The 144179-nt window shown below is 40.6% G+C and overlaps 1 protein-coding gene across 2 annotated transcripts; it reads left to right on the plus strand.

Moving 5' to 3' along the window:
* The first annotated feature begins 28871 nt into the window (after positions 1-28871).
* On the plus strand, positions 28872-91798 carry NECTIN3 (nectin cell adhesion molecule 3). 2 transcript variants are annotated; one of them, XM_063393833.1, is made up of 9 exons: positions 28872-29228; positions 52677-53015; positions 60106-60402; positions 62123-62240; positions 64327-64478; positions 78383-78521; positions 79877-79958; positions 87110-87172; positions 87667-91798. In XM_063393833.1, exons 1-9 carry the CDS (start codon positions 29024-29026, stop codon positions 87841-87843), a joined length of 1572 nt encoding a protein of 523 aa, XP_063249903.1. In that variant the 5' UTR covers positions 28872-29023; the 3' UTR covers positions 87844-91798. The 2 variants fall into 2 exon arrangements, with proteins under 2 accessions (XP_063249903.1, XP_063249901.1); XM_063393831.1 differs by lacking the exons at positions 78383-78521; positions 79877-79958; positions 87110-87172; positions 87667-91798 and adding an exon at positions 72704-78165.
* Positions 91799-144179: the final 52381 nt, after the last annotated feature.

The raw sequence follows: 144179 nt of genomic DNA on the forward strand, positions 1-144179 counted from the left end.
ACTCTGACCTAAGATTGCTCACTTTGTTCCATGTGGCTGGAAGCCATTCTTATTTCAGGTTCATTATTCTTCACCAGCCAGAGGACTTCAGGAAATCAGCTTTTTTCCTCTTTAGTCAGTTCCTGGCTGATGCACAAGCAGAGCTTTGCTTGCTAAAAAGAAAAATTATTTACTGGCATTTTGGCATAAGGTTGGGTTTGCATGGGCAATCAAATCCACCAAGGAGGACAATCAGCCCCTGGCCAGCAGCAATGGGGGTGCCTGCTGCAGGAGTCCTTGCAATGTCATCTTCCCCTGAATTAAGACAGACCCCTAAACCCACAGTTTTGCTCAGTTTTTATAATCCAGCAGGCCAGGGTCCTACATGGCCAGCACAGCACATGCAAAAGTCATTGTTTCTCCAACAGCCTACACAGAAAACATTTCTTAAATGTCATAGCTGCAGACATAAGATGTTCCACAATGGCCATTTCTGGAGGAATGGTTTCTATTGTCTATTTACAGATGTTTCATCTATGTACAATCCAATCACTTCAGCGATACAATCCTGTATCCCTCCAAGGGTCTCAGCTAGCTCAGCCCTTCTCAGGCCTAATAGGATTATATCAAGAAAGACAGGACAAGGATTCAAAAGAGGCTCTCTTACCCTTTTAGCTGCAAGTCCTTTATTCCAGGTTGATGTCCCGGGAGAGAGAGAGCTCCCGGGGGACAGGGGACCCTTTATCTTAGGGTCTCTGAGGGAGGGGCTAGCTGGCACACAGCCAATGGGGTCAGAAGGGGAAGGAAGGGTCAGACTACATGACAGGAGTTCCAGGGGTCCCTGAGGGAGAAGAAACCATTTCCCCAGGGGGATGTAACATCTCCTCCTTTTTTTGTTTAAAAAGATACAGAGAGAAGTTCTCACATTCTGTTTAACACGGAGTGTGGGTTTCCCACCACTTATGGTTGGTAGGGAGACCGGACCGCTTTAGATTTGCCAACTCTATATGGTTGACTTCTGAGGTAGAAGATATGAGGCCATTAATAGCCTTGAAAATCAAACAGCGTAGGATTCCGAATGCTATGGTTACAAGGAAAAGGATAACAAAAAGTAACAAAATTGTTTTGACTACAGAAGTCCACCACCCAGTGAGTCCCCAGCCCTTGAACAGTTCCTTGATCCAATCTTCTGATTCTTGCTTCACTTGTCCGATCATGTTGTTCATGCTTCGGAGGGCAGCATGGATGTTTGGAGCCTTTGAGGACAAATTCATGCAACAGAGTCCTTCAAATTCCTGGCATTCATGTCCATGTAATAGCAAGAGATAATCAATAGCGGCACGGTTCTGGATGGTGGCCTGTCTGGTAATCTCCTCGTCTTCTAGGAGGGAGCTGATGGCGATAGATGTTAAATTAGCCTGCTTGACCACCCAGCACTCTAGGTGGCCCAATTCACCTAGAGCTTTGGCTGCTGCTACCCACGGAAGAAACAGGGATACAGCAACTCTTTTTGACTTTGCCCAATGAAAAATGTCTGAATTACAATTTGGGTCCAAATTGTCAGCACTCCTTTTTTGAATTTTGTCAGCCGATTTGTTTTTGTGTGTCCATTCACGAATTAAAGTTTGGTTGGGTGTCAACACGGACAATCGCCCTATGGTACATGGCCCTCCGAAAAGCCGGGATGGAATTCCTGCCCATGCCCGATCCCCACAAACCAAGAACAATCCTCTAGGGAGGCTCCTGGGTTTGGAGTGGGATGGGTTGTCTGATGCAATGTGGCTTATATTATGACACCACCTCTTTGCAGTAAATTCTCCCCGGAACTGCTTTATAAGGTGGTACTCGTCAGTGCTAGAGGGTTTTGGGATGACAGAGAAATGGATGCAGTATGTGGCAGGGGAGGAACCCAATAGTTCTAACTCCTGGGGTTCATGAGCTACCCTGGGCAAACCCTGCACCCATTCCGCTAAGGGGTTCATGGTGAACACACCTTGCTTTTGCTGATCTTGGTGTGGTTGTGGAGTGTGTGCCTCTGGAATTTCGTTGGACCTGTATTTGTCCAAGCCTGCTGGAAATTCTCCAGCCTGCAAAGGAATTCCTACCAGACAGGTAGACATAGGATTCTTAGCCGCTGCAGTGGACAAACATATGTTTTCTTGCTGAAGTGTCTGTGCCAGGGTTACCCAGACGTTCTGACGTGGCTGAGGGATGATCCATGCAGCTGCCAGACTGTTCAGCATTAGCAGGATGACAACTTGGATGGGGTTCATCATAGGGTTGAGTGGGAGGTAGGTTTTCTCTGGAAGGGAAAAATAAACATTTTTAAAACATGTTAAAAGTTCCTGTTTCTGCCAGAAGGAATCCACCTCTAAGGAGGATCTTTCTCTTCCATCCGGCGGCGTCTTCTCTTCGAAGCATCAGTCACTTGCTTCTCGTCCCCTTCTGCTGGAGCTGGATTTTTGGGGACAAAAGGTTTCACCCACTTCTGGGGAATCCACCGAGGGCCTGAGGGAGTAGCCACACATGCATAGCCACGACCCCAGGTCACAAGCTCATAGGGACCTCTGGTTTCCCAAGTTTCAGGATCCCTAATCAAAACCGGTGGACGCTGAGACAATTTAAACTGATCACCACTGTTAAAATGACGTACCACAGGTGGACTCATGTTTTCAAATGAACAGTTTAGAAAATTGATGGTGAACATGGCTTTGCAGAGCTTCTGCTGTGGTGTCATCCACGAAGCCGAGCAGTTCTGCCTAGCCAGAACCTGTTTGAGCGTTTGGTGTGCACGCTCGATCACAGCTTGACCTGTGGGGGAGTGAGGGATGCCAGTTTTATGCTCCACTCCCCACTGCTGGACAAATTCTAGGAACTCCTTGGACACATACCCTGGGCCGTTATCAGTTTTGATTGTTTTTGGAATTCCCAATACTGCAAAGGCTTGCACTAGGTGCTGCTTGGCATGTATGGATTTTTCTCCTGCGTGGGCAGAGGCATAAACTGCACCTGAATATGTGTCAATGCTCACATGAACATATTTGAGGCGACCAAAACTAGGAATGTGTGTGATGTCTGTTTGCCATACCTCACAGCTGCCCAGGCCCCTGGGGTTAACCCCCATGCCCATTGATGGCATGACCTGGAGCTGGCAGTTCGGACAGGTACCTACAATGGCTCGAGCCTGGCTCCGTGTTAGTTGGAATTGTCGGATCAGGGCTGGCACATTTTGATGGTAATGTTGGTGACTCAGTTTTGCCTGCTGGAAGACATCAGGGAGATGTGCCTTTTCAACTGGGGCAGCAAGGGAGTCTGCCTGGCGATTCCCCTCTGCGATCTCACCTGGCAAATCAGTGTGTGACCTCACATGCATCACGTAAAACGGGTGCTGTCGATGAGAAACCAAATAGATTAGCTTTGAAAGCAACCTGAAGAGATGTTCATTCTCTATTTCTTTGAGCACAGCCTGCTCCGCTCTGGACACTACTCCCGCCACATAGGCAGAGTCGGTTACCAAATTGATTGGTTCTGAGAACTTCTCAAAAGCTCTTACCACTGCGGCCAGTTCAGCCACTTGGGGGGATCCCTCCACAAACTCAACATCAGCTTCCCAATGCTGAGTCCGTGGGTTCCTCCAAGTCACGACGGACTTGTTGGAAGTACCCGATGCGTCTGTGAAGACTGTGAGAGCTTTGAGTGGTCTCCGACTCCTTTTCTCATGAGGAATAAGGTGGAATTCCTCATTGAACAACTTGTGGGACGGGGCATGGACTGATATTTGTCCCCTGTAGCTGTCCAGAGATAATTGGAGACTGGCATTGCTCTGCAGCAAATGCTCAAACATCTCTTTGGTCAATCTCTCAGGAGAGTTCTTTCCCTCCTCTGAAAGTCTGACCGGGAGGTGAATGCATGCAAAGTCACAACCTGCCAATTCACACAATCTTACCCTGGCCTTCCGAATCAGCTGTGCTATCAGCTCCTGTGGCTCTGTGATGGTCTTGGATCTTTGGTGGGAGAGGAAAACCCACTCTATTATCAACAGTGAATCTCTCTCTTCCTCGATCCATTGAAAGATCAAGCCATGCAGGTGTGGCAGTTTTCCTAGAACAATGAACTGGAAAGGCACCTTTGGCTCACACCGGTGAGCCTGTCTCTCTGACAAGGCTTTTTGTACCTTTTCGATTGCTGTCTTCGCCTCTGGGGTCAGCTCCCTGGGAGACGTCAGCTCCTTCTCCCCCTTCAATAAATTGAAGAGGGGTTCTAGATCTTGATTTGTGAGGCCTAGCCAGGGTCTTACCCAATTCAAAGATCCACACAGGGAGTGGAGATCTGCTAGAGTTTTTGGATTGCAACCAATTTCTAAGCTCTGTGGAACTACAGTTCTTGCACTGATTTGCAAGCCCAGGTATTTCCAAGGTGGCATCCTTTGAACCTTGTCCTCCTGTAATTGAAATCCAGCAGAGGTTAAAACTTTAACCACTAGGTCAAGCGTGTGTTGGAGTATAGAGTCATTGGGGCCACACACTAGCACATCATCCATGTAGTGAAGGATGATGGCTTCTTTCCTCTGTGCGCGTATTGGAGACAGTAATGAGGCTACATATTGTTGGCATATAAAAGGACTCGATTTGAGACCCTGGGGAAGGACTCTCCAGTGATAACGCTTCATTGGGGCCTGTCTATTGACAGTGGGAACTGAGAAGGCAAACCTAGGGGCATCTTCAGGGTGCAATGGAATTTGGAAAAAACAGTCCTTGATGTCTAAGACAGCCAATTTCCAATCTCGGGGGAGCATTGTTGGAGTGGGCATCCCTGGTTGGAGGGGTCCCATGTCTTCTACTATTTTATTAATTTCTCTTAGATCATGGAGCAACCTCCACTTGTCCTTTCCCGGTTTCTTTATCACAAAGATCGGGAAATTCCAGGGGCTAGTTGTCTCCACAATGTGTCCCTGAGCCAATTGCTCTTCCACGAGTTTTTCCAGCGCCTTGAGCTTTTCTTTACTCAAAGGCCACTGTGCTACCCATCTGGGGGTGTTTTCTAACCACTTTAACTTCTGGGTAGGGCGCTCCACAGTGGCTACTTGCAAAAATCCTGGGGTGTTTTAGGAATGACCAATCGGACTCCCCACTGAGACATGGTGTCCCTCCCCCACAGTGGGGCGTTATAATCTGCTACGAAAGGACGGACATTCGCCACCTTTCCATCAGGTCCCTCAATTTGCACCACGTTTTTCGAAATCCTTGCCATTGAGATTCCTCCTATGCCCTGAAGTTTGCCTGCCACCGGTTCTAATTCCCAGTTTGAAGGCCACATGCTTTGTGGCAATACGGTGACCTGAGCTCCCGTGTCGAGTACTCCCGCCACTTGGAGGCGCTCTGATCCACAAGTAATGTTGCACATCATAGAGGGTTTAGGTTCCCCCACCACCTCTGTCCAGTAGACCTCTGGTGATTTACCGTCTGCTGTGATCTCTGCTGGAACCGGAATGGCTTGGGCAAGAATTTGCCCCGCTATCAGATAAAAGGGTGGGTGCAAACAACGAGCCAACAACATGAGGCCTATTATTTTTCCCTTTATGGTCATGGGAGCTATCTCAATTTCCAAGGGTGTGTGTGCTGTGTCCCCAATAACAAAATACTCACTGTCCAATCCCACGTGGTAAACCGTCAGGTCCTGTGAGATGTTAGACAGGTCAACTGTTATAACCATCCACTCAGTAGATCTGAAATGGAAACCTTTGGTAGTTACAAGTCTAAAACGGCCAAGTGGCTGCCAAACCTTGTTAGTTGAGCATTTAACATTTACATTTTTCTGCACCCCCACACCCCGTGACCTGCCCTCCCCCCCCTTTTTCTTTAAGAGAGAAGCTTTTGCCAATGTGAGTCCCGCTACATTTATATCTTTGCGCGTTGTAGTATCAACCGCGGGCACGCGCTGTAAATTCAGTTTTTTTGTTTGTTGGATTTCTTCTGCTTCTGGGTCTGAGGGCAGGATCTGGCGAAGTGTCCTGGTTTCTTGCAGCGGAGGCAGATGATGCGCTGCAGCTGGTCTGGTGGCATCTGTTGCCTGCTGGGGTGTGGTCTAGCAGGGGCTGTATGCTGTGGGTGTGTTGTTCCAGGGTGTCTTTCAGAAGTGCAGAACAGTTCTGCCCGTCTGGAACAAGCTTCTATCATCTGGGACAGAGTAGGTGGTGGGTCCAAGGGGAGAGTGAGGATAATTCTACGACAGGTCTCATTAGCATTTCTTTGAGCCATCTCTTTGATCAGCTCTGCCTGCACCACGGGATCTGGTATTTGGTGTTCCACCTGTGTCCTCAGACGATCAACAAACTGTAAGAAATTCTCCGTAGGAAATTGTTTAACATTGACATAACTTCCTTTCCCTTCCCTTGATGGTAGCTGATAAAACATTTTCTCTGCAACATTGCTAATCCTAAGTAAAATTTGTTTGGATAATACTCGGGTTTGTTTTTCGGGGCAAGCCCAGACACCTTCACCACAAAGATGTTCAAATGTAATATCATTATTCTCAGTGTCTTTAGCCATATTAGGGTTTTGCTGAATCTCCTGTAAAAGTGTTCTTAAAGCTCTTTTCCACATATTGTCCCACAGATCATACTCTGAGGGAGATAACAGACACCTGAATAAGTCCTTAATATCATTAGGGACCATTTCATTAGAATCAAATGTGGCTCTAAACATCCCTTTAAAGATGGGGGTGTCCCTGCCAAACTCACGTTGTACTTTGCATAGTTCTTTCTTGTCTTGGTAGGAGAGTGGCTGGTATTGCCGAGAACCCTGCCTTCTGCCTACATATGCTACTGGAGCTACAGAGAAAATGGGTTCATCTGCATTTGCCAAGGGTCTGGAAGCTGCTGCCGGACCCCCCGTGTCTGGGGATACCGGGGTTACAGTGTTATCAGTCCCTTGTGGGTGGGGAAGGAAAAGCGTGCTCTGTCCGTGCTGGCTGGGCAGCCCAGGCTGTCCCCCTCCCCCCGCCGTGTGGCAATCATACCCCCCGCTGTGGCCGTGCAGGGTGAGGGGGGCGGCCCTCTCCCTGCTGCCGGGGAGGCAGGAGGAGGAGGAGCCGGCCCCCCCTGAGCCGCCGCAGCAGCCGGGAAGGAGGCAGGGGGAGGAGGGGTGGGGTGGGGCTGCCGGAGGCCAGCAGGGGTTGGCACAGGGGTATGGGATGGGGGCGGGGGCAGAGGGAGGGGGTTGGGAGGGGAAGGGGTCGTGGGGGGAGGGTCGGGGCACATGGCAGCCGCCATTGTTATCAGCCACGTGGAGGGGGTCTCTAAGGGACCCTGCCGCCTCGCAGAAGTCCCGGGCCGCCCCTGCCCCCCCGCCGTGATCCTGAGGAGAGAAACTGGCTTTGTTAAAAGGATCCCGGGACAAAGGTAAACCCGGGTATAAAGGTGGATCAGAGGGGGGATTACATGGGGTAAGTTTTTGCTCCTGGCTGGGTTTGTTTAACTCTAACAGATGGTTACGAGCTTGCAAAAATATTGGGATAAATACAGAAGCGGCGTGATCATTATTTTGGACTTTATCTGTGATTACCGTACCCACGTAATCCCAAAATGAAACAGTATCTATCTGCAGTAATTCAGCTTCAGTAAATTCATGTTCTAACCAGCGAACAAAACGTTTTTGCAGCCTTTTGGAAATTTTAACGTTAATTAAAAGGTCCTGGAGTTGTTTTAATATACTCTTTTGAGGAGCTGATAGCTGCATGCCCATGATTCGATATTATTGAAAGCTATTAGCTCAAAATCCAGCCTCCAGCTGCTAAAGTCAGCTGTATGTAACTCCTGTGTCTCCTATAACCAGAGAGAACAGGCGGGGAAAACTCCGGGGCTGCGGTCACGCGTCCGCGCCGTTTCTCCAGCCCCGGTGGCACCGGGGGGGTCCCCGCCGCCTTGCTTGGCCGATGGGATACGTGCCCGGGCCGGGGTTTCCCCAAACAGCAGGGCTCCTTGTGCGGAGCCGCCCCACGGGTCCGCGGGCTGCGGCAATCAGAAACGAAAGAAAAAAAAAAAAGAAAAAAAATCGCCACAGCAGGGTCCTAAAACCCACCCGCTGCTACTAGCAAAGGTAAAATTCCGCCCTCCCAGTTTGCGGTACCGATCAAACGGAGGACTTTACCTGGTCCGTGGTATCATATGCTGAGTCAGAAGCAACTGAAGGTCCTGTCTTTAGCTCACTCGTGACTGGGCAACCACAAGCTACGAGCTTATCCCTACCCACCTATAGCAACAACATGTGGCCAAAGTGCCTAGGGTAATTGAACTTCCCAAAGAGCTTTCAAGACTATGAAAGGTCTCCAGCTCCGCATGGGTTTCTAGGATTAAACCCACTTTGGGGGCCAACCGATACAATCCTGTATCCCTCCAAGGGTCTCAGCTAGCTCAGCCCTTCTCAGGCCTAATAGGATTATATCAAGAAAGACAGGACAAGGATTCAAAAGAGGCTCTCTTACCCTTTTAGCTGCAAGTCCTTTATTCCAGGTTGATGTCCCGGGAGAGAGAGAGCTCCCGGGGGACAGGGGACCCTTTATCTTAGGGTCTCTGAGGGAGGGGCTAGCTGGCACACAGCCAATGGGGTCAGAAGGGGAAGGAAGGGTCAGACTACATGACAGGAGTTCCAGGGGTCCCTGAGGGAGAAGAAACCATTTCCCCAGGGGGATGTAACACTTCAGCAACAGGGATGTGTTGATACACTGCAGCCAGGATGTCAATAAACACATTTAGGCATAGAAATTAGTTTCATCAGGACAATTTCTAGATCACTCCACAGTTCCCACTGAGTGGACTCTGGTAACAATAAGCCAGCTACTGCATTATGAAGGTCCAGTTCACTTACTTTCCGTTTGGTCCATTTTCTCAAGCTTGTCCATTATCTCCTCCATGAGGAGACAGTTGGGATATTCCTAAATCCCGCAATAAAATCCCACAATAAATTCATGATTTGGTGTGCACATAGGCACCCTTTTACCAACCTGCACCACAATTATAACTAAAGGACAATCTTGCTTTCCCTATTTATAAATCACAGCTTAAATCCCACAGGTGTTATCACATCTGGCTGTCCTGGATGGGAGGGAAAACGTGGAATAATTTTCCTGCTCTTGATGATAAACAACTGCCTATATTAGAATGTCTCACTTGCGAAGAATTTTATCAGCCAAAGCAGAGGATGATCACTCAGATATTTGCCTGACCTCCTTTAGGGTAGCTGTGGGGAATGGAACTTTGAGCTGTAAGTTGGAATGTCTGACATCTGTAGTTTGAAGGGAAGACAACAGTTCTAGCACACCTGTTATTTCCTCTGCTCTGAGAAAAGAAAGAATGGAGAGCATGATCTGGACTTTGATTAAGCTGCTTTAATTAAAATAAACTGAATTTTTCAACTCTCAGCCAGGCTGAAACAAAACTCAGATTCAGTCTTCATTCTTCTATCAGAAATATAATTTATTAGTATGAAGTTAGCTTCTTAATATTTGAGGATTACAATATCCTATAAAATCTATTGTTCTTGATACTCATATTTCATAATGAATACATTTCTAAAAGGTCATCCAGAAAATGGTCTGAGGAGATGAGAGGGAGAGGAGAAGGGAGGGCAAGAAAAGGAAAAGAAGGGAAAAGGAACAAAATGTTAAGGAAAGGAAGAGGGACTAGGGATGGAGGGAGAAGTGATGGCAGATGAGAGGAAGGGAGGGGAGAAGGCATTTCCTATATATTTCAATGTAGTATCATTTATTCTAGCAAAACTGCCATGCTTTATACTAAATGAGAATCTAAATTGAGGTGACTAAATTGGTATATAAGCCTGACTAAAGTAAAAAAAAAAAAACCAAAAAAAACTGAACACCTACTGATCCTGGCACTTTCCCTTTTGATATGCATTTATGTAAAACAATCATTAAAGGTTTTTATGGGAGTGCATTTACTTCTTTCTCTCCAAATAATGACATTCCCATGGTAATCTTTCTTATCTTCAAAGCTTTTATCCTAGCTTTACAGGATTTTTACTTGCAACAGCAATGTTCACTGACAGCTATCAGCAATGATATAATTCATCAGTAGATATTCCAGTAAATGTTCTTTGGGACAGTCGTCTTCTAACACGAGAGGAAAGATGTAGTGAATGGGAAAATAATATGAACCTCTCTCCTTAGATCCACATTCTCCAAATACTTAAACATTTTTAATATTAACTGATCAACACATGAGTGGAGAATACTCAGTTCCGCAGTGGAAATGATCTGCAGCTCACAGAATAAGATATCTCCCTTTAATGTTAAAGCAGCTCACATAAATCACATGTAGCCAAACAACACTCCCTAGTCAAAACTGTATGATTGATTCGTATCAAAACAACAAAGTCATAGCCATAGGTATTCTTAACCATATCTTAACCATAGGTAAAAAGACAGCAATGTTTTTTTACATGTATGTAAATGTTTATTAAAATGTCCAATAGCTTCCCTGGAAGATTAGTGATATTTTACTCTGGGGTTACCTAATAAAAATAAATTGTTGAAAGCAGAAAAAGCAAGAATAATTGTCACGGGAATTGGATAAAAATATTCCTGACAGAATTCTTGGGGAAGAACTCCATTCCTTCCTCCTGCAGCAATCACCTCTTGAATAGTACATTAGTCTGTGTACAATGTTATGTGTGATTTCACAGAGCCTGACATCAGCATCTGGTTTCTACTAAATGCCAGCACCATATGATGGGATGCGTTCACTTAAAATACAAACCTATTAGAAGTGATCCTTATCTCAACCTAACTTTTAATAACATAGTCACAAAAGAAGTTACTTGAATTGTCAATATTTTATTTTCTACATCTGCATTTGTCCAGGTGTAAAGAAATTATATTAATAATTTTTAAAATCATCTCAAATACACAGATAAAGTTTGCTGGAATTAACAAATATAATATCAGGAAAACACAGACAACTTTAATGTGTATCTTAAAATATGTTTTTATTATTTTGGGTTTTTATTCCGTGAACAAAAATATTTTCTTATTATATGATTTATGTTCACAATTGCTACAAGCCAAGGTGATCAGAGTCCTAGCTAGCTAGTTGTTTTACCTAAAATTCTTTCATTGAGCTTTTGGTTTCTGCTGTTCTGTCCTCGTTACAACAAAGAGCTTCAGATTTGAAGTAATAAAATGCCGTGCATTCCCATGGATAAAACCAGAGCTTAAAAAAAGCTCAGAAAAGATTTTGCACAGTTCACATGTCAGACAAACTTGTACAGGCTCACGTTGCAACAGAAGACAAAGATCATAAATTCCTAGCAGTCTGAGTGTATGCATTCACTGAAGTTGTCTGTAATTTTCGAGCGATACTGGCACAAAGTTGCACAGGCACAGAAGAAACCATGAGCAATTTACAAAAATCTCCTTTGCTAGGAGTCTGAGAAGACAAAAGCAAGCAAAGACAATGCATGTCTGCATGCAGATTCCAATGCTGTTTCAGTCATGGGAATGCAAACATGGGTCAGTCTTTCAGTAAGATGCAATGAAGTGACTCAGAGTACAAATTAGCATGGTATTACAAAGGCGTGGAGACTGAAAATGTGAGAATCACATACAAATATTACTAGGTGAAAGAGAAATCTCAAGCTACATCATTATTTGCATAAATAAATGTATGTACACCATATGAAGACTCCCTCCCCCTGATTTCTAGTACAGAAAAACTGAAAGAGAAGGTTTTCTTATACTCTTTTACTTGATTCTTATGTTGGGCCACTTTGTGCTCCCTTCAGTCCCACAGAATGGTGGTAAAGCAGGTTCCATCAAGAAAATCCACCTAGAAAACACTGAATGGTGAACATAAGTGACTTTCATCTAGCAGATAATTTACCTAAGAGGTTTACTTTCTTTATGTACCAGTTCTGCAACAAACACCATTCAATGATAATCAGAAGGGGTGGGGGGCACTGTCATTTCTATGACTATATAAAGCTGTAGGACTGCTTCAAAAACATGGTCTGTTACAGGGCTCACGTCCTAGATTTTGATGCTTTGATTGGCTGCCAAATTTATGTCTCCTAGGAGAATCTCAAAGGATGGTCCGTGCTCCCAGGATGCGGGAAATATTGTCAATATTATCACTGCTGCACACTGTATGAGCTGCATTGTGCATCTCTGGGGTCTCAGTGAATGGCAAGATAATAGAATGCTTTTATACAGAGTGCTTGAATGTGCACTTATGTTTCCTACACTTATTCTGAAGTCCTGGACACACCTGTGGTATAATTGATAGTGATGGCAATGCAAATTACAGTCTGGATAGAATTTAATATATCCAAGGTAGAGTACATGTTTAGTGGCTTCAGAGTTATATCAATATGGTTTCAGAGGACTGAGGAATATCAAGAGTAACTCTAACACTGAAAGTATAATGACTGCAATGGCTTTTTTGCACAAGAATTGCAAAAAGGAACATGTATTGTAGTCTTGATGTGCATTTCTTTCTCTATTACATATGAGCATTAAGGACTAGCATTAAGGACTAGACACTGAATTTCATTTTTAAAAGTGCTCATTTTGTAATTTTGCCACACGGTTCTTCATCATGAGAAACACAAATTAGACTCATAGTTTTTACAGAGGTATTCACCATAATATTTATGACTAGAGCACTTTCCTATTGTCACTTAGCATGCCTGTGTGGAAGATTAGAGTTCTGTACCATCACTACCCTGAACAGTAAGAAACATTTTAAAAATCTTTTTATATAAAGTGAATATCACTTAGACAATAAGGATTTTTACCTGCTATACATGAGAAGCAGTGACCCAAATGGAAATAACGAAAATAAGCATCTGGGTGATGAACATAACGTTTTAATGCACCTTGTCAAGATACTGATTTAGCTTGAACTCTGGAGTCACTACAGAATCTTTTTATATATCATATATCAGTGTTATCAGTGTTCTCTCTTTTTTTTTTTTTTTTTTTTTTTTTTTTTTTTTTTTTTTTGAGGGGGTTGCTATCTTTTAAGTTTCTGAGTAAGCATTATTATTATTATTATTATTATTATTATTATTATTATTAACAAGATAAAATATGTTAGAGCATGTTCAAGTAATGATAAGATGTTCAACCAAGACATCATTCTGAGACAGTATTTAATTAATTCTATCATGGCAACAGGAGATGATCTCTGCTTAACTTGCCATGTTTTCCACACGAGCTTATCCAAAGGACTCAAGCTTCTGATTGTTAATAATCATAAAAATGCCTAATGAATTAGTAACACTCATAAATTTCAATATTCTGGTTAAACCATACTTTAGAAAGATATGTTTCCATTAAGTACTCTCAAATTTTCCAATGGGGTTTTAATTTTCACTCCTTTAAAATATCTCAGCCACAGTATCCCTTCCAAACACCCTTGCCTTCACTTGGTTAAGTTAATGTCATAACTTGGAAGAAGTCTTGTAAGCACCTGTGAAACATCCCCATGTTTGATTGTAGTTTGGTAAGATTTCTTAATTATTATTTTGCTTCCTGTTATGGTTTTTGGAAGGTAGGGTTTTTTCTTCAACAGAAAGTGTCTGCACTTGATATCAAAATATCAAGACATATCACTGGCTGTCTCAATATTAATCTTATTTGTGGTAAAATGATGAAAATGTTCCCTCTGGGGAACATTTAGAAGAGATGTTGCAACAGCCAGTGAAGTCAGTTCATATTGTATATATTGCTCATACTGTATATGTGTGTAAGAAATTTTCATAATAACCTAACAAGTGTTACATGGCTCAGGTTCAGAAGCTAAAATATAGTGTCATGACTGAAGTTTTAGTGTATGGCACTAAGACGGAAAAGAAATCAGTAGGAGGTGAGTAAAAAAGTGCTTTGATCGTATGTCAGTGTGCATAGGTCTCCAAAATGTTAAGCTCTCCAAACTTTATCCTTCAGTGGAACTAAAGGCTTTAACACGTGGATTAAAAAATGTAAGGATATGTTCTGCAAATTACTTCCCTTGTGGGGTGCCAGAAAACAGAGAAAACACCATCCAGATTTCACATTTGAGATGGATGCCTCTGAAGGGAGAAGTCTCAGAGTGGAAAATGGGTTTGTAGTACCATTTTTTATAATTAGTCAAGGGTAAATCTCAGAACAGAGTGCTTTTAGACATGAACTCACACACATGTGTACTCTTACGTCCTCATACACATGGAGAGAAGAGTAACAGCACACAACATAATACCAACACTCAAACAAGCCTCTCTGTCCTTTACAGTCTGACACCTCTGTACATGTGTCACATTAAAAGACACATATACAAGAGCTGCACATGCATAGTTATGTTTGGGATTCACGTCAGACAAAACCTCACTATGGAAAGAAGACTGATGGTACTAGAGCCTCCAAGATTTCAACAGAGTCTGTTCCTTACCTCTTGTGTGTTCCGTGAAATTGTTGCTCTCAATAGTTTCCCTGTATTCTAATAGTGTTTCTGTTCTTATGGGACAGTAAAAAAAAAATAATAAAAAACCCCCTCTGATAGGAATATAACAACTTCAGATAAGCAGAAATAAGTAAGGAAATTCAGAACTTCCAAAAGGTAGAGCTACTGTATTGTTTGTGTGTGAGAGAAAACAGGAGTAGCTTCTGGCCATTACTGAAGTTGGTACTCCCCTACAGAGGTGCTCAAAGATTCAGCACTGGGACAGAGATGGCAAGAAATCCTGCACCTTGCCCTGTGCAGCTGTTCTGAGTCTGGGTTGGTTACAGCGTGGTGCCAACAGCTGGCATCACAGCACAGTGGACAGTGCACACAGCAGTGTCCAGAGACGGCTGTAAAGGGACAGTCAGAAAGGGTGCAGCATCTCCTCCCTTTGCCTTGTAAACTACAGCCCATTTTCACTTAAAGGATGGCCACTCCTCAGTTTCCTTTCAATGCCTGTGCAGAGGACACTGAGGTCATCTCCAGTCACATAAAATCTGGTCAGGTGCAAATTTCATACATAAGTGACTTACACAAATTGTGATGAATCTTGCCCCAAAATATATTCATAAGACTTCCCTTTCCCTAACTTACATCTATAATGCCAATGCCTGCACCTGAGCTGGTTAATTCAGCTTTTCTCATTGCTCAAAATTAGAAGTAGGCACTTTCAAAGGTATGTTTGTCTATTTTATTTTGATTGTCCGCTTAGGATGAGATGCACTGCACCACAAAGATGCCCTTTCGTCTACACTGTCTTTGAAGAAAATCCAGAATGGAAATAATAAATGTATTTTTCATCAGATTAATCCCTCTATGTTTTTCAAGTCAAAGAACTCCTTGTATAAGACACTTCCTCTAGGTGTCCATAGGTTCACCCTGAGCCTCAGTTTCTATGTACAATTCATGTGACAGTTTAATGACCTTAGCTGAGTTTTTCCTATCCTGCTGTGAAATTTTTATTCTGGAGGGTTATGACGGGAGAAAGGGGGCACTACTTGTTAAATTACTAAACTTTTTAAGAAGCTATCAAGTATTACATGACTTCCACAAGGCCATGTAATATACCTTCAAGGGAGACTGCCATAACCATTGGAACAGGCAATTAGCCATAAAGCGTGGCTGCATTGCCAAGCACCTTTACAAGGTTTCCTAGATGTGCAATAGAGATGCAGCCCATGGGTGGGCAGGTGCAGTTTCCCTAGCTCTGTGCTGTGCTTCTCTCCAGAAGAGGAATCTGTCCCAGCCATTCAGAGGCTGAAACTGGATCTGTTGTGTTGCTGGGGTTCCATCCATTAATTAGCCTGAGGATTAAGTTTAAGGCTTTCAGCTGACTTTGGAAATGGTCTGGAGCCAAAAGAAGGAGAGTGGCATGAACCTCTCATTTGTAAATGTCTGAAGCTAGTCAGCAGAAGGTGCTACACTTTATAGCATATGAATTTGTCATCTTCACCCACACCTGCAAATTCTGTGAATTATAGTTACTCTGCAAGGAGGCAAACAATGTAGGAAACATTGTTCTATTTTTTAATTAGTCCCATGACTTTTTACTCCTATAAAATATCAGAAAGTTACACATTTGCACCTACATGGGCATTTTAATGTCATTAGTTGTCTACTCTGGATGAATCTAATTAACTTTGAGGCAAATTTTACATTGAGAGCAACAAAGCTCTCTTTTTGTTAGCAGAAAAGCTGGTTTTGAATGTTCACATTCCTGTTTGGAGTGATCTATGGGTAGTCTGGAATCCCATAACAGGGAGGATTTTGTAGAAAATAGCCAGTTGCCTATCAAAATACTGGCTGGCTGTCAAAAAGTAGCTGCTGCAGCAGAAAATCTCTGCCGTAGTTTAGCATAAAGGCACATCTAAACAGGGATGCATTTTAGAAGCATATATGAGAAATTAAAGTGTCACAGGTGGAAAAAAATTACTATTTCACCTGGGAAGGGATATATAAAATCAAAAAGTGCCATGAAATTGGATTCTCTGATACATTTCAAAATTAGGGGAAAACTAGCAGATTAATGTTGTTTGTATATTTTCAGCAGTCCTGCAGTCACCTTGTACTTAACACTAACCACAAAACGATGGCAGAATCAAACTCAGTAAATATTTATTTAGCTCTAAAGTATTAAGACTAATCCCTTCAGTTTTCCCCTCTGTTGTTCTTTCACACAAATGTGGAAAAGTTGGCACATGCAAACGTTAATTCACTAGTCGTAAGCTAAGGGGAAATAGAGCCATTTTAACTTACAGAGGTATTTACACAAGCAGTCACAAAATCATTACAATGTTGCTGTAATGTAGGAGAAAAGGTTTAAACTTTGTAGTTTGGTGGCTCTTAACTGACTGGTGGGTCAAAGGTCTTCTGTACAAAGGCCTGAACCCGATCATTTCATGAGAATTTTGTACTGAGCATTTCTGTGCTGCAACCAGGAGTTGACAGATGCTTGGTGCTGTTTTATTGGATCAGCTTTACATCAGTTCAGAAAAAAATAAGTGAAAGAACATGGTCTCAATCCTTTTTGTCTTTTGCATCAGCACAGCTTTTTAAATAGTTAACACTTGTGCAGCCTGGAATTGTGCCATGTATCCTAACTCTTCTCTGCCCATTTTATGAGCCCTGCGTGTTCCACTTCCATGCCAAAGCTCTGAAGTTGGGGTCTGGTGTGTTCCAAACACATCTTCTAGATATTCACTTCTGAGTGCCACAAGCTTTCTGCTCCTGTAGCTGTCCCATTCTGCTTCTTCAGCAGATCTCCCCAAATTGAGGAAATACACCAAGCTCACACCTCCCCTTATATCTGTCTATGCAGGATGGCCTTAAATCAGTTTTTCCAGAAACTCTGTGGGCTCTTGATGAGCTTCTTACCATGGGAGGTTTTTTCTACAAAGCTGCCTGGCCATGCCTTTTACATCTTTCAAAGAACAGTTTGAATTAAGCCAGGCCTATTTGCAGTCCCGACCTCATTCCTTTCTCTAACATACTTCAGTTCTGAGGACCTAGTTAGGCTGGTCATGCATTCACACACGGTCTAGACACCTTTAGTCGATTGTGTTAACTGTGAAAATTGAAAAAACGACTTAATTGCATTGTCACACTTTTATGAGGTGGGTTTTTTCTTCCAAAATGTAATTGGGTCTAAATTGATATCCATACACTGGATTATTGACACCTACAATTATTACTGGTACAGGAGAGCAAATTATGATTCTATTTAGCTCAATAATTGCAATAAAAATATGGAAAAAATCTTCTACATTGAAACAGAAATGGACTTATTCTGTGTATTTTTCATTGTAATGCTGTATTTTGTTCTCTCTAATTATTTTGTCTTTAAAAAATATAGACCACTTGCCAACAAAAAATGTTATTTGAAAGAAGAAACTCAAAATGATTCATTAAAATATGTCAAAATAAGCAGTTGGTGATTTTAAAATGAAACATTTCAGATCTTTTTACACTGCTTCCATATTTTTAGCTGTAATTATTTGCCAAATTACATTCATTGGTGTGAACAATTTTGGTCACTTTAAAACTGTACTTTCAGTGACTTTCACAGTAATTGAAATAAAAAATTCCTCTCCCTGCTGTTATAGCAATAAAGGATGTAAAAATATTCTCTGCAAAATGGAGGAGGAACAATAGACACAGTCATAACAACTGAATAAGAAACAATGTTTCTGTTTCACAAAAGTAATCCAGTAGGCACTTTCCAACCTGTCTGCATTTAACAGTTGTGAGTGGTCTACAGCTATATCTAAAAGCTTTCTAGCACCTCATGTAAAACATTTTTTCATCTCCCAGGCTGAGGTTCCTCTCTTGCCTGAGTTGGAGTCTGCATCTGAGTCTCAAATGCATGTCCCTGCATCAATACTTTAGTGACTTCTTTCTTTATCAGGGCCCATGCTGTCTTCTCTGCCTACTGAAGATGTTTAATGTAATAAACATGGTTTGCTAAATAGAGGTTTACATGTTTCAGATAATTTTTAGTCTTGGGGATTCTTACTCTCACCAGAAATTCCACCCTTTTTAAAAATGATGTATACTCCCCTGTGAGAAAATCTGTTCACCTACATTTTCTGATTACAACAAAAGATTTTGGTGCAATTTCCCAACTCACTGTAATCAAGTCAGATCAGTGCTTCTGTATTGTTAAGATTAACACATAGGCTGAATTCTACATGTGCCAGAGACATTGTTTTGGTCATACTAGGCATACAAAATAAAGCATATGCATAAGTCTTTACAGGATCAGGTTACTCATAAGAAAAGTTCATCTAACACATCTATTTAGATAAATATATTCATACACAGGTAGAAAGATTCAACATATGAAAATGATGACTGAATTGCAACTATAGTTCTATTTTGCATAGAACACAATAAATGTTCCTCTGGTAACATATAACTAAAACCCACAAATTACTGTTGTCTTCTACCTCTGTGACCTTAACTTTTAAAAGACATACTTATATATTACTGGTCAGGGACATATAAATAGTTAATGACATAGAGCTCTGCTCAAAATACACCAAAATCAGGGACTATAGCATTTTTCCTCCTGTAAAGGAGTTGTGCAGTACATAATTGACCCTATTTTCAATAGATACAGTGGAGGGTAAAATGTCTTCTGTTTATTGACTGAACAGAGCACCAAAATCACCTTTATGGCCAGAGTTTTAATATCCCAGTTCTCATGCAGGGTTCACATCCTTGCAAGTGAAGTTATAAGTGCCTCACTTATGTTGTTTTCTTCCCTCATGGGTTCCTTGTGGGTACAAGTTACTCCTGTGGACATTCTGATTAGACACAAGACAAACATTTTTCACAAAGAGAAGAATCAGCCACTGGAATCCTGCCAGGGATTCCCCAACACTGGACACTTTCAAGATTCAGCTGGGCCATCTTTTCCACACCCTGCTTTTGCCAGAAAAGATTGGACTGTATGATCCTTGATGTCCCTTCCAAGGCAGAATTCTATGATTCCATGAATCTCATTTCTGAGATTATTAATAAGAATATTATCAATCATAATACAAGTCAGTCTGACGTTGGAAAAGCTTTTTTATTCATTTGCCTTTCTGAGAAGTTATGACCTTGTTGGAGGTGCCTCATGGGAAGTTAAACAACAAACAATGCAGCTAAAAATGGCTGTCAGGGTTTAGACTGAGTATTTTAGATCAGAGTCAGCCAAGAATCCTTGGAAATTTGATGACAATTTGGCTACATATTTTGTGCAATCAAAACGTGAATTTTTTCTGTCCTGGTGAAAGTGTGCTTGGTTTCTCATTGAATATCTACATGTTTTTGGGGGCTGTTGGCATTTACGCTTGAACACCGCCTCTCCCCAACAAGACCTGTTAGAATCATTCTGTTACTGATATACTGATATAACCACAACTATTTATGCAGTTTATTTAAACCCCATGCTAATAAAAGCATTGCACCATTCTACAGCTCATGACAAACCATGCGTATCTGATATGTTCAAAAGAGTCAAACTTGGGGTGTCAGGGGTTCAGGATGACCAGGACTATCTGCTACTTCTCTGTATTACTGTGAGTTTCATTCAGTTGATTGCCAGCAGAGAAGAACATAACTGATTAAAAATAAAGAATCGCTAGAAATACAACATAAAATAAAAACTGCAGTTTGAAATGGGTAAGTTAAATATCCACCCCACTCAGGGCTAGTGGCAGTAGTCTATAGTGGAACATGTAATCTTCTCTGGAAGTGCAGTTCACTAACTGGATGCTGCCTTCCTGAGCGACCTAAAATCATTTACACAACAGAACTGAAAATATTAATAGGTTTTTGTGATCATATTATCATAAACAGGTAAGAAATAAAGAAACTATGAGGAAAAAATCCATGTATTCCATGCCCTGCAAAGCCATGAGGTAATGGCTTTGCTCAGATTTGCCATTCTAGGTGTCTCTGCCCATGGAATGGAGATTGGAACTAGATGATCTGTAAGATTTTTTACAACCCAAATCTTTCTATGATTCTATGATGCCGTGGCTCTGTGATTCCATGATTCGATGATAAGAGGGCTGACGGCTCTCTTTGCCCCAAAAGTGAACATGGCCACCATAGCAGTGTTTCACAAGCGAGTAGCTCCAGGAGAGAAATCTGAAGAACAGGATTTGTCGGGTTGGCATCGTTTTTCACGCTCATCAAACTATTTAGAGTGCTTGGCTGAAGTAAAAAGTGAAACAGCATAGCAGCTGGTGCAAAAAGATCCTTAAACATTTGATAGACGATGTACACGTACGTGAGAGAAGGCATTGCTCTGGCTGAGAGAGGAAGAATTGCAACAAAGACCCCAATTTATTTTTGCCATTCTGCCCATTATACCTAGGATTACAGCAGAAAACAAAGAAATCATGGCATTGCTCCTTTCAAGTGCAAAGCGTGACTGACTGCATTCCCTTCTGCAGATTAAAGCCCAAGAGTGACTACTATGTTTTCACACCAAAATATAGACACATAAATAAATCACTAAATAAAACTGATCATCTGCTGCAGGACAGATGTTAACAAAACACTTGTGGTACAGAAGTGAAATTGATATTAAAAATATTTGCAAACAACTCTGACTGGCAAGCACCAAAAACCAAGAGATTCGTATTTAATGTCGGTACTTTTCTTTAATTCAGACGTATTAAAAAAAGAGACACCATATGCTCAGGGGTGGGAACAGGGTGGATATACCAAAGTGACATTATATAGAAACTATTATAAAATCACTGTTGAAGAATTGATCCCATATGACATGCTGTTGAATGTGCTTGGATGTAAAGGAACTGACAAAACATAAATAATTAAATATATAATCAGGCCTTAAAACTTGCTGTTGAAGAATAGTACTGGGGATGCAACTAATTTTATGAGGCATTAGCAGGTGTGAGTTTGTGGGCAGGAGAAATATGTTTTACAGCCTGTGTTTCTCAGGGTATTTACATATACATGTCACTTAAGAGTCAGTTTTCTTTTAAGTGGGTTCCTCTCATTCAAGTCACAGAGGAGTGTGCTCTACCAGTCAAGCCTCTATTCCTCCTGGATCATGTCTGATAAAGGATGGCATTAGGAGAATATTAGGTGTTCCAGTTACTGTACACCTCATGTAGAATATTCCTTTAAACTGATATATTTCATGTAAATTGAAAAGAGGACTTTTGTATTTCTGTTACACAGACGGGCTGATTTGGATCACTTAATCCTTTTGGAGTGGACTGCTACAAATAAAGGAAGAAAAACCTTAGGCCTTGTGAACACTTAAATAAAGTGTAGGTGTACCCTTACTCTACCCTCCACCACCACCAGCTAAAATATTACAAATCCAAACCTCATTTTTGCAGAATCTGAAAACATTTGTGAATTTGGGACAGCTTCCAGAAACTTGCAGAATGTCTCATTCTGGAGGACTGCAACAAGGAAACAGTAAATATTTCTGAAATGAAACACTGATACTTCACATTTAAATTATGCTTTTGTTTAAAAACTGACCTAATTTGAAGGAGTCAGAAATGTGTATAAAAGCCAAAAAATTGAGCAATTTATTTTTTTTTGGCACAACTCAAATTTGCATTTTTCCCTGGATGACCAAATTAAAAAAATCCACTATTATGTGCTCTTAATCTACTCAGATTTTGTGCTTGTTACATAATGATTTTGATCCGGAAGTGATTTCTACCTAAAACAGTTATATAATTGCAATTTAGGTGTAGTTATTTTCAATAAAGGCACGGGTTTTTTCCTTACAGGTATAAGGCTTGTTGCTTCTTCATAAATGCAGCTTTTTCTTAAATATGGGAATAATTAGAGAGGTGCAAGATATTTACATAGATGAAGACTACAGCCTCAGTGATGCCTTTGTATGTACCAGTGTTGCTTCCCTTGGTGTAAAGACACACCTTGGAACAGATCTCAGGTTAAAGCAGAATTTTTGAGGATTTTGGTCTGCCTGTAACAGTGTCTCTTAAAAAGACGTGTAGAAATGAAGCACTCTTTGTGCACAGCGACTTGTTTTTAAAGTTTAATATGGTTCCTTCAGGTTTTGTTTGTTTTTTGGTTTTTGGTTTTTTTTTATTCAAAGGATCAAAAAGTGTTTAGGTGCATTCTGGGCTGCCCTTTTCAGGCTGAAAGTAGAAGGGGAAATTCAGAATTCAATTACATATGTAAAAGTGTAAAAGTAAAGTGTAAAAGCTGTCTAAAATTAATATATGCTCCTCTTTGCCACTCAAAGTTTTAAAATACTTGATCTGTGCTCAAAAATCATTCAGAGACTGAAACCTTCACTTAGTTTCAGGGTAACATCAATTTTTGTAGATACTCAAAAAAGGCAGAACAGAAAATGCAATGTACAAAGGCTTCATACAGTAGAAATCTACAGGTATAACATTGTGACCTTTTATTTCTGAACCATACTATGTTTCAATCTTAGGCTGGTTTTTGAATTCACAGAAGTTAAGATGGTTTCAAGTATCAAACATGGATGCAAGCAGCAGGAATACAGCATGTTACTGCAGTTACCTTGTGACTTTACCTTGATGCATCTTTCATACACTGCATCTCCAAGGTGTATCCCTAAGGCACAGGCAGGCATAACCTTTGGGTTCATGCACTCCACCTATCACACTGTGGAAAACCTGCTGCATTTAACTATCAATCCACAGAGGAAAAGATGAGGGAAAAGGAGAAAAACAAAGTTTACACCATTTTTAGCAGTTAAATTCTTGCCAAGATGTGCTCATTTCTAAGGGTAAGAATAAGCACTCTCAAGGAAAATGAAAAGACTAAGGGAGGAGCAGTTGTGAAGATGAAGAGAGTTAGTCTAAAAAGAAAAGAGCAAGCTCCTCCAGGGAATTCTAAACCTGCTTCTACTCCCATAATTAAGTGAAGCTAGTGTAACAGTGCAGATACTAAAAATGAATAAATGTTCGCATTAAAATGAATGCTAAAACTCCCTTTTCCTTTTCCTTGAATCAGGAACTCACCTCCTGCTGGGGCTGAGATCATGTAAGTGAATTGGCATAATGAAAATATCATTGCAAAATGTAGATATGCACTATAAAATTGTGACCTCGTTGAGATATATATTTCTTTTTTGGAAGTCATCTTTCTTCTTTTTGACACTGTCGAAAAGAAGACCGATTTTGTTTATCTCTAGTTGTGAGAGAAACCTATAATAATCCTCCCACAGAGCTGGACAGACCAGGACCATCTTGGATGATCACTCTTCCTCCACCACAATTCCACAGGGTCTGGATGAAGCAGAAGGACAGCATGTCCCCGTGGTGCAAGGAGTCACCCAGACCCTGGAGGTGTGCCTGGAGGTGTGGTTTGCCACTGGAGAGACCAGTGCCAAGGGCAGGGAACTGCAGTATGGGGATGTCCAACTGGCAGCACAGAGACTGGCAACACCTTCAGCTTCTGGCTAATAGTTTTAGCCAGGGAGCAGCCCCAGGGTGAGTGACACCACTTAGCATCCTGCCTCTGCTGCACCAGCTACTTCCCAGCTACAGACCAGGGCATGGCCCTTTGGGTTTCTTCCCCTCTTCCTAACCTCTAAACCACACACCTGCTTTTAAAATGTCATTGTACCATAACAAGCCCTCACTCTCTTTCTTTCTTTCTTTTTTGTCTCTTCTCCATCCATTCCCTTCTCTTTTCTCTCTCTTGGCTTGTTGTGCTCTTTCTGCTCATCTTGGGTACATAATGCTTGTGCCTAGAAAGGTCGTAGTTTTTAGAAAAAAGCACGCAAATTGTGCATCTGTCCAAAAAGACATCTATGAATCAAGGATGTTTTGTATTTATTAATATAAAATATCACACTTCAATAAAAAATACAAATAAATAGTTAAAGAAAAAGAAAGAAAGGCAAGAAAACAAGCATACAGGAGGAGAGCAAGAGACTACAGTGAAGGGAAGCAGAGCAGAAAGAAAAACAGGGAAGCATTGTCTTGCAAATATGCCTTTGAGAGGAATCCTGAAGTTTTCTGTTCTCTTTGTCAATGAGGTAAGTGGAGACAGATCTAACTGGAAAGTCTACCATTTCCTCACCTATTTTTTTCAGTCTGCCAGAAATGTATGAGGAATTTACTTAGTTGGCTGTGAGTTTTAAATCTCTTGGCTGAGACAACAGGAATCACAGTTGCACTGCAGATTGGATGATACGTACTCCTGATCACGGGTATGAAACACAATGCTGGAGAGTGATTATTGTCAGTAACTGCATTACTCTTTTGTGACAAAAAGCCTGAGGTTCTGGAACTTTTCTGAGACATATTGAGAGCTTGACCACTCCGTGAGCAAGAGAACAAACTTTCTAGTTGTACTTTGCAAAGGAGAAGGAGTCAGATACTCACATTTCTCCTTAAAGGGATAGTCTTTGATTGAAATAAGATTTAATTATGTCATTTTTCATAGGATTGGAAAATAGATTTAAAAAAAATTATATGCCATGCAACTGTATGTACGTTTTTCTTGGCTAAGCTTGTTTATGATTTAAATCAAAATGTTATGATAGATATTTTATGAGGTGACAACACATTGTTTTTCATTACACTGTATGCAAAGAGTGAGAAACATGAGAATAATCCAGCTGTATAATATATTCCTAATTTTAATCATTTCTGCAAAACAGTCATGGTTATAGAGCATCCTTCCCCCAAAAATTCCTCAGCGTATCCAACAGTATTAAAAACCCACTCTACCAGTGGTAAGCCAAACTGTGTGCTGTGGGGTGTTGTCTGAGCCCTTCCCAAACACATCCATGGAGGATCAGAGCAAGGAGTCCATCACTGGGTCAGGAAATGCATGCACATAAATATGCAGACCATGTCCTTTGGTCTTGCTGGCACTGCTGTCAGTCACGCCTGCTGCACAGCCTGCAGAGATGGTTTTCCATTGCTTTCTAGATAAGGAATTGGACAGGCACCTTTCTCCATACAGCACACAAAACAGTCTCTCAGGCAGCAGTTTTGCTGGGGCACACCCAGACACAATTACTCTGACTTCAGCTGGAGGGACGATGCAGAAGCGGAACCACCTGTTAGCAAATTGCAGAAACTCCGTGCAATAACAGGCTAAATATCTCACCCAGCTGGAAGCACATGAAAAAAGAGGCAGGTTTTGTTTGGGGTTGGTTTGGTGTGGTTTTATTTTAAAGGGTCATAACGGGTGGTGTTGTGCAAGCATCGCCAGGGAGGCCCCGTCCCATCCATTGGAATGGAGGCGAGAATGTTGAGAAAAGCACATTGTTCTGCCACAGATCTATTTGCCCATTCCCACTGAAGTGAATAGCCCTTCATTCCACTGGGAATTTGTGCCGTCACTTCAAATGTTATGCATATAAGTTAATTTCACACTGCTTCAGGACTTTGTTTTCAAACTACCAAAAGGGTTAAGAACTGAGAAGGAAACACTTGCCAAACTCCCTGGTCTAAACAACTAAGGGTAAGGATTTTTTTTTTTTTTTTCATGGGGGGGAAGGGCAGGTGGGTGGACAATGGCCAGAAAGAGAGGGAAATAGGGACTGGAAATAAAGTACAGTCTTTTGTATTTATACAGCTCGAAGATGCTTTTGAACAGGACTGCTGCCAACTGTGGAAAACCATCTTTTTATGGAAAAAATATGCCAGTGACAATGGATTTACAAGAACTGAGCAGTGTGTCCTATACGCATTTATTCCATATTATGCAAGATTAATTGTTCAGAGCATCGTGCCTTCAGGAGTGTTCTAAGCATCAGGGAGCCAAATTTAGACTTGATATCATGAAGTCAAATTTCCTTTTGCACCACAAAGTCCCCAGGATGCCTGATTACAACAGTGCTGAATCTGGCACTGGAAGATGTTACCTACAGACTGGGCACAGTTCTGCTTAAATATGACAAATTGCATTTGCTTCCTTAGAGTGCATGCATCGATGTACATAATCTGGTGCTAGACCTTCAAAGCATTTTATTTTAAATAGACTTAATGCTTTTCATTGTTTTGGAATGGGAAGGAATAAAAATATAGCAGATGGCAACTTGAGTATACTTGACTCAAACAGGATTTTAAGGTTGCACTCTCAATTACACTATGGCCCATTATATTTCCAACCCATCCTAAGAATGCCTTAAACTCAGTGTAAATGTAATTATGAAATGTAAATTGTTCCGACTGCTAACTATAAAATAGGATTTATCTATATAGGACTTGTCTATACAGGGAAATGGAATAATTGCACACAATTAAAACATCTACCTGGGATGTTACATCAGCAAAGCCATATCAGTATAAATTATTCTGCTACAATTATGCTCATTAGTTTTCCTAGGTAAAAAGACTCTTATCATAAATAAAAATGGGTCTCTAATGATTTATTCAGTATTATATTTATCCAGGTTTATTGGCATGGGGGAATACATTGGTTACCATGGAATCAAAAGGCAGAGTCTAACAGCAGAGTAAAGCACCAGGCATCAAAAGTATCAGCAGAGTGAGAAACCCTCTTTTAAACAAAAAGGTTTGCCACATGAATATGGCTAGGAACCTTTGGACGGCATCCTGTGTACCTCCCAAACAACCCCACATCCCTACTCCTAGTTGGAAGGAGAATAGTTTTGCACTAGCTGAAGATTAGACTGGCAAAATCACACTGATTTCATAAAACTTTGAGTCCTTTCATTCATAACAACACTTTGAGGAATGTCCAACATCCATCATAGCCAACAATTTGCTTGTGGTAACTTCGCCTGAATTCTGTGTTGTTTCACAGTTATAAATTAATGAGGCCAGTTAATTGGCAAATTGTGCCTGAAGACTGAATGAACATATTATTGTGAGCATTTGATAAACTTAGCCATACATATCTTTGAGAGCAACTGCTCTTCATGTCCACTGTATAAAGAAATCACCAATTACACTGTTTTGGGGAATATGTGGGGCTTATGTGAAACCCACTCATCACAGATGTTTCAGCAGCAAGTATGGTATTTGTAGCTATTCAGTGTTTTCCTTGAGGTTTTGCAAGGATAGCGCATCCAAAATCAAAAAGCACACCTAGGCTGTAAAAAGGCAAGACTCTCAAGCCACTTCTTTTAAGGTTTTGTATTTTGCTGTGGAAAAATCTCATCTTAGGATACATCGACACTGTACCCACAAAACTGATGATCAGCGCTGAGACGCAGCAGAGAAATGGCATTTCTTAGAAAAGTCACCTTTAGTTTTGTGACCTGGTTACAGACTGCTCTAATTCTGAGACTGTCCTTGGCCGGACTCCTGGGACTTTGGGCAGAGGCTCGAATCCCTCTTCACCTCGGAGCTGTCTCCGCCCGTGGCTGGGGCACCACGGCTCCCTGCGGGGCAGCTCTGCCCTCGCCGGTGGCAGCGTTTCCCAGAGCAAAGCTATGTGCTGTGCCACAGCCAAGAATCCCTGCAGGCATTAGCGTGACAGAAGCGCTGCCTGCTGCCCCCGGACCCCCGCCGGCCCCTCTGCAAGGGCTGCACAGGGCCGTATTTGGTATTCCTCGGCGAGTTCTGCACAGGGCTCGCTCTGCTCCCGGATGGTTTCAGCCTTCGCATCGCGCCGTCTCTCGCGGGCTCGGCACCGCCCCGGGGCCGTGCGCTCCGCGCTCCCCGAGTGCCGCCCAGCCGCCGGCACAAGCCCCGAAGGGAGGTGCCGTGCTAGCGGTGCCCCTGCCTGGCCCCTCGCTGCCCCGCACACACTGCGCGCCCCGCACGGGGCTCTCTCTGCCAAGGGCAGCGTGAGCGACGCGAGGACAACGCCGGTAAAGTTTATTGTTGGCAAAACCACGAGGCACGGGCTGCACGCCCGCGGCCCCAGAGCGGGGTTCCAGCCCAGCGGCCAGCCGCCCCCGCCGGGGAGGAACCGGCCCGGCTCCCTGCGGCCGTACGGGAGCAGCTCCGGCCGGACCTCCCGACTCTCGGAATGCCCGTGCCCGGCGCCTGGCAGAGAGGGCTGTGGCCGATCCTACTCCGATGTGTGGTCCCCAGCCTGCGGGGCAGCGGCCGCCTAGGCCACCCCGGCGCGGCGGCGGCAGGAGCCTGAGGGGCGGCGGCGGGAGCGGGGCGCGGGTGCCCAGTCCGGCCGGGCGCCCCCGACCGCGCTGGGGCGGTGGCGAGAGGGGCGGGGCGGGACATACCAACAGCCCTCCGGGGGAGGACGCCGTGACGCCCCCTGCCACCAGCCTCCCGCGGCGCCCTTGATACCAACGGGAATCCCCCGATGCGGGGGGAGCGTCTGCGAGTCCCACAGAGCGCGACGGGAAGGGCCGGGACGAGGCGACTCGCCCCGAGGCGGGGGAGAGGTGTTGGGGGTCGCGGTGGAGGCGCCCGGCACACGCGTCCCGCCTTCCCCCGGCCCCCCCTCCCTGCGGCGGGTGGTGCGGCCCGCTCTGAGAGGGCGGGAGCGGCGCGCCCCGCCCCGCTCAGTGACACAGGCTTCGTGTGGGGAGGTGCCGGCGGCGCGGGCAGCGGGACCGGGCGGGACTGACCGGGCGTCGTAGCGGCGGCGACTGGGAGCCGAGCCCGGAGCATGGCAGGGGCTGGAGCCGCTGCGGAGGCTGCTGCTGGTTTCCCTTGTTCGCCGCCTTCTCCCGCCCGCCGGGAACTTTTCCTAGCGGCTGGTGGCGGTGCCTCCCCCCGGTGGTGGCAGCGGCGGCGGCGGCTGCTGCGTTCGGCGGTGCTTCCCGGGCCGGGGCTGGGGCTGCTGGGGCTGGTTTTCTCTCGATTCTGCTGCAGTAAGTGGAACTTTTCCCCTTGGCGGACGGGCGAGGGGGCGGGTGGAGGAAGAGGAGGAGAGAAACCCGAGCCCCGGCAGCGCCGGGGGACGCGGCCGAGTTGAGGGAAACTTTGTGTGGCGGCCGGCGGCGGGGAGGGGTGGCGGGGGCTGCCGGCCGCCCTGCACGGGGGGAACCGGGTGGGACTTGGCCGGGATGGTGGAGGAGGGAGGGATGCGAGGCGGGGTCCGAACCGGAGCCCGCACCGAGCAGACCTACGGACTCTTGCCCCCGGGAACATCCGCTGCGGCCGCCGCCGGGAGAGCGGGTGTCCCGAGAGGCCGAGTTTCCCTGGCGGTCGGGTTGGGGCGGCCGCGGCCCGGGTGGGGCAGCAGGGGAAGTTTATTCTCCGTGGCTGGGGCTTCCCCCGGCGGACGGCAGGTTATCCGCTGTAATTCCCGTCCTAAGCGGCGGCGTTTCGCTCGTTTGCGGGAATTCACGGGCGCTTCCCCCCCTTCTCCTTCCCCATCCTGTGGGAAGGACAGAAGGATCTTGGTGATACCCGGGAGCGCCTGAGGGCAGCAATTGTATGCGCTTTGCCTCTGGCAGTGCGGGCTCGCGTCGTTGTTCCCTCTCGCTGAGGGTGAAACCCGCGCTGGTTTCGGTGTTGGGTCGTGTGCTCACTCTCCATCACCCGCATCCTGAGCGCTGCTGCCGGGGGCACTGCGGTGCGGGGCCCCGCCGGGCTTGGCGTGACCACCCGCAGGAAAATGCCATCACCGACCTTCCCCCCCTTTCCCTTCCCCTTCATCTTCCTGTGGGGAACAAACAGGCGACGTAGCAGCTGGAAACTGAGCAGGAATTTATTTATTTATTTATTTATGTTGTACTGCATGCGGTGTAGTGTGCGTAGTGTCATTTTTTTTTTTTTTTTACAGCAGTGAAAGATGAGAGGGGATAAAAGTAGACTTGGACAAGAGCAAATCGAAACCCCTCATCCTGCCGCTGTATTCCCAATGCAGTAATGAATAGTTGGCAAAGATATTTTATTATAGGAGACGCTGTGTCCCTTCCCTCTTTAATGAAGGAGGAACAAGTTAGAGGAGGTAGTCTCTGGAGGTTCATGTGATAAAAATACCCAGGAACGAGCAAGCCGTGCCGCCGTAAAACACTTGTGTAGTATCTGCGAAATGCTTTCTCAGGTAGGGAGTTGAGGCGCTCTAGGATTGTGCTCGTGCATGTAATAGTCTCCCCCCTCTGGCAATGATGTAGCTTTCAAAAAAGATGATTGTTACTAAGTTTGTAAATATTGAGAAGGCATCACATTTCAAACTTCGAGGCTAGAAGACTTCGTTTTCATGTGGTTGGCAAACTTTTTGCACTAGCACTTTTCTCCCTTCCCTTTGTTCAGGGTTATTTCTGCTCTTTTGCAATTAAAAAAGTGAAGTTGCAGACTTGACATAACCTTGACAAGCTATTTTTACATCTAAATGGGAAGTTAATAGTAAAAATGAAGCTAAGAGCATCTGTGCCTAGTGCCGTACAGAGACTCAACCATTTTAGTCTTGATGAGTGTAATTCGGATGTCAGTCTTCCCAGATTTTTTTTTTACATAAGTGAACTTGACTGATAACACTTGAGAACATCCGCCAGAAGCGGCAATGTTGCCTTGAAATAATTTTGTTCTTCAAGCGCAAAGTTTTGAAGTATAATCTCTGGATAAAAGGGAAAACTTAACTGCTACGGACTTCTAGACTTGGAGGTAATCAGGAGGGGAAGAGTTTTTTTGTCAATATCTTAAGTTTTAGTTTTCACCTTGAAATTTCCCAGTTGTTTTCATTGTGCCTGTAACTGTAACATATAACTCTGAAGGGAAAATATTATTATTGTGGCTCTTAAGAGTGCTTTTAAATATATTTTGAGCATATTTACACGTTGATGGAGCCCGAAACTGCTTATTACTTTTGTTTGCCTTTTGTCCTGCTACTCAGCCAATCCTGATAATGCTAGCAAAAGGAAGATTTGAAAATGATACCACAAAAAATGCCAACCCTAGTAGATTAAAGTCACTACAAAACCAAATCAGTTTTTATCCAGTCATTTCAACTGGCAATCAGAAACAATGATTTATTTGAGCTGTAACTCCTCACAGAAATATTGCCAAAAAACTCTCAACGCTCACATCAAACAGCTGAAGGGGGAGAGAGAAAAGATATCAGGCATCTGAAATAACAGCAACTTTTCTATTTTTGAGTAAAGATAGACCTGCTTTAATAAATGCTGCTTCTTTTACAAAAGACTACTGGCTTCAGGTTATATGCACGAGCACTTCTTCCACTTGCCAGACAAACAGTGCACGATGCAACGAGGTGTGTACTGAACTTCCACCATCAAACTGGTGTAACCTTGAACTAGGGGACATCTGTGGCATCCACAGGAAGCATCATCATAACCTCTAATCCATCAAGTAATTTATTTTGCATTGCAGCGAGTATTTTTCAGCTATGCTGTAAATGAGGACCTGTGAGCTACTGAATAATGAATTCCTCATAGTTCCAGTACCTTGTTTGTTTGCACACGGTGAAAAGTTTTTTGCAAATTGTTTTTGAATGTAGGCATGAATTAAAAATAAGCAGAACCATAAAGTGAGAATAGAAAGATGTACAAGATGCATTTTTCAGGTATTTTGTTGAAGAATTTTTTTTTTCCAATTTAAATTGCTGGTTATGTTAAGCTTCCTAGTAAGGCTAGACAAAGAAGTATGCATATGTCTTCTAAGATACCAAATAATTTTTTTCTTAAAGGAGCCTGGAATACAGAGCTCCAGACTGATAGTAGAGCTGGAAGGATTGGGTTCTAAAGGTGTAGATAATATAAGTGTGCAGTGTACCACATACAAAAATAATAAAAAAAGAAAATTTCCAAATTATTGACAAGAACAATCTGACTAGAAATATTTTTACTCATTTTTCAGGTTAAGTCATGGCAAGTTAGAATGTCAAGCAAAGCAGGAGGTGGGAAGGTATAGTAGAGTGATCAGAAAGACAACAGAATGTGTTTTTTCCTCATTGTATATTAAATGTTATGTTGATAGTTTGGAAATCCATGTCTAAATATGCGTTTACTTTTTGAAAATGGTGTGGAAATAAATGCCCATTTGACCAGGTGTTTTGTGAAACAATATGACAGCAGTGAAAGACAGGATAGGAATGCTATAGAAGGTATTTGAGGAGTTGGAATGAAGAAGGGATGAATCATGGAGTAGGTTGGGCAGTGCATGAAACTGCTATGAAGAAACACAGCAGCTGCACTTGAAAGAACTACAGATAGGAAGAGTTTAAATCTGGATTCTTTGATAATTAACAAAACTTTAAGAAGTTTGCCAGAAGTTTGTCCAGCCTGTACTTGAGGATAACTGGTTGGAATATGAGGTGTGATCTTTTGAAAGAATTCTTAACTGTTTCATTGTGGTAAGTCTGTAATTTTCAATGTTGTTGTTACACTGTGATGCTTTTGGTGTGCAAGAGCTCCTATATATATGGAAATGAAGCACAATGTTATTTGAGTTAGGATCTGAATGCTTGGAGTATCATAAAAGAATTGTGATGGTTGTTTAGCCACTTGTGTTACATAAAAGTTGAGCAGTTACTTGATTTAAACAGTGTTTCTCCCTTGCCTTCTCGAACAACTTAATTTTATGTCATGGAATATAAATCCTGTTTGATAGTGAACAAAAGGTAGCTCTAGCAGGATAATTTTTTGTGACATTAGAGAGTCAAGTATCCTGTTTAGAAATATGGTCAAATCTAGGTTGTTTTCTTTCCGTAGTATGTTATGTAGTATTTTATGTAGTATTGCAGACAGGGTGATATTGAGAAACAAAGGACTGTTCTGTAGCAGGAGAGGCAAAACTATGTAGCTTGTACTAGAGCACTTGTACCAGTTGATTATCCTTCAGGTGCTGGTAGCTTTTAAGGTAGGCACAATCTGATATGAGAAAGGAAAGGGAGTTGGGAGTGTTGCTTCAGCAAGCAGTGTGTGGGGCTAGTGAGGGGAGCATTTGTGGAGCTCAAAGGAAAATTAAGTTGGAAGCTCTAGAATTGAAAGTCTGAATTTTAATTTGTAGAAACAAAATCTGGAGTGAATGAAATTAAGGTAAGAGAAAAATAAAACCTGATGCACAGAAGGCAATCTTGCTAAGTGCCAGCTACCTGCAGTGCTGTTGGTAAATGTTGTCCTGTTTTAGTGCTGATTTGCTATCTGTTGAAGAGCAATAGTCTTTGCATCTGGTGTTACACTAGCCTGCTGCTGTGGAGGTGGCCTGCCCTGCTGTTGTGTGGCTGAGCTCAGCTTTGTCCAAACAACTCTTTATCAGAAGGTAGGGCTGCAGGCTGCTTGGATTTGTGTGCAAAGAAGTGAGAGTGCTGAGATTGTGTGTGCTGTCTGCTTGCTCTGGAGCCCCCGTGCTCTTCCTCTTACGTGGTTTTGTGATGACAGATCGCTTTGCTCTAGCACTGATTGTGTCTGTACTTCTTGTTTCCAGCTTTGAATGAATGTGTTGTATTGAATGAGGATTATTGGAACTTTGGTTGGTTGTTTTTTTTTACCCTGATGACTTCTGTTTTGATTGGTATGTGGGTTGTTATGCCGAAGTTTCTGTCAGGAATTTTCTAAGGCAGCTGATGGTTGGAAGTGAATGGCCAGATTTGCTAAGTGAAAAATAGGCGTAGGTGCACTTAATTATTATTACTTTGTTATGCCCTTGTTCTTGGGTTTTGTGGTTGATAGAGGTGGAGGTATGTATGGTCTTTAAAGGTACTTTTAACCAAAACTCTTCTGTGTTTCTATGGTTTGTTTTTGGTAGGGTTAGCCTGTCTAAAACAAGATTTTTGAGTAGTACTTATTTGAAGGGCAGTTGTATTCAGTGCCTCAGAGTTCATAGGTATCTGAAATGCAGTAATGCATTTTTACTGCGAGGATGGAGATGATGACTTTTTGGTTAGGCATGAAGTAGGTTCATCAAGCTTTCTTGTTAAAGGTAAAGGGGTCATTAGTATTATTTTTTATTCCTGGTTAGAAAGCAGAAGGATTGCCTGGAAAAGAGTATCATCTAAGTATGGGAAGAAATCTCAAGAAGAGCTGAAAATGAAAATGTGGAAAAATGCAAGGAAATGTATGAGAAGCAAATAAAGAGTGATGTGTGCAGAAAAGGCTGTGTCAGGGGAAATAATTATTGTGTTTCCTTCGTTGACGTGGGGAGAGATGAAATAGGCACTGGGTGAAACCTTGTCTTACTCTGCTGGATGTCCTGGGTGGTGAAGGTGTAAAACAGTGCATGAAAAGGAGGTGCGGGTGTGTATGAGTGAGACTCCTGGTGGGGCTCATGGACAATATTTTCATTGAGTCTAGAAAAGCTGGCCCATGGTTGCTTATTACACACCTGACTGCATAAGCTGGTGATGAAGAGCTTCGAGGTGTAGCACAACTTCCAAGGCATGGTGAAAACACCAAACCAACTTTTTTGTGTTATTCAGTACATGAATGCTTCAGGAGTTACTTTCCAGGTAATTAACTTCCAGACATTGGACTATTTCAAATGTGAACCCAGAAATTGGTCTTTCTGTCCATAAGTTAGCAACAGAAGAAAATTAGAAGCACAAATGAAAAGAACCTTTAAATCTAAAGCTTCTGTTGATGTCCTCTATCCTTTTAACTTGGTTTTTCCAAGTGTATGAGTAGGTGAGGTTTAGCGTTTTATCAAGGAGGTCACTTTTAGTTCAGGTAATGAAAAGCAGTACCAAGCTTCCAGACAATCCTCTTTTATCATAGCTGCATTCTTTTCTTCAGTATTTTTGCTTCTTTTCAGTTGCTTTTCAAGTAGTGTACAGGAGTAAAAGCAATCTTAATTTTTTAATAGTGTAATTTTAATTTTTTTAATAGTGTAAAATAGCACCCATCCTACTTTGTGTGAAGGCTAGTCGAGCGTAACTCTTGAGTTGACAGGGATGCTAAGATTATCTGCAGCAGTAGACAGCTCTTGCCTATTTCCCTTCCCCGACCCCCTTCCCACATCAGATTTTCATTATCTGGCATTTAAGATAACATTATATGTCTACAGGGATTCATTGTTTTCTCCTTTTCCATTAGTCAAGGTTTGTATTGCATGATAGCTCTTAAACTAGTCCTGGGATTAGTTTGTAGAGAGCAGAATGTTTTCCAGAAGTGACTGTTGTTTTGAGTACTTGGCAGGTGCTGGTGCTATCAGTGTAATGCGGTGGCATGTGCAAAATTTGGAGTCATTCAAATGGCAGTTTGCTGCTAAAGATGAATAAAGACTAGTCAAGCAGGTCTCCCTAGCTGGTATTTGTACAAGTGAGTGGAAAAAACCAACTGAGCTAGCCTGATGAATTTATTGGTTACTTTTGGATTTGTTATTTTTATTAGCCTCTCAGTTAGGAGATTGCAGATTAGTGTTGGATTTAACTTTTTATTACTCCTGTATTGTGTGGGCATTCTTTGCCCACTTCTATTGCTTTTTTTACTTGAAATACCACCCATGCTGCATGTGGTGTATTGGTATAAGCTGAAAACTAATTAATGCTGGGACAAGCATAACCAAAACCAGCCTATTGGATGAAGAGATGCTGGGGAAAGAGTATGAAGTTGACATCATGTCCAAGATGGGTAACTTGATTTCTTTTCAGTGTATATAATTTGGTAGAAAAATAGTAACTTTAGTTAAGTAGAAGTTAAATTACATCAAATACCAAGTAATTTGTTGATAGCAACAGATTAATTTAGGAAGCAAGACTTCTGACTCATATATAACTTGGGGGTAATTTTATTCCCCAAATTCCTTTAATTCCTTCAACATCATGTTTGCCCTTGCCACGATGAATAGCTAACTCTGCTAAGGTTGATTGCTAATGGTTGGAGAAGGAAGTCAGGAGCTGTTAAGCTTAGTACAATTTTAAATGTATTTGTAAATACAATGAATTGCATTATAAAAATCCACTTCCCTGCCCTTCACCAGTGCTGCTGTTCCTGTGTTTTAAACACTTCAGTGCACTGTTGATTTCAACAGAGAAACTTTCTTGACACAGAATTAATGTTATTTTGACCTTATTAAGGCACTGTATCATTTAAAAAGACACTATAGTCCTAAAGGAATCAGCTATGAGAAATTGATGGTTGTGACCATACCATTAATCACTTTTTGGGAAATTTAAATGCATCCTGTTGCAAGTTTCAATGTGTTACTGGTAGCTGAGGTAGCATAAAATCATGTACCTCTGGTAACTTGCAAGTGTAATATTGCCATTTATCCAGGAGAGAGTCTGTAGGAAGAAGCATGCTAAGTTCTGTGTGGCTGTTTGAGGCATCAGAGGTAGTTCAGGCTTCTGCATGTAGCTTGTATGGTCTAGTTCAAATTCTAAGGTCCCTTTCAACCCAAACCATTCTATGATTCTGTATGTATAACACAACTGTTGAATTCAACAGCTGTAAAATAGTAAGGTTTTTTACTATAACCAGATTATCACAACTGACGTATCAGTGTTTCCAGATGAGTATTTAGTAACTTATGCTACCTCCTGATAAATCAGAATGTAATCTGTTGTGGAGAAACAGATTTGTATAAGCATCATGGAAAATCTTTAAATTATTCTGCGGAGTGTTCCACCTTACAGAAAGAGGTGAGGACTGTGTGACTCTCTAGAACTGTTAGTGGAAGTTCTTTTTGTGATAAATTTCCAGAACTACTCTACAGCTGTGTATTGAGTCTCGAGGGACATGGCTTAGGTATAATAAATTGTTGTGGCTTCAAATAGGTGAAAACTGAAGTGAGAAAGAGCAGTTATGGTGGTGTCTCCACAATCTGAGACTGCTGTGAAAAGAGGTCCTGAATTGATTGCTCTAAGTACGTGAGACAAGACACTGGACAGAGGAAGAACACTGAGTGTTATTAACCTTAAGGGGCTTTTAATAAGAATCTCCTTGTAGCCAAGCTGGTGAGATACGTTTTGGGAAGTGGATCATTCGATCGGTGAAAGTTTGTGTGTCCTGCTGAACTCGGAAGGTTCTGATCAGCTCTATGGAGTCCACCTGGAGGCTTGTCACTGGTGGCAGCAGTACAGGGGCAGTTCGTCTGCATTCCAACCTCTCTTCAGCGTGTAAGGCACTCAAAGCAAGTTTGTGGATCCTGTGCATGACAGTGAGGGTCAGTTCATCTGCTGGAGACTGGGGCTAATTGAGCAGGATGTCTCCAGGTCAGAAACCTTGAGAAATTCAAAAGCAAGCGCCCAGTCAAGTCTCTCCTGGGGAGGGATGACCCCATTCAGCAGAAGAGATGTGGTGCAGACTGGTGACAAGTACCTTTACGGGAAGGAACAAAAGGGTCTTTTTGGGACAGTGTGTGCCTTTGTGGTGCAAAAGGTGAAGAGCACACTGGGCATGGTCAGCCAGCTGAAAGAAGCAATTTGGACCTCTACTCCTTGGGGCTTGTGAGATTGCATCAAAAGTACTGTGCAAAACAGTTTTGTGCTCTCAAGTATGAGGCTGGTGCCAAGGTACCTGTGAAAGGCCACTGAGGTAGGGAGTCACCACATGATGCATGAAGAGGGCTGGAGGGGTGAGTTTGTTCAACTTTGAGAAATGTCTGAAGAAGGGCACCCTAATAGCTGCTGACACTGTTTAATAGGCAGTGAGAGGGCAAATGAAGACAGGCTCTCCCTAGCTGTGCACAGGGAAAGTCCAAGAGGGACCTGACAAAAGCTACAACACGGGAAATCACTATAATGTGTGAGCAGTGTGTTTTCCCACACAGAGAATGAAGCACTGAAACAGGTTGTGGAATCTCTGTGCCTGAAAATATTCGGAGCCTGACTATGGTATGACCCCTGAGCAATTTGATCTGACTTCAAAGTTGGCCCTGCTTTCAGTTGGGGATGGGATTGGATAACCTCCAGAAGTCCCTTTCACTCTAAATGAGCTTTATAGTGTGCATGGGCAGGCAGGAGCTAGTGTGCTATAGTTGCTAGCCCTGGAAGAAAAGTAGAAGTAGCTGGAGGTCTTCTCTTTAGATTAAAATGGCAAAGTCAAGTCTGAAACAAGTTTTTCCTATAAATCAATTTGCTAAAAACTTACTTCAAAATTGGATCCCATTGTTACTTCCTAATGTAAGTTAGAGAATTTGTTAAATAAAGATCTGGCTACATCTCTTCTGTCACTTCAGTAAATAGCCAGTAAGACCAATCCCATACAGCACAGAGCTGGGTGATAGTGTGAGACATACTGAAAATGGAACTTAGCAGTAAATTGAGCAGCTATTAAACAGCATTCCCTGGGCTTACTGTTGTGGTACAGTTCCTGGACAAAAAAAGGGTTAACTTTCTGGAATGACCTGCAGCAAGCTGGCCTTAAGAGCTAAAAAAAGCCAGCAGTGTCAGCAATGCAGGGGGCAGCAGGCAGCCCATAACTTTGTCATGTAACTGGTAACTCATCAGTTCTTTTAATGGACAGCTGAGATTTGCTGCTCCTGATGAAATAAGTTTGTTTTATATTTCATGTATGACCACTGTTGTTCATTATTGGCAGATAACACTAAAACTTTACAGGTAATTGAAAATGTGAAGTTAATATTTACCTGTCATTCTGAAGTTGTTTGAGACTTTGCAGCATTGTATAGTGCAAAGTACAGCCTCCCTTTTTACGCAGTGCAAAGTACAATCTCCCTTCTCTTCCTGCAGACCTCAGTTCTCCCCAGAGTGGGTGGCGCGAGGAAAGACAACTTAGAAAAAGTGAAGGAGTGGTCTGCTTGAGGCAGTCGGGGATTTCCTAGGGATTGAAGGTCTTGTTCCTTCCTCTAGAAGGACGTCACACATGGGTCAGTGTTCCTGATCAGTTTTTAGTGGCTTTCTGGTTTCAGTGTAGGAAGTACAGCGAGGGATAGGGAATGCTGCATGTTTACAGCTGTTACTGAATGCTTAGAATTTTGGGTAGTACTGAGTAATTTCACAGAAAAGCCAAAAGAGAAACTCCTCAGAATCCAAAAGTGTGTTTATTTAAAGCAATTCAGAAACTTTGCCTGTACGTAAGTTTTTGGTAGTTGTGTAGACCATGTACACTCATACCACTCAATGCAGTAGGCAGTCTCTCTGGTTCTGCTGTGTCCCTTTCTCCATTTAAAGCTGAAGTGGTGTTCAGTTCTGTGTGACTTGAACTTTTGCTTTATTGTTCCAATGTAAAAGTAATGTTCTAAAGACAAAGATGTTAATACAGCACTATTTTTTCATTTGCCTTGTTCTCCCCAAAATGGCCAAAATGCCCTAGATAGTTTGTTTTGTGGTGATTTTTTTGTTTGTTTTAAGTTATCCCAAGCCAGGGGGTTTGTGTGTAAAACTTCTTGGTTAGGTTAGGAGTTTCCTAGACCTTGCTTTTCAGTGTGGCACACCTTTAAATGTCAATAGTTTTGGCTTGTCCAAACCATCCAGCATTTCTGGTGGTATCTGTCAGAGTTAACTGGGGGTTTGTTGTTGTTTTTTTTCAAACTGCACTGTGTTTATCCTGGATGTACTAAGACAAAGGAAAGAAGCCTGTGTACTCTGACTTTACTGGCGTCATTCATCTAAACTGAACAGTTCGGAAATCCTCCTTTCCACCCCTACCTTTGAGTAGGTAAAATATGGCGTAGTTCTAGGACACATAGCTTGAATGTGATCACATTTTCATTAGACCTTATGTCTGAACATAATGTTGAACAGTAATTGTGAAATTCAGAAGTTGGCAGTTAATTGGTTCTCTGAGTCAACTTAAGTTTGCCTTGATAATGAATGGAGAGGCGGAGTCTGAGAAGTGCAGTGTAGTACTGGAAGAGCAGAAAGTATTTGGGTATGGCAAATTAAGTTACTGAATAGCAGAACTATGAAGTACTGATATACCACTGCACAAGTCTGTAAATACAGGCACAGGGATATGCTAATTCTTAATTTATATCTTCATTGCTTCTCCTAGCCAGCTGGCTTTACTGTCATTTCAGCATGTGTGCTGTGCAGCCTTGTAATTAACATGTAGATTCTGGCTGACCATTGCAGCTTTCCTGTGCTGCCTGGTGTAAATACTGTGAAATGCATGAAAGATCAGATATTAACTCATTTGACTTCTCTAGTCACTGAATTTTCCCTTAGGAACAAGGACTAGTGAACCAGAGGCAGGGTCTGTCTGATGAAGTAAGGTGGAGGGTTCTTTTTAAAAGCATCGCTTTTGGAATGTTTTAAACTATGCATGTTGAGATGTGGGGGAGGGTTTTAAACTATGCATGTTGAGAAGGCCTCTGAGTTTTCTCTAATCTGAAGAGAAGCAAAGATGCAAGGAACAATCAACAAGTGTCCTAGGGGGATATGATGGAAATTGTTTTTATCCCTTCCATCATGAAGGCAGCACAAGTGAGCACAATTACAGACTTAGATCTCATTGGGATTCCAGCAGTGTTGTGGAATAGCTTGCATGGCTGGAGTCATGCAATTAGCTGGATTTGTACCTTTCAGGAAAGGCAGGCTGGCAAGGTGAGGAAGAGTGTCTAGAATGCTTGGAGCTAGATTGGCATGGCTAAACAGAGAGCTGGAATTCAGGAAAAGGAGAATTCATGAGCTTTGGAAGAAGGTGCAGGCAAATCAGGAGGACTACAAAGATGTGATGTTTGCAGGTGGGAAATTAGAAGAGCCAAAGCCTAACTCAATCTGGCTACTGCTGTAAAAGAAAGTAAAAATTATTTTTACAAATACATGAGCAACAAAAGTAGGGCTAAGGAAAATCTCCATCCTTTATTGAATGTGGAGTGAGACATTTACAAAGTATGAGGTACATAATGAATTTTTGCTTCAGTATTTAATGTTAAGGCTAGTTGTTCTCTGGGTGCTGAGGCCTCTGATCTTGGAAGACAGGAATGGGGAGGAGGATGAAGCCCCCATAATCCAAGGATAAAATGGTCAGTGACCTGCTGTGCCACTCAGACACGCACAAAAGTATGGGACCAGGTGGCATCCACCCAAGACTGCTGAAAAAGCTGTCAGAAGTGTTCACCAAGCCACTTTGAATCATTTACCAGCAGTCCTGGTTCCATTTCACTGGAAGTTAACAAATGTGATGTCCAACTACAAGAAGGGCTGGAAGGAGGACGGGACTACAAGCCTGTCAGTCTGACCTCAGTGCCAGGGAAGGTTATGGAGCAGATCATACTGAGTGCTGTCACTCAGCATGTGTGGATGTGGCCCTTAGTTCAGTGGTAGACTTGGCAGTTTTACCTTAATGTTTGGACTTGGTGATCTTAAAGGTCTTTTCCAGCCTAAGCAATTCTGTGATTTTGAAGGCCAACATCTGGACTGAGATAACCCCATTCAACAGCATAGGCTGGTGTAAGGGGCTGGAAGGCAGCTTGGCAGGCATAGGTTTATAGCCCTGGTGAACAACAGATTGAGCAGTATCAGCAGTTTGTCCCCACAGCAAGGAAAGGAGACATCCTGGGCTCTGCTAAGCAGCTTGAGTGAGGCAGGGATCCTTCACCTCTCTTCGTCACTGGAGCACTGTGTCTGGTTAGTGGCTCATGGTACCAGGGGGACACCGGGCTTCCAGAGCAAGCCCAGCAGTGGGTCACTGTGTTGACTGGGGCACAGGGTGTGTGAGGAGAGGCTGCAAAAGCTGGGCCTGGTCAGCCTGGAGAAGGGAAAGCTGCAGGAAAGGAGCCCTGATTTGCTGCCTGATGAGAACGTATCAAGAACGTAGATCAACGCTTTCTGCAGAGATGCCCCACACAAGGGAATAGGAACAAACTGGAGTGTGGGAAATCCTGAGCCAATGTAAGGAAGCAAAACTTCTCTGTGAAGGAGAAGGTGCCCAAATTATTTGAAGAAACAGTGTCCTGTGGTGATATTCCAAACTTGACTGGATGAATCTTCAAGCAATCTGATATAACTGGATCTACTTTGAGCAGGACTGAGTGACTTCTTGAGGTCTCTTGTCTCTTTACCTACATGAAGTCATTATTCTCTACATTCGGATTAGAGTTTGTTTGACTTTGCCAATGATAAATGCATTATGAAGAAACCTGTGCCTAGGAGTTCACTTGTTTGTGGTAATTGCTAGGTGACCTGGTTGGAAATGATCACTGTAGCATACATCCATCGGTGTTTGACATGACCTGTTGAAAACTTTGGAGATATCACAGGATTTCTGTGGAAGTTTGGTTGGTTGGGTTTTTCCTCTCCCCTCTACAGGCTGGTACCGATGAATAGTGATTCCAGTGACTTGAGTCTGAATGCTTCAGTCTGACAAATGAAGTCAGACTGATTAAGTCAAGATTATCTTAATAATGCTTGTAATTTAGACTCTGGGATAGGCATGAGCTTTTTGGGTAATCTAGCAAGATGCATGTTATATTTACCCTCGTGGTTAGGATGGAAGCTTATGTAAGTACTGCTGTGTAGCAGAAAAGTGACTTGCTACTTCATAATGAAAGAGAGCAAACAGCAGTGACAAGAATCCTATACTGAACACTTTGTATTGTAGTTTTGGGTTCTGATTGAGCTGCCTTGTTTGTTTTGGGTTTTTTTTTGTTTGTTTGTTTGTTTTGTTTTTTGTTACTCTGTGAAATGGAAAGTTTATTATATGGTAGCATTGAAACAAGAGCCATTTAACTTGGAAGGAAAGCTTCAAAGTCCAAGTTTTTTCAGACTGGGTTGGCATTGGGAGCACCAGCCCACATTTTTGAAGTTTGTGGCTAGGTGGAACAGAATATGCTGCTGTGTCACTGGTAACTTCCACATTTTGAAATGAGGCAGAAGTGATGGGCAATAACTCCTTAGACTGTTGTGATGTTTAGTGCTTAATCCCTCACCCCCAATTAGTCTTCCCCTCAAAAAAAAAAAAAAAAAAAAAAAAAAAAAGGAAGAGTATATTGTAATAGCATAAAATTGCTTTTCTAAATAAGGAGTGGAGAGGTCTGGAGTCTGGAAGGAAGTGGCAGGGTATTTTTCTGACCAGACCATTTAGCAGTCACCATGGTGTGGGAAGTTTTTCTGGAAGAAATCATGTGGTAGAAGCTATAGTTGTAGGTGGTGCTGGAGGATAGTAGGAGCTTGTTTATTGCATTTCCTGGAGTATAAGGTGCCCTAATTATATATGACCACTAGTTACTGATAGCAAATTGGAATAAAGATGAGTTACAGAGTTTTGAAGTACCTTAAGAAACTGAGGGATTGAATATTTAAGCAAGCTGAAATGTAGATGGTTGTTCAGTGATGCCCACGAGGCATCCTTTGTGGGGAAGAGTATTAAACTTTGCATATGAATTATTATAGATATATGATATTTATATAGTTGAAAGAAGGCCTTGAGTATGTGGTGGTCAGTTCTGTGGGCTTTGCCAGAGGTCTGGTTTGAAGGAACTGTTTGTACAGGGTCTGAACTAGGCAGTGCACTGTTGGGAAGCATGTCTGTCACAATGTTTATTGGCATCCTCTTTCAACTTGAAGTGTATTAAAACCAGCTCTGAAGTTTCTTAGCTCTGAATTCAATACTAGAATTGAAACCTTTTAAGAATAAACCGATGTTCCAGAAGTGTCAATTTTGGTGTAACGTGTGACACTGTATGATGAGAGGCAGTCTATATATAGAAGTCAGAAAAGTTTAAGCGCTGGCTGACTAAAATGACGTGATTAGGTGTTCCTGTATATCTCCTGAATGGAATTTCTTTCACCACCCTGAACTCACAGCCCTGAAAATAAATGGAAGAGAATGAGCTTTTAAAATAAATTTTAAGCAGGCATCATTAGAGTTATGTCTAAGCATAAGGTTATAACTCAACTTATTATTGAACATGCTCAGAATGAGTTACTTTTCTCAAAGCTGAAGGCTGTCACTTCTCCCAAATCTTACTTGTTGCTGAGAATAAGACTTGTTTGTAAGGAGTGATTTAAGGATGCCACAGTTACTCAGGTGAGGACAAACTGAGGCTAACAGAGATTTCATGGGGAGTTGTATATATAACTTGGAAGAGTTAAAAGCTTTTTACAAAACACGTGACAAAAGACGAATACGTGCTTGTGGATCAGAACAAAAAAAGTCATAGGCGAGACTGGTCACCAGCTGTGAACTAGCTGTCCCTCAGATGAAGAGAACCTTTACTGAAAAAAGTAAAGGATACAAATAGAAGGAAATGAGAACCACATTCAATAAGAAAGTAGCTATTTATTTTAACAAGTTGCAATATTCAAGTTAAACCAAATGCAAGCTGACCTGAGGGTGAAAAAAAGTATCTGAAAGCGCTCTAAGTAGGTATGTGTTATCTGAAAGCACTGGTGCTCTGTTTCATAATGTATTTTAAGTTACTGGGCATTAAAAATGAAATGGATTTGCCATTCTAGATACCATCAGTGTTAGTTTCTATTTTGCATTTTCCTTATTTCCTTCCTGTATAACTGGGTTGGTTGCTTGATTTGCAAAGCAAGTGGAGGATAGTCTTAAACACAGTTGAAGAAAGAGTAGGTTTCTGGGAAGAGGACTGGGAATGAGACTTGCAAAAGCAGTGTATTCTGAAGTCTTCTCACAGTAGCAAGGTTTGGGTGAGTATAAGTGTATGTGATGGAATGTTGCAAGTAAGTTCCTGAAATGAGAACTTGTTGTAAGATTCTTCAGCATGTGTGTCGTATTGGCTTACAAGCATTTTAAGGAAGACTGGATTATTACTTTACTAAAAATGTCTGTTAATCTTACAATAGTGAAGCAAATAAAATCCTTGATTGTGTGCAGTTTAGGTTAGTTTGCGAGTTGGCTTGTTTTTAATTGCTAAATATCAAACTTATCTAAAGGGTGTCGAGGTTTGTTATTTTGGCCAAGGTTTTCGTGTGAAGAATTCATGTTCTGTAGCACCAAAGATTTTCTTTATTTCGGTGGTCTTTGTTGCTTGTTTTCTGTGCTTCTGCTTTTGTTGGTTTTTTTCACTGCTTTACTGGTTTATCTCCATCCTAATCTTTGCAGGCATTCTCTTTCTGCAGTGTAAGTACTTTCAGACCTTTATTGGGTTACCTTTTATGAGAATAACAATGAGTTCTTCCAGTCCGTTCTTGTAGGTCATGTTTTCTAGGCCTTTGAGCACACTTTGCTTTCAGGCTCTCTAGATGGCATATATATGATGTGTGCTGTTCGAGCTGAACAACTCCAGATGGAGCTTCACTGATGCTGGCTAGAGCATATACTTTTATATTAGCATATTCTAAAGTGTCACTTTCAATTCTTGAAAGTGTAATTACCATACACTCGCTGTAGCTTTCAGAACCCTTTGCTCTCTAACCAGTTATTTCACATCCCCGATGTGTTCCTTAGGCCTGTTCCTGCTGGCTGCTACTCTCATTTGGACTCACTGCAGCTTGAAGGCATTTTTCTGCCTGACTGGGAAAGGTTTGTTAAGTGTAACTTCACTTGTTTCTCTGTGTATAATGAATTAGTCATCAGTCCCACCAAGATTCAGATGTGCAACTCACCTCTTGACCTCCAGTTTTCTGTTAAATATTTTGGTTATGTGTTTAAACTGGATGCCACATAGGACTTCAGCCTTTCCCACCAGAGCAGTTTGTCAGAACTATTGACTCATCTTTTGTGTTTCAAAAGATTTCTGGGATTATCTGGAACTCTTTAACAAACTTTCCAATAAGAGATTTGAGTTACTTTCAGGACTGCTTGTTTCAATCTCTTCTGCTTATTTCTGCCTATTGCTCTGATACTTAGGGATTTGAATTTATTTAAATGGGAGTGTGAAGCATTTTGTGGTGGCTGGGCAGTAGTGGTGTGTACATGCATAACTTCTGAATGACTTGTTTACTCTTACTACTAGTTTTTTGAGGGAGTGGGACTTGGGATGAGATGTTCTCCTCCAGTCCTGCTTTTGAGCCTGGCTCATTTATTGAAAAAAGAGTACCTCATTGTCCTGCGTATTTCCTTTTAAAGGAGGTGGGATTGGAAGATTTGGTGAAACAGAGTTGGAAATATTCATTACAGAAGGACTTCCAGCTGCCTCATAGCATGCCTTACTTATTAGTCCAACGTTTTATAACGTTTGAAATCTGAAAGTTTAGTGTCAGGATGAACCTGTATGTGTTAATTTGCTATGTGTTAATATGTATAGAAGATTATAATTTAAAAACATATAAAATGGACATTGATGTTGATATGGTCTAAGTTGAAATTCTACATGAAGTTTTACAGTTCACGGGACTTTGTAAACTTTCTTAGTAAGTAGTTTGATTTAAAGTTTCAACCTTGTAAAACTGGCTTTCTAAGAGTGTCCTTCCCAACTCCATTTGAATCATGAGCCTACACTTTTTTTCACTTCCTCTAGTGTCTTAGGCTGTCCTGCAGCTTGATACTAAAGGTCTGTGCAGCATGGTGGGAAGCAGAGTATGCAGGGGCACAGGTGCTGTCTTATGTGGAGTTAAACTAGAGCAGCAGCACCAGTTCACATGAGAAAATGGCACTCTGAAATAAGAATGGTGGTAGCAGCTGTGTCTGACTTCAAGGGCAGAGTTTTTCTGAAGCTCCACCTCCTGACTGAGTTGAGCTCAAGCTAATGTTAAACCCTGAGTTGCAACCACTATTTCTTTGATTTTTGTATTGCCTTGGAGTAAAGCATCTCTTTGAAATCTGTTTCTTTGCTTTCTGTGTTGCAAATGTCAGTCTTGTGCATAATTGTTTATTGTGGAGCTGGAGAGGTTTGCACACTTTGTCACCTTTGACTCCTTTGTGCTAGGATGACAGTTCTTTGTCCAATATTGCATTACGTGGCCTTTTAGCAGCGTGAGTCCTCTCTCTGGGCTCTGGATGCTATCCTATGAAGGGGAGCTGTAGCCTTCCCAACAATTATTTCTATTCCTTGCTCCCTCTGTGTAGATACACATGTTGGTTCAGCAACTGGAGGCAGATGACTGACAGTCTCTTCCATCAGCTAGGGGGAATGAAGGAGCAGAGTAACACAAGCCTGCTGGCTGAATGGTGTGATATCTTGGCAGCTGTAGGCTTAGGAGCAGCCAGATGGAGGTTCAGAGTGTTTCAGAGTTCTGCAGAACATCCTGTGATAGCGCTTAACTGAGAATCCATCTGTCTGGAGCTTGCTGTTAGTAAAACCTTTCAGCAACAGCTAACTTTTGAGGCAGCACTGAGATTGAGTCTGACCTCTTCATGCAGTTCTCATTGCCAGTCTCTTTGATTTTTAGGTTGCTTGGAAAATATACAACTTCGTGCAACGTTATTTTATCATTTTCAACTCGAAGTGATGCTCCCCTTTCTATGGTTTTTGTGAGAAGTCAGGCTGTAGACACCTGGAGGAGAGCTGCTCGTGTGATAAACCAAGTCACCACTGGAACCTTGGTTTGGGCCATTTGCAGGTGTAGGAAGTTAACATTCAGAAGTTAGTAAGACCATTTCCAAGCAGTGGATTTGCATGAGCTACATCATAGTGTTTTTAGTTTCCTTGGTGTTTAGGTAAAGTGTATCTCTGATTTAAAAGATAAAATGCTCTGAGCTTCAGTAAAATGAAAAAGTAGAGAGAGCCTGAGAATTTCAGTAGTCTTGTCTTCAGACTGTGGAATTGCTATACCTCATTTCACCAAAACTTTTTACATTCTGGTAGGCTTCTGTATGCCTATTATATTGTGTGCTAAACACTGAACAATGTTTTAAGTTTTGTTCTCTGAGATGGAAGTAACACATCCCTGGTTTTCTTCTTTAAAAAAAAAATGGCTAGTACTGTACAAAAAAAAAAAAAAAAAAAAAAAAAAAAAAAAAAAAAAAAAAGGAACTTGATCGAAGTCCTGTAAATGCAATGCTTATATGTGCTGTTCCTGGTCCCAGCTCACCTGCCCCCAAAAACTGATTGACACTCCACTTCAAGCAAGGATTGTGACAAAGCAGATCCTTAGGTGAGAGTAACACTAGGTTATAATACTCTGTCTTTGATGTCAGTGCAATTCTTTCCCAAGTACTTGCTTAGCACTTCTAATTGGAAGCTAGTGGTGAGGCATTTTGTACTACTTAATCTTGAATCTCTTCCATTCCTTGGTTGTGATCTTTTTTTGACACAGTAATTTGATCGTGCCCTGGTGCTCAAAAGACACACTGACTTCTTCCCAGTCATTTAAGCACATATTTTTATAAAGCCTCAAGCTGAGGTTTCAGCTTGTTTTCTGCAGTGTCTTAAAGGGTTTTGCTTTTCCAGCTAAACAAATCTGAAAGTGCCACTAGATTTGTGGAGCCGTGCTCATTGCCTGTATTGCATTGGCACTTGTGACTGACTGAGCTAATTCAGAAGGTTAAATCAGGAGGAGAAAAGTGAGTTTTTGTAGGTAGGGGTCTTTTAGGTACCTGATGAGTCCTGACACAGGAGGGGGACTGCAAGAATAAGCTTTCTGATGTCAGCTGGAATTAAACTGACCAAACAATATTGCTTAGCCTGACCTTAAAACTGTTCCATGGGAAGTTCTGCTGATGTAGCAACTTGCTGTCAGCGAAAGGGGATGTTCTTGGTTTTTTGCTCCATTCTTGATTGGAACTCTTGAGTTCCCTGCCGCTAGTGTGTGCTAGGGCCACATATACCCATGAGCTGAACACCTTGCTGATAGAGGGGAAAAAACCTCAGTTTTCTACTCTTCTGTAGTTTGGCTTTGCCTTGTGGAAATAGTTGGCAAGTTGTGGGAAATCAGTGGCTAGTAAGTGTCAGTATGGTCACCCTGTCTTGCCAGAAGTGTGCTATTGAGTGGATAACAAAATGCATTGCATAAGTAGACCTGTGCATGGCTGCTTTCTATAGAAAATCTGCTATTTATTGCAACAAATAACAAACCTGTAAAAGTGTAAATTTACAGAAAAAAGTATTCTGTCATTCCATAGCATTAATACTTTGCTGTGTTAAGAATGTTGTCATATATTTCCTCAGTATCTTTTTTTTCAGTTAGTGGTAGAAGGTTAATTCAGAATTGATATTGAACAGATTGTTACCATGGTCAGTATTTGATAGCACCTACTTCTGTGGCTTTTAATGCTGCAAGTGAGCCTTAGGGATCTTTTTGTTTTGTTTGCTCTTTAAACTTTCTGTCGAGTTACATGAGTAGAGTCAGTTCCTTGCTGTTTCAGGTAAGATTCTTGACTTTATTGCCAAGGCACTGGATCACTGTGATCTAAAATCAGTCTGTGCATAGGGATTTAGCTGAAATTGAATCATATTAAAGTGCTTGAGATGGCAATCTCATCAGGCTGCATGTGAAACAGTACAGGACAATCTTACATATTCCAAGGGAGCAAAAAGGGAAGGGAAGGCAGATCTGTAAAAACTTGGACAAATATAAAGAAAAAAGTAAGAAAATCTCATGATGTTGTCTACCTTGAAGTTACAAGACATCTCAATTACTCAGTAAATACAAAGTGTACCCATAAGGTTTGTTGAGAATGACAGGCTTCAATATTGTGAACATGAAGCAGAGAAGGTCAGATTTCAAGAGGAGGGGGGCTAGACTTCATTAAAACAATAAAGGTATATCCTGTGTGCCAGTCCTTTGGATCAGTTAAGGACCTGAATAGTGTGGTCTTGGAGTGTCTTGTTCTTCAGAAGCTTGTGCATTGTAAGCCTCGAAATATGTTATTTTGGAGGAGACATGTAGCTCATTATTTAACTCCAATCTGTGAGCAGAATGCTGACTCTGGAGTGGAAGTCTTTGTGTCAAAGGAAATACCAATATCTGCATGGTAATTAGCTTGCTAGTTTGAGTTATTAGCTTGATTGCTCTGCAACTACAGCTAGTTAAATAATAACTGGATGGAGATTAAAATGAGAGATACTGTTCCAAATTAAATATGTGGCATTGGCACTTCAGATTTAAACTATTTCTAGCCCTTTAAACACTTTGGAATCTATACACTGTTGTATGAGCTGTAAATTCAAGTTAAATGATTTGCATAGCTAAGTTGATTTTGTTTGTTTGTTTGGGTTTTTTTGTTGGAGTCTGAACATGCGTCAGAAGATGAGATAAATGTAAAAATGCAAAATTTGGAGTTGTGATCTGTTAGCTCTACCTCCCTTGCTGGAGAAGGTGAAGGAAATAGATTTAACTGATCAGCACTCTATAGCTGCAAGTATGCTTGTCTGTAAATATATATGGGTCCTGCTCAGTTCTCTGTAAATCTTAAAAATAGTAGCGGTGACTAGTAGTTTGACTTCTGAAAATATTCATGTAATTCATGTGAGAGCACAATGTTCTCATGGACAAATGAGCTGTTAGAAGTATTCCTTGGTGGGAAAGTTGTTGAGTATTGACTTTTAAAATGCACAATGGTCATCTTTATGTCACTAAAGCCTCCAGTGTGTGAGAGTTGTCAAAAAAAAAAAACAGTGAAAGGAAGCAAAATGTGTCATTCAGTTAACTGGGATGTTTTTTTCCTTCCCCAGTTTGTTACCTTCCCCAGAAGTCTGAGCAGTTCTTGTAAGTTCACTTGTGAGGCTTTTCTGTACTAAGTTGTTTGGGGTTATATACAGCTAATGACTATGTTAAAGTTTAATATAGGTTAAGATTCAGTAGATTTAACTGTTGCAGAAATCTAATTCCTGAATGAAATTGTGTTTTTCTTTGCTTAAATTACATTACGGAATATGTATATCCTATACATTCTGAAATATATTTCACAAATGTAACTTGCAAGCCTTTCTTAAGGTAGAAAGCAATAGTGAAATACTTCTAAAGAACATTCCACCTTATGTGTAAATGTAGCAATGGCCAGCGGAGACAAAGTTTGGGCAGAACTCTGTGCATGCCAGTTTGCAAATAGTTGCCCTCTTTCCAGTGTCTGTCACAATAATGTGTTGGATAAGAGGCATGAGGAGAATAGACAAAATGTTCTTGCACTACTTGTCATGGCAGATATTCTCTATATGAAACATGTTAGGGTTTTTTTTTTTTACTTTTCCTGCTGTTTTTGGTCCCCTCACCAGCCCAACATAGCGAGTGATGTATCAACAATATTGGTCTAAATTTCTGGCTTAGCTTGACTTATTTGTGCAACTGAAGGTATTTATACTATTGATGTTAATCAGTAGTTTTGTGCTGAAGAAATCCGTAGCCAAATCACTTTTTTGGGTGACTTCATTGACTCAGAAATGGTTTGAACAATGAAAAAGATCACTTGATAGGAAGTGGAAAAGCTTTTAACAATGGATAAAGGCGTATGAGAACTTCTTTCCTGAGCACATGGCTTGCCTTTTGTGTGAACTTGGTGAGTGAAGAGGCAGCTCATGTCTCAAGTTGAATGACTTCTTCATGCCTATGAGAATGGGGCTAATAAATTTATATTTGACTTGTGCTTCATTGGTGAACTGCCTCAGTAACAGCTTGAGTACTGATTTGGTATCTGAAGAGAGAATCAGGCATTTGAAATAGCTCTGTTAAAATCTGAGCATAGGAAAAAGAAATACATTGTGGACTAAGACTTTGTTTCTTTTTGATCAGGTTAGTTTGCTCCTAGAGAACTAATGAGTGAAGTTGCTGAAGCATCTGTTTGGCAAAAGAATTTGTGAACCTGTGATATATCACACTGCTTTGTCCTAGGGGATTTCTTTTTTTGAAAGGAGGGTGGTGTAAAATGCTGAGCCCAGAATGTAGTTGCTACTGTGGAAGGCATTTTAGATATTGAACAGGAATACGTTGAATCCTAAGCAAGCACTGCACTATGCCTGCTCTTGCATATTTACTGTCTGAGAGAAGATCTTGTGTGAAGACACCCTACTACAGTGAAGCAGAAAGATGGCATATGGATGATGGCAAATGTCTTCATTAGGAAGTAGGGTAGGAAAGTTCAATTTGAGGTCTTTGAGGGACTGTCACTGTAAATGTGGAGTGGTTTTGGGGATTTTGATAAGGGCTTTTTTATTTGTTAATTCTTGCTTTGCTTTTTTTAAGTATTTACTGGTATGGTAAGTGCTAGAAGTTGCACTTATTTCTACATATAAAAGATAAGACTTACTTTTAACAAAAGATTATTTAAGGAGGAACACATAAGTTTTTGCTTGATGCTCTATATCAGTGATCAGACTGCCAAGAAGTACCATGTCTTGCTGTTTTGGTAAGTCTGAATTCACTAAATGTTCATATCTAGTTAAATTCCCTAAAGACTGATACACCAGTTACACAATTGTCAGGTCAATTTTATATGAAGTTGTGTATCAGCAGTAGTATTCTCTGATAAATTATTGATCTGTGCCGGCTTTGATGTTTTTCCCTGAAATATGTTTCTGTAGTAGTTCCACACTGTTGTGAATCAGTTATTCAGAAAAAAGCAGGAATTCTCTTCTGAAAAAGTAAGCTAATTATGGCAGAAGGCTTACTGTGAAAACCAAGCAACGTCACTTTCTTGTGTAGCAACTAACAATTGCTTTGTTTTTAGGTGCCTTAGCTGGACCAGTTGTTGATCCACATGTGACAGCAGTTTGGGGGAAGAAGGTTGCACTGAAATGCATAATTGATGTAAATGAAACAATCACACAAGTTTCCTGGGAGAAGATATATGGGAAAAGTTCACAGACTATAGCTGTTCATCACCCTGAATATGGAATATCTGTTCAAGGAGAATACCAAGGAAGAGTGGCATTTAAAAACTACTCACTTACTGATGCAACAATCATCTTAAAAAATGTGAGCTTTTCTGATGCAGGAGAGTATGTTTGCAAGGCAGTTACATTCCCACTTGGAAATACACAGTCAACAACAACTGTAACAGTATTAGGTAAGTCAGCTTCTTTTTGAAAGGAATATTCTGCAAACTTGCTAATAAGTTGTGTTTTACCATTTAACCCAAAGAAAATGCAAAATATGTGCTTGCTGGTCTTTCATTACAGGTGTGTTATTTTTACTGATGTCATAGAGAAGACTTCTTTTGGGTCTTGCTTCTTTAGAACTTATTTGACTGTCTAGTTATTAAAAATAAACAACCAATTGCTATTTAGGCATTCTGTTAAAACAAGCATTCAGTTTGTCTTAGCACAGTGTTTTAGACAGACAGTGCTGATACCAGGGACTTTTGTGTATGTGCTGGGAAGCTGCTGAACGTGGCTTTAGCCTTGGCTAAATTCCCTCAGTTGGCACTGAGTAGTCACTGGTCTTCAGAAAAAGCAGGTATTTGTAAACCCTGTTGGTAACTGGTTGTCTCAGTGGAATAGTCCATCATGTGTAATGAGGTTAGAGAGTTACCAGTGAGGATCACTGCCCCACGCCTGGAACCATCCAAATGGGACTCTGAGCAGCCTGGTCTAGCTGGGACATCCCTGCTTATTGCAAGGGGATTGGACTGGATGACCTTCAAAAAGTCCCTTCCAATGCGATTCTAGGATTTTATTAATGTGCTGCTAACATGCTGGTTTAACATAGCTGCTTGGGTCTGGGGTGCAAACTGGTTTTTGCAGTGTAAATGTAAAGCAAAACTATCGAGATGACTGCTGGGAGTTGTGGGAGGAGAGAGTCAATTTACACTCTTGGCTGTTTGTAGGTAGTCATAATGTGAAGCTTTTGTAGACTTGGTGGTTTGTTACATTAATTTTATCCCTCTTGTTGAGGGCTGTGTATTGCTGTCATAAGGAATTAGTGCTGAAGTGCAAGTAACTCACGTGTTACTGCAGTGTAAGATAAAATGATTACCCCGAAACTTGAAAGTTATTAACTTGCCCTCTCCTTGCAATAGTATTCCTCTTGTACTATTTTAAGGTACTTCTGTATCTCCTGCCAGGAGTCAAATGATATTTTCTGAGGTGGTCATCAATGACTATTCCTGTAAGCAGATGTACTTCTTAAGGATCATCTCTTGGTCTTTGATCCATCTTTTCATAGTAGTAGAATACTCAGTGGGATTAATCAGATGGCTAGAGCACAGTATGGAAATTAGTTTTCACCACAAGGGGGTGCAAAATAAATGCATCAAAGCAACTGGCTTAATCCAATTCAGTACCAGTAATCTGACCAAAATTCTGTGTGATGCACAAAGCATGTGGCCTTATGGCCCTCTTTTTCACCTGGTTTCCATCTGTACTGCAAGTGGTTATGTCGGTGGTTATTGTAGCAGTCTTTTGACTTCAGGTTTCAGCTATGGTGCTTTACCAATAAGCAGTGGGAAGTTCTTACTACTTTCCCTTATCTTTTCTAATCAATTCCTCTTTCTAAGATTGTGATTTTTTCAGGTAATGTAAGTAATTGTGTCCATTCTGCACTCAATAATAGCAGATTTCTGAAGGAACGTGGAAAGCACATGTGTGTCCCCTGTGCTTATTATTCTACATTTGAAAGAGTAGAAGGACAACTTGTTTCATTAGATATACATTATGAAAAATTGCTCTTGTAATAGGCAAAGAAGTATTAGTCAGGCATACAGTGGTTCTGATCATAGCTTTTTCATCATTGATGTCGATAGCTGCCAATTGCTGTGGGTCTCTCAGGACTTGGTGTCAACCTCTACATGGCAAACCCAAGCTGTTATTTGCACAGATGCTTTTCCATCCTAGTTACCAGCAGCTTCACTTGTATGTACCAGGTCTGTTGGACCTGAGTTCTTTGGCCTTAGCAGTGTATTTTCTGTCCTTCTAGAAACTTTTTGCTACACTGACTTTAAGGCTTAAACAGTCAAAATACTGGGGAAGTAATGATTTTCAGGATATGCTTTTAAATTAATAACTTGTGAACTTTGCTGGCCTGAATTCAGCAATTCATCAGAATCTTTAAGTTTGCAATAGCTGTAATTTAAAACTTGATATAACTTAAAATCATCTTCAGTGGTGCATTGACTGCATTCTCCCACTGGACTAAAAATTCCCCCTTGAGTAAGGAAAAAAGTTCTTGTCCTCAGGCTGAGGCTGTTTCTAGCTGAAGCAGGATTGCCTTTTTTTCTAGTTCCTGTCTGTTCTTATTTAGCAAAGAATTAGTTTCCTCCCCATGTGTAGTGGACATACTTAGTCATGTACTAGATGCTTGTACACTGTGAAGTGGAGACATCAAAGACAAATGGAAGAAAAAAATAACTACAAGATAAAATGCCCTGTGTTTTGCCACAGTGCACTGATCACTTAAGACCATATTTAAAAACTCTTTACATGCCCCAGGTTTAACAGACTAGCCGTGTTTGATGACTTTGCCCACTCCCAGTTTGCTTTGTTGAGTGCTTCATGTTGTCTTAAAGAAATGCACTGTGAAAGAGGTTATGACAGAGGAAATATGAAAATGCTTTTAGGATCAAAATGATATATCAACTTTTCTAAAACTTTGGTTTGTCAAACTTACGATGTTAAACTGGTGCGAAAATGGTGAATAATTTTTGTGTCAAGCTGTTGGTTTCCCCAAGTTCCCAGGATGCTGACCAAATGAGGCAAACTGGTGTCTCAGGGCAGAAGAAATGGCTTGTTGCAGGGCAGCTTGCAGAGCTGATGTAATTTTAATGTTACTAACTTGAGTGCTATCCATGACTATTTTTAATACTTGCTTTGGTTTGACTCTGTCTTGCTAAGTTGGACTTCTCATCATGAGTATTGATAAAGTAGGTGTTGTTCCTCTGTTAGCTCTTACCAATCTACAAATGAGGAATGAGTTGTACAGACGAGTGTCAAAGGGTGGGTCTGTGACCATGAATTAGATCCCAGACACTCTAATGCAGAAAGTCTTCCAAGTAGGAATTAAAAGATGATCTATGTCAGGCAGTATAGTCACTGAATCCTCTCAGACAATTCTGATTAAATAATGGTAGTTCAGAAGTGCTGGTTGATGAGATGTACATGTTCTTCTTAAGTATTACAGAATATCTGAGCCAAGAAAAAGTATTGAGTAGATGGCAAATTAGTGAGCTGACTGGCCTTAAAACAAACAAGCAAACCTGCCCCCCTCCCCAAACTACTAAAACAAGAAAACCTTAATAAGTTAATTATTAAGTATTAATTAGCAAAGAGGATAAAGTACACAGAAAGATAACGCGTCTGGTTTTGAGGTGAGAGAAATTAAAACTTGAAATACTATTTTGGAAAGAAGTCAATCAAGTACATGTCAGTTGTGATGAAGGGGATGACAATTCCCAATGTCATACTATTGCCAAGGAATTAGTGAATTTAATGTCAGGAGGAAATTATCCTGTGTTTGTGTTGTAATCATGGCAACTTCATCCAGAACTCCTGTGCCCAGAGTGTGCAGAAAAATAGTTTTAAAACTAACAGAAGCAATTGAAAAAGGCTTATGAAATACATGAAAACCAAGAAGTAGCTTTTTGGCCTTGAAACTTAATGCAATAGGATTTAAGGCTCTTGTCTGGATGCTGTATTATGTTCTTTTTCAGTAAAGAAGTATAAGGACTTGAGCACCAAGAGATTTCTGATCTGTCCATGCTGAATGTAAGGTGAAGGTAGAATAAGATGGGTTAAATTAGGTGGTGGTCAGTAAAAGGGCAAATTAGTTGAGACCTTTTGAACACTGCACATCTAGCTTCCATGCTTCAGCCATCCTGTATTTAATATTCAGGTATAATTTATGCTATAATGTTGCTTTAGATGGAACTCTTACACTGTGGAAGTAGCTCCTGCTTTTGAATCTCAGAGGATTGCTGCCTTCCTTTTCCGCACACAGCATTGTCCTCGCTATCTATTTCATTTGGCCTAAATAGAGCATAATGTTTCTACTGAGTGGGTGTAGCAGCTTCTCTAATGCTCCCCCACCTGCCTCTTGTATCCTCCACCACCACTGTGAGCAGAGAAAGTGAAAATCACATTCATGTGGTGCACTGAATGGTCCTGGGATAAGAGGACTGCATATAGAAATTAAGCTTTCAAAAACCAAAAAATTACCACCAAAAAAATATTCCAAATCCCATACTTTGGGTAATCCCTTTTCCAAATTAAAAATGGTAAAACTGTTTCACACTGTGAGAGATGAGATGCCAGTGGCCCCTTGTAATTATGGATTCATTCACCAGATACTTCTTAATCCATGTCTGAAACATCTAGAAAGGCCATGGAATAAGTAGCTGGGCTGGTTTTGTTTCAGTTGCTGGGACAAAGTAGGCCTGAATGATTAACTGTAGAAATAAATATCCTAACAGCAGTTGCTTGCCATTTTTCAGTATGTGGCTATGTAGTTATCTTGCAGTTCAAGTGTAGTACAACAATCACAATTTGTGGGAAGCAGAAGCCTAAACATTTATGATGTATAAAAAACCCTAAAGCATGGAAACACATAGGACTGGGAATAAGTATATTTTATGATGCTGAGTAGTTTTGAATATGTTCACCTTTGTGTCTAGTTGACAAGTATAAAACCAAGTATTACACAATGAACTCAAACTAACAAATCTCTGGTATCACTTGAGAAAGTAGGTTTCTTAGATTAGTCTATTGTGCTTTCTGGCTACTTGAAGACTTCTTTTTCTAAAATTGCAGTACTGAATAGTCTGCTTTGGGTCTGGAAACCTCTGCAACTTAGTTAAGAGTTCTTGTTTACTTTATGTATCCCTTCACAAAGAAGTGGCGGGAAAATTATGCAGTTACATACTTTTTTTAAAGAAAAATCAAAGGAATAGAACACATCAAGCTTTTATTTCTAGCTGAAATTATTGGAGTCTACAGTTTTGGCACGAAATGTTAATGAGAGCTGCTAATTTAATTGATTTTACTATTATGGAGATCTTGGGGAGGGAGGAATACAGCAAAAATTAGAATTTTCATGCATGTAAATGGCTCATGAAGAATCAGTTCTATCAGACTCATGTAAAATTCTAAATGTAAATTTGAGTGTTTACTTCTGCATTTTAGTAATACTACAGAAGCTATTGGAGTACGAGTACTGAGTGATTTGGGAAGAACAGGGCAGTAGTGTTAATCAGGAAAACCAAATTATGGGTCAAGTAAGAATGCTATGTAATGTCAAGTTCTTCATACTAGGTTTTAAAAGGCTTTTTTGCAGATGAGAATGCTTCATATGTACATCAGCTCAGATATCCAAGCTCACTGCAGAAAGCTCTAGCTGTTGCTAGTGTTGGAGAGCAGGGAATCAGATTTTGAAAGAAGCTGTATTAGAAAAGCTTCAGATCTCGAAGAGTGAGCGTGCAACTTGGCAGAAAAACCTATTGGCTTATTTTCAGTAGGTTACAAATCTCAGGGGATAGTCATTCAGAGAAACAAAGTAGAAAATAATTTGCTCTCAGTATCTGCCCAAACAATCTTCAGTTTCATAACAACTTATATTCTTCAAGCACTTCTAAGTACAGAACAGCAAACACACATTTTTATGAGGTTTTCCATTTAATAGTTGCCTTTTATTTTAGTGTAATTGAGCAAATAATAAACCAAGTTGTTCAGACATGAACAGTTAGACTGAGAAGGAAACAGTCTAAAACTGATCCTGGCACTGAAAGGGCTGAAGCTGAAAATGTTACCCAGTTATCTTTGGAAGGTACAGGTAGCTGGAGAACTCGCCAGGTATGGTGAACTTTGCTCTCTTCTGTTCCAAGATGTGTCTATGGGTCAGCTTCAATTTATTGGAAAGAAATTCCATGAACTAACTTCTCTCCTTCTGATACTGAAAGGCACAGAAGTTGCAAGACTTGTCTCTGCTTTGTGATTAGTGAGGGCTGATCCACTGAGGTGGGTTCTGAAGCATTATGGTGAGTAGCAATGACCCTCCTTCAGAGGACTCCAGTAGCCAGGTTAGAGCGAAGGACCAGGATTGTGGAACAGGCTGGTTTGCTCCTGCAAGCCTGTCCCTCACAGAGCTGGTGACACAAATGGGCCATTCTGGAACAGCCCAGCCACGGTTTGCATCTGAAGCACCAGGCAGTTTTTCTAACTTGGGCTGCAGCTGTTGGGTGGCTTGTACAGGGCCAAAACAGATTTGCTAAACCAGAAGGAAATTTTTTGAAAGCTTCTTAGTCCATGGCCCTCAGCAGTAGACTTACACAAGAGGAACTGAACTTCCTTTTAGAAAGAAGTGTGTTCCCCAAGTTTTTAAAATTTGGGGTGAGCAGTGGCTTTACAAAGAGGTCACATCCTTCCATGTGCAGATTTCTTTAGTCTTAGACTTAGTATTTTTTAACTTTTATAGGGATTCATACACAAGAATGTATATATGTATGGGCAAAATTTTATTTATATATAAAACAATTTTATTTTGTTTTTAATTGAAATTTTATTTATATATAGATTACTTTGTATGCTGAAAATGTAGATAAATTTTATATATGGTTGCATATTTCTGTGTACCCATTAGATCCTTTATTCAATGTGTGGTATGTATATATTATAAAGATGTAGCATGGAGGTCATTTGTATCATAGTGATCAAGAAAAGCTTAAACTCTTAATGTTGGGTGTTAGAACACTGAAGTAGCTTTCAAGTGACACAAACTGACAGTATAAATTAATTCTTGAGCACTTGAAAATGCAGCAGAATCTAAGCTTTATGACAAAAACTGCTGTCTAGTTTCAGCCTCATACCTTAAGCTCTGTTGTCAGACACTGCAACTGGAGTACTGCAATTGGCATTTTGGACCTAACCATTCTGGAATTACTCAAGCTCACTGTTGTTCACTCACAACATTTAATGCACTGACAAGGAACTTGTCAGTGCATTAAATGTAGAGAATGAGCAACACTGAACTTGAATGAGTGGACAAAGGGGGATAGTGTCAGCAGGCCAAAGCCATGTAGAGCTATCATCTCTTGAGATATGTGTGGTCTTATATCTAGGATGTCTGATTAACATCGTGTTTTCAAATGGATTAGATCATGTCTAACTTCTAAGTAGTGACATTTTCAAAGATTTGGAGTTCTTGTTTAAAACTCCTTTTTTTTCCCTCCTTAGTTGAACCTGTTGTGAGCTTAACGAAAGGACCAAACCCTCTAATAGATGGTGCAAATAGAACAATAGCAGCCACTTGTACAGCAGCCACTGGAAAACCTGCTGCTCAGATTGACTGGGAAGGAGGCCTTGGTGAAATGGAATCCACCTCTACTCTGTTTCCGAATGAAACAGTGACAGTTGTAAGCCACTATGTGATTGTCCCTACGCGGTTTGCAAGAGGAAGACACATAACCTGTGTTGTGAGGCACCCTGCCTTTGAAAAGGAGATACGATACCCTTACGTGTTGGACATACAGTGTAAGTATTCTGTGAGGTAATTACTCCTGGTATATATCTTGCAACCTCCCCCTTAATCAGTGTATACCTTCCACAGGAAGGAGATGAGCACTCTTTGCTTCAGGAAAATAAAGGAAATGGAAACTGCATAGAAAAGCTGTGATAAGAGACAGGTCAGACAGGAGAAAATTCTAGGATCTCTGTATTGAGAACAAAGTCATGAAGCTAGAATACCGTTACATTTCTACTGTTTTGAATACTGAGTCTTGGTTAAACATAAGGGTTGATCCATTAGCTGTTTATAGGTTCTTACAATTTCAGCAATATTAAGGAAGAATGCTAACGAAGATTCATGTTTGAGGTGTGAAGTTGAAAATAGATCTTGTGGTGGTCAGTAAGTTATTTTCAGATTATTCACCAAGCTTTGTCCACTCTAACTAGCGTAAGGAATCAAGACCATAACACATACATGGCTAGCATTTGTTATTCAGCTTCAGATTGCTCATATAATTCAAACCTGTACTGGGCTTCTTTAAAAAATGTATGTCTTTTAAAGGACATGAATACAAAGCAAGGTGGCTTACAATGTTGCTTAGTTAAAACTAGTTAAGTTAAATAAGGTTTAGGCATGTGGTCCCTTTTTGTTAGACAATGCATATAAGAACAAAACCAACTATTTTGTGTTGTTCTGTGGTGTCCTGTCTTGGCTGTGTGCTGCTTTAAAGTTCCTAAATCACAGAAGTCTGTCAGTTCAAGTGGAACAAATGTAGTGGCTGGAAAAATTAGACTTGGCTGTTTTGATTTGACTAGTATTTGATTTTTGGCTTAGTTTTGTTCTGTTTGGTAAAGAGTCGTTTATTTTGGCATAAAATAGGGATTAACCCTGCTTTATTTTATTGATCTTGAAATGCAGTTCTAGATTGGAGGACCATTGATACAGAAATAAAACTAAAGAGGATTTATGTTGTCTCAAACAATGAATTAAAGAATTGTTTTCTATTGAAAATGAAGTGAGGATGCAAGTTGGTCTTAATATTTTCATCTGAGATGAATGTTAATGCATGTTTCAGAATTTCTAACAAAGTTGTATAGTGAGGTACACAGTAGCAAGTGAGAAGCAGTGTGTGCGCCTTGGTCTTCCCTGACACTTGGTAGCTTTTGCAACTGCTTATCCCAAATTGCAGTGGTTCATCTGTTCCTTGGCTTTTGATTATTTTTCTGAGGCCTCTCTAAAGTCACCTCCTGGTTTTTTAGAGCCATAACATAATTCTACCTTTTGATGCCAATGGATAATTTAATCTTTATAGTTAGCACATATGAACTTTTTGGTGATTTCCTAATTACTGGATTTCTCCCAAGGTTGTTTCTGATGCTTTGCTGTATCTTTTTAGTGAGAAGTAGTTCTAAGTTACCATATCTCAGTTCCCAAAAACATGAAACTGAGTCTTTTTTCCTGAAGTCCTCTCACTTCCTCAAGGTGCTGAAAACACACTGGGAAAATCGCACCAATTAAAACAATTTTTTTCACTGCTGCATATTAAATTAGCTTGGAACTGTATCATCTTCTCTGTATACTTTGGTGGTGGTCCTTAAAGTAAAAACAAAAAGGCAACCAACAACTAAAGCACACATTCTCCTAAAAAAATCCAGAATAAAAAGTACCCTTCTATTCTATTGATCTAAGAACTCGCTTTTAATGTAAAAATTGTAATTGTTCATAGATGAAATCTCTTTTTGTCAGATGCCCCAGAAGTTTCAGTAACTGGCTATGATGGAAACTGGTTCATTGGAAGAGGAAATGTTCAGCTCAAATGTAATGCTGATGCAAATCCATTACCTATGGAATTTATGTGGACCAGGTAAATATTTATGAAAAGGGACTTGCCACATGATTTAAGTGGTATAATCACTTTGCTTACAGTAAATGCATGTTTTGAAAACAAAGGGTATATGACTTGCATTGGTTGTAATGGTTTTATCCAACTTTTTAAAAGGAGAATACAAGATGTGTGTTTGTATGAATACAGGTGAGTGGATATCTTGTAAATTTATGTGCCTTAACAGGGTAAAGTCTCTTGAGTTACTTGAGGTAGACTAAGCTCCTTCTGTTGCAGCATGTAGAGCAAAGACCAATAAATCTAGTAAGGATCCAACTATTATTTACATATGCTTCTAATGAAAAAAATTTAAAAGCTTACATAGTATCCACATTTCATGAATCTGTGAACTGCCATCGCCATCCCAGGCTTAGATCAAGATCACTGTGATAAGAAATTTCAGCTCGGAAAAATTTCTTATTTTAAAAAACGCCCTTACAGCAGTACCATTTGCTTCTTCAGATGCACTGGGTTCTCAGTTCTCTCATTTGAATTTGAAACATATGTAAGAACTAATCAATACTACCACTGTTCACAGTTCTAGAATAAATAAACCTATTTAAATACATTTAAAGTCATTCAAGCTTCAAAGATCACTGTTAAATTTCCTAAACTTTAAATAGAACAAACTTTTACAGGAAATCTAAATTTTCTGGAATAAATGTGGTATGGCTTTCTGAGCAACAGCAGAATCCATGCAAAAAGCTGTATTAGTGAGGAATGAGGGACTTCATTTATAGGGGAGGGGAGTGCATGTAAAAGAAGAGTAGGCTGAGCTTGGAGAAGTGAGAAGAACTGTGTTGAACTGTGCTGTTTGACTGGTGTCAGATTACAATAGGTTGTAGAACTACCTTACCAACCTACTGTATCCCTTGGATTCCAAGATGACATTGTGTTAAGTGGGATAGTGATCTTTTCATGGTTGGTGATATTTTTCAATGTTGCACATATGAGAATTTTATCCGAATTGAGCTTTCAAACCAATTAACTGTTTCATAATGTTTCTTGAAATAAATACTTGTGGTACTATGAATTATGAAGTATGCACCTGATGACTTTGTGGCTGAAGGAATTCTGGGCAATAATCACAGCAAAGGAGTAGGAATATTGTCTTGAACCACATTTTTTGAAGACTGCATTTAGTGTTACCTGTGAAGTATTTATTTTCCTTTGAATTCCTGTTTTAAAGTGATGGGTGGCTTTTCATTCGGTACTACTTTAAAAATCATGCTTGCTAAATGCTTTCAAGATACTGTCATCTAGTGATCTAGTTTGAATATTGATTTAGGCCTGCTTAGCTTTTAATAGGTACTTAGACAAATCAAAATGGGTTTCAATGGCATGAAATTACACAGGTGTTTAATGGGCAGTTGAGAGCTCCGTTAGAATAGTTCCAGGGCCTTTGCCCTTTCCCCTTTTCTCTTGTGTTTACACAGTTGTTACTGCAATCTTAGGCAGAATTGTACTGGGAAATGATAGACTTAGAAAAGCCAGCTGATAAAAAATAGGGTTTTTAACCTGTAGTTTACCCAAGTGTATCACCAAGCACCACATTCCATTTCAGTGCAGTAATTTAGACAGAAAAGTGAGGGGAGATGAGAAAAGGCAGCTCAGGAGAGGAGAAACTGCTTGAATTCTTGCTGAGAAGTTCTAGTCAAAATGTCCTCTAAACTAAGCATGTATGAACAGAAATATTTACTGGATGCAAATGTGCAGGCAGCTAATCCTGACAGCAGAAGCGCTTCTTAGTTAGACTGTTAGTTTTCAGAGCGTGAGTTGTCTTGTTCCTCCCAGTTCTTTTGAGCTGCTGTTTTCTTAGCTGTAATAGTGTTGACTTTAGAGAGCTTGCTGGTTCCAGCAGATCTGACATTTAAAGGATTTGGCCCAGAAATTAAATACTAAATAAACCTTCAGGTGTCCACTGACAATATCAAAGGAAAGCCCGCTGGAAGTGTCAGAGCACAGTGAAAAATTCATTCTATAGATTATTATTGGCAATATTTTTTCAAACTACTTCTGTTAAAATGCATATATTTACAACTGGTTTAAAAGATAACTGTTCCTTTAGGTTAGATGGACAGTGGCCTGAAGGATTGTTGGCTGTTAACAATACTCTGCAGTTCAGCAGCCCCTTGACTTATAACTACACTGGGACTTACGTCTGTAAGGTGACTAATGCGCTTGGTCAGAGAAGTGATCAGAAGACTATCTACATATTAGGTAAGTCTCACTTCTTAGCAAAAACAGTATGTTAACTTGGAACTGTTTCTTTTTCAGTGATTGAATTAGCAAACTGAAAAGGCAGTTGCTGCATGAAATACATGTAATCTACTTTTTGTGTGAAAAGCTGTTGAAAGTGTGGATTTAAAAGGTACAGCAAAATTTGGGATTAAACTGACTCTTGAACTTGACTCTCTCTAGTGGAAATTGTTAGTTAAGGTGCTTCTGAGATGATTATTTTATCTTGATAGTGAAACTAATGTTTTTTTGCAGTGTTAACCTTTGTTTGCAGTGTTTGACAAAACGTATTGACTGCAATAAACTACATTGTCTATAATAAGCTGAGAAAACAGATGTTGGTGGAAGAGGAGCAACTACCTTTAGAAGAGCTAAAGATGCTCCGTTTTAAGGATGTTAGGGTTATGTTCTGAATGTGTGTGTTTTACACAAGGTACTTGTTTTATTTTGGGGTGTAGATAACCTGTAATCATCAAGTTAAATACCTCATGCAGAACTCTTGCCGATCTACTTAGTACCACATAGCAAATTTGTGTGTCTGTGTAGCACTACTGCTTTTGGAACATGCATCCTCGTATCATTAACACAATTTAATTAATGTTTTACTGTGACACCTTTTTGTGAAAGAGCAGCATGACTTACAGGAAGTGTGAATACTTCTGTACAAGTGTGGAAAATCTGTTCTGATTTCCATAAGGGATAAAGTAAATTAGCTTAATCTCTAGCTTGATCAATACATGCTAGTATTATAGGGTTTTTTAAGGAAGGTAATAGACATTCATTCTGTTGTATTGTATTGCTGCTTTTCAGTAAGTTCTTGATATTAGTTATTTCATTAAGCTAATGAAGTGTCAGAGTACATGTTGGCCTGTTATGCAGAGGATGCAGAGATGATGGATACAAACATAGATGATTTCTTTGTTAAAACTCCATATGAACACTTAAGAGTTAAAGTGAGTATGAGAATTTAAGACTAAAGCTTTAAGTACAAGATGTTTGAAACCACATCATTCAGAATTCACTTTTGACAGTTGTCTGCATCTTTAGAATGAATGATAATGTTGCAGTCAGTGATATAACTACACTGTAGGCCACTGTGGGAAGCTAGTAAGTTCTAATTAACTGTCTAGTCAATGAGCTAGTTAACTGGAAACTTATAAATAGTTTGAGACAGTTGAATTACTTGTAAGTGACTTAATAGCTAGAATTTTACATAATTTAAAAGATTTCAAGTGCTGCCAATTGTTATGAAATTTGTTTCTGTGAGAGTTACTTTTAGATGTTTTGGTTCTAATGCTGCTTCTATGGAGAAGACTTCATGGCTGAATAGCAGTCTCAAAACAATTACAAAAACTGGCACATTGTAGGAAATATCAATTCAAAAAATTGGAATATCATCATTAAATAGGGTGAAATGTTTGACTAGAATATAACTTTCAAATACACTTGTTCAAAAAATAACAATGCAGTTTATAGCTCTGTTCTCAGCCCTATTCTAACTCTAAGGAGTGGGGAGAAGTTTTTTCAAGTCCATTATTAAAGCTGCCAGTTCTGTGAATATCTTGTGCTGTAAATAGATCTCATGCTTTTAACCATGACTGTCACGCATGAAAATTAAAGGCTGTCATTCAAATTACATTTTCAACTAACAGACCAACCAGGAAATCATAGATATTTCCTAAAATGAATCAAGTTTTTGAAAAACAGGGTAGGCATACAGGCTGGCTGTGTAGTGGTGATGGTTTACATTCTAGCTCAGTGCAGATGTTAGAGTTTAAACCAGCTCAGTGCAGGGGTAGTTAAGCTGCAGCAGTTGGCCTTTGCTGTGAACTGATGGGCACTGTTTATATGTGTGCTGCTGTTCAGCTGTGCTCAGCAACTTTGTTGTACTGTAGCAATTTAACTGCGATTAGCAAACCTTAGCTGTTTTCAGGGAGCGAGAAAACTGAGCTCACTTAGTGCAGAATCATACAGGTCATGGATCTGCCAGTTAGGGGACCAGTAACAATAGAGGTTTTAGCTGACAGTAGATTTCAGTCTTTTAAAGTGTTATGTTGATCATGCTGACAAAATGATTAAAAGCACTATGTATAAACTTTTCATATATAGGAGACTTGATAACAGTGGGACAGGTGAAGCAATTAGTATAACATCTATATTGTTTTCAGATGCAAATACTAAGCACATTTATTCTAACTCTTAAAGAACCAATCACTCTGAAGAGTTATTCTTAAATAACTGAAATGCCCTTAAATGATGCAGGATGGGCAAGTTACAATGGACAATCAATCCACTTAGCACCTTTATTATTTGGCTTAACTCAACAGGTATCTATTGATGGTAAACATAATATGGCAGTGATGTACTGTAGAACAATAAGCTGAAATAATCAATTAGTTTATTTGTCTACCTTTGCTTTGAGCACTCTATAAAACTTGGCATAAAATGTGAAGTGAAACTTGGAAGTTAATGGACAAAATTGTATGATCATACCATCTTTCAGATTTTAATTATGAAGCTGTCAAAAAGAATTCGTGGGGTTAATGTTTCTGAGCTGTCACCATGCTTGTGGTTGTTAAGATTTTTAACTGCTAGAAAAATATACCTGTTAAGTTGAAATGTGCTGTAGGTTTAGAATGTAAGCTGAGCGAGCAAAAACTTTGTTTTGGTCCTCATATTCGTTGTTTAAAAAGTCAAAACTATATTTCTAAGTGCTCCTAAACTTTGTTAACGTTCTTGAAGAGAAATACAGAAATGAAAGAGAAGTAGTTGACAGGAACTAAATGGTAAATTCAGCTTTCAATTTCAGGAGATTCTACATCTTTATAGGAATAGAAAAATACTCAAATGATGTTTGAAGCCTGATATTTCTTTTTGTTCTTTTTATATTTTTTTTATTCTATTTATTCTAAAGGTACAGCTATCTTTGCTATTTTTATTAATTTGATGATGTAAAGTTAAACTTTTTCCATAGCTGTCCAGCAAAAACGAGTCATGCTCCTCACGGAGTTCAAGCACTGAAGTAATGGTTTTCCAAAACAAGCTGTCAGCTTGATATATAAAGCACTTCCTGGTACAATATTGATTTACTCAGTTTTCTTAGACAAGGATATGAACTTTGTTTTCTTGGCTCTGTGTTCCTTCATCTTTATGCTGTTTACTGAGGCTTTCCCTTTCTCCCCTTGCAAGGGAGAGGTGACCTGTGAGGTTTGCATTAAAGAGGGAACATACTCCCTCTGCCATGACAGCCTTTGGAAAAGATTACTTTTGTCAAAAGTAAAGCTAGCCTTTGTTAGGTGGCAGTCCTAGGAAGGTGTTTTTTGTAAGTGCAGGGTCACCTTCTTGTAGAGTGGACATTGTGAGGATTAACATAGCAGAGGCTGATCGTTGGGTTTAGGTTTTGCTGCTTCATATATAAACCTCTGTTCTGAGGGCGCCTTGTGAATACAGACACTCTTTTATTTTCTAAATTACATATTGGAAGAGATGTTGACAAACTGCTCTTTAGCAAAGGGCTTTTTCTCCCTGGTCTAGCAGGCTTTGAATTTTCAGTGGTCTTCCTGAATATTCTTCCATGCTGGAGGTTATGTTAATAATAAGTTTCTCTTGTGTACCAAAAAAACCCCCAAAATCTTTTATTTGGTGCATGAAATTCCCAGCTAGAAACCACAAAAGCACACTGAACTTTGAAAGTGGATGATTGATGAGAGAAATTGTTGGTACCATCTTAGAATTATGCTGCCAAAATAGAGGTGGGGGAACACACACTGAAAATAATTCTAGGAAAATGTTAAGCTCCAGTGTGGAACCTTGGTAGGCAAGACATTGTGGTGAAAGGCTTGTGCAGTCTCCTTACCTATTGTTTGACATTAGAGTAGCAATGGTTGGAGAAAGAAAGAAAGAATGATAAATTTCCAAATCATTTACTCTCAGACATGCAGAGTCTTCTTCCATGGAAAGCTGACTTTTCCTGCTGTCATAAAGGAGTTGCTACATAAGCTTTTCACCAGTTGAAAGAAAGAAACAGCCACACAGAATTAATATTTAATTAAGTATTTAACATCTAAGGATAATTTAGCAAGAACAGCCAGTTAAGATACAGTAGTATGTATGTATCTGTACAAACATACAAGTAATACATACACAAGCAGATATTTTCCACTCAGTAAAATGACATGTGCAGAGAGAGATCTTGTAATTTGTGCAAAGCCAACTCACTTTTGGATTAGAAATAATTGATAGTAGGTCCGTCTCTTGTAGGAGGCAAAAAAAGGAGACATTTGCATCTTGAATGGTGTGGGATTGGTTCTTTTTTTGTTGTTGTTTTTCAAATAGGGAGAACTATTTTTGGCCACTCTGTTGTGGCTTTTGGAACCAGACAGACTTTGACTGTCCATGTTAACACACAACAACTCTCCAAGGAACCTTTCCTTCCAAAACTTTGTTTCTGTAACACTTAAATGACAAATTTTTACCTAAGGAAATCGTGCCAGTATTAATTATCTTATGTTGTATCTTATGTTGTGTTGTAGAGCTGGTCACTTTACATCTCAAATACTTCATGGTGGGCTAAATCCAAAATGGCTTATGGTTTAAGAATATTGTGTTCTCTAGTTGATTTTTTTACAATGATAAGCTGATAATACCTAGACAGGACTTAAACCTAAGACTGTGAAAATAGTGGTCTGACTTTTAGGGATGATTCATCCATCTCTTTCTACTTTCATCTCTCTGACACTTGGCTTATTGTTGGCTTTGAATGGCACCAGAAGCAGAGGTCAGTCCCAAACATTTGAAGGAAGTGTTACTGCAGGAGGACTGAAGAAGTGGGGAGAGGTGGTGTTTGGGATGTGAAACATGTCATGTTAGTTGGATGCCTGTACTAAACCTAATGGTAGAAGCTCCCCTGCCCAAGATAAGTTGTTGGTATGGTAAGAGCTGAGAAATCTCTATCTGGAATAGTCATTTAAGAGAAAAATAAAAATATCAAGCTGACACTGTTGAAAGTTGGTACTGACTTTGATGGGAAGCATCAGGAAAATAATGAAGTGTGAAAACTAATCAGTGCACAGGGACCATGGTTCTTTAATTTGAGGTGGTTTCAGAGCTTCATTTAAAGTCAAGACCAAGTCTTGCTTTTATTGGCAGAAAACTGTCAACGGCTTAAACTAACTAGGAAAACTTCCCTTCTTTGTGTATTGAAGGAGCCAATTGACTTGCTATGTTCATACCACAAAATTGGGTTTTGCTTTCTTCAGTTATGTCTCTTATTTTAAAGGGCGTGGTAGCTATGTAAAGGTAGAAGAAATTTTGTTGAGGTCTTGGCCTGTCCTCATTGTTATTACAGGGTACATGTAACAAGGATTTGAACAGGGCCCAGAACATAGTAAGAGACCAAAACTGAGATCAAGATGCATCTAAACTAAACCAAATTATTTTCCAGAATTTCTGCTGCTTTCAGCTCCCTGACCCACATGGGTGTTTTAGTATGTTATGCTTTGTGCAACAGCAGAATCCTACATCAGTGGAAGAGACTAGAGCTGTTAAACATTGGGTCTGAAGAAAAATGTTAAAGGAAGTCAGTCATCAGTAGGAAATTGTTGCTTTTGAGTAAAGTGCCATATGAAACAAAATTTAAATTATTCCCTCAATGTTTTGTGGAAAGCATTAAGAACTCAAACATGTATCAGTGATTATGTAAAATATTATAAAGAACTTGCTGAAATTAAATAATATTGGCTTTTCTACCCATGGATAAGAGTGGCATTTTCTTGATTTGGAGATGGCATTTGAGATACGATTTGCAAGCAAAACATTATGAGGTAGACCTAAAACTTTGGCATTCCTCATCTTAAAGTTGTTCTCTATTTGGGAAACTTGTTTGGTACAGGAAGTAGAAAAAAAAGTTAGTTTTACATTTAGAAAGCTCTGGGTGACATCAGAAATGAGCTCACATATTCTTAGCTGTAATTGGCTTTATAAACGAGAAAGGACTGTTTTAATTTTGTCATTCTGCAACAATAAAAGGTACCAAAATAAATAAACCTTAGAAGTATCATGGTTACATATTGCAGGAATACATATAAAAAAATGATTAATTGTTCCCGTGTTTGCAATTGATTTAATATGTTAATTAGGGCTTGTTGGTAATGCAGATGGACAATCTGACAACTGGTGGATAAATGGGAAGTTTTGAAGGAAAAACTCTTTGTAAAACACTGAGTTTCTGATACATTAATAAAGACTGTAATTGCCACTGTGCTTATTTCACATATGCAATGGTTAAATTTGCCAGGATACAAATACTAGCTATTTGTGGATGTGGAGGGATAGAACTTCAGACCTCAGTATCAGAGGCAAAAAAAAATTACAAAGCCAGGTAATTAAAGCCAAACAAGTATATACAGCCTGGAAGGATTTTGATGGTACTGTTTTAAGGTTGCAAATCTTGTGTCTAAAGTAAATACCTTTTCAAGGAAGAGGGATTTGAACTTCATGACCTAGGGATGTGTGGGACATAGAACCCTAGTAAACTTGAATTCTTTAATCTCTACTTCTCCATTAAATTATCAAACTCACTTTAAATCAATTTTTACTAAAATCATAATCTGAATTCCTCTTATTCATTTTGGTAGTGTATCTTTCTTGTTCAGTTTCCTTTTTTCTGTCAAATTAATTCCATTTATGTCTAGTTCCCTAACGAACCATCACTTTTTACATAGTTAAAGAATATAATTATGTTCTTTGAAAATCTGTGTAAAACTTTACTTATGTCATGCTTAAAATGTTGCATTTAGCAGCAAAGTGTGTAGTAATCACGAGAAATGTGAGAATTCTGTCTAGTATGAAAAAATTGTATGTCTGTCTCTGAGGAGTGAGATTAAAAATCATATTTATAGCTATTTGTGATTTGTCAAATAACTGAAAGCTTGACAGAGCTCTAGTTGTATCTGGTTTACTCTTTGCGGTGGTAAATTTAGGGTGCCTCTAATGTGGTGGTAGTACTGCTTTCATGGATCTTGCTTATGGGCATTTAACTAAATAATATAATGAGCTACTTGGCTGTCCATGTAATAGTCTCTCTGAAAGGTTCAAGCTATAATAACTTGTTTAGAATTGCTTTTTTGATTTTAAAATAATTAGCTTGCATTGGGCAAGGCAAAAAGTAATTTCTTTTCAGCGTGGCATGGGAATAAAAAATGGAGTTGTATATAATAGTGTAATTGACTGGTATAATCTCAGTTTCATCAGCCCATCACTTGGAACGTTGTCTGCAATATAGATGCATACATCTCCAGTAGACCTAAAGAATAAAGGAAAAAGCTGCATGCTGGAGAAGCTTGGTATCTGGCATTCTCTTGTTTACAATCATAACCTGACATGAAATCAGTTTATATTTTATATTGAGGAACGAATGTGGAAATTTCTTTGTGTTTGAAGGATCAAATGGCTTATAGAAGGAATGCAAAGAAACAATTTTTGGTTCAAATGTTTCATTTTTTTATTATTTTAAAAACCTGAGGGCTCCTTGCTCAGCATAAGTGTTTGAGATTAATACATGCCATTTTTAACTACGCTTCTTTCACTAATCCCTAAGTGAGGCTGAATTAAGTTTTATTCATGAAACAAATGTTTTTGGAGAGAATAGCTTAAAAATCAGTAGTTCATGTGACTGAGCACACAACTCATAGTTTTTCATTCTTATATTCAGTGCCCTGAATTATTTCTGAAGGGGGAATTTAATGTGGAATAATTGACTCTGTGGCATAATCAATTAATTTGATCCAGAAGTCCCTATGGATGGAAAGTTAGAGGACTGCTTGGATTTTTCCTCCTTGGAGGAGGTAAATAATGATGAACAGGGAAACGAGGTAAATAATGATGAATAATTTTTCCATCTGAGTGAAAAACCTCCATCTCCTTACTTTGAGGAGGGCAAATTGTCTACCTAAAAGTTATTTTTATTTTGTTCGCTCCCCATACTTTCTGTTCTGCTGCAGCTTAACTCAAAACCGTGTGTAAGGAAGCTAGTTCAAAGCTTATGAGTAATTAAAGACTTTTATACTGCCATGAACTTGAGAATGAAAAACTATTCTTGTAGAACATACCCATCAACTTTGCTTTCTTATAAACCCTAACTGATTTAGCTCGCATTGACATTCTGTGCCTTTTCTGTGTCTTGTCTACTTCTTTGCTCTTTCCATTAGATCCTCCTACTACTACCACTCGACTGCCCACGGTTCCCTGGCATCCTTCGACTGATGGCACCACAGGTTTAGCAACAGAACCTAGAATAATAAATTTCCCAACATCAACCTTGCCAACAAAGCAGGACGACACTTGGGGTATCGTCGTCGGTTGTGTGGTGGGTGGGGTTCTTTTACTGTTACTTCTTGGTGCTCTGGTTGGAGTTGTCGTCTATAAGAGAAGAAAGACGTTCCGCGGTGACTACTTTGCTAAGAGCTACATTCCACCATCAGATATGCAGAAAGAGTCCCAAATAGATGTTCTTCAGTCAGATGATATGAGTTCTTACCCTGGCAGTATAAAAAAAGAAACAAAGCACCCAATGAACTTAATATCTAAAGATTATTTAGAAGACTCTGGAAAACCTGAATTGAACAATGTAGACAATACTAACAGGTACCAGGACCGTTATGAAAGACCAATGGATTACCATGAAGGTGGAACATTTGGAATGGGTTTTCTGCATGATGAGTATTATGAGGATGATGACTTTGTTTCTCACTTAGATGGTGCGGTAATATCTCGGAGGGAGTGGTATGTGTAGTAACCACTGAAAACTAAATGTGTACCTGCAGTTCACTTCATTGGGTGGTCACTTTCAGATTGTTTATACTTACACAAGAGGAGGAATAAACTTTTTGAAACTTTTTTTTGGAAAGTTTTTATATTGTGACTTGACACAATGGAAATACTGAATCTGGGGAAAATGTATTTGAGCTGCTTTTTTTCCCAATGCTGTACTACTGTTTAAGATTTGAGTTTTAATGCAGAGTGCTTATATTGGTCTATGTCAGAGTTAAAAAAAAAAAGGCTAAATTGAAGTTGCCATTCAATATTGTTTAAGAATAAAAAGTGGCTGTCTTGGCTCTCTGATTTAAAAATAAGTTTACCCAAGGCAATGATCAAATATTATCTTTGGGGACTTTGAATTACTCCAGCCTAGGTACCATCCATGGTAAACTTAATGCTTCTATATAGCAAATACTTTACCAATTAAAATGAGTTACAGCAGAATTAAAGCTTTATTTTCTAGGGTTTTTTCTGCATAAAAATGAATACCTCTTAGCATTTTAATGAGCCTTCTTGTAACTATATACTTAGAAGTTAAGTCATTGCACTGAAACTAACTTATGAACAACATTTTGAGGAGTAATTGTAAACAGGTCAGAGGCTTGTATTTGAATAAGATGAAAAGTTATTTTTTTATAGTCATTGATTTCTAAAGCTTATTCTAGTGTCTGTATATATACATACAGTAAGGTGTTTTGTTAGGCCTGTAATTGGCAGGATGTCAAAACTCATTAATGCATACAAGATGCTCTTTGCAGGTTCACAGGGTGCAATTTTTGAGACCTGTTCTGGAGGCTTTGTGGGAATCTTACCATTGAATTTAAAAGCTGGTTAATTGGACAGAACTAAGGAGAAAACACCCATATAGATTACGAAGCTGGAGGCTAATGTGAATGTGCTTATTTTCCCAGGTGCCAAAAAGCATTAGAGTTTCTATGACCAGAAGTTAAAACAGCGGTTTTACGCTGCTTCCAACTAAGTTACAATGCCTGCTTTGAAGAGAGTAACCAGAGTTTCAGATTATTAGTAGGGAAGTGGACACTTGCACTGCTACTTCAGGTATTGAAAACTCACTCTTCAGTGGTGCAACTGAAGAGTTACGAAACAGGAATTCAGGTGATTGCGCAGTCTCTGTACCGCAGTGGATTTGTTTTCCCTGCAAATAATCCATACTGATTTTACATGTTCTTAAAAATGACATCGTATCCATTATAGGTAGGAAATCTTGTCTGACACGTGAAACAGTTCTACGTTCTCTTGAGCAGATTCACCAAATTAAATCTGCTGATTATTGAGGAAGAATGAAATAACTTTAGATGAATTGCAGAAAAACAATAAATAAATTTGTAAGTAGAATAGTAAATCTTTTGAAGTGCCATTTTTAAGTGTTAGCTTGAGGAAATTGGAGCTGATAAGGCTATTAGTATTTGAAACCTGAAAAGGGAGAAGTCTCTGCTACCGTTGACGTGAAATTGAAATAGGCTGCATAACTACAGCTGCTTCATGAGCATTGATGCTGGAAATTCTTTTCTATCCTCATGATGTTTGGTAGCTTACAGCATTTAGCTTACAGCTTCACAAAAATAGTTGTATTGAGCGTTGTAGACAATACACTGTGATTGCATATGACTGCATGTCTTTAAAAAAGATTAAGACAACAGCTTTATTTGAAATTCAAATGGAAACGCATCCCTAAACAACCTAAGTTTGGGTTTGGATTAATGGAGTACTGATAGATGATTGACCAAAGTCTCAAAAACAATAGCAAGTGATCTTGTGGTTATCTGTAGTTTGAGTGCAAATACAAGAAAAGAAGTAAAATTTCTAGCTGAGGGTTCAGATCCAAATTATCTCTGGAATAAAGAGACTATACCTCTCTTCAAATAAAAACTTGATATATCATCTTTAAAAGATGGTGTTACTTGGAAATAAACATAACCATAAACCAGTTTTCCACATGAGATATCTTGCTTTTGTCTCTGTGGATTTTTTGCTTTGATTTTTAAAATATATCTATATATTTAAATTCCTATGAGTTGAGAAGTTGAAATGTTCTGGAGTTGAAGTTATTAATAGGGATAGGGCTTACGCGTGTTGCAATGTTTTGTACATTATGTCTACTGTAAAAAGATTTGATTGTACGTACAAATGGCTGTTGTGTGAATAAACTTTTTCTTACATTCTGGAACATAGGTAGTGTTCAAAAATGTTTCACAGGTATGTTCTTAAAAATTGAAGATGGAAAAGCACAATAAACCCAGAGGCTGGATAGAATGAACTAAAGTGTTTAAGCTGTTTTAGATGGGCTGTTTAGTATTTCCCCTTGGAGATCCCAAGCTTATAAAACAAGTGTTCAGAAACTCTTTTAAGATAAAGAGAATGATAAATGGAGGTGTTTGCTGTCCAAAACATTTCCTTTCAAGCACAGCTGATTAACTAGGAATTGCATACTCTAAAATAGTCTTGTTTTTTCATTCTGTTGTCTTTGTTTGCTTTAACCGTATTTCTTGGAGTTAATTAATTCCCATCCATTTCTGACCATCTGGTTAAAATGCTTTGTAGGTGCCACCATACATCTTAGATGCTCTCTGGCTTGTTCAGCTTGGCATGGTGGTCTAGGTTTATGATCATTTCACTGGTTAGACTGATATTTTGCCAAAGCAATTAAAAAAAGCAAAGTGTGCCTTGTGGTAATTGCACTTAAATTCCTGTGTGTCACTCTGCTTGGATATTACTATTTTTCCTGGTATTCAGAAGCAAATGGGTGTTTATTGTCATCTCACCCAAAATGACACTCAATGGGTGGACTTTGAAGGTATGATACTTTATGATGTTTTAACATCATAGCAGAATTTACTAGAAGAAAAGGCACCTAACATGATGTTAGGATGAAACAATCAAGAAACTCTTCTGAAGTAATCACAAGACCAAAACATCTTCAAGAATTCAGGACCTAAGAATGTATATTAGTTAGTGGAGACTTTATCACTTAAAGAAGAAGGCATCCAGTGTAAACTGAACTCAGGCACTTAAAATGCAGTGGTTAGGTGACCCTGCCACTGATTCATGTGCCCATTCTTCAGGAAAAAATTATGAATTATGCTTGTGTCATAGTTTAAGGCCAGCTTGCAGCTAAGCAGCACACAACTGCTTGCTTCCCTCACCTCTCTCTCCTCCCCACCTCGGTGGAATGGGGAGGACAATCAAAAGTAAAACTTGTAGGTTGAGATAGGGGCAGTTTGAAAATTGAAAACAAAGCAAAATATAATAATAATGGATAATGAAAGGAGGGAGAAACAAGCAAGTGATGCACAATACTTCCTTCTGTGTAATTTTGGTTTATATACTTGGCGTGGTGTTCTCTGGTGCGGTCAGTTCAGATCACCTATCCCAACCCTGCTCCCTCCCAGCTTTCTTTTGTGCAGCTTCTCACAGATGGAGCGTGAAACACACACAAAATAAAAGTCCTTGACTTAGGATAAACACAACTTAGCAAAAACCAAAACGTGGGTGGGTTATCAGCATTATTCTCAAGCTGTATCCAAACCACTGTACCAGCTCCTGAGAAGAAATTAACTCTATCCTAGCCAAAACCAGGGCAGTTTATAGTATCTGATGGACACATAGGAAAGCCTTTATGTAAACCAAAGGTGGTACATTACGTTCATCTTGAGGAGCAAAGTAACTTCTGTGAGTTGTTACTCTAGGACTTTATTCCTTAACATTAAGGACATCACAAAATTATTTCTTTTTTTTTTTTCAATTTACTTAAAAATACTGTGTGAGTGTGATCCCAGGGGAATATTCATGTCAGATCTTTGATAAACAGTGAGGGGACAGGAATTGCATTATTAGAGTGCAAGTCAAGTGTTGTATTTTGTTGTTTGTTTGTTTTTTAATTGGGGGATTTTTCTCAGCTTCCCAGCCTACAGACAGAACAAAATTAGTAATCTGAGGAACTGATAAATCATATTGCATAGTTTCAGGGGTTTTATCTGTGAATAGAACATACAGCTGAAGGAGGCTCTCAAAATTTCCTTTGGTAAGAGATTAAATAGAGAATGGTTGTGTTGCATTTGGATAATAGCTGAAGTAGACCATTTTAGAAATACATTACAGGTATAGAACTGTGCTAATTTTCAGTTTCCGGGCTGTTAAATTTTCTGATTCAGTAATCAGTGTAAATCAGCCTTATTTAATGTATGCTGCCTAAATTTTGTAGATAAGTTTTTGGTGCAGCTGACATGAATTATTCTAATTGTAAAATTTTTTGGTGCAAGTTTGAAGCACTGATGATTTAAAGTATGTTAGCAGCTTTTTCATTTTTGAGATTTAAAAACTGATTTCTAAGCATAGTGAAAGGAGTGGCCTTTAAAGACTGAAAAGTATGTTAATTCAGTATGAGAGTCATTCAGCATTAAATTTGACAATGCTAAAGTTGAAAGAAAAATGCTTTAAAAGAAAAAAAACATGGCTTTTTCTCTCCCTTTATTAAAATTTATTTATGAAAATTGCTTTCTTGTAGCTCGAAGTGTGAAGTCCTAAAGATGATAGGTGGACTTAGGGTTTGCTTTGATAAGTGTAACCTAGTATTTCGTGTTTGTTCATGTGTTCTTTGCTCCTAGTAGTATATGAGGTTTTTCTTACTCTGCTTTTAAGTTTTTCTTTTTTGCTTTCTGCAGATTTGAGTGTCTTTAAAGAAAGATTGTCAATAAACCATAGTTGCCCAGGTTTTTGAATTAAAATCTTGTTAGCTCATGTAAGTGCAAACCATATGTTTTGTAATGTCATCTTACTTTGAAATTGAGAATGAAAGCATGCTGCTTGTACTTATTAAAAGTAGTCCATGAAATTTTTGAAATCAGGTTTTGATTTCATGAACTCTCAATTCCCCCAGTTTTTTAGTTGGCTAAGTTGAGGCAATACTGCAAAAGCACTAGTGCAGGACAAGGCTTTCTGTTTGGCAGTGGAAGGAAGAAGCATTTCTCAGAACAACGCTGAAGTAGCTTATCTGGGTATTGAAAGTATATGAACTTCTTAAAGTTGTAATCTATGCTATCACATTGCAGATGTGCCCTTTAAGCAGACATCTTCTGTTGCTGTAGCAGGGGCTGTGATTGGAGCAGTCCTTGCTCTTTTTATCATTACCATCTTTGTGACAGTGCTGCTGACCCCAAGGAAGAAAAGGCCAGCCTATCTTGACAAAGTGTGAGTATGTGTTGGACTTTTTTTTTATTCAGTTGAAAGTGATATGCAGAAAGCATTTGTTCTATACAGAAATTTAAGTGTCTGACTTAATTTAGCAGCTATTCAGCTTTTGTAATTTCAGGGCTCTGTTTTCAGAGTAGACAAATGTGAAATCACACTTGCATTTCTGAAAAAGAAATGTGGAAGGTAAGAATTACTTCAGAAGTAATATAAGGCTTTGTCTCTTGAGAAGTTTGGGATTTTTTGAAAGAAAACTACTCATGGCTTTAACTGGAGGGCAAAAAATTGTTCCCTCTTGACTGATGCCAGTGACTGCTAGTTTGTTGTAACTGTGGTCTAACTTGCAGGTAAATTGGCCATGCTTTGCAGATGTGAAGGCCCCCTAAAATTAATCCTGAAATGTTTGTGTAAAATTAAGCAAGCTCCCACAGATACGTGCTTAGAAATTACTGCTTTGTGGTGCTTTCTGGAATGTTGGTTGTTTCTTCAAGTCTTTGGCACAGACATGCAGTTTATTCAACGTGATCAAACAAAAAAAGAAGGAAACAAAAACATCTGAAGAGATTTTGTCAGTTAAAGTGGATGATGTCTAGATCCTGATTGAAACATGCATAAAATGTGACAAGGGCTTAGAATATTTGTAAATATGAGTCTTCTTGCATCCCATAGACAGTTTCTTACATCCCGTATACCGTTAACACTTAAACTGAATGAGAACTGTTGCTCATTCCTGTATATATAGTTATTGAGAACTAGAGTAAAATAACTTAGGGCCTTTAGCATAAAATAAGTTTCCTCATTTGCACTGAGCTAGCAAGATGAGTCAAAAGTCTTCTTTTTAGCAACTTCTAACATGGTTAGAAATGCTGTTTCTTGTTTGTTCCTCTTAAATTCTGTATCAGAAGCATATTTATATGGATCTTACACATTTAAGTTCTTTTATAACCATTTGCTTTCACTGTGAAAGTTAAAATAGAAAATGTCTTGCATGTAGGAATTGCTAGTAAGGCTTTTTAAGGAAAGGCTATAGTTAAAAATATTGTTCAAGCTGTATCTCATAACAAAAACTATGTTAGATACCAGTAGTGTCTAATCCTCCTTGTTTGGAGTGTATGGGGGGAAGTTCAGTCTGCTTAACACAGTATGCAATAAATAACACATTTTCTACAAAAAGTGTGTGGCTGAACAATAGCCAGAGGTAGACATGTTCCATTACAATATATCACATCTGAGTCATTGCTCCTGAAAGATGATTGTCCCTGAGTACTGAGTGTGGGGTGATTTGGCAGTTTATATCTGACCATCCAATTGGGCTTCACAAACATGTGTCATATTTCATTCCCTCTTTACTACAGGATTGATCTTCCACCCACTCACAAACCAGCCTCATTTGAGGAGAGAACATTGACAGTACCACAGAAAGAAGCTATGCTTCAGGTGAGTAAGTGTTTATATGCATCTTAAATTGACTTAAGGAAAGTGTTAACTTTGCTTTATTATGTTAGTTTGGTCTAATTTTGCTTTCCTGGTAATGTATGGAGCCTTTCAATGGTTTTACAACCAAGCTGTTTCCCTACATATGTGATATCCCAATCTTTTATCTGTAATGTTAGTCATCCTCAGAGGTCAGGAAACTGGTAGACAGATCGTCTTGTATTTCTAACAGCCTTTGACAGACATGACTCCTTTTGAATTAGAAAAACCTTTTGTTGAATTTTTGTGGTGAGAGAATATACATAGCTTTATAAAGCAGTTATCATAAGGGGGAAAAATTATGCTTGGAAAACTTAAAAAGTGACCTTATCATCAGCTCCCTTGCTAGTAATAACTGCCATTCATTTGAGTTATTAATGTTTGATGTGTGGGGATAGATTGGAATTTGGGCTTTGACATGGCTAATTTACCAAGGTATGAGTTTGATTCTCATTGAAGATCACTAAATCACTTTTAAATACTTGCAGTTATGTAACTTCTAATTTTATCTTTTCTTCTTGCATTTACCAGCAGCAAAAGACCCATACCAATTTTGTGACAAACAGCTGAGTTTTTAGTGTGCTTTCAGGAGTAGCTTCTTGTTATCTAAAGTAATGCTGTCCAAGGAAGACAGCTGTAGGCAAAAAACTTCTTTACTAGTGTTTAGTGTTTGTGTGGATGTAGTCTGATCAAACTGGCTTATAGAGGTCACACTGGAAAGCTGATTCTGGCAAATGAAACAAATAAGTGGGGAGCAAGGAAAGGTAGGGGTACATTCTTCCTTACAGCATGGTTTTGAGGTGGCATGGACTGCTTGGAAAACTCCAGGTGAATTCAGGCTTCTCTTGCACTAGGCATTATAGAGATCTGTTCTTGAGAGATGACTTAAGCTAATATAATTGATTACTTCATATAATAAACCAGTCAGTTATAGATCCTGGCCATGGCCCCTAAAGTGTCTTTTGTGTGTGTGTGTGTATTAAATTAATTAGTCAGATTTTCTAGATTTCTGCTTACATTGAAGTAAACTTCCATCACCTATGAGCATTTGTAAGAATTAGATTGTAGTTGTTTTCAATAAAATTTTTGCTTCATCCTCAGTACATACCATAAATAATGGGATTCTAACCACTGATGTGCTGAATTATAACACTGACCTAATTAAAACAATCACTTGTTTATAAGAAATATCATTTTTCCAATATTATGGTGTATCTTTGCAACTTTAAGGACCTATGAAAGTCCTTTCTCATAGAGGAAATAAAAAATCTTCACCTACCTTTAAGAGGGATTTTGATGGAGTTTCTAATAACATTGAAAATTTTCTTCTAGATTTTCTTTGTGATGGATTGTTACTAAAGCTCACCAAATATCAGTTGCTGATAAAAGCTTTCCTTATGTCATAAATGTTACAATGAGTAAACTTGTGTATATTGCTGCTGGGTGAAGCAGGAAACTGTTCTGAGATCCATTGCTGCCTTTAGTAGCGGCTTGATGATTATAACTTTTTGAAGGTAGAAAACATTTTGTTGACATAAAGAATAATAGGTTTTCATCCTCCTACCTTAAAGGTGGTATAGCACCAAAGATGACACAAAAGAGCCAGTGCTTTTCTGTGCTCAGGCTGGGCATCATAGCTATTTCTTCTGTTACTACAGTACTCAACAATTGCAGTTTTTGATGAATCATTCTTCTGCTAATATTCCTGCTTAAAGTATTTGGAAAATACTCTCTTGCTTATAGAATCAAAAGATTTGGTCTATTGTGGTATTTGTGCCTCTGTAGTGCTGCTAGATGGCAAAATGACAACACTAGGAAGTGCAATTAGTTGTCCTTTACAGAGCAACTTATAAAGGAGGTAGAGACATAAGAGAATCTGTACCTTATTGCTTTCCTCTTAAGAACTTCGCTATTTTTGATTTTTTCCTAGGTTGTGCTTACTGTGGCTTCTGATAATGGGTACTAAAGAACTTAGGCTGAAACTGACTGTAATCTTTGAATATTTAATTAAATGTTGTATGAAAATGTATTTTCTAAATAAAGGAAAAACTGTAAAGAGCCTGAATTGAATATTTGTTTTCCTCAAGATGGATAAACAGAGTTTTAAGTTGTTTTGGGAGGAGAAAGATTCCTATTCAGGTTAGGTGTTAACATAACACTGTTAGTGTACCTGTCTTTTTCTCTTTCTGCAACTCCAGAACTAAAAAGACCTGGAGCTGGAGGCTCCTACTAGCTGATGCTGCCTCTAATCAGTATGGACTCTATTATGCTTGAGGCAAGAACTTCATTTTATCTAACAGAAATAAATGTCAAAATACTAGCTTTAGCCAAGTGATTGGTTGCATTGTTTTGGTGTAACAAGCCAACATTTGGATAGCTGTAAAGAGGCAAAAGAAACAAGTTAGCAGCCTGTCAGGATGTCTTGTCCTGTGTGACTAAATGTCTTTACTCACCACTGTACTACCTGATGTTCCAATTGCTGCCTTGCCTACCCAGAATGAGACTCCAAGTGAGCCTCTCACTGCTTAGTTCAGATCTAAACTTCTGGAGTCACTGGAAACAATTGTAGGGGAAATGTCACTGCTTTGTCAACCACAATAGATGATCAGTTCAGTCAGAGTGGAAATAATGGGCTGCACAAAGGTGCAAAGCAAAGAAGAGTGAATTTAAATGGTGTCTTCTGCATACTCACAATAACTTAGAATTTAAAGTGGATTTATTCAATTTCGGCTGATTCTGGTAAGTTGTTATAAATAATGTACAAGTTTTTCAATCATCTGTACTGTTATTGTTCCAATCATGGACAATAGCTTTTTTTGATCTTGTAAAATATTCAGGATTGAACTGATGATGTTGAAATCCTCCTGTTTGTATCCCAGCAATCAATATTTAACTAATTTTATGTCTATCTGAGTCAGCAGGTGATGGTATTAAGATGAAGGGAAATGTTCTGGACCTTGTGATAATACTGGATAGCCTGTGTCTTTCATGGATACTTCTTGAGACTTGGAAACATTGCTTTACTTTAAATATATGCCATCATTTATATGCTAGTGTTAATAATGAGCTACCAGTATGGACCAGTGCTATGTAACTGAGTACTCGTAATTTCTCTGTACTGGTATTTGCAGATACCAATTCATGTGAATCACTTCAGAACTGAGAAAAACTGGTTCAGCTAAGACCCTAAAAGAGTGAGGCAAAAGTCCAAGGAGTACTATGGAAAAAAATTACATTATAGCTTTATTTACTATGAAAACTGTAGGTTCATTTTTCTCAACTCTTGTCAATGCATTGTTGCTTTTGTCCAGGTGTTCTTTTAATAATCAGTGCCATGAAAATACTATTCTGTTACTCAGAACAATCTATTACATGTAATGTGAAAGAGTGGTGAGCAGCCTGAAGGTTACATCCTTGGTGAGAAGACTTTCTGCTTGGCAATGGAGTTTGTGAGGCAAATCAGGAAGAAGTTGAGCAATGGAAGAATTCCAGTGGCTTAAAGAGGAATTTTTCTATTGTGTAATATTTAAAAAAGAAGTGCAAGGGGGTGCAGTATTTCCAGCAGTCCTTGGAATCATTAGAGTTAAGTTCACCATTTCAAACAATATATTGCTAAGAAGCAAAAACTTCTTTACTTTCCTCTAAACATGCTTGAGATGGGAAATCTTTGACAAGGTGAAAGAACTGAAGTTATTATTACCTTGACAGGTGCTTCTGAAGCAAAGAGAAAAAACAGGTTTTGCACCATGCAGTGCACCATTCAGAGTTGTTGAAGGATTCAGATTTTAACAAGGCTCTTCTGTAGCAACAGGAGTAAGAGTGGATAAGGGATATGCAGCCCAGTAGGTATGTCTGGCCATGAGAAACCTGACTTTAAACTTGCAGCTTGGACGAATGCCTCACTTATTTAACCAAGCAAAGCTCTTTAACTGTAATATTTGTATTACTGATCAAAACAGGAAAGAAAAAGGTAAATTTGTCTTAGCACCATTAAAAGCATCAAATACCATTTACCAAATGATGATGTTTGTGAATCAAATTTGAAAACACCAGCCACTGAACTCTTAAACGTAGTATAATACTGATTCATGGATGGATTATGGCTCTCTTGCACTCTTGTAGTTGTTTTCCTAATGCTTTTCAAACAGGTGGGAATATCTCTTCCTTGATGAAGAAGGAAGCATTATTATCATTTGCCTTGAACCAAAGAACTGTTTAGACAAACAACATTGAATGGAAGGGAGCACAAAATATGCATCAATAAAATCATCTGTAGTGATGAGGGATCTTGCAATAGAAAAAAAAATACTAGATAGGGGTTAGAATGATGCACAACCTTTTTTTTGTTGTTGTTAGTGGGTGTCTTTGTAATGGAATTTCTAAATTAGAAAGGATCAGAAAAGGTAAGATGAAGTTTTGGTGAGAAAATTTGTTTTAGGCTTTTGAAGAACTGTTCAAGAAGGAGAATTCGTAGAGTAAAACCAAGGTTTTATGAAACTCTGCCAAATGTAATGGTAAGACAGTGCAAACTTCTGTTAAGAATCCAAGCACAGAACCCCAGATTGTTTCTGTGCAGGAAGACACAGACTGTGTAGCTCAGCACCAGTTTTGTTTGACAGAATCCGATGATTTTGTTTCTCACTTGCTCCGTGGCTGTAAAATGTATAATTTCATTGTATAGCACAGGTGTTGTCTTTTCATGGCATGTGAGATGATTTCTTTTGACTTACAGTTTTAATTGAATAACCAACTGGAACTGGCTATTCTGGTTTCTAGTGTGTGTCTAAATCATGTCCACATCCACTGTTGGTAGAATTTCTCAAGCAGGCAGATTTTTTTGTTGTTGTTTTGTTTCGGTTTTTGTTTAAAGAACATTAGCTTTTGGTGGAGATGGGACTGTTCTTGTTCCCCGTGTATGTTTTGCCTCCTTATGTGCTGAACTCATGCTCTTAGCTCAGGTATGAAAGAGCAATGCTGCCTGCTAAGTGGTAAATCACATGTTCCCAGAAATGCAGACTGCATTTTAGGACCTGGGAAGCAAAAGCACAGTGACTTTAAGGGCAGGAGGATACACTTTGAAATGGAATTACGAGACAAAAAGTTTTATAAACCAAAGTTGGAAAAATAGACCTGTGAAAATGGTGAGAAATAACTTGGAGGAGTGGAGAAGGTTAGGAAATATTAGATGATTTTTAAAGTAATTTTACAATGCATTTAGGGGTCATATTAGAAACTTTACTCAAAATTGCTTCAAAACTTTACCTGAACAAATGTGGAAAGGTAAAATATTAAGGGGAAAGAAGAGAAAGTAAGAAAGAAAGTAATATTTCAGAGATTGGGCTCTCTTCAAAATAATTCTTGAAGGTGAGAATATGGATGTATATGGACGTATGACCACTGCAAATGTTACCTACCTGTGTGAATACTTGTTTTGGAGGGACTTCTGCACAAAGATCAGCAACATAGCTACTTTGTGTTCTTGTTACCACTGTGAGACTGCTGGGAAAAGAACTGCAAAACAAAAAATACACACAATTGTGCAAAGATGTTGCTTTAACCTATTGTGGTCCTGTATTAAGTGTAGCATAAAGGAAGAACTTAATTAGGAGTGATGATACTACAGTAGAAACTGTACCCTAAATCATAATTCTTAGATGGCATTACTTGGTGTGATTTGGATCGCCCATTAACCAGGCAGTTGGTGATTATCTGCATGTTTGGAAACAGCCTATTTCACAAATTAGGTTTTTCTATCATAATGGGGAAGAAAAAAATAAATTTGAAAGGGAGATTTCAATGCTTCTGCATGAAGTAACTTCTCATCCACCAACATTCCAAGTCCTTCTCCTCAGGGCTGCCCTGAATCACTTCTCTGCCCAACCTGTGATTGTGTTTGATTGCCCTGGCCCGGGTGCAAGACCTTGTTGAACTTCTCAAGGTTCACTCAGAGCCACCTCTCAAGCCTGCCAAGGTCCCTCCGTAGGGCATCCCTTTGCCTGCAGCATGTCACCACACCACACAGCTGGGTGTCATTGGCAAACTCATTGAGGGTGCCTTGATCTCACTGTCACATTTCCAAAAAGGTGTTAAACAGTGCCGGTCCTGATACGGACCCCTGAGAAATGATGCTTGTCACTGGTCCTTGCTTGGACTTTGAGCCACTTTGAGCCATCTCATTGAGTGTGACCATCTGCTCAGTTTTTTATCCACTCAGTTTTTTTATCCACCCATCAAATCCATGTCACCTCAGTTGAGAGACACGGGTGTTGTGTGAGACAGCATCAAATGCTTTGCTCATGTCCAGATACATGACATCAGTTGTTCTTCCTTTTTCCACCAACACTATGATCCTGTCAGAGAGAGCCACTAAATCTGTCAGGCTCAATTTGCCCTTAGTTGACAGTCACCAAGCACCTCCTTATTTTCCATATGCCTTAGCATAGTTCTCAGGAGAATATGCTCCTTCATCTTGCTGGGCACTGGAGTATGACTGACCTGTAGTTCCTTAGGTCATCTTTACTTCCATTTTTAGACATGGGGGTCTAATTTCCCCTTTCCCAGCCAGTGGGAACCATGGGCCTGCCACTACTTCTAATCTAGGATGGGTAGTGGGTTAGTCACTTCCTGTGAAAGTGCCTCCAGAACTTGCAAATAAACTTATTCACCTCCAGATTCCTTAGATGATCTTGAACCTCATCTCTTACAGATGGCAGTTTGGCTGGGATGGAGCTAATTTTCTTTGCAGTAGCTGAGCCATGTTTGGGATTTGTGCTGAAAATAGTGTTAATAACTCAGGGATTTTTTTTTATTGCTGGGCAGCATTAGGACCTGTTTTGCTTCTTGTACCGCCCTGCCAGCAGATGGGGTGTACACAGGAGATTGGGAGGGAGACAAGATATTGGGAGAGGGAACACAGCTAGGACAGGTGACCCTGACTGATCCTCATCTTTTTTCCACCAGCCAATGGATTGGAAGAAGGATTCTAAATGATAATCAGTTAAGACACTTCCTAAGGCAGAGTATATTTTGGGATGACTTGTGTTTATTGTATTAACCAAAACTGTTCTGCAGTGTTGAATCTTGACTTGTTTCCCCTGTAACTTTTCTTCTTTCAGAAAGAAAATTTTGCATTGCAGAGCCAGTACAGAGAGAGAGATGCTGGAAACTTGCAGCACATGGTAAATAATAAGATGGCTTGAGTCCCTGATTGAAGCTTTTATTTAATCTTATTCCATAAAATAAACTTTAAAATGTTGGTTTTCATGGAGAAAGAAATTATCCATCCTGGTCAATAACTGTTGGATTGTGTGGGTTAAGTGAAAAGTGTCAGTACCATTTTAGTATCCTGTAGTAGTTTGCTGACTAATTTAAATACTTAAACACTCCAGCTTTCATTTCTTGGTGAGTAACAAAGCAGAGGAGTGTTGACAGACATTTTCGTAGTTGGTGATTTGCTCTTAAGATTTATTGAGCTTTAGAGTCCAACTTCATTTGAAACAAACATTTGAGGTTACTTCTGTCTGTTAGTGGAATTTTTAAGTTCCTCTTTCTTTATTCATGGGATTGTCTTGGAGATCATGTATCTTTAATTTTGCTTAACACTTTACCAATAACAGACATTGCAGTTTCTATACATGAACTATGAAACTTACTGCTTCTTGTGTGTGTTTAGAAAGCTGTGAATGGAAGGCAACTTACTTGTGAGGCTGAAGAGCCACAGGAACAAGAGGGTCTTCAGCCTATGTATCCTGTTTATCAGCAAACTTACTACAAAAATTGGAGCAACAGATACCCACAAAACTCAGGACCTGGAAGAGTCTACATCAATCCAAGGGAGCATTATGTATGATTCTGTACCCAGATGTCTTTAACAAGGATTTTATTACTGGTTAACTGTATGATCTTCAAGTCTTGTTGGCTTTCATCTCTAAAATAATTGGGATTTTTTTCATGTGTGAAGAAATTGTATGGAGAATTTTATATAGGTAAACCATATGGAATTTGATACTTGCCTCTAGTCTTTGCTGTGTCTGTGTTTTTGAGTAATATCAATCTGCCAAATGAGGAGAGCCACTTAGCTTTTTTCACCTTCAGTCATAAGATGTATAACCTGTATTAATTGGTTGACACATGCCAAAATGTAGTTAAGGTTTTTCACTGGCTGTTTCTGGGAGCATTCTCTCTGGATATTTTACAATAACCTTACCCATGTAAAAGTGAATAAATGTCAGCCAGACAACTGAATCCCTCGTGACATTGGCAGTCTCAGGCTGAGACATTTTTTTCCATCTTAGAAAACTTGGGATATGATTTTGACTGGCCTTAGCTATTGATTTCTCAACTAGCTCTACCTCTCTCAGTCAAATGAACAACGAGACTACCTCTCAAATACTGACTGGCTGGTCCATAAACTACACTGTCTTCTCACCTTGTTAAAAATGAAGCAATTGCCTTATATCAAAAGCTTTTTATTGTCTCTTGATTCTGTCTGCTGCTGGCTTTGGTTTTACATGAAACTTAGTTTGAGGAGGTAGATGACGAGGCAGACAGAACTTTCTGTGTCTTTTGTGAAGCTGCATCTTACCCTTAAACTGCTATTTAGCTGTTTGCCCAAGTATGACTCCTGTTTTAGATGCTACAGAGATTCTTTTCCTTCTTAATAAATAGATTTCTGGGTTTTTTTCAGTTTGCAACAAAACTGCCTGTGATGTGTTCTTATGTCTTAGCAAAAAAAGAAAAGCTTCAGCCAACTTCAAATGCTTGTCAGCACTGTCTTTTAATCTTAACCAGTAGTGTGAAGTACCTGGAGAATGTCCTGATTGTTACCAGTGCTAACAGTATAACACATAAATCTTTGTGTGGTAATGCTTAAAAAATGTACTCAGGATCTTTCTAGAAAAATAAGTTTTCCTGTGAATTAAAAACTAAATCTTTAGCAAGTAAAGAATACGTATGTAATGTGCTAGTGCTGAAATGAGCTCATAGGACAAAAAATATTTTAAGGCAGTAGAAAAATGGGTTGTGTCTAAAATTTGCCAGAGAAACTTAACAGTCTTTAGTATTCTCTAAATACGTCTGCATATAAGTACAGAATGATGATTTTTGGTTAGATGACGTGAAGGACAAAATGTTAAGAATGGCTGTGTCATGCTGAACTACCTGTTGTACAGAACTGAACGTTACTTCTGGGATATTAGTGTGTTTCTCTGCAGATGTCTGGATTTTTTTAGAGGCAAGAGTCAGGCTGTAGAAGCAGCAGAATCGAAAGCTAGCATAGGTGAGTGTGCTGCAGGCAGGGGCCCATTGTTAAACCTGTATTCAACCTGCATTCATCTCCATCACAGTACAACTTCATGGGATCCCTGTCCACAATAGGGCCAGGTAAATGAAGTGCTTCTAGCTTATTTCAGGTAGCAGCTAGAAGATTATGGCTTGAGTGCCTGTATTCTGGGCACTGTAGAAGTAGGTATTAGCTGTTCTATTGCTTAGCAGCTTTCTGTTAAATGATGTGGTTGAAGTTGGCAACTGAAGGAATGGCAAAAAGAAAGGCTGGACAGGACCTGCTTCTTGGGAGCTATCTTTGGAGAATGTCACCTTGCTTTTCTCTTAGAATCCGGACACATTCATGTAAATTGAGCAACTGTTTTCAATTTTAAAGTTTCCTGCTGTATTCAAGACCTAAAGAAGGGCTTCTGTCCCCCAGAAATGTTTTTCTATAATGTTGGTTTAAGTAGCTACCTCTTTACACAAGCATTGCCTCACCTCTCCTTGCATTACTGCAGCTCCAAAAAGCATCAGCTGTCATAGCATTGAAAGAAAACAGTGCCTTGGCCAAATGAATGACAGAACACTGAGATGAACTATACTGCTGAAGATATTTTGATCAATATTACTGAGCAAAACTTGATACCAAAAATATTTGAATAGACATTATAGAATGGTTCAAAACTATTGCTGTGGCAGTGCTTCCTCTGCATTCTGTAGTACAATGTGGTATTGAGCAGGTGATCATTTCAATCCCTTTTGCAAAAAACAATTATTTTGGATTCAGACCTCTTCTACTGCTTTTTATAATTATTTGCAGATACTTTTTTTTTTTTTTTTTTTTTTTTTTTTTTGGAAGGGTTAAAACTTTGGGGGAAGGAAGAATGCCATCAACAAAGCTATAGTTGTTTTTTTCATTTGTAAAAATAGCTTAAAAAATAAAGAATTTAATCTGACTGTTGTCTAAGTTTTACATATCAACAAACTAGAGAAAGCTTGATTTGCAAACTGCCCATCTGGTTGTAGTTTGCCCTGAAGTCATTAGGGAAATACATTATCACCTACAGGTTTATTACCTGTGAGAAATGGTTTCTTTATAATCTGTTCAGGGACATTTAGTGTATTAGGTTTTTGAAATGTTGCTTTTAGTTTTATGTGTGGCTGGATTTGGGGCAGGGGATTTGGCATAGAATGCTCAGAAAAGAACAGGAAAAATGTCTGCTGATTAGGCTTTCTCACTGAAAGGATTGCACATATAGAAATAAGTTTGTTCTGCTTGTTTTAAGTGTAGAAAAAGTCCTTTTTTATTTTTGTACATTTTCAAATGCTTGTATTTGTAATTTGATTGGAATAAAAATATTCAAAATATAAAATTTTCTTCTGTTGTTTAGATTTAAGATTGCTTAAAATGCAAAGTCTGGTAAAATGCATCCACTTTTTTGGTGGTATGTTTCTTCCGTGGTTGTATATGCAGAGCATGGGCTTTTTTCTAACAGTACCACTTTGGGATATTGTGATGGCATGCTGAAATCCTTTCAACTTTTGTCTTACATAACAGAAAATCCAGCACTTAGGTGACCTGAACACCAAGAATCACTGGTGAGGGAGGTAGGGAAGGAGGAGAAGATTTAGTAATTCACATCTCTAGCATTGGTAAATGTAAATTGTCGTCTTCCCAAGTATCTAAGTTCTACAAGGTAGTCTAACAATAAAAGGTATAAGATTTAATGTTTGTGATGTTAATGATTGTGGATAAAATTACAAATGAAAGCTAAGAAATTGTACTACTAAAAGTAAGGAAACACCTAACAAGATATTATTAAAGGACTGCCACTATTCAGTCACAAATGATCTAATGTGTTGTGTATTGAACTCAAGGAATGCACAATAAAAATTTGCGAGAATTCATGAAGAGCAAAGGGAAACTTTTCACCTTCTGAGTTGTTAGCTTTGCCTTCTTTCTGCCAATGTTACTGCTCTTTTGTCCTCTGAGGTATGCCAGTTCAGGTGCTGTTATAGAGGTGATTAAAATTTATTACAGTAACTTTTTAATGCCACAGACCTGAAACTACTCTATCTGAACCACTGTGTTATGTGAAGGCTGAGTGAGTGCTGTACCAACAAGTAGTTGCAGAGCAGACTAAATTGTTTTTGACAACTTGGGCCACTTCAGAGGTTGCTGACGAGGACAGGTAAAGCTCCAGGTGAAAAAAGAAATGTCTGTGTAGTTTGCTGCTTGACTGCCCCCGTGGGTGGTGGCCTGGGGTTTTTGTCCACCTATGGTACATGTCCAGAGTATTGGGAGAGTGGGTTTGACTTTCTGACAGAAGGTACAGATGTGATATTTCTGCATTAATTAAAAGGTATGACATGGTTCTTGGTGAATAGCTTAACACCTTTAGCTGAATTATATTGAAAATGCACAAAAAAATACATTGTGAATCTTAGCAGTAATCATTCAAACAATGTGAGAAACCCAAGTAGGTTGTGTTAGGCATTTTAATCTGCACTAACAACCCCACAGTGAATTTTTTTCTATACTTATTTTGTGATCCTAGTTTTGATTTTATGCTATATCTAAATCTAGATCCTTCAATTGTCACTAGAAAATAAATTGTATTTAAAAGCCTATAAGTGTAACTGTGACTCTTCTCCCCCTTTGTGGGACTAGTAATCAAAACTGTAAATCGGAATTTACCTCACTATTTTGAGACCAATGGTTGGAAAATCAAGCAGACTCCAGCTTTCTCATCAACGGAGATAAATTTGCATTTCTCTGCAGAGCTACACACAGAATGCATAGAGTGTGCTAAATATATTAAAACATCATTTCCATTTGACTGAGTTTAGCCACAGATTTATTATATTCCAATCTGAAATGTACTAGGTTAAATTAGGCTTATTATCTAACAGAGATTTACAGGAAATAACTTCTCTAATAATGATTATCAGCAGAAGAAGCTATCAAAGATTCCACTGTCATTTTTTTTCCTTTGTCCTTTTCCCAGTGTTAGATTTTATTTGTTTATTACTGTCTCTGATCTCTGAATTACTGTTTCTAATAGTGTTGCCACATTAGATCCTGTTCTTAGGAAGAAGGTGTGCCTGCAGGTTCAGTTTCCCTGACACCTCATCTTGCCTGTCCTATTAAGAAGTCTTACAGTGCGCTGTATGAGTTCAGATGTTCTGTGCTTGAATAGCTCCTTTCCTTGGCAGCATTTTGGGCCAGTGTTGTTTACCCGGTTCAGTTTGTAACAAACTCCAGAAAATGGCACTTTCCCTGCTGCTGTATGCAGTAGGGGGTGGTGTGCAGTGCAGCACTGTGCCTGCCCACAGAAGATGCTTCAGCCCTGCCAGTTGTGTCCTAGCTGCTCAGCAGAGAGGCAGACAGTGTCCAGGTCTGGTCTCTGCTGTCACCATGGTGTTTTGTACTCACAAGAAAAAGAATTCAGAGATATACATAACTTTTATGGACTGCCATCACAATTTGGGAATAATCTCATCCAGGCACTATTTGTGGGAAAAGCTTAATTTGTTGTCAAGTAGAGCAGTTGGATTTCTGTCTTAAGTTTGACTAACCTGGCTCTTTTAAGACCATTCTTCAGTGATTAGTCCTATTAAGCATGAAAACTGGAGGAGCCTGACTTTAATCCCACCACTAACAAAGTTCTTTGTTCTTCTTTGACATGAATTGAGAGGTGAGGAATGGCTATGGACAAATAAAATGTCTTTGTATTAGCTTTAAAATTCAGATTGGTGGATAGCATCAAATGTAGATTGGTTTATCCAGCTAGGCTAAGCAAATGGACAAAAGGCTTAAGAGGTGGCTAGGGGAAGGAACACACTGTTTCAGAGTGCCGTGCTTTGTTAGTAATGCTTGTGACATTGCAATATATTGCTTACTTTCATCATCTGGATCAATTTCCTGTGGCCATAAATACTGCTAATGACCCTGCATTAGTGGCAAGAAAACCAAATATTGGGCAAGGCCAAACATCTCACCTGTTTGGCTGTGTTTTGTGTTGATTCTTCAAGACGTTTTAAAACTAAAAGATTGGTTCTTAAAAGTCACACTAGCTTTAACTAAAAGTCAAGCTATCTGCTTTACACTTCCCTCTACCCTGAATCCTTCCTGGGTGGGCTTCACACCTTAAATCATATGGCACAGATGTTGTCTATTGCATATAACCAAATTGAGTGGTCTCTAATTTTCTAGAATTGGTGTGGCCATTACCAAGGTTTGTGTGGACAGAAGTATGGTTTTCCAGAATCTCTCACAGTGGGATTGTTACATGATCAGCCAGGAAAGCCCCTGCTGTCCTCTGACTCTGTACACTCAATGGTATAAACCAGAGCTTGCAAGTTCTCCTTCTTGCCTCTATTCTTTCACAGTGTGTTTCATTCAGTTCCATTGAGGATAAGGAATGAAAGTATTTCACACTGAAAAGCTGTCAGGCATCTTAAAAATACCTGCTTGTTTCTGTTAATTTGGCAGGTTGTCTGTCTCCTGTCCTATCCCTTCCCTACACCTTTGCTCCTTCTATGTCCTTACGGTTTTTCTCTGTCCAATCATCTCATATTTCTTTTTTTTTCCAGCTGGGAGAGGTAGCAGTCTCTTCCCTAGGAGTTCTGTTCTTTTATATTCTTGGCTACATTATTTCTCACTAATACACCTAGTTAAGGCTTTGTTAACAAGAAAATACCTCATGCAGTTCTGAGATGGAGAGTAGGTTCTGATTTGTTCCATATTTGTCTGTTAGCTTTCTGCTCTGGCTTCTTGGAACAGTGTTAGTTAATTTTCAACTCTATATGGAAATGGTTGAGATTCAGTGTTACTGAATTCTTTTTATTCTTTTTCATGTTCTGTAACAGCTTGAGGGATGTGGTGTGTCTCCAAGAAATTTTCAAAGTGGAAAATGGGAAACTTGTTAACATCAGATGTTCTCATTATAGCTGGACAAATGGGAATGATGTGACACTGCAGATGGTTGAATCACCTGACTTTCAGGTGATGCATGATGTAGACAAAGCAAGAAAAAAGGCAAACATGGAATGGAGCTTGGAGGAAACAATTCCTACTTTTACAGGAAGGTGACATCTAGACTACTTGCCTATTGCCTTCTGGAGACAGGATAGCTGGTGATAATAAAGCACAATATAGTATAATAACGTAAATACTAGGGCTAGGAATCAGCAAACAAACGGAAAAATATTATTCTCTGTCAAAGCAGAGAGTCTTTGTTTTCTGTAACAATTTTAAATGAACCAAGGGTAACCACTGTCCAGAAAGCTTCTCAGTTTCAGATGTGTCCTAATAGCAGGAAGAATCTGGTTAATTTGGATGTTGATGCTACTTAACTGATTGTTGCAGGTTATAGTAGATTATCCCAAAGATGGTTTGGAGACAAAATGAGAGATTTAGAATTGTCACTTTCAAATGTGTTCCTATGAAATCACAACCAAGTTTCACCATCTGTTTAACATGGGATCTGTATACAGATTAATTAGCCACATAGCTGTGCCCTAGTCCATCCAAAGATTCATCTAGAAAGCCAAAGATAACTGAATTTCAAGTGTCACTAATCACAAGTGCGTGATTTGCACAGCAAGTGTAATTGACCCCATGGGCATCTATGTGAAATAAAATGCCCAGTGGATACTTCTATCTAAAAGCATTGATTATACAGTAAGTAGTTTGAGTTACTGTATTTTTTACTGAAGAAAATCTTTTCTTTTAAAGAGTACTGAGGAAGGGAGGTGGAATAAGCTGCTGTCAACACCACAGAATATAAAGTGTCAAACAACTTCAACTGAATAGCCACAGCAAGTAGTGGCATTGGCTTCTCTTGTAATGGAAGCTTCAGCTTTCAGGTAAGTCTGAAAGATGAGTCTTCCTTTTGCAAGAATACTGGAAGACAGAAGACGATTCAGAGCTTTGCAAGCCTTTGCTTGGAAAAGCCATCAGCCTTTTGTGTCTAAAGACAAAGCTGGGGATGCACATGCCTGAATGCTGCCCGTGCTCACTGCACCTTTGGCTTTCCCTCCCACTGTCCCTGTCTGTGAGGCTGCCTGGGAACCTCGGCAGAAGGGCTTCTGCTGCAGTTCAGCTTCTCTTGATATCAGCTGTTGGATTCATCTCTGGAATGCTTTCTGCCTCCCCTTGCCCTGTCCCCTCTGCTCACACTTTTAGCAATATTTTGGGTTTTTTTTTTTTTTAACTCCTAATGTTCTAGAGTTAAAGGAGCTGACGTTGGTGAGCTTCTGAGATAGTGACTTAGACAAACTATGGCAGAACACGGTATGATTATGTAGTAGCAGGCTAAAGGATGCCCTGAAATGTTTGGAACTGCTTTGGACCTACTCCAGCACCATTTGACAAGTACTGTCTGAAATAGTCCTGACATGCATTAAAAGGAAGAGCTTCCTTAGGAAACCCCACAGTCATAGAGGTGGTGGTGCTTTTTTACTGCTGTTAATGTTTGGTTACAGCTCACAGCATAATGTTCATAGGCAGATGGCATCTTAATTTGATCACACACAATTCATGTCTTCTAGTTCCTGAGTAGAATTCAGTAAAGAGGGCGGGGGGGGGAAAACCCACTGAGGTAAAGTAATGCAAGTAAACTTGAATCTGAAATGAGCACATCAAGGGCTATGCTTTTATATGGGAGCTCACTGATAGTTTAGACAAAAATCAGACAAGCTGGGCACTTACCAAGCTATAGGGATGCCAAAGCTTGCAAAAAACTGGGAGGAACATTTTTTAAATTACATTACATTGAACTTCCCCTAACCTCCAGCTGGACAAGTTGCTGCTTATGCAAATAAGATTTCATTGATGTTACACAGCTTTTTTTTTTTTTTTTTTTTTTTTTTTTTTTTTTTTTTTTTTTTTTTTTTAAGATTCAGGGAAATAAGCAGAAGAAAATTCTTGTAAGTTTCCTACTCATGATACGTGTATGATGAGATGCATGTTGATTGATGCAGTTCAGGAAACCGTCTGTTGCCTGTCACAAACTCCCTCTTGGCATTTCTTACAAGTTTAATTGTATCAATAATATGCTCCAACAGCAAATGTTTGCTGGCTTTTATAACTGGCATTTTGGAATTCTATAGGAAATCTAGGTATTTTTCATATTTCTTTTGAAGCCTATTTACTAATTCCTCTTACAAAGATAGGCTTGCTGCTCCTCTGCCTTTAACTAAGCTGCTTTGTTTACTTGGAGATGGAAATTTAGTTTTGAAATATAAGGTCATCGTTGCTCATGCTTGACTGACATAATGAACAAGATTCTCAACAAGACCCCTCTGTTTGGGGCTTTTGATTAACCTGGCCCCCTCCCTTTGTGACTTGGAATCTGAACTCTTCTTACTGAGCTTTGTATTTTCTCTAAGTCTGTGCATTTAGCATGTGTATTTGTTTTGAATTACAGTTAATTTAGACTTACACATCTGACATTTTTGAAGATGAAACTGAAAAGAAGAGGGGGAAAAAAAACCTCACATCAAAAAAATTACCAAACTGGATGCTGGTATATGCTACCTCTACCTAGCCCATTTTAAGGGCTGCCACCAAAGTCCCACTTGTTTACTGGAGCACTAAACAAATAAGGCTGAAGGGAATAGTGATTGCTGAGGACTACTGTGCATCTCTGCATAGCACTCACCCTGTCTCAAGATAGCTTCCCCTGTACTAAGGGTTTGTATCTCACCTTGATTAGCAACAGGAAATGATTAAAATAGAATCAGGCTGTCTTCATTAGAAATGTTCTTGAATACTTTGAAAAGTGTCAAATAACTGTCTTCAAAATGGAATGTTTCTATAAATAAAGTAAAAGAATAATGTTGATAATGTTGGTCTCTGATATATTTTTATCGTGCATGTTGGGCTCTAATACCAGGATAAGCACACATTGGTTTTGTAAATGCAGAAGACTGAAGCATTTTGGATATTCATACAGGCTTGGGCTAGCAGGGCCAGCTCTTCCATAAAGCTGAAATTCCAGAAAATCACCATTTGCAGTCAGCTGATTAAAGGATAAAGATGGAGTTCAACCTGGGTGTAAAATGTGTTTAACTCTGAGCCATTGGTTCATTAATACAGGTGAGCTGCTTGTCCTGCTGTTTGGATCTCCCCTGCCTTGGGCAAGTGCCCAGACTGAAGTCTTTTGTTTAGATAAAAAGTATCAAAGGTACCTTTTTGTGCGTTTCCCTCTATGAATTGCTCTGCTGTTATTGAAATGCTTCTTGATCACAAAATATGTTCAGTGAACACATGGGGCTGCCTATAATAGGTTTTATGTATCTTCAATTAAAGCAATAAATGTCAGGACAAAGTGATTGTGCTTCCCCTTAGGCCTGTACAGTCGGTTACCAAAGAAAGCTGGTGGTTCCTGCCAGGTAGGTGGTCAGTGCTGCTGCCCTCATTAGGTCTGTGATTGCCTGGAGTAATTATTGTGCAGCTTAACGTTTGTGCAGTCAGCTGGAAGATACAGGGGAATAGAAAATTATGTGACTTTCATGATGCAATGCTGCTGTGCCCCTTCAAGTGAAATTTCTCTTTTGAAATATAGCTTTTTCCTGCTTTTTTTCTATTTGAGGGAGCACGGTATGTACAGTGAAGTTGCTTAGATGAAACGGAAACATTTCTTTGTTTCCCAAATTGCAAACCTTGGAAAAAACATAGATGAAATTCTAATCTGAGCTGATATTGAAATTTTTCAAGAGAATCTACACTTCCATTCAGCCTTTGTGAAATCTGAAGATGCATGGTTTTATTGTGAAGTGAAACCAAGTTGCATTTTGTAGTCTTCCGCAAATTCTGCGTATCAGATTACCAGGAAAAAAAATGTCCTGCAACACAAGTAAGTTTTAGGTTTATTTCTGTGCTGTATCAAGTCCGTGTTCTTCATCAGTGTCCTCCATCACTCATGTCTTAGCCCTTAATAACTTTGTCTCAGAAAATTATTCAGCTGTAATGTTTCCTAATGATTAAGGGGATTTTTTTCTGAAATTTTCCATGGGTTTTTTTCTGGTAAATGAAATCTACAGTCTAGCCAGAGAATAGATCTCCCTTTAATTATGTATTTGTCGATAATGCCACTTCTCCTCATCTGTGTGAGTGAGTGCACCTTGGGATGCAAGAGTGAACTGAGGAGAGAAAATCCTTTTACGTCAGGATGAGACGCCTTCAGCAGCTGCAGATGGTACTGCCAGGGACTCCTTGTGCCACAAATGTGCTCCTCAGTGTGGTGTGGTCTGTCACAGGTGTGGACGCTGAGACAGCGCAGTGGCTCTCTCTGAGGCTGAGGTGATCTCAGTGTGCCACCAGTGCGAGCCACGCTGAATGTGCCCAGTGCACCCCACACATCCCTGCTGAACGCCAGGATGAGCTGTCAGCCTGGCAGGCTGCTCCTGTGCCTTTGAAGCTAAACCATATGGAGTGTGAGTGCAATTAAAGCACTACTGCTTTTGCAGTTGCTTGCAGTTCCAAATTACTAAAGATGCCCGGAGTGCTTAAGGAGTTGCTTAAAATACAATCTTGGTGAACACAGGAGAAACTGGTGGGATGCTTTTCTCAGATAGAATCATATATGGTGCCAGAATAGCCTCCCAAGACTGAACTGATGGTGTGAATTTACAAATGAGGAGAAGGTTTCCTGAAAAAAAAAAAAAGTGTCCTACTTTAGCTTCAACTGTATGCTTGCTTCATTTTGGAAGTCTGGGATTTTTTGTCACCCACAGTCACTAAAAGAGACTTGCCAGTTTCTGTCTTGTATTGGAAGGGCTGAGATAGACAGAGTGCTCCACAAAGGGCTTCACAGAGACTGAAACTGGCCTTTTCCTTTGGCTGATCAGGACACATTGCTGCAAGGTGGAGTTCACCAGTGCACCCAGATGTTTTCCTGCAGAGGCCAACGCTTGCTCTGTGCTTTCCCAGTTCCTGCATTTTTTATTGTATGGTTCAACCTGAGCTTCTGTAACTGAGGAACTGAATCCTGCCATACACCTGGTTTGATACACATGTGCTGTGCATAACAGTTTTGATGGGAAGTGGTCACTGAACTTCAACACTGATAAAAGTGCTGACTCTCTTACAAAGGCAAAGTTTTCTTTGTGTGTTTGGTCACACTGTGAGTTGTGGTTTACTTGTCACACTGCAGGGGCATGGTTCACTCTTCGCTGCTATGGTAATGAATCAAAAGTTATCAGCAACCCAGCAGTTGTGGTAGGTGTAGCTGCACCACAAGCTTGGTCTCTTACAGTGCCTTTGATATTAACTGAGTCTTTCTAGAGACCTGCTTGGAAACTGTATTTCAATACAATAAAAATATTGTATTTCGAAACAATAAAAATAAATCATTATTTGTAGATAGAAAAAGGAGCAATACGTCATTGCCCCTATTTCTTCATAAATCTCTTGTAAGGACAGAATCACTGTAGCAAGTGATCACATAGCTTGGCTTATTGCAACGTGTAGCTTCATAACAGCGACGGCTTCTAGAAAATATATGTATTGAAGAGTATAACTGGTCTTTTACCTTTCTCACAAGCCTTGGATAATTAATTTGTAACTTAGACATTTTACTCAACTTTTCCCAGTGTTCAGGAAGCTGTCTCTAACTTGCAGACTTATTAAACTCCTTGTTCAATAAAATCTTCTTTCACAGTACTATCCCTGAATCTGCCTGATTATTGTGCTCAGATCTGGAAAGTGGAGGTACTTGAAAGGCAAAGCAGCCTGATCCAGTGAATTCTGCTGTCCTGTAAGTAACCTTCCCTATTGGCAGAACTTGGATATTATCTGGTTTAGGTTAAGTGGATTTTGCTCTCAGAGTCACTGCAACACCCAGATTCAGGGTTTATGGAAAAGGAATGGATCTATGGAACTACCGGAACTACTTCTCAGATGAAAGACTGATGTACCTCTTAGCGTGTGCAAAATTTAGGGAAAAAAAATACAGTAATGTGGTATATACACACCCCAAGTCCCAGGTAACAACCCCTGAAAGCAGCATGGTGGAGTTGGGGAACAAGGTGTATATTATTTGGCTTCATAGATAATTATGCCAAGGGGGAGGAATGGTCCACCACAAAAGTGTAGGATTTCAAACTGTGCTTTTCATTCTTTTCTTAACTGTTGATCCATTCTGCAGTTTCTGAAAACATGAGTTTTGACCAGCAAGGAAAGAGTAAAAGGTGCAGTTTGTTACTTTGGTGAGTGGCTCAGTCTAGGAGGCGTGTTCATCCCGATTGTAATGCTAGCAGTGGAAGGTGGCCGTTCCCAGACTTTACTAAGGCTGCCTGAAAGTGACAGTGCAAACAAGCTTCTGAATGATGTGATGAACAGGGAAAGAGGAGCAAGGATTGGTTTTAGATTGCTAGTTAAACATCCAAGCAGGCTTCTGCTGGAAACTCACTGAAGTAACATTTATGAACCTGGGGACAAATGCTGTCTGAACTGACAGCAGCAAGTGAAAGCATGGCTGCTGAATTGCCAAGCTATAAAAGAAACCAGAGAGAAGCTACTTGTTGCTTTGGGTGTAACAGATGTTGCACTGTGTAGCTCTCCAGCCTTACAAAGTGCTTACTGTGACTTTGAAATTTTTTTTGTGTAGTTCCATGTATTTTATCTGTAGAAATCCTAAATAGTAGCTGTGCTTCCCAGAAAGCAGAAATGCTTTCATCTCTCTGGTTTAGATGATGGGTAGATCAAAAGCCTAGAGGCTGCACTGCTTCCCTGTTGTTAAATGCTTGAGCTCAGAGACTTTGGTGTCTGGGGAAGGTGAGTATGTGAAAAATGTCCCAGTAAGTCTGCTGGGACATATGGAGTGCTTAGGAACTTAGAAATAAGACTAGGAGGATATCTCAGGCTGTGAAAGTAAGCTTTCCTACTGCCAGTTTTGGTTGCTCATATATTCACTTTCACTGTCTGGCATTGCTTCATGTGTAAAGCTGTTGTTTTGTGGAAGGATGTTTAAACATGTGATGGCTCTGCTGGCTGGGACATCCTGATTTCCAGCTTACAGGTGTATTTTGTAAATCCATTCAATTTTCTCTAACAATGAATTGTCTTCAGTTTGAATCCTTCCTCCCTGGTGTTATGGCCTCTGTAGCCAGCAGCTGTATTTCTCCCTTGCCCTTCATGGGGCTGGGGTTAAGGAAGTTCATCTCTCTGTTGGCAATGCCAGACTATTGCATGTAACTTCCAAAAAGACAAAGAGATCCTGAGCCTTTGGCTGGCCTGCTTTGTTGTCAGCACTTGTAGCTTTGGTTTTTAAATCTCCTGCCAGAAACCCCATCAAATCTCAAGCATAGCATCCATGCTTTAGTTAGTGTTTTTTATTAAAATGCAGAAGAGGGTGGGGGTTTTTCCCCCCATCCAGACACACAGAAAACCGTATGAGGTTCTTTAGCTGCATGTGCCACATGTGGTGGCATTGTAAGTGTTCCCAGTGGCTGACAGAGTAATTAACCTGGCTTTAATTATTTGAAATGCTATATTTGGAGGAGGAGGATACATAATATGAACAATGAAGCATTAGGATGAAATTAATTCCATCAGAGTGGCCAGGAGGTCCTGCAGAGCAGAGCTGAAGTGCACTTGAAATCCTACCAGTTACTGCTGTGAGCTCTCTGGGCCTTGCTCGTGTCACTGCCTGGTAATCTGCTGGTTCAGTGGAGCCCCTCAAGTCAGGCATAGCTGGAACTGGGATTGGGTTGTTTGCCTCCACCCAACATTCTTCTGGAACCTGCAAGGCACCTGCTGCCAGGGGCTTACTCAGTGATTTGTGCTGCTTTTACAGCCTGGATGGGTTTGTATTTGGAATAGATCATAGCTCTACATAGATACTTTGTTCACCAGCAGTGGGGATGGGAAGCTGGTGGTTCTAACAGCAATGGTGTCTTTGGAGGAGACTCTACTTCAAGAATATGCAGCAGGACATGAAACAGGGTGGCTTAACTCAGTTAGAAGGCCCTGCTGTTAACAGTGCTCAGGGGGTCTAAATGCGTGGTTGGCCAGTGCTTCCAGGAATCCTGAGGTTCCTGTGGCTCCCCCTGGTAGGGGCAGCAGATGAGCCATGAGGAGACTCTTGAAAAGGGAAGGTTTCTTCTGATGGGAATCTGTTATTTTGTACAAATAATGAGGTGTTTGCTCTACAGGCAAGAGAATTTAACCACCCTCATTAAGCTACTTGGTGGGCAGAAAGCAAAGCTTTTGTTCCTGCTCCAGTTAATTTTTCAAAACAGAAAATCTTCATTAGGGGATGTTCAGAGCCAGACTAGAACAGAGTAGCCAGTATGAATCCTGAAGTTTTAGCAACCACATACAATGGAGTTGTATGGAAAATGGAAATTTGGAATTGGCTTCTTTGACTCCATAGTACGTATTCTCGTATTCCTTATTAATTCTCCTGAGGTTTTGTGTCTTCTTACAAAACAGCAGTAGGTCCCCAATTTACTGAAGTAATGAGGAAGTATTTGTAGCTTTTGACATTTTCAACATCAATAACTCCTTACAACTCAGGTAAAGTCATGGTAGTTTTGTCTGATTTTGCCATGTGAGTTTAATATTTTGTGGCAGCTTTGATGTCTGCTAAGCCTCTATTGTTCTGCAACTCAGAGGATTTAAGTGCTGGAAAAGTTATTAGACGTCTTGAGTGTGTTTCACCAAACATACAGACTGTCTTAGGATCTTCCAACACAGAAAGCAGTCTAAAGCCTAGGTGCTGTTTCTTATTATTACTGCAAAGTGTTAGATGTCAGGGGCGTGGTCAGGCCAAACAATGGGAATGTTTTAAAACAAGTTCTCCTGTAAAGGGGCAAGAAATAAACGGCCCTTCCCCAGTAGCTCAGCTGCTCAGATGAGGACAGAACCAAATATGTTCTATCCCTTCCTGTTGGCTGGCTTTCTCGTGTGTCTGAAATAATGAGTCAACTCTAATGAGCTGCCAGCCCCTCTCAGAGGGCCAGCGAGGCACTGGGCAGTGCTCGGGCTGCCAGGCACTCAAGCACAGCACAAGTTGGAGGAGCAGCTCCTGTCTCTCGGGATTTGCAGCCTGAGTGCTCTCGCTGCTGGTGTAGCTGAAATCTCAGGGTTTGTGGGTTTCTTCTCTTTCTGAAACTAAAGTTCACAAATCAATGTTGCCATGGAGAAGCGCCTCCTCATCATCAAGGGCAGACGATGAACTAATTAATTGCAGAAATCTGACTGCAATAGTGATAATACCCCTGGGATATAAAACAGTTACCATTAAATTCAAATAGCCATTTTCAGGGAAGCAGTATTTCCTTCAATATAATGTAGTGCTGGCTAATCAACTATGATATGAAAATTTAGGCACTGATGGATGTGTAACCAAGAATGTTGATGCTCAGCTAGTTATAAGTGAATAGATACATCTTATTCTGCCTTCATTTCTACAGATGTGGGGATAGGAAAATGAAGAAAAGGTTCTTTTATGCTCATTTGGAGCACAAACTGAACATACACCATTTATTCCTTTCTTTGACATTTTATTATTGGTAAAGCATGATACTCTGATGCAAGGAACTTTCTGATTGCTGTGAGATTTCTACATAACTGTTCTCCCTCTCTTTTTTTCTTGCTTGCCCATTTTGTTTTTATTTAGGAAAGTCCTTAGCCTTGTCTCTGCTGTCCTAAGCTGCTTGCTGAAGAGCATTATTAAGGAGCAGAGTGTAACAGGTTTAAATAGAAGTGTTATTTTAAATCTTGCTAGTATGAAGATGTTGATCAGTCTCCTATCAAGGCCACATTAGGAATGTCAGACAACTGGAGAAAGAGGTAAAATATCAAGTTGTTTGCAATTCAGAAAGGAATTCTTAGTTGTTAAGGAAAGCAGGTTAATCCTGGGAGGGAACCTGCCTTTGCAATGGCTGTGGGAAGAGGAAAATGAAAGATGCCACAAACAGCAATGGGCTTTGTGTCAGATGGAGCTGGGATGCCCTTTCAGTGTACTCTGCAGCTCAGAACACACAGGCTCCTCAGTCACTGCAGAAAGGGGCAGAGAGCCTTTCTTTGCCTAATGTTCAGAAAGCCTCTGAAGGTATGACTGAGGCTTTTTTATAAGAACGCAGGGATGAGTCTTTCTGGGTATAAATCTAAAGAGTCACGTGTCGTGTTTGTCCTGGTCTGGTTTCATCCCTTGCATGTCTCCTCCTGCACTTCAGTAAGCAATGTCAACCCATAATTGTAGTGTCAGAATCTGGAAAACCAACATCTGGACCTTTTACTGAATAATAAAGTTTCAACTAATCAAAAGGTCCACAAGAAATCCTTCACTGCCGTGGCATGTTGAGTAGAATGCTTGTAAAGCTCTTTAAAATGCTGGGTAAATTGAGAATTTGCCCAGTGTCTGAAGATGCATTTCTGCAGATCCTTTGGTGTTTGAGCTTCATTTTCAGCTCTAAAGGCAGATTTGTCAATGCCTAATGAGGTCTGTCCGAGCTCCAGCTGCATGTGCCACTGCAAACAGTGCTGGCCTGTCCCAGTTCTCTGGTGGGTCTAAGTGGCAAAGCAGTGCACTAATGAGGAGGCCTGGCTGTGTTCCCTGCACCCCTTCTGCAATCAGGGGCTGCCTAGCCAGGCAAGGAGGGGAGCTGGGTTGAGCGTTGGCTAAAGGCACATGGAGAAGGGTGTGGAATGCAGGGAGAAGGGTGTCCTCCCGACTAACACCTCTGTGCCTTGATTAGACTATTGATTTTGGGGGAGTACATTCAGCAGGGAGGGCAGGGCTGCTGTGTGGACACTGCAGATGTGAGCCCAGGAGGGAATGCATGAGGACTGGCTGACATCAGGTGGCAAACCTGTTCTGTTCTGCACATGTCTGCAGCAGGAGGGGCTGGCTGTTGTTGCAGTCAAGTTACTGGGCTGGATTAATGGTTTGAACTGGTGAGGTAAATGGTGCTTTCTCAGGACTGACTGTCATACCAGTGTTTGGAAAACTAGTCCATTTGTAGTGAAGAAAGGCTAAGAGAGCCAGCATTTGCAGCAGACCTCCCTACTTGGAGATCATCTTACTTCTATAAAAATGTTTTTGCATTAAAAAGAGAGCAGTAGATGCCTTTCCCATGTCTGCTCATTTTGTCCAGTTATTGAGGTAGGGCTGAATGGAAGTGCATTTGCACAGGATTCTTCTTCCTTATCCTCTGTAGCAATGAGCTCATATATTAATGTATCCCTTCCTGGAATAACTCTGAGAAGGGTAGTGCTTGTAAATGAATGGAAAAACTAGTAGTCATTGAAACACCTTGAGAGTATTCTGGCCACAAGACAGCATTTGAATGCAGGCGAGTAAATAAGAGAGCAAGAAATTTATGAGAGTCTGCTGCTCGTGGTTAAGGAACAGTGAAAAGTCAAATTAGCATAGAAATGGATATGCATAGATTAGAGGAATGAGGAAACCAAAGTTGCACCTGTACTAAACTGAATTGGTAGGATAGAGTGTTTCTATTGACTGTGAAATAAATAAATAGGAGTTCCAACCAAGGTCATGTTGGAAAGCACTTACCTAGAGGCTAATACAGCCTTTGTGCTGCCAGAACAGCTCTGTTGGATTCAAAGCTGGGAATTAGAGATGCCCTAGGTGAGCTCCTTATAGAGAACAGCGATAGAAATGCTAAATTCAAAAGTTGTACAGTGCCATGTGATAAATCAGTAACAAAGGCAGGTAACAGTCACTGCAGTCTGATAAGACTGAGGGGTTTGCATCACATTGAGTTCCAGAGGCTAAAATGAGTTCATCACTGCCTTGCTGCACACCAGAGTGATCTCCTGAAGACCTACCCTCTCCTACCCTGTGTCACAACATGCCTCGAAGAAGTTCAAGCAGATAGCAGGCTCATAAAAATCTTCCTCAGGAACTAGAAGCCCTCCCAAATGTTCAGATCTGGCCTTCCATCATATATGTTTTCCAAAGACTCTTCTCTTCACAGAGGACATTTGTACCAGCAGACAAAAGCTGAAGAGAGTCCTGAGCTACCTTGTATTAGCAGAAAGAATTTCTTTAGAGGAACTGGTAAAGTCATTAAGATGTTAAGTTATAGATGTAGTGGGGTTTCTTTTCCCTGTTAACAGGTGATTTCTTTTGGTTCTTGACATAATTTTCATTGTCAAGTATCATCTTTAATTCAGGTATAATCAACCTCTCCTCAGCCCTTTTCATGAAAAGCAAAAAAAAGCTTTTTCAATGGAGAAAATAAAAGTGGAGTGTGAATCTGAAGCACTGGGGTTTTTATCTCGGTGATCAAGTGATGACTTCTCAGTTCTGATGTTCACGTAGTAGAATATCCGCCCTGTTTCAAAATTCTGCATATTTATGAGAAAATACCCCATTTCACTTGACTGTGTGATACAGAAGTTGCTATTTTTTAATTTTCAAAATAATGCTGGAGTTTCTTCTAATTTAAAATTTCTGACACATAAAGTGCAATGGTAATCTACTCCATGGTAATACTCAAGACGTAGGTGTGGCTTTGGTTATCTTCTTTTCTTTTGTTAGAGCCAAAATTAAATGCTTGGGAGATGTAGTTTCATGTTCAGACTCAGATGTTTATTAATTCTTAGCTATAGCACAGTCTCACAGGCTGTAAGTTCTAGCTAACAAAGTAGAAAATGGCTCTCTATCTCTTTCCAAGGTCTTTTAAGCACAAACTGTCCAATAATGAAATGATACCTAAATTATTTTTACTTTTAACCCAATAACCAAACACCCGTGGTCCACAATGTGGATTTTTCAACCCAGTTACAGTACACCACCCAAACCCATGAAGAAGAAGGTGAAAGAAGAACTATGCCCTAAATCCTCCATCTTGCTTTATATATATTACTATATACTAAAACCTCAAACTCTAGGTTCTCCACCATATGATATTACACACTTCTATTCAAACTACACACCCATAATCCCAGTGCAATCACTCCATTTTGGAAGCCTGCTCCACACCCTCAGGTCAAATGTAGTGTTCTCTTGAGAGTCAATGTCTGTTAGCACAGAAAGCCTGAAATCCTCAGCTTCCAGAGTTCCAACATCTAGATGTATTCCCCAGTGGTTTTATTGCATTTAAATTGCTTTGGCCAAAGCTTCTGAGCAAGAACAACTTTGCCCATGGCACTTTCTGGTTGCTTAGTTTACTTGCCTTGCTGCACCTTCAGCAAAGACCAACCTCTGAGACACATTCCTACCAAGCAGGTTCATCTCTCCCTGTATTAAGCAGCTCACCAGGATTTGTCCATCTTCCTGGTTTTACCTACTCCCTCCCACTGCCTCTCCATGATGTGACTTGCCACAACACAGAACAGTAGTTCAAACTCAACTGTGTGGTGACTGATTTTTGAAAGAGACTGTACCAGTCTCCAGCTGATTCCTTGCACTGGGCCTCAAATCCAACACTCATCTTGTCTGCCTGTCAGGAAAGTGACAGGTGAGTTCACTCCAATCTAATCGTGAGTAGTTTAGGAGGTGTTATTTTTCTGTCTGGATCAAAGATTTGCACTGCAGCCACCTGACTGTTCAATCCAGTCAATGGGAAACAGTGCAAATATTTAGGCAGCACGAGGCACACTTGGGCAGCCAGACCACCCCTTTGGCAGTAGCCTCCTGTTTGATGGATTGGACATGTTCAGTCTGACAGCTCTGAGCACAAAAAATTTAACACCTTATATTCACCTAAAACTGAAAAGATATAATGAGTAAAATAATTTCAGTAGTATAAATCCAGAGACTTTATTGCTGCTTCTTGAAAAAGACCAGACACAAATTAATTAAGCTGATTGGAATTACTGGCCCTCAAAATCTTTCTTCCAGGCTGACCAGTAATTACTGAAAGAAAGAGATAGAGGAGGATCTTGAGCACATGAATCTACGTAAACTTTCAGGACTTAATCTTTGCTAGAAATTTTAAATACTCCATACTTTGGTAATTCTTTAGAGGGCTAAAAGTGGAGCAGCTTCTCAAAGTAAGCCAACTTCATTAATACAAAATTCGGGTTCATGTTGCTGTTCCCAAGGTGAGAATCTGGCCAGGATGTGCAATACCTTGTATCAAGTGCAGTCAGAAGAGACTGCACAATGCACAGACAGGTGGAAATGGGAAGAGAAATGAACTTTCTATGTGCAGTTCTGAACCCTTTCAGATGTTCTGTTGCGTTTTGTCACAGAGGTCAGTAGCAGATAGTTCAGTATGGGTCAGTGGCGGAGATTTATGCCCCATGAAAATATTAAAGCTCACTGGAAATGACAGAGAAGTACTTTAGAGGCCAATAGTGCCATGAGTTGATGCTCTCTGATGCACAGATGTTAAGTTCAAACATAAGGTTGCAAACTGTAAAAGTCTGATTTAAAATCTCCTTCCTTAGCAAGGAAACAAATCTCTTAAATTGATTTGTTTATGCTTGAATCTGTAACAGCTACTATCTCTCCTTACGCTTACCAGAATGGTCTCTGAGCTCAAGGCAGCCTGGTATGTGGCTCATGTTGTACACGAAATGATGAACCCCCTGAGTGGTGCTCATGGCAGCAGTGCAGCATTTTAGAAACGTGAACATGCAACAGCACACAATAAAGAGCCACTTTTGTCAACAGCTCTAAAATGCAAGTTAACCAATGCAATCCTTGCACAAATCACTGGCTGGTAGAAAATCTGTCCTCCAAGAAGTTTTCTCCTGTGAAAACCTTTTCTTTCATAGTAAAATTAATCTTAGTGAATGGCACACTTGCCATCTCTCCTACTGAATTATTTATTCACTTCCAGCACTTAGTTGCTCATTTGAAATCCTGTGCTATCATGTATGCATCAAAGAAACTGTTCAGTCTGAGGAACTGCTCAGGCTGCCCACATCCAGTTTATCCTTCCTTGGAAAGAGGATGTTTTGGCAGGGGAGGTCTTCCTTCCTCCCATCTCCTTTGGAACTCAGGAGAAAAGCAAGAGGAAAATACGGTGTGGAGAAGTGATGTGTTTGGGCTCAGAATGGAAATAACAACTGTACAAGTGTTGGATCCTGCAAAAGGCTGAGGAACTGATAAATCTGTGTGTGTCACTGTTCTCGTGATGTGGTTGTGATGGCTGCATAGAAAAGCCAAGGAAGGAACATCTGTGAAAGATAAAGTCCAGCACATGAAAACTCAATTTGATGTCACACTTGAAATTATGGTTTGGGATCTGGCTGATAATTCCAGTAAATGAGTAACAGGAAAGCCTTTCAGGATAAAATTGATGCTGCTGTTGTGAATCCTGCTGTCCAGTGTTCTGTAACTATGAGAATCTTCCAACAATTTTTGGACTGAAATCTGAACCTGCTTACTAGTTTTCTGCTTTTTTAGGATTTGAAATAGATCCATTTAGTGTCATCCTTGGTGGTTTTTTTATCAGCTCTTTTAAACCCTATCTTAACAGCCCAAGTGTGTGTTCTAGAATCTGCCGCTTGTGCAGACTAACATGATGTATTTTGCCTGCACATCAAACATCTCCATTCTGTTTCCTTTCCCTAACTCAACATGTGGGAAGGAGGGACAAATTTTCCGTAGTGAATAGATGTGTCCCAGAGGCTGCTGAGTGTCTCAAAAAAGACGTTCAGACTCTCACAGGAGTAGTGCTGGAGTGTGAGGCCCTTGGGAAGATGATCTCCTGAGTAATGTGTCATAATCTGTGCTCCTGTGTTTTGCAGCAGGGTAGGCCTAGGATTGATCTGCACCTTTTTTCATCACTCTCCTGCTGAGTTCTGTTCTACCACCAAGGACTGGAGCAGAAAAACAGAGCTTAAATTACATAGTTTGAAGAGGTGGAGGGGAAGAAAAAGCACCTGTCTTGGTTTGGAAAGACAGGTATCTGTCAGGGAAAACTGAAGTTTCCTTTGGAATGGAGAATGTAAAACCCCTTTCCTCCAAATTATTACAATTTTGCAATTAGGAAAATTCAGGCAAAAAATATGGGAATAGGAATAACAGTTGTTTACTAGCAATATTAAAAATGCAAATGCAGTAGTACAAAAAAATAAGCAAACAAACAAAAGTCCTAGAAAACCCTGATGGAGTCAGGAATGCAACCTGACACCCTGTCAGCCAGGGTATTGGAAGCAGTCCAAATACGTCCTCCTGGACTGACAGATGTGGTTCTCTTGGAGTAGAGATGATCCTGAAGTTGTGGTGAGATGAGTCCAGTCTTCCTCTAGGAATCCAGTGGAAAAGAGGATGATCTGGGCCCCCTGGGGCCCCATTTTCATCTGGATAGGGAATGGTTGGCTCCTCCCCACTGGGTGGTGCATCTCACAATGGGATGGTGTATTGTGTCATGTCACTGGTGAGCCTTAATGGCCCATTAACAGAAGTTATCCCCAGAGGGTGGGCAGTTGATGAAAGAGATAAGAAACACTGCCCTACCTGGTTTTAATAGCTGGTTTATCCTCAGAAGGCACCCACTCTCCTCCCCCCTGCAGTTACAGGAGAGAAAGAAAAAAGAAACCATCCCCCAGCTGCTTTCTATAGCTGAAATAGAATACACTTTTTTATTTGGTTACATAACCCATGACAGCACCAAGCTCTGTGTTGTTACTGGTTTTGTGCTATCATTTGAGCATGAGTGAGAACTGACAGCATTTAAAACTCGTGTGCTCAGGACACTGGCCAGGGGAGGCTGACCTGCAGACAGATGCTCTTGTGAAGTGTGCAGGTAGCCCTGGCTTGTCATGGTGTCACAGGGAGCCAGGACTGCTTGTAGATGAAGTCAATACAATGTGTGCCGGCAAACAGCAAATTCTGTATGAGTATGAGCTAAAATAATTAATAATCAATGCTGTTGGAAATGAACTGATGAAAAATTAGATTTCACAGAATTTCTACAGGGTTTTTTGAAGGTTTCCTGCCTTGTTGAGGAGAGTGATGCCATCAACTAAACTTCACTGGCACTCTGAAAGTACTGCTGGTATGCTGGGCTTGCAAACAAAGATATATTTGTGAAAATGCTGGCATAATCCCCATTTGAATTCTTCTGGAAAGATAGTAGGGCAATATATTTTTCTTTGAATTCAATTATTCCCTGGTAGAAATGGAAATGAGAAAAATGTTCTGGCATTAAAAAAAATTAAAATAGCTTCTACCTGGAGTCAGCAACTTTTTGGTGTGCCAGATAACGATTTGCCTTGCCAAATGATAGGTGAAACATGCCTGTAAACAGAGCTGGAATATTGTCTCTTGACTGCCACTCAGCAGCCAACAAGCAGTGTGTAGTCCCCAAAAGAAGACAGGGTCACTGGCTAGCCTGGCTCCACAGCAGGCCCAGAGCTGGAGGCTGCTGCCTCTCCCCAAACACCACGGCTTCCACCAGTGTGGAATGTCACTCCAATCTCCTCAGAGGCTCTGTAGGGCAGATATTCCACAGGCAATGAAATCCAGAGACTGATTGATCTCCGCTGGATCAAGAAAAAATTGCAGCACAGGGGAACTTGCCAAAAATGCCAGTCATGGAACTCATACATGTAGTTGCCTGCATGGCTGCAAAGTCTTTTAGATCTGGACACTTAAACTGCTTGGAAAACTGTTGCTCAGGCTGGAATAGATTTTCCTGTAAAAACTTTAAATTAATATTTTTGGAGAAAGGTAAGTTTTTCAGTTACTGTAAATAATGATAAGGGAATCATAAAAGCCCAGGCATGTGTTAAGAGGGATGAATCATTGTGTCTGTCTTCTTAAAAGTTATTGTATTAATACTCAGTGTGTATTGACATAATCTCCAGGAAGTTTTCCAGCAGTGTTTTATCTCTAGCATTTTTGGATCAATAACACAAAATTAGAAATGGTAAAGCTTTTTCTCTAATGGCCACTGCTGACAGGCTCAAAAAGGATTCCAGTCAACAATTGTATTCAGAAGCCATTGTCTCTAATTGTAAGATGCTGATTAGTTATAATAATATGCTGCCAACAATTGATGAGTCATGCCAATACTCAGATCAAGAGGTTTGAACAACAAACCTAAATATAGCAGACACAAACAAGCTGGAGAGTCTGCAGTCCATTACCAAGGGCATTGCTAGCACAGCTGTTGGAATACATGGGGGGATATAATAAAAATTGTTTGCAGTACAAAAATGTCACTAAAAACCTGTTGCTTCTTACAGGGATTGATCTGACAAATAATTCAGAAACTTCTAATTCAAGCACTGGTCCCAGGCTGCTTATTGCACAGGAAGTTTAATTTTTGCTGCAGATGATCAGATTAGATTCCTCAAAATCTGTTGTAATATTCCACTTTCCCTTTTCTATTTCATTTTTTCGCATTTGCAGAAGTGGGCATTGAAAGCCCCTTCCTGAGACTTTTCAGCCTCACAGCACGTATCACGAAATGTGCTGTAGAGACCTGAGCAGGTTGCAGGAGGAGCTACTGGCTTTGGTTTGTTTGGGTGTTCAGAAGGGGCACTGCTTGTGGACAGCAGCTCCCTAGAGGAGCAGAGGACGTGGCCCAGGGATACAGATGTCTCAGTCAGCCCTCGTGGGGCACAGGGAGGGGACGGAGTCTGCAGATGGATCTGTCACCACCTGAAAGCCTCTGGGGATAGAAGAATAAAGGAGTGGCAGCTGCAAGGATTCAACCAAGAAGCCTGGAAGAAACAGAATACAAATGTAACTTGGTCAAAAGAAGAGAAGCAGGTGAGCTGCTGGCCCATCTGCTAAATATAGAGGAGAGGGAGAGCCTGGAAAGGCTCTAACTGGTGATAATGGCATATTTGTGGATGTAAGAGGCTGGAACATGGAAATGCATGGCTTCCTCTAACAAAGTGAATATTTACCAACCTGACCAAACATTAGGGGACTCTTTTTTATGTAAAAGTGCTGCATCTGTTCACTTTGCTTTACCTACTTATAATTTAAATGAAGGGCTTGTATGTATCCAGATGGTGCCTTTGACGCCAGTGCAGGAGAGAAAATATCAAAACACTTGGTAAAATAGGATAAAGTTCTCTTTTAGAGTTTATATCTGAAATTGTCTTGGAAAGTAAAAATGCTTCCAAACAGTGGCCTCACATTTTTGCTTATATGGGTGTAAGGGAAATAAATATGTGGCTGCAGAAAAGGCTTTGCTGTGAGTATGTGTTAACTCAGATTATCTGTCAGGGGCCTAGGGTGTGTGCAGCTTGTCTCAGAGGGTTCAGAGAAGCCTCTCTGCCTTAAGAAAATAAGCCAAAATAAGTATTTGATGGAGCAGCCATTCTTTTAAAAGAAAGGATTGCATCCCTCTCTGCTTCATTTAAAGAATGGGAGTTGCCTGAACTCCAGCCTCCATTTCTACTGCTGGAGAGTGGTGTTTCTGTGCTTTTCTTCTCTCAGCTGTAGCAGCTGAAGAATTTGGGTAGGATCCCAGAATGAATGAGAAGGCTGAAGCGAGCTTGTCTCCAGAAGGAGAGTGTCTGTGCCCTGGCTGCTGCACGGGAGCCTGACCCGTGTGCCCGCAGAGCTCCGGAGGTTGTGGAGTGCCAGGGCTGGCTGCTGCTCCGAGGCTGCTGCTCCCGAGGGGCAGAGCTAATTCCCCGAAGAGCCTGTGGCCCCAGCACAGGTCATGGCTGATGCATTGAAAAATTGCTGCATGTTACTGTAAACAGCAGTGCAGCACATCCAGGGGCACTGAGGCAGTGGGAGGTTTCCTTGCTCAGCCCACTGGTTATGTGCCAAGTGGGTCAATGGTTTACTGTAGCTATTTCGTGGCATGTTGATGAAACAACTGATTTGTTTGAGAGGGATGAAGAATGATGACAAATTTTATAAATTCAGTTTAGATCATGCAGGAATTGCTTTGCATGTCATATGAAGTTAAAGGTTCAAAGGGGTTGGGTGTGGAAAGTGTGATTGTTTCAACACTAGAGTTATACTGAAGGGAGAGGAAACATGCCCATTCCATATCCACATGACTCAGTAGGTCAGGAGCACATTTGTTGGATGTAAATGATATTTAGTTTAGAAGATGGAAGAAATATGAGTAATGAAATATTTTCTTTGAATGCTACTTTGAACACACGTGTTGCCTCATATAATGAAAAAAGGAAGATGTTAAGGCAATAAGACAAATGTTAATCATAATTTTCTTTCTTGGATCACTCTTAAGCAGCTGTCTTATTCATTGCTTCATTCCTACTAGAGGCCAATGAATTTGAATTACTATACTTTTATGGCTGCATCTGCTTGAGCCCACTTTGGAAATGTTAGCTCATTAGCAGGAAGCTACTCTAAAATGTTCCACCTTGTTTGTCTCTGGCTCAGCACAACCAGTAAGCACAGAAAGCATAATTTTTTCTCTTGGATAAAATCAAAAAAGGATTTCTGTGGAGTTTTGCTCACATGGGTCATGCAGCGTGGACTCAGGCCCTCATGGCATGTGGTGGATTGCAAATTAGTTCCAAACTCTCCTGGAGAGTGAGTGCTTTGAGTGTGTGGGAGGTTACACATAGCTCAACCGGAAACTTAAGATCAAACTGTTTCATAATGTTTCTGTTGTTTGCATTTTCCAGCTGGGCTGTTTACACCAATACCTCTTTTTTAGTATTGCAACGTGTGTTTCCCTCATTATTTTCCTCTGCCACCTCTGTGAATCAGCTATGACTCGTATAAAAATGAAAGGAGAAACAACTCAGAAAGTACTCAAAGGCTCCCAAGGTTTAAGAAGGGATGGAAGCAGATGCCCAAATGTGACTAATCCTGCTTTTTATGTCCTTTGTCAGCAATGGATGTTTTCAGCCTGGTGCTGCTTCTGAGTCTGAAACACAGGAAACAAACGCAGTGTGGGCATAATGTCGTACCAACCAAGGAAGTTTTCTTGCTTAAATGCAGCCCTTTGAGGGTTCCCAGGTTGAGACTGTAGGTGGTTTCAATTGCTGCTGGCATCTTCTCAGCTTCTGTATCAAGAACTCACATTAGTGCCTGTAAGCCAGGCGTGTGGACAGCCAGGTGTTCTCTGACTCCCTTGCAAAGGGTGGCTCATACAGAACACCGAGGGAACAGTGGTTTAAGAGAGAATCAGCCAGTTTTAGTTGAGTTGAAGAATTCCAACTGCTCCTTGCCATTCTTGGGAGGAAAGTAAATGGTACCAAATATCTCCAGGACAATGAATGAATCCCAGTGTGGCGTTGGTGCATCTTCTGGGCGTGGGTGCTCTCTGCAAGGAACGAGGACTCTCTCTCCTGCACACACTGAGCTCATGGGCTCAAATCACAGGTCATGCTGGAAGGCAGTTCTGCAGACAAGGATCTGGGAGTCCAGGTGGTGAGAGGAGAGAGGAGGTGCTCTTCCTCTGCCCAGCACTGGCAAAACTGCATCTGGAGAGGGGTGTCCAGAGCTGGGCCAATAGAAGGGACACAGGGACATACTGGAGAGAGTCCGGATAAAGGCCACAGAGATGACAGAGGGGTCAGAGCTTTCCTCACATGAGAAAAGGCTGTGAAAGAGCTTTGACTCATCAGCCAGAAGAGAAAGCTTGGGAAGATCTCATCAATGTGTATAAGTATCTGATAAGGAGTGAAGAAGGCAGAGTACTATCCTCAATAGTATTTGGTGGCAGGACAAGAAGGATTGGGTACAAATGAAACAGAAAATTCCATCAGAAACCACTGTTTACTGTGTGGGTGGTCCAGAGATGTTTTGGAGTCACTATCCTTGGAGATATCCAAAGTCTGACTGGACACAGTCCTCTGCAACCCACGCCAGCTGACCCTGCCTGAACTAAAGGATCTCAAGAGTCTCATTCCCACCTCAACAATTCTCTAAAAATACAGTTGGATTGTGTGACATGGAAGCTTGAATGAGGACAGCTTTATTTAAGTATAAATTGGATTAAGGTGAATAGGTTTAGCTCAAAGCAGGGCAACCATTCTGGTTTTGTGAATATATTTAACAGTAGAAGATCTTCTTGCAGTCTTCAGTCTTCTACAAGCTGCTCTCTGTGTGGTGCCTGGCATAATGAGGATGTAGCACTGCAGACACTGCTGAGCATAGAAGGGTATGTTCTTCAGTGGCTTTCTTCTTTTTTTCCTACATCTCAAAAGAGAGCTGTAGGCAATTACTTCCTTTCACAAATTGGACTTTTCTGGATTTCAACCAGTATTCCACTGTGCAGACTCTTAATACGTATTAAGATGCTGTTTTCCCTGAAAATGTGGCTTTTTTTTTCTCTGCCAGAAGGTGGTAACATCTGCTTCTCTAAACTACATTATACTTGAAGAAAAATCTCTTTCATTTGGTTTACACTGTCAGGACTTGACTGACTTTTTCACAGCCTTGTAGATTAAGATCCACTATATTTAGTTTCTGTGAAAGCTGCTTAGTCTAGGCAAATGAGAAGAAAATTGGCACGTACTTTCCAGACTTTAGATATTGCCCAGGTATCCAGGAGGGGAAAAGAGACCAGCAGCTTCCCCTCCCACCTACTTGAAGATGGACTTTGAGGGGATGCATGGCAAGTGACGTGGGCTTGTTTTGTGCCCTCCTAAGGCTGCAGTTTGTTTTCTCTTTTCTCCTGTTTCAGCAGAACTGATGACAATTTTTTGACTAAAACTTGGTGCCAAAATTTTGTAGAGGCCGCAACCCGATGACAACTTATGTGGACCAAACCTCATCACTATGACTACAAACTATAAGCACATCAACAAACACTAGAGATCTTGTATCCAGCAGAAAAGAAAAAGCCTAACTGGCTGACTAACAGGTGTAATAGGTGCACAGGCAGAAGCACACATGTGACTGGCCTGTGCTGGCTGTTTGTAGCCCACCTGCTGTGGAGGAGATGCATGACTGCCACCTTTCCAGCTGCTCACATCATGATCTCTGTCCCTGTCAGCCTGATCCATACCCATAGCAGCCAAAACAAACCCAGTCTGGAGCAAGGCTGCAGATTAAAGAACCTGGTGCATTTGCATCAGTTTATAGCTGGATCTGCATGGCTGAATTTGGAGTGTCTCCTCCTAAATCCTGTTTTGGTTACCTCCCAAGCATTTTCTTTGCCTGTGAAGGGATGTAATTTGCTGTATGGGACTGGAAGCAACACAGGCAAGTTCACTCTGCCTTTCAGTGGCTGCAGCTGTGCACAAAGGTCCAGGACACTGAGACCTGAGTCATGGTGCTTTGGGATGAGTGGGGTATCTTGGTCATTACAGCCCTGTAACCTGCTTACGTCGTAAGGCCTCAGGACTGATTCTTGTTAGGCTATTCCTGATTTTGTTTTAGCCATCCTAGTGCTTTAAGTATTTTTTGTTTAGCAGAAACATTTCTTTATTATTTTTTAATGTCAAGGAAGCTGTTGACTAATTTGTTTTGCTCTTGCTTAATTTTGTATAAGTATGTGGAATTAGCTTAATTTTGTATAGGCAATTATAAGAAGCAGTTAATAGAATTTAACATGTATTACCATAGCATAAATTAACATGGGATAATGTAGGTGTGGTATGACAGTAGAGGCCACCAGAGAACCAGAGGATGTGGTGAAAAGGGATAGGGACATAGAGTGACAATAGAGGAGGCAAAGGATGATACTGGAAGCTCTAAGGCTATTGACAGCCCAATCATCCTCAGTTTAAAAACTGCCCAACCATCCTCAGTTTAAAAATTGTAGAGCTTTTCAAAGCCAGTTTTAAATGTAGCAAAGAGAAAAGGAAGAGATGTTCAGTTTATGGAGGGAGTTTCTCACCCATAGCAAATCTGGACATAATAGCAAGTTGCACATCAGTGAAGAAACATTTAAGTTTAGAACTGTTCTAGAAAATGTATCGAGTTACTCAAATGGGGGCCCTGGAGGGAGAAGCAAGAAGCCACTGATGCACAATTCTCAGCAAAGGAGAGGAAGAAATGCCATCATGAACATCCTTCTAGCAAGGGACTGGGACTGCTAACAAAGTGTTTCAGCCCTGTCCCCTGTCCTTCCCTGTGAGCTGATCTTTGAGGCTAAATTATGTCACACTTAAGAGCCAGAGGGCAGGGTAAGGGGGGCAGAGCAGCACATTAGGGAACACTCCTGTGTAGTGATCTTTGCAGTGCTGAGCTGTGCATTGTGTTGTGTAGGTAATTGGGACTCCGAAGTTTAGTGCCATTGCAACTGCACTGTAATAACAGTTTATTGTATTTTAGTTAGGCTGTTAAGATTTTAATTAGTCTGACATAGAATTCCTGGCTTCCCAAATGAGGCGTTTCCCCTTTTGCCCATAATAAGACTTTGAGTGTAATAACTTGTCACATGGGTGCTACAAGGACTGAAGAATGATGAGTGTGTTCACAGAGAACAAAGGACTGTACTGATGCAGTGAAAAAAATCACAGAGAGAAGCAGACAAAGCCAGAATCATCCTCTTCCCAATGACTAATGATAGAATACTTGTGCTGTATTACTTATGTTATTTTAGCCATCTCCTGAGAAACCCAGTGGGAGGTGTTCCTGGTGATGTATGAAAGAAGCCAAAAAAAAAAAAAAAAAAAAAAAAAAAAAAAAAAAAGAAGAACAAAAACTACAGCTGTCTGAAAGAATTTTCCTGCATTAGGTAAAGAGGGACGTGATGATGGGAAAAAAATGTTCAGCTGAGATAGCTTGGTAGTTCATGCCAATTTCTGCTCTTGGTTTAGCTCACAGTTGATTGGCTTCATTTGCAGGGAGGGGAAGCACTGGATGTTCCTGGGATAGTCTTGCTAAGTGGGTTTGTTTGGTTTTTTTTTTCCAGATGGGCAATTTCAGCCATGTGATAGAATTGGGAATTGACATGAAGCTGACATCAACTAGTACCAGACACAAATTTAGGCAAAGCCAGCTGACTCATTAGGTGAAAAACTGTAACAAGGCAGTAAGAAGATGTGAAGGACATCCAATCCAACACTGTCCATGCAGATTCTGACCTCCTTGAGAAATATTCCAGCTCCAGAGCAGGCATCTCTCACATGAAAGCCTGTTTGTAAATAGTTTCCAGTAGCCATGATATTTTAGGGTGATTTGGGTCATACACGTGTCTCTACCTGATACTGGTACCTGAAATTACTGAGTAAAAGATTATATAAAATAATTTATAGCTACATAGTGTGACTATTCCTAATCAGCCATCAAAACCTGATGTGTTGTTTGGATATCATAGAAGGCCATAGACTTCTTGGAAAGGATACTTTCATGATTTAGAACTTTACTGACTTCTACTGAGACACCTAACAGAAACTGAGGGTTGTTACTTAAGGCTATAGATGGTGAAATGTTGCTTGTTTACCCTGCAAATATTTGGAAAGTAATTATTCCTTTTATTCTCAATATCTCATCATGAATCTGGGGAGTGTTTTGTCCATAGGGTAGAAACCTTAAAAATAAGAAGCAAAAAACCCCAAACATACTCCCCCCAAACAAAAAACAACCCCCAATCCCCAAACATGGCAAAAGTAAACAACTACAGACTAATGACAATGTGTTTGAGGTAAGTGGAAAAGGTAGATCTGGGAGTGTAACTTGCATGCTTGGATATTTTCTTGCTGTTTGTAGTTAAAAAAATGTATTTCATATTATCTCTCTAAAAATCTTAGCATTTTTAAAAATATTAAACTGAAATCAAGAAAATTTTTTCCTTCGTGGTAACAAGGAGGAGGAAACCTTTCTTCCATGTGTGTAATAATTTCTTTGGAAACAAATTTAAGGGAAAAATTGCTAAATGATTCAGTTTGTCCTAATTTGCATTTTCTGTGTTAACCTCCAGGAAAAAATTGTCCATGTTTCCAGCAAGAGGAGCCAGGCAGCAGTGCAGTGGTGTTCCCAGCTCGAAGCTTTCACTGAAGGGTGGCAGCACTGGAGGAACAGCAGCAAGCTGGGAGCACGCTGCCAGGTGGGGAGACAAATGAGCTCGGGAAATAGCGCAGAAACCTCACCTGGCTCTCCCATGGCATGGGAGGAGGAGGAGAGCTGGGATGATTCCTGAGTTGTGCTGGCTTGGGAGGGACAGCTGGGGGTGTCAGTGGTCACTGTGGAGCAGGGCAGTGGACAGGGCATCGAGTGCCCGAGCTCCATGAGCATTTGTGGTGACCCTTGGTGGCTTGTCTTCAGGACATGGCGCAGGCTGAGGGCAGGAGGGGCTTCAGGCATGTCCCTGGGCCTGTCCCATGGTATCCTCTGCTATCAGAGGCCCTTGGCACACGGGGAGAGGAGATGGAGCAGGAAGGAGTGGTGCAGCAGCTCCAGGTTCTCAGCTGGGTGCGTCTCTCAGGGTGGCTGCTGGGTACAGGTCTGAGAGCCCCTCCTGGCTGCAGTGACACCCCCTAAGCCTGGGGCAGGGCAGGGAGACCCCAGGAGCATCGCTTCTCCCAGGATGGGAGATGCCAGTGTCCCCAGGAAGGATGGGCACAGCCTGGTGTGCTGAATGTGCAAAAGGAAGCAACTCTGGATCAAATACTCCATTGGCATTGCTGGGGCAACCAGCAGTTTTGGTACAAAACCTGGCAGAGACCCTTGTGCCGTGACAGAGCTCTGCATTGTGCAGTGCCCTGCTGACTGGAGAGAGCTGAGCTCCACCATCACAACAGAGACAGCACTTCAGGCTCCGTTCTTGAAGCAGGAGGGCTCCTAGAATAGATTTTCCTCTGTGCTAACAAAGCAGGCACAAGGGATTTGATCTGATCTAGCAGTGGGAGCTGGTACTTTCTTGAGCAAAATAGCAAAAATCTTTGTTCAATGTGTGTGGAAGAGGGTCAGACAGACTTGCTTCACTGACTGGTAACAAAGAAAGGAAAATATTGATTTCCTTCTGCTGTATACAGAGCTCCACAACACAGAGGTTGTGGGTTTTATCTGTTTGTTTTTCCCCCTCAGACAGAGATGGAGTCCCAGGCTGAAGATGTGGCATAAGGGCATGCTGCCCTTCCCCTATGAAATGAGGTGTTGACCTCAGAGTCTGGGGTGAGCTGAACTGCCGTGTCTCCTCCTCATGAATTATCTTTAATCCAAAGAAGAACTTTTGCCTTCGAGTGATGCATCTCTTTGGCTTTCCCAAGCTGACGGCGCTGCTGATCAAGTGTGTTGTTTGGTGCCACAGGAATGCAGTTCAAGAGAAAAGTGAGTTTATAAATCATTATTAATCCTTTGGCATCCACAGGTGCAGGTGGGTGGGAATTTGGTCTCCTCCACTGCATGAATTATTCAGATTTGTTAGAATTTGTAGGGTAGACATTAAATGATTCTTCTGTACCCAGGTGAGATGAATGATGGGACTAAACATAAAAAACCACGAAACAAAAAACCATGCTGCTACTCCAAAGTAAAAAGCCATTACATATTCTCATAATGATTTGAGGGTTTGTATCTTAGAGCTTTGGGTCATGATGATCTGTCCAATGAATTTGAGGAAACGGAAGGTGTTTAACATGATGGAGAAACACTTATTAAAAAATGAAGCAAATTTAATAGGAATTACTGAATTTAGTATTACTTGGAAGCTGTCATAGATATATATCCCTCCTGCAAACAGTTTGTTGGAGAGAGTCTGTTTTAGAGGGAGGTGGTTAAGCACAAAGTATGGCATTAAGTCTCCAGCCTTAGAGGTATGATTGATTTATTTGGAAATGATAAGTGATCATGTCCTAACGATGTTTTGAAAGCCATGAAACGAAGTGTATTCCACTTTGTGGATGACCCTTGGCTCTAAATTCCAAGAGATGACAGTTACTGGGCACATCAGTGAGGGGACAGAGGGGAAATTGGCACACTGTGCCACTGTAATCACTGTGACACTATGTCATCTGTTTGATTTTAGCAGCAGACTCTCCAAGAAACTCAAGGAAACTGTAACTGGGGGTGGGTGGGAACAGATAAACAGAAGTGCTTTCATTGTTCCTTATGGAAGTAGCTCTGATGTATTTACACCTCCTGGCCTTTTGCTGAGGTTCTGGATTGTGTGAGGTATCTGTTTTGCTCTGTGTCCATTTTTTGTGATTGATTTCTTCTGGTAGTTTGGTTGTCTGCAGTCCAGTTCCTGTACCTCCACTAATACTCCTGTGTTGTAAGAGAATCCACGTAGCTTAGCAGCTCTGTGACTGCTCCTCTTTCCCACCTCATTTTTTTGAGGTAAAGATGCCAAATAAGCAATAGTCATTCTTGCAGATCTTTGGGGATATGTTCGATCAGAAATATCCTTGAAGACAAGGATTTCCTTTGAAAATAGCTGCTGAACAGAGATCAGACATACATCTTAGAACTCCATCCCAATAGCATGACAACCTGTGGGAAAAACACTTGGGAAGTCTTCACTGCTGGAAGTCATCTCTTTCCAACACAAAGAGATAGCATTAATGAATCAGCTTGCCAAAATACTGAGAGTCTTTTCTAGTGCGAGGCTAAGAGATTTTAAATTTAATTTATAGTGCAAGTTCTGATTTCAGGTTACCTGTTGTGTCTTCACCTGCACTAACTGCAATGAAGATACAATAGTTGATAGGGGAACTAGAAGTATTATCTATAAAGATGTTGGCTGGCAGATCGTCTCTCCTCTTACCATGCAAAGAAATTGCTACATCCAGATTTGAACAACACACTTTCTGGAAGAGAAGGATCAATCAGAGGGAGCCTTGAGGAGGGAACTGAGAGGGCAAGGTCTAGAAAACTTGTGGACAGTCAAAAACACCCCAAAAAGAGACTGACAGGGCACACAATAGTAGTCTTCAAATGCTTTAAAAGATATGGCGATATACAGGATTTTTTTATCCTCAATGGAGAGGATATTCTGCAGCACAGGAGGTTCAGGATGGACTTTGGTAAAGCTTGCTAATGATGAAGACAGCAAAGCCTCAGCGAATGTGCCATGCAGCAGCACGGCTGTGGAGTTGACATTAATGAATGTTAAAAACAAGCCAGCAAAGAGACTGTCTGGAATAGCTATAATTAATAGGTGTTGTTATCTCTGCCTTGCTGCCTTCAGTCCCTTCTTAAAGCATGAGATGATATTTCTCTGTTATATATAATGTATTTTTCTCTTAAAACGTTGTTAGTGGATTGTGTGTATTAAATTACAGTCATTTGTCAGTAAATTGCCCTTCCAGGTTCTCTTATTAATAGTATTATGCAGCTCTAATGTGGAGGCCATAATGCATACTGGGAGCTTTATCAGGCCATAAAAGCCTGTAGGAAGTCCTCATGCTAACAAGCTACAGCTTGAATAATAACCAGGTGCAATGCACGAGATAAAATGTAGTAATTTTTGCACAAGGCCAAGTTTTCCTGAAAAAGCTGTGACCTGAAAGATACCTTTTGATTCCAGGTATCAATATACTCTTTGAGGAACTTAAAGTAAAGCTGGAAATGGCAAGATTTACTGGGTTTCTTTCTCGTTAGTGATGGCTTATAGCTTAAAAATCTTAGCAAATCTGTGCTCAGAAATTATCTGTTGAGAGAGATGAGAGAAAGGAGAATAATGCAACACAGCCATATGGGCTTTGTCCTTACACATGGCTTGACTCTGTGGGGGACATCATTCTCCAGCCTGCCAAAGCTCAGCAAACAGTAAAAAGTTCTGATGGAACAGGTATTCCTTTTATGAGAAGATAATGCCCAAAGGAAAATTCTCTACTGAGAACTGACTGCAGACCAACAGCACTGGGGTTCTAAGCATTTCCGATATCTCTGGAGGATTTGGGTCTCTTTTATAGTATCTTAATTGTAAAAGCTTTGCTTTTACGATTGCTTTTAGTTGAACACACTTGTTTATTTATTCCTGGTGTGGGTTTCCCAAATCCAGCCAATATTACCTAGCCAGGGGTGCTCCCTGTAGGCTGAAAATCATTTAGGTTTTTTTAATTACAGGTTTAACATTTTGTATACAAATGCATGTATCAACTGTTTGATTTGAATCCATCAAATGGAGATATCAAAGGCACTTGGTGATCCTTACGGGTCCCTTCTAACTAAATATTTTATGATTTCATCTTCTGTATAGAAAGATTGCCAACAACAATGCCCACCTAAAAGCTGGGTTAACAGTTCCTACTCTTAAATGCTCTTCCACTGCTTGAGATTCAAGCTCAGAAAGATGGGGGTGAGAACTGAGACTACCTTTAACAGGAAGTATTTGCCTGATTTGCAAACCCTTGCGGTGGTGCTGAAACGTTCCTTGCAGGAGAGTACAGAAATGCAGCCTGCACTGGAGACAAACACTGCAGCTAGAATCAAGTGCCCACAGTGTCTTCCCTTGGCACAGCTTCCTCTGTGCTGGCACTGGTGTCTGATGAACAAATGTCTCAGATCCCAGGGGGGAAATTTCCATCCCATCTGGTGCAGCTCCACAGCCATAGCTGTCAAACAGGGGAGTGGAGGTTGCTTAGCACAAATGACTTTGCCCGTGGAGCTTTCTTGTTGCACAGTTCACTTGTCATGCTCCATCTTCAGCAAAGACCAACCTCTGAAACTGCTTTTTACAAAGTCCTCTGTGGAGGAAAGCAAAAGTGTGTTTTTGTACAAGTGCCATCAGATGGAGATCATGTCTTCTTGTTTTGATCCCTCTGCCTGGCCAGTTTAGAGGCTGCATGTAGTTCATCAGAATCCACTGCTTTCACTCCATCTTAGCAGGGGAAATAGAATAATACTACTTGTCAATGCATTGCTGATAAAAGGAGTTTGTTTCTCATGGTCAGACATGATACTGAAGACTTGGCTGAAAGCCTGGTTTTTTTTTTGGTTTTTTTTTTTTTTTTTTGGTTTTTTTTTTTTTTTTTTTTTTGGTTTTTTTTTTTTTTTTGCTTTAAACATGGGGAAGGGAACAGAAGATGGGAAAAACAAAGAAGTTTTGATTGCAGCAGAGTTGTCTGGTTTTATTGCTTTGATTTTTTTACACAAATTGACCAAAAGGGGAATGAAAATTTACTGTTGTTTTCTGATGAGGTCAGTAAATATGCAGTAAGTTTTTTGAAGTTTAAGATTTTGCGTAATGAATGCACCTAGCAGTCTTGGAGTTTGTCATTTTTTTGTAATTTATCCTCTCTTCAACTCCACAATGAAACATAGTAAAAAAAAAAAAATCTGTAATTGAGAGCTACTTCAGAGGCTTTTCCTTCAGCTCTGAACAGGGTACTAATTGCAGAGATTTGACAGCTCTTGGGTATTCATCACATGTACTTGCCCTTACTTTAGATATTTAATTTAGTTGCAAAATAATTCTTCGTGAATTAGTAATTGCAATAATTGCCGTTAATAACCTGGCAAGGTAGTTGGCCTTTGACATTACACCAGGGAAAGGAGTGATGGTAAGTTAGCTCCTGCCTGAAGGCTCAGAAAGCTGGAGAACATGAGGGGTTGGGGGCGGGTGGGGGAAGAGAACACCAGAAACAAGGAAGGCAATCATGACAGGCATCTTGGGGAGTGTGCAGTCGGGATTTATGCAAGGGGCCTATGCAATTTGGTTGTATTTCTTTGTAGAAGAAGGAGAAGAGAATGTGTCAGATAAATAGTAGGGGGGATGAGGAAGATGAAGGCAGGAGAGTGTGAAGTGACAGGCAGTTGGGAATATTTTGGAAGCAGAGCAAACCATATGCTGAGAGTGATATCAGTGTGACAGCAGAGCAGCAAGTGTGTTTCCATGGCTAGGCTGCCCATCTCAGCTGGAATGAGTCATCTCCACTGAGGTGTGATGATGCTACAGTGCAATGGAATGGGTGGGCTTCCAAAGCACTCAAACAGGAAGAATTACAGGACAGAGAGACTTTCAGTGGTAACTGTTACCCCACAGCAGCCTCGTGTCTTGTCTTCTTTTTTTCCAAGGCTAGCTCTTCCTCTGCTTCTCCCCTGTTGCTGCCTAAAACACCAGTGATTTTGAGAAGCCAACTCCAGGACATGGCTAGGGATAAAAAAGTGCAGGGATAGGTGTGTGCCAAAGGCTGATGCTGCTGCGCCCTGCAGCTGCTGCTGCAGCCATGGCTGGGCACAGTTGGGTGTGAGGGCACCTGAGCCAGAGGGGCTGGAAATGTAGGCCAGGGTTCACTGGGGGTCTCAGGAGCTGTGTGCTCATCCCTGTGTCTCTGCCAGTCTCCAGCCTTCTCAGGCAAGAACTGGCTGTCACAACCTCTGAGTCAGCAGGTGCTGTTTCTGGCTTGGGACATGAGCGTGTTGTGGTTCGGTTCTAATCAAGGATCAAGGCTGTTCCCCCTGCTTGCCCATCTCGTCTTATATGATGGTTAACAAAGTAGACAGAATACAGAGAAGAGGGACATCAGGGACTGCAAACCAAGCCTTGTTTGTAGTTCAGCCCTGCCCTGGCCTCACCAGTGCTGTGTGAGTGCTGTGGCCACCAGAGGCTGGAGAGGTCACGCTGTGTCTGGCAGCAGCTGGCAGCAGGACACACTGGCTCTGGCTGGAAGGTCATGTCCAGACTGATGTAGCCAATGGCTAATCAGGACACAGAGATCCCTGGTCCAGCTAATGCTCTGCTCAAAGTAATTTCTTTCCCTTCATTAGAAAGGAGAAGCATCTTTCCTAACTTCTTAGTGGAACTGGAAAAGTGTAGTACCTAATTTTTCTTCTGTCTGAGAGCAGAATTTAAATCCTATTCTATTCTTTAAAACAAGAGTATGCATCTCATTCATAGAAGTTAAAACCTTCCCTCTTCATTCAATGAGGAAAAAAATTCAACTCTGCCTATCCCAAGCTGTCAAAGCATGCAAGAGCAGCATATAGATTGTGGGTACCATTAGAAAGCATTAGTGTCTAATTGCTTCAACATGGACCACAAGGGAAGACGAAAGTTATCTATTCCTGGGGCTGCTGTTGTTTCATTTGTCGATAGGCACGTCAGCCTTCGGCACTCATTTTGTCTGTGAAGGAGTATGATTGATTAATAAATGTGTGTTCCTTTGTAGGCAATCACAGAATGTTGGAGTATTTCTGTAGCAAATTCTTACTGGAGAATCTCAGAAACAATTTTTTCCTTGCAGATAAAAGGGGAATAAAAATCTATTTCTACACTCCTCTGTTTTTAAAACCTGGGCTGCAAAAGCCTTTGTATCTCTTTTTTCACTTGCAGCATAGTCACCTGAAAATGTGACCTGCAAGTTCTGTACAGAACTTGTAGCTTGAAAGGAGCCACAGCGATCCAAGAGATGGCAGGACCAGGCTATGTATAGAGCAAGTCAAAATGATTCCCTGGCTTTTAAACCCAAAGCAGTGGCCTTTGTGTGGCTGTTGAGGTTGTGAACAACGGAAAGTCAATGGCTTCAATTTTTAAAAAGGATGCAATACCTTGATAAGACACAGCAATGTGTCCTTCTGTGATGCTCTGGAACACAGCAAGTGTTCAGTATGATCTTCTTCCATGTGAACAAATACTGCAAATTTGTTCTTGGACACTTATAATTTGCCCCTACATAATTTCTCTTTCTTTGCTTCTACCTCACTCTACTATATGTCAAGCATTCCTTGATGAAAAGGGGTACTTATTGAAGAAGAAATCTGATCAGGAACATAAGCCCTTAAAAATGAGACTTGATGCTGTGAGGGAAAGTTTGTAGCAGATCAGAGCAATGGCCTGTGTAATTGCCAAGTCAATCAAGCCATGAAGCAGAAGGCAAAGGCTTTGATTTCTACTGCTCCCATTCACAAATACATGCTGGGCTGTCATTGCCTTCAGCTCCTACCCTTCAAATCTCTTGAGCTGCTGTTCTGCTGCTAATTCATACTCGTAGAAATACATTTGCAGTAAGAGCATTAATGTATGTTTTGAAATCACATCCACTAAATTATTTTTCAGAAGAAGAAGCAAGATTTAAAGGACCAAGATTTTCTTTCCCAGACATCTGACAAGAGACACCTTGTGTGACTATGTGGGGTTTGATATTTAATTATTAGAAGAGGTACACTTTGTTTTCATTTTTTTTTTGAGACAGTCAATCTTATCAGTTGATTTCTCTAGGTTATCAGGAACATATTGAGATAGAGGGCAAGTTTTGAAGCAAATCTATATACAAAATGTTCTGCTACTGTCTGATCTTTAACAGTCAAATAAGCTTGGTGTGCAGGATCTATCTTCACCTTTAGTTTGATTCCTTTCCCTTCTTCTTTTTATTTTTTTTATTTTATTTATTGTGAAAGGAAAACATGACAAGCTTGACAATGTTCCAGAACTAGCTCAACTCAGCAGAAAAAGACTAATTACTTTTTGACTCCTGTGGTCTGTTTTTATCCCCAGCTAGGTTTTTAAGGAGTGATGTGGAAAGCCTTTAATGTAGTCACGTTTAATGGTAGTAAATCATCTCCTCAGCAACCTCACAGAATAGACACAAAGGCCTAATGCATAAACTTAACCTCACACTGATGACTTTAAAGCTTATTGCCCCAGACAATGACCAGGGAAGGGTTAGTGTTACAAATCTGTTTGGTTCGCTCTCAGAAAAAAAAAAAATTAAGGGTTTTGGCAGTCAGCCTAGGATCTTACTAAACAGCATGAGAGAAAAAGATTACTTTCCTTTGCTGCCTTCTCAAGAGGTGGGGTGGAGTCATGCAGCTGAAATGAGCTTTGGAAGCCGGAGATGTCTCTTGTTTGGACCAGACTGGACTAAAGCAGGCAGCCTGGAACAACTGCTGCCTCATGGACAGGTTTTGCCCATCAGATGGAATCACACAGCAAAATGTTGGGGTTGGAAGTTTCCTCTAGAGACCATTTGGCTTTGCTCCTTTGCTCCAGGGGGGTCAGCCAGAGCAGGTTGTCCAGGACTGGGACTCCAAGGACAGTGACTCCACAGCTTCTCTGGGCATCCTGTTCCACTGCTTGACTACCCTCCCTGTAAAGTGATTTTATTTTTTCTGTTCAAGTATAATCTCCTGTATATCAGTTTGCACTCACTGCCTCTTGTTGACAAATAATGACAAACTTCTTCCAAGTTCTGATGCATCTGCTGACATTAATTTTATTTTCTTTTTAGGTCCTAAATTTTCTTTTTTCTATTTACTCTCCTAGCCTTTTATTTGACTGTTGTGTTTATTGATTATTATTGTTCTTTGAGGCTGCAGTCGTGTGATTTTAAAATTCCTTTGTTTTGCTGGGAATTTCTTGTCCTGTGAGGTAAAGGGTAACAGAAACTGTAAAACATACTTTTCCATGTACAAGCAGCAGAACTAAAGGTCTGGGTCCTGCAGTGAGTTGGTAGCATGTAAAAAATAGCAGCCTTGGTCAAACTTATCAAAGCTGCTTTTTTGCCAGTGTATTGCTGCTTTCCCCATTTTGTTTATTTTTCCTTTAGAATTTGTCTCTCAGTCCCTCCTATGGTTTGATCTTTGCACATGACCATCCAATCCTTTTCTCCAGACTAGAGAAGGTTTTTGTTATTATTACTAACTCTGTGGGGTGTACCTTTAAACCTTTTATATGTGATTGTATATATTTTCAGAAGATTAACAATGCATAGATTATCTTAGAAACTGCGTATTTTGGGGAACTTACTCTTGGGTTAAAAAGAAAATAATTTTTTAAAAAATACCAGGTAAAATCATATTTTTACTCTTAACTCATGGAAAGTAGCTTGCATCACTTGGAATAGAATTAAAAAATCAATCTTTTTTTAGATTTCATCAGAGTGATTCTGCAAGGTTATAAATATTTCTAGAAAAGCAGGAACAGATTTTAACCGTTATTGTAGAATATACCTCATATTTAATAAACGTAAAGGTAAATATTGATCTTTTTCAAAAGGTAATTGCTCTTTCAGAAGCCATAAGGATGGCTGCCATGGCTTTGCATCCTTTAAAAACTTAATTAAAAATCTGATCTGCCACTCCATTTGAATTTGAAAAAAAAAATATTAATGACTTCGCTTGGAACTACATTTGCATTTCCTAGAAATGCTGTTTTCTTTTGCAGAAAACAAAAAAGCAGTAACTTTTTTATTTTTTATGGTTTAATATTTCCCCATCTGTGCTTTGCTTCTGCAGTCTCTTTGTGGGAAAACTGAAGTCACAACCAGAATGCCTGGCAACCAAAGAAATGGACTAGATATTTATACTAGAACTGTAACCCATGGACATCTGTTCTCTGTACCCTTTAGAAGATATTGCTTCTGAGGACTGATATTTGGCTTTTTCAACTGTGGGCTGCTGCTGATAGGTGAGGTTGGTGGGAGCCTTGGAAAGGACTTCACTGCAGCCCATGGGGCAGCCCCTGCCCAGCAGAGGCCTGAGGACAGGGAGAGAGATGGACAGAGGAGTCTTTTTCCACCCTGGAGGCTGAGGCAGTGCTGGGCTGGCCTCCTGGTAGTGTTGGGGCAGAGCTGAGTGACCCAGAGCCCTCTTTCCAGCTGGCTGCTGATTTGCAGGATGTAATCCCTTCCTTCTGCCCGTTTCCTTACACTTGAAACAAGAATACTGGAACCAACCTAATTTGATCAAATATTTTGAGCTCTACTGAAGGAAAAGTGCTGGTGGCAGAGCTTTTCATCAGTACAACATTCTCCTATGAAAGACAGAGGACCAAAGAAATTTCAGCAGTACAGGGGGGATGCATTAAGCCGGAGATTAGTATTCACCCTTAGTGTGTTTAAGTGCCTTATCAAGTTGGTTATTTTCCTTCTGATTTAGGGTGAGATTTTCATGGCAGTCAGCTTTCTGTAAAACAGCAGTTCTGAATGAACAGGTGGGCTGGCATGTCTGCACTCTGCCTTTCCTTTGGGAACTTAGTACCCATTATCCCAAAATACCAGTTCCCTGTGTTAGAAGTTCCACAGGAGCTCAGTCTTCCCAGTTCTGGGTTCAATTCCCAAACACACATATTCATACAGCATTGCAGATGTGGATGCTGCACTGTTATCTTCCTCTTTAAGGTGAGTTTAAGGCCTGAACCCTGAACTGTGATGATAGAAATGCCTCACAGCTGATACCAGGATGGGATGGAAATACCTGCTCCTGGCTAGCACTGAAACTGTGCTGCCTGTCCTTAGGGCAAGTGCAGCAGATGAGCCTGTTCTCTTACTTAAGAGGTGTTGGATAGTTTGAATACCTACTCCTGCATTATCACAAGGAGGTAGCAGGCTTAGTCACCCAGAGGCAAAATGTAAGTGGTAAGAGGAGCTACGAAGAGACCTTTTCATAAGCTTCAGTAGCCAGGCTGCACTCAAACAGGTGCCCTGCCTCAGAGTGCAGATTGATATGGGTTTCAGAAAGTTTCTTTGTGGCATTTCTGTCCAAGTAGGAGCATTTTGGAGGGGTAGGCTGAGGGGTAAAAGTAGCACAGGGAAGATGGAAAGAATGTGTCACCCTGTTTTCTTCCCACAATCATGTTATTTAATTTTCAAGTGCCATCTAAGAATACATTAGAAGTTGTAACGCCCAGATATTTGTCTAGTTATGGTTAAGCTTATCCTGCTTTATTCCTTCCCTCCTAACTACAACACTGTACCTTTCCAGCACCTCTGCAGTACTCCCTGCCTAAAAATGGGACATCTTGAATGAGCACCAAGCATGGGGATGTGGGGAGGCAAAATTACCTCTATGCAGTGAGAAGTGGGGAAGTTACCTTGTTCCTGTGTTGTAAGGCTGGCTTGCAGTGCTCAGGCAACAGTAGAAACAAGAGTAGGAAAGAAAAATGCTGCCTGAAAAGTGAGACAGGGCATTTCACAATGGCTGTGATTCAATTACAACCTTGACACGAAACGTTTGGGAACTGACTCACGGATTTACAATTCATATCACTGAACAAAAAACACATACAGAAAAATAAAAAAAAAAAAGTAGTACACAACTTCTCTGTGAGGAGTTCTTGAAAGCATTGATGTGCTGCTTTTCACCTTGAGAAAGCTTCTTCTCCTCCCCTGTACTCACCTGTGCCAGCTGCTAATTGCCTGAGCTGGAGATGTGCCACTGGCTGGCACCTCGTGGTCCTCCATCTAGTTCAGAGGTTATTCATCCCTAGCTGTCCTAGAAATTACAGCAGACAGTGCCACAGAGCACTGGGGTGACAAAACAGTCCCTTCCCAGCTCAGAGCCTTGGGGAAGGAGGAGGCAGAGCCAATGAATCAGGGTGCTGTGAACATATTGAGGATCAACTGACAGCTGAATCCCCGTGTGATGGGGACCCTGAATGCACGTCCTCAGCATGCAGCAAAAGGCTGCTGCGTTTCCCACTGAGTCCTCTGAAACCTGACTGGGGAGAAAGGGCATCAGGCATCAATCTCTTCCTGTCCTTTATTTGGTGGTGTGGAATCTCAATTGCATTGTGTGGGTTAAAACCATCAGCATGGAAACATGGCACCTTGTTTCAGCACCAACAAAACCAACCTACTTTTCTCATTTTATTGGACTTTTTTAAAGGCAAAGGTATAATTCTTCTAATTAGGAGGGGGGAAAAGAATTTAAATTAGCAACCAATCTGAGAAATCAACTATTTGTGTAGCATGATTTCATATCCTTGTTGCAGGTGGTGCCAAGTTGTTTTAGTTCAATTTCGTTAGCACAAAGTATAATCTTAGCCATGCTAGTCTTGATTTTGATTGCTATCTTTAAGCCTCTTTCATAATTGGCAAAATTGTGAGGAAAAAGCCTATGACAGAAGCTTCCAATAAATTTAATTGCTTGCAGACAGCTGAACAAATCTATGCCTAAAACAGGTAAATCTTGTGATAGTAAACAAATGTAAAATAGTGAATAGGAACTGTAGATTGGCTAGTTCATCGGCTGAACATTTTAATGAAATAGTTAGTTTAGAATTCTGTCCACAAAGCTTGAACTAAAACAATCATAGTAAATCTGCATCATGCATTGATGGCCTTGGTAAAATTAGTTTCATTGTTTTGTGGGATTACATATTCGATGAACAAAACAAATTGAGTTGATACAGTTCACTTGCATTTCTCTGACACATTTGGCTCCAAATGCCAAATGACATCTAATTTTTGGCTTTGGATAAAAACTCCAAAAAACCCCACCCTAGTTAGATCATACAAGGTGTTACCAAAAGATGGATAAATTCAGAACTGGTTTGCTTACTGGCATCCCTCAGCCTGCCAATGGGAGGTCATTCATGAGTTCATAGTGATGATTTTTTCCGGATTTAGCAGTGCTGAATCTTTCTACAATTTGGCAATGATTTGAAATCTGAGGCAATACATAATTTGCAAGAGACAGGGTAGCAAATATTAAATACAAGGTTATGGAGGCTAATCGGGATTGCCTACTTATGTGGCTTCAAATGGCAGAGGATCCCTTCCCTTTGTTTCTGCAGCTGTCTGTCTGTCTGCTCAGGGATTGCACCAGACTGAGGGGCTGTGGGAGGTGTCCTGGGGGCTGCCCTGGCAGCCAGCTTTGGGGTGTGTGCTGTGCTGGGATCAGCTGGGTGTGCTTGCTCTGCCCAGCTTTCTGTCCCTGTCAGTCCTTTGACCTCCAGCAATTCAGTCTTAGGGACTGACTGAAGGTTCTGGTTCCCTCTTTCCCTCTTCACATTGAAAATTATTCTGGGAAGTTTAACTGTGTTTGCTCACTGAACTGTCGCTGTTAGAGGGGTATTTGCTGGGGGATGAAGACAACAGATGATAGTCATAGTTTTCAGTTCCAGGCAACCTGGAAGTACTAGTACTAGTTAGTCTTCTAGTACTAACTCAGCTTACAAATAATGTGCCTGCATTCTGGGAAGAACTCCTTACGTATCTTGCTTGTGACACTCAAGACCTAAACTCGCTTTCTTCATCTCCAAAGTCCCTGCAACTTCCTAAGCTGAAGGAAAACTCACACATTTCTGCAAGTAGGAGACACTGTAGGCAGCCCAGAGGTAGAAGCAAGGATGATGCATCTTTGTTCAAAAAGATGCGATAAGTTTGGGGATTTTTCATGCTGTCTTCCTTCATGCTGTCTTCCTTCCCTTCCAAAGATTAGAAATAAACAATGAAATAAGCTGATGACTGATGATTGCAAGGAGACCAGGCAAATCTAAGACTGTTTCTTTTGAGAAGCAGATTTCTAGCCACTATAACACTTACTTGAAGCTGCAGCTGGTTGCAGCTGCACACCTTTCTACATCTTTATTTCAGTGACTGAGGTACTTAAGTTATTTTGGTGAATCACTTGCTAATTTTCTGCAGTATAATTGCTTGACAGAACATATTTTTAGAGATAAGACCTCTCTGAAGCTTGTGACTGCAGCTTAGGATGCTATTCTTGTGATGTGTGAAATATATCCTAGTCCATTGAGGTCAAATGAATTGTCACAGGGACAGAGTCTGCAGCCAAAGAATTTATACTGATTAACTGCTTTTTTGAGAACCACCTGCATGAATTTCTAACCTTCAAATAAGTCACCAGTTGGGAGATCATCGATGACACAGCCATTCTTCTCAAAATCCAGCTGCTTGATCTTTATTGAACTTGATGGGCAAACATTTAAATTATAATCGAGACACTAATTAAAATGCAGTGTCTGTACTCCTGGTTCAGTATTGAGAGGAAAGACTAAATTATTTAATGACAATTTGGGGAGTTACAGGTACAGATCTTTAGCAGACTTGTAAGAAAGAAGGGTTTATTCAGATGTTTGAACTCTGCTGCTGCCGCCTACTGCTCCAAATATCCCAGCTGATACCCTGGCTTTACAAAGGCATCACTAGGATCCCACTCACCACAGTTTTCTACAAGGGCCAGGACATTATATATACTCTGATGAGCAAAACTGAAGTGTGGGGCCTTGGTTTTGTTTTGCCCTTTCTAGTAATTTTCATTGTGCAGTCCTGACACTATTAATCCATGTCCTCATTTGTAAGTTTGCCTTCGTAAAACATGATCTGGCTCGTGACTGCAATCAACTTGTCTAGTTCTATATTTCAAATTATTCCCTATTACCTTAATATCCATTCCAAATAAATTAGTTGCTTTTTCCTACATTATCCACCCTGCCCTTTATCGTTGTTCACGTACATCCCTACATTTCTGCTTTTTTCCCTACTGACACACTGGTGGCATCTGTTAAGGTGTGAGGATATTAGACCGAATCAAAATGTCTCAAGCTCTTTAGTAAGTCACATATGACTGTATTCACAAATTACTTTAGATGACTATTCTCCCAATGCAGTCACTTATCTCTGCTCTCCTGTCCAGGAACCAGAAAAGTGAAAATCATGCTTGGCACTTCCACAGGGATCTCAGGAGTAGGTAAAAATTTCATCATTGCCAGAGATTTGTGCCTTGTGCAGAACAGATTTGTCAACAGGGCCTGCAAAATACTTACAAGCTTGGTGCAGCGCCAGTTCTGCTTCCTCCTTTCCTATCCTTTTGGTACCAACAGTGTGCAGCAGATCAATTTCCTTCACTGGGGGGAGTCAGGAACTGCTATGGGAACAGATGCTAGGGAAGCAGATGGGGCAAGAGTTGATTTGGAGCAGTGACAACTCCGTAACCTTTTGGTGTCCGCCTGAGATTGCAGCTTCCCCCATGCTCCATAGCAGAAGGCAAGTCCAGGCACAGGACAAAGTGCAGGCTTAGCACTCTGCTCAAGCAGTGGTTGGTGGCAGCTGGGCTTCTCAGCTTCTCAACGTAGTGGCCCTGAAAATGCAGTTCATGCTTGAGTGGGGCTTTTTATGCATTAGGTTACAGCCTGTACTGCAGGCAGCACCTCCGGCTATTTCAGGAGCTTGGTCTCACAGGGCTTGTCATCCCAGCAGTGCTCAGAGGTCTTGTTACACACATGCTGAAACAGAGACTCTGTGAACTGATGAAAAGTTGCTGATGTTGCTGATGAAAAGTAAGGGACATCGGCTCCTACACTGATTTGTCAGCTTGAATGAGAAGTGTGTGTCCCAGGCCACCCAGAAGGTTTGGGGCAGAGCAAGGTGTGACAGCCTCCCAGCCCTGGACAACAGGCATCTCTCTTCCACTTCTACATGGGCAAAGACAGGATTCTTGTTCCTGTTTGCCTTTTGTTAGCGGGCAAGGCCACGCTTGGCATTTGTGTTTGCACATTTTGTAGGGAAAAAACAGAACACTATGGTTCTCCACTATGATTTATCTGTATAGTCCGTAGTATAGTGGAGAACTTCAAAAGTTTAAGGATGTAAGTAGCAAAATTAAGTTTGTTCTTTCAGCTAGGTAAAATGTTATTTAGATGTAGTCAATCAAAAATCAGAATTTTAAACATTTAGTAAGGTTACAGGGAGCTCCTGTGTGTGTATCCCAGATATCCTGGGTGGTTTACTCAGGCTGCATTATGAAAGATTTATTATGTCAAACTACAGGGTTAAGGCCAAACAAGTGCTTTTTGGATCAAAGATTTATTCTTTCTGGTGATTGATAAACAAGAAGATTGCGAAGATTGAGAGGTACTCAGCATTTTATTTAAAAATGTACTTCAGACCTGGCCAAGTAATCATCAAAATAATTTATATTTCCTCAACCTGATCTTTACCTTGAAATATGTTTTAGTTAATGGAATTTCCTCTTCTAAAGTTGAATGACAGCACAGAATCTGTCTAAAAAGCTGCCTTCCTATGTATGATTTATTTACCAGCGAGCCAATGATAACATATTAGAACATACCAGAATCTGTTTGGTCCCATTGTGATGAGAAGTCTTAGGGGCAATGGCATGGATGTGATGAGACTGGAATAAAAATGTATGTAATTGTGCCTTTAGTGTACTTGTTCACAGAGCTCACAGATCTTTTTTTTTTTTTTATTAAGTGACTGTCACTTGAGAAGCAGCAGAAGAGCAAAAATAGATGACTTTGTACAGCACACCTTGATGTGCTGTATTACTCTTCAGCATAAGATTTTACCCTGTGTCTCAGGACCACATGAATCATAGTGAAGGGAAGCTGACAGCTTCCTAATGCTCTTTTTGCATGTGCCTGTCTATCCCCTTACCATCCATTCATCCAAAAACCGAAACTAAACTAAACCAAACCCCAATGAGACGCTTGCCTGAAATGCTTTTCTGTAGACCTAAGCCAGAGGCTTTTCCTATGGTGCTGTGTGTTGGGTAAATCGGAATAAAAATGCTGTCCAGGTGATGGCTCGTGCTGGCAGCACCTGTAATCTTATCAAACTTCAGGCTCTTCATGGTGCTAAGTGGAAAGTAATGCCAAGTGTGCCTGAGTGTGTCACCAGCTGTCGGGCTGAGCTTGAGAAGCACAATTAAGGCATTTCACTGCAGGAAGCTGGGTCACAGTGCAGGGTTGCTGTGATTTTCTGTGCTGGACACAGATCAGACTCCTCTGAAGAGATGTGATCAGAACTGGGCTTTGCAGTCCACTACAGGGGTCAAGGTTCCTGATGTGACACTTGTCACTGAACAACTCAGAAACATTCTTTAAGATGGAAGAGCAGTTTGGAGAGTTATTACAAGATGAGCACAATATTGCAATGTATGTCACTGTCAGACATTGTGCTCTGCTGATTTACAGCTTAAAAAAATCTTTATTGCTTGAGAAGGCTGATATCAGCTGATAAAGCTGATCTGTGTTATTCTGAGAAGCCCAGTCTTATCCTAAAAACTTGTGGAGGAACAGGGATGGGTCAACAGTTGGCAGTTCGAAGAAGAAGTGACACAACTTGTGAATATGTTTTCTTACATCATGAGTACTAGGAGGCAAAGATGAAAACCAGCTTATAAGGGTACAGGCAATAACTACAGAGGAAATGCTGGGTGTCAGAAAACGGGAGGGAAGCAACACCAGAGTCCAGAGCACCTTTGGGTGCTGCAGCCACCAGAAACCTGAAATCTCTCAGCCCCACTCAAACTGTTTTTAGTAAACAGGTAACTAAAATTCGAGCAAAGCCTCGTGGTTTCAGAGAAGTGGATCATTGACAGTTCGCTGTGAGGTTCTCCTTCCAAGATTGCTTCCGTCCTTAGTGAAGCTGCTTGCAGAGCGGCTGGCAGGCTGCAGCAGCCAGGCGTTCAGCCCTACAGGAACCGCAGCATCCTTGTGCCTGATGTGCGGGGCGGCTCCTCCCGCCGGGCTCGGCTGCTCTTCCAGCTCGCCGTGCCCTGTGGCTGGGAGCCCTGGGAGCTCCGGGGCATTCCGCGGGGCAGCGGGCACAGCCGAGGGCGCTGCCGCCTCCCGCGGCGTTCCCACCTCCGGGAATCTCAGCTGGCACAGCCCCCGGGCATCGGGCAGCCGCGGCAATCGCCACGGAAGGTTTAGCGGGAGAACACATCGCGGTCAAAGCCGAAGGCTGAACTGAGATATCGGTGGGGGAGGCGGCTATTGTGTTCCAGCTCTCTTTGAACACCGTTCTGAGGCGCGTGGGGCATTGTGTTGTGCCTGTTGCTGGATTTAAGACTGCTGACTGTCAGGCGGTGAAGGTCACTTTGTGCTTTCCTCTGTAAGGCGAGGTGCTGTTTCAATTAGTGAGAGACCAGCAGTGCTGACTAGCTCCTGGCATTGTTAACCTGGGAAGCACGTTCTCTCCTAGGGAAAAGGCCTCCCATGCACTCCCTTAGGTCCTGTACACTTGGAGAGTTGTACATCATGTAGGTGTCAAGCCCAATCAGAGCTCCCTTATCAGGATGTGTTAGGGCAGCTGCCTGCACTTTGTGTGACAGTGCACATCTCTGCCAATGAACCACTTCTGCTCTCCCTCAGGCTGTGTCTGCCGTCTGCAGGGCTGCTGGAACGATGCCAGGGAGAGAGCAACTGCATGCACAGAGGTGTCTGGGTGGCACCTCCTGGAATCTGCGTTCTGCACAGCCTATTGATTGGCTTTGTGGATGGATCCCAGGGGCTGAACACGAACGTCACGGACCAGAGCATGACATTTTAATCAGAGACATGTTTAACTGCTGGGAGCAGCTCAGGTAATGTCTACCTTAAAAAAAAAAAAAAAAAGTAAAAAAAAAAAAAGAAAAAAAAAAAGTAAAATTGCACCCAAGGAAAAAGAAAATGCTGGGGTTAAGAGTTATGTGCAGTTAAATGTAGAATACAAATAAGGAGGTTGTGTCAGGGCCAGGAGCACTTTGAAGTAAAGCTGTAGTAAATGCCAATCAGTGATACAAGTGAAGACATTGAAATAGGGCTTTTGCACGTGCATGTGCACAGACCATGGCTAAGCAGCAAAGCCTGCTCAGTGCAGTGCCATTCCTGTCTGCCAGCTGTAAAATCACTTGGCTCAGAGGATAAAAAGGTGTTCTGCAGGAGATGAGGCTGGCAAGGAGCAAGAGAGATTTTTTTAAAAAAAGGTAGATGCAATTTTTTCTGTATTTGCAATGATAAAGACTTGTGAGAAAAATGGAGCTCTTTGGGGGCTGGTGTGCCAGCTAGTCCCACTAACATTTTGAGTAGGGATTGAAAAATGACCACCTCAGAAACATTAGGGAAGGTTGTCCTCCTTCTCAGCCTGTAACACGCTGTGTAGTAGGGTTTACCCTTCTGTGATAAAGTCTCTGGGTCCCTGGAGAGCTCTGTTAACCTTGAAATCTGTGTAGTAGGTTACTTTCTACCTGCAAAGTAGAAAGCACCACTTATTCACAGCCATGAATGACACCAAATCTAGTCCAGAGGTAGACTTAAAAGGACATTCATCTGCTGTTTGTGGGAATTGACCTGAGAGGAAGCTTCTGAAATACCAAAACAGAGAGAATAGTAAAATTATTCCCAAAGCACTGCCTGCCTGCTAATTGCTGGCCATCTCCTTTTGTAAAAAAGAAGCAAGAGAAAGAGTTCATGCACGTGAAAGTGATTGCCGACTTCTGGGGAAAACTGATCTCTTTCTTCTCTTCATTTTGGATGCTTAAAATGAAGAAAGCAACGTATCAGACCAGACAGAGAGGAAAAACAGTCAATGTTACCTCGGTATCTGGTGATCAAAGGTACGACCCCCCCTCTGTGGTGTCCTGAGAATGGCATCACTTGCTTCCCGAGGGAACTGCCCTCAGTTCAGTGCAGACAATGTCCCTTTGCTCCCTGTGCTGCTGCACAGATCAGGAGCTGCCTGCCTGCCCTGGAGAGCAGAGTATTTAGCTTTTCCCAATAGAAACAGGGCAGCTTAACCAGTTATCCTCTGCCAGTGAAAAGAAGCAGGAAGATAAGTGTCAGAGAATGATTATTCCCTGGCTGACATGTATTTTCTTGTGAAGATCCAGTGAGCTACAGCTATTAAGCAGCAGGAATTATGAAATTTGTGGCCAGCTTTCCTATCCAGCTTCCTTTCATCATTTTAAAAGACTGTGATTTTGTCCTGACTACTATACTTTAAACGCAGAAAATAATAGAAGCTAAGAGGAAAATGGTTTGTTCTTTACATTCGGTTACCACTTTACTGTGTGCATTTTAACACTCAAAATGTACTGGCTCTGGCTGACATTTCCATCATGTTGGAGTGCCTGCATGCCCCTCATGTTTCTAATGAGGCACAAAGTATAGAGAACAGAAATGACAGGAAATAGGCTGCAGTTTTTTAATGACCAAAATCATATATATTTGAAAGCTCCACCCTAAGGTTACAGCACAACAAAGCAGGCAAAGTCTCTTTCATCTGCAGTTTACTTGAAAACTAGGACCAAATTTCAGTCTCCCCAGGTGACAGAAAACAGCAGAGTCCCCAGTACAAAAGCAGAGACACAGTCATGCACCATCCAGCCCTGTAGAATCTATTCTCCAAGAATCCAGTGACACCTTTCTTCAGTAAAGTAAAGCAGACGAGGGCAGGACAGTCAGGGAGCCAGTGAGACAAAAGAAAACGGAAGAAAAAATTAAAATCAGTTGAAATTGTGAAGCCATTAGGTGAGGGTGTACAAGTACCTGATGTGAGAGACCTTAATTAGGACACGCACAACATTTTCCCCCACCTCACCAGGCAAAGGGTTGCACTGACTTTGCCATCAGAAATGATGAAGAGCATCAGCTCATCTGAGTTCTTAATATACATCACACCTATTGTATGAATTTTTGCCAGAACTATGGGGCAATTTTCTGAGATGAGAATTATTTTTTGTCACCTGTAAATTGCACTTTTGTGAGGAGCCGTACTGAGGAAAAGTTAGGTGAGATGTCAGTGGGGTGAGCGGGTGCACCGAGGCTGCACAGCTGACAAATGAGATTTCTGACAAGGAGAGATGTGGAGGGAAAAAAGGAAAAAAGAAAAAGAGAAAGGAAAAAGAAAAAGAAAAAGAAACCCAACAAACAAACAAACAAACCCATCAAAAACCACAAGTTCAATTCCTGGTGATTTGAACAGATTGCTGAAAATGCAGGCTGTCATTAGGAAAATCCTGGTTTTCAGACACAAATGGACAGTGGACATCGACATGAAAATGCCAGTGTGAGTCAGTCTGAAATATGTTTTTAGGTGTAAATAGTCTTCACCTGGTTGTTGGCAAAGGGTGAAGACAGGGTTTTAGCAAGCTCATGGTTACAGCTTGCATTACAGTAGCATTGCAGGCATGTTCATGACCCATAATTCCCACTGCAGTTTTCACAAGTGATACACATTGAAGGTGTTGTGTAAGTATATATAAATACATGTTTATGTGGTGAAGCCCCCTGAGAACCATTAAATCTGTTTGGAGAAACGAATGGCAGTCAAAAGAACTTGCTCATATTCCACCTGCAAGGTTGCACATGGGGAGGAAATAAAAACAAACAAAAATAAAAAAAACTGTCTAAAACTCCATATTTCTCCTTGCTTACTGCCGTGTCCTTTGTATTTTACCAGAAGGTGTTATTGGAAATCTCCAGTGGCAAAGTGTCTGTGCAGTATCAAGATTTCTTTTGTTCTTTCTGGTGCATGGCAGAGCTGCTGTATGATGAGGGAGCAGAAGCCCAAAGGCTTTTTGTATTGTGTAGACACATGGTATTGGCACATTAATCTGTTCCTTGAGCTTGAACTTCCATTAAGTCAGCCCATGCTGTAGTACTAAAAATGTAGCAAAATTCAATTGGGGGAAGGCAAAACTGGTAAGACATCGGCTGCTACTGGGAGCGTGAATCAAACCTTTTCTGCAGCAAAGTTGCAAACATTATCTGAATGCTGAGTACACAGAGACAGTGAACTTCTTGGTTATAGCTCTGATCTGATAGTGGGGAGTACCTGTTTGTTTCTGTACTTATGTGATTGTCTGCAAACTAGAAACAAAATGAACTATCCAAGATTCTTTTGATAACTTCCAGGCAGGACAGCACAATGAGCATAGCAGCTACAGATGTATGCTCTGATATCAAGCATTGAGTGCTTTTTGAGATAGTGAGGTGGATTTTGTTCATATTTAAGCAATGCCTTGGACTATCACTTCTGACACATTTTCATGTCTATCTTTGATCTGAAATGTGTTAATCTAATGAGTGGGTAGAGAAAATGAGTTACTATGGGAACAATGTCTTTCTCTAACTTACCGGCCCAGCTGGTTGCTCTGGCAATTGAAGCACACGACGAAATGGAGCGAGGCCACCAGAGAGAAATGTGCATTTCAATCTTAAAGGGAGCATCCCGGCCTGGGCTTGGGGTGCGAAGGACAACAGCAGACCTCTGGGAGCTGCATCACTTTAGCTTGAAGTAAAGTGAGCATAGGGGGAGTGTGCTGGGATCTGACTGTGATAAGGAAACCGAAACTCATCTATGGGAAGGAAACAAAGGCTCTGCTTCTGGGTTTCTTGGGCTGTAACTGATCAATGATAAGGACAGCTGTTAAAGCTTTTAAATCTGTTCTGGTGGTCATTAGTAAGGTATTTCACCATTAAACAGCTCTATGAGCTGCTTTTGCTTCCTATTTCTTTCTGTAGGCTCACAGAAGAAGCCAGGAGTATGAAAAGCATGGGTGTGTCTTCCCCTGACCTGGAGAGCAGTGCTACCTGCAATGGTGGCTCCTGACCTCTGTGGAGGAGTTGCTGGCTGGGAAGTAGCATCCTGTATTGGTATTGAATTTCCTCTGTTTGTACCTTCCTAAAAACGTAACACATGGGGAGAGGAAAAAGCTCAATTTCTTATTGCTGCTCATTAAGGGGAGAACCTTTCTCTGAGTGGCAAACTCTTTATCTTCTCTTATTTGAGACCTGTCTTTGGCCTATTGTCTGAACAAGGCACAGGGAAAAACCTGTGGGCATACTGCTTCCCTTCAGCTCACTGCCTCCCAACAGCATGTGAGCATTGGGTGAGTGCTCACCCCAGCTTCAATACCTACAGGTGAGCAGGAAATAGTTCCCCCGGGTAGTTTCTTTGACTCCTCACAGTGTAATGTGTGTCCTTTTTCTAGCCTACTTTCTCAGGAAAAGCACTGTAAAATTTATGTGGTTAAATCAAACCAGGATCCAAGCATTTTGATCTGCTTTTTTTAAAATGAAAAGCAATTGAAGAACAATTAATGAAACCCACTCTGGATCAATATTGTTATAGATGAGTAATGCCATGGTTAGCTCTCGCAATTAAGGGATGAATATCATGTGTACGTTAAGAGAAGTTTTGTTGATGTACAGTTTTGTTATTGTGATTTGTTTGCCTTGCGTGAGGCACTGGGGGAGGGTAGGCTCGGTACCAGGAGGCGGGGCAAGGCAGCACCTGACCGCCAATCAAACCACAAGGAAGTGATCTCCACCAATGGATGGCCAAGAAGAGTTGATTGGCAGATTGTGGGAGGGGCCAGGGTTACTGCTGCAACCTCAGGGGTATAAAAGGCGGAGCAGCCATTTTCTAGGTGAGCTCATCATGGTTTAGTTCCATGCTCCCAGCACTGTGATTTTTCCTTATTCAGTCCTTGGTTGCATTTTGTTGTATTTTAATAAACCTTTGAAATTTTAAAAGTGAGTGTCATTTCTCACAAAAATCAATTATGAAATACAATACTAGACATGCAAACATTGTCAAACGCCTATCACTTGCTCGATTTCTAACTGGGTTTTGACCACCACTTTCCTATTCCAATGTTTCTCTCCACAGGCAGAAATTTTTTGTACTTTTTTTTTTGTTTGTTTGTTTTTTGGTTTTTTTGTTTGTTTGTTTGTTTTTGGTTTGTGGTTTTTTTGGTTTTTTTTTTTTGGTTTTTGTTTGGT

The sequence above is a fragment of the Prinia subflava genome, chromosome 3 (assembly GCF_021018805.1).
Source record: "Prinia subflava isolate CZ2003 ecotype Zambia chromosome 3, Cam_Psub_1.2, whole genome shotgun sequence".
Lineage (NCBI taxonomy): Eukaryota > Metazoa > Chordata > Aves > Passeriformes > Cisticolidae > Prinia > Prinia subflava.

Excerpts from the sequence above, each read along its gene's own strand:
- NECTIN3 (XM_063393831.1), top strand. The coding sequence starts at position 29,024 with ATGGCAGGGGCTGGAGCCGCTGCGGAGGCTGCTGCTGGTTTCCCTTGT. Across the intron at positions 29,229-52,676 it reads TTTCTCTCGATTCTGCTGCA|GTGCCTTAGCTGGACCAGTT; the intron begins GTAAGTGGAACT and ends CTTTGTTTTTAG. Across the intron at positions 62,241-64,326 it reads ATGGAATTTATGTGGACCAG|GTTAGATGGACAGTGGCCTG; the intron begins GTAAATATTTAT and ends CTGTTCCTTTAG.